Below are 138,398 nucleotides of genomic sequence, written 5' to 3' on the forward strand. Positions count from 1 at the left end.
GAAGAAATGCAGACTCTCGTATGTGGTTGGAAGTAGTGTATATATTGATAAAGACGTTCTGGAGGGCAGTTTGGAAGCCTTTATCAAAAATTTAAAGGTACATTCTCTTTTTTTAATGTTTATTTATTTATTTTGAGAGAGAGAGAGAGAGAGACAGCTCCCATATGCACGTGAGTGGGCAAGGGGGAGAGGGGGAGAGAGAGAATCCCAAGCAGGCTCCACACTATCAGCACAGAGCCCAACACAGGGCTCGATCCCACCAACTGTGAGTGAGATCATGACCTGAGCCAAAATCGAGAGTTGGATGCTCAACTGACAGAGCCACTCAGGAGCCCCCATTTTATTTTGAGAGGGAGAGAGAAAACACACACACACACACACACACACACACACGTGGGAGGGGCAGAGAGAGAGGGAGAGGAGGGAGAATCCTGTGGGGCTCGATCTCATGACCTGAGCCAAGATTAAGAGTTGGATGCTTGACTCACTGAGCCACCCAGTGCCCCCATTTACTTTTAACTCAGTGTGATTTAGTATTCTTTGAATTTGTTACAATAGGCCTATATTACTTTGTTAATTTTTGAAACACTTTTTTAAAATGACAAATCCTCGGGGCACCTGGGTGGCTCAGTCGGTTGAGCGTCCGACTTCTGCTCGGGTCATGATCTCGCAGACTGTGAGTTCAAGCCCCGCATCGGGCTGTGTGCTGACAGCTCAGAGTCTGGAGCCTGCTTCCGATTCTGTGTCTCCCTCTCTCTCTGCCCCTCCCCTGCTCACATTCTGTCTCTGTCTCTCTCAAAAATAAATAAAGATTAAAAAAAATTTTTTTAATGAGAAATCCTTAAATAAATAAATCAATAAATAAATAAAATGAGAAATCCTATGGCTTCCAGTGAGGTGGAAAGATAAGACACGGCTTCCGGAGGGAAGTAACTTACGAGAACCCCATCTGAGATGTCAAATGGACTGGAACAGGTGAACAAATACATATTCTCAAGGTAAACCGGTCACCGGGGGTGAGGCGCCTGGCTGGCTGAGCCAGTAGGGCAGGTGACTCTTGATCTCAGGGTTGTGAGTTCCAGCCCCACGCGGGGGGTAGAGATTACTTAAAAATACAAGCTTTAAAAAAAGATAAACAATTAAAACAATGGTAACAGGTGGGTGCTGGGAAGGAGGAAGGTAATAAAAGCAATAATTATCCTAATATAACCACCATTTATGGAGCATTGTTATGCGCTATCCCTCCTTGATGTTATCTCTGATGAAGAAACAGATGCTCAGAGATTTCACGTAATTCAACCCCAGGTCACACTGAACCGCACCGGAGAGGAGGTAGGTGACTTCAGTACAGTTCAGCGTGGGGAGGGCAAGAGTCGAGAGATGTATAGAAGGCTAAGGAGCACAGGGGGTGCTGAGCTCGGGGCTGTAGGAGGGCACACCAAGTGGGGAGGTGTCCCGGAGGAGAAGACACCTGCACTGTCTCCAAGGACGAATCCGGACTTCCCCGGGTGACGTGGGACGAGGAACCACGGGAGCGGAAGCACTTCTGGAAGTGGGGAGCTCTATGGGGTGGGCCGGAGAGCTCGCGGCTCCTTAGAACGTTAGAGCACAGAGCGAGAAGGTCAAGTGGCAGGTGGGGCCAGACAGACCAGCAGGAGCTGCACCCCCGAAGGGCTTTCCAGGCCATGTTGGAGAGTTTGGATTTTAGTTGAGAGGTAATGGGGCGCCATTAAAAGAATCTGAGTGTAGACCGGTTTGATCAGACTGGCATTCGGGGTGGGTCACTCAGATGGCAGTCGGGAAGGCAGATTTAGCGGGAGGAAGCCAAGAGGCAAGGAGACCAGTGCGGGAAAGCCAGGGGGGAGACTGGTGGGGATACAGAAACAGCTCCCGGTCACGTGTAGAAGGTTAGAGGGATGGATGCTGACGACGGATTGGCCGTGGCAGTGGAGGGAAAGAAGCGCGATCGCCATGGCAACCGAATGCAGGGGGCGCCATTTGCTCCTTCGAGGAACACCCAGGGAGAAGCAATTGAGGGTGGAGAGGACAGGGAGGCCAGTGTTGGGTATACGGAGTTGCAGGTTTCCGGGAGACGTCCTCGTAAAGAGGTCTGGCTGATCGGCAAACGCCCGAGGAGCCAACTTCCTTCCAGACCTCACCGCAGGAAGGTTCCCTCCCGCCTGCCTTTGTGCCACGCTCCTTGGAATGTCACCGCCACGGCCACCGTGGTGCCCCCACCATTCCCCACGAGCCTCCTCCTCTGTGGTCGACCTTGGAAGGGAGCACCTCCGTCCATCCAGGCGCCCGCGCCGGAGACCTGGGGGCTCTCCTCTTGCCCGCTGTGTCGAATCCATCACCCAGCCCTACTGAGTCTCGTTTAAATAGCTCCCCTCGGTCTGTCCTCTCTTCTCCACACTGCTTCAGCACCGACGCTTGTCGTCGCTCGGCTGACCTTGCCTTCGCCTGCTGAAACCGCAGGAGAGGACTCGGGGGCACTCTGGGGGACACCTGTTAGGTGTAAGAGAAGCTGCGGCGAGCAGGGACAGAGCTGAAAGGCAACACTCTGGCTGTCCCTTGGGAGGTCTCAAGAGAAGCCAGCCTTTTGCGGCTGCCCCGGGACAAGGGCTCTGTAACCCTCACCCGCTAGTCCTTGCACGCGCACTGCCCCAGGGAGGGGGCTCAGACAAAGCAGATGTCTTCCTCCCAAGGCAGTTCCTGAGCCACTCCTGCGGCGGGGGGAAGTGAGAGCCCCTGTCCCCAGAAGGAGGAGATGTGTGAAGGGGGTGAGGGGGTGGGTGGGGGGGTCTCGACAGCGCCCCAAGGAATTCTCCGCAAGCACCTGTCCTGACCTGGCACACCCCCTACCTGTCTTCAAAGCCCGGCTCCCATGTGACCTGCCGCTGCACGCGCAGTGCGTTGAATAAAACGGGACTGGCCGATGAAGGGACAGCCACGAGGTTGTAATAAAAGGAGGGCCCCCCCCCCCCCCCCCCGGGGTGGCTCGGTGGGTTGAGCTCCTGGCTTTGGCTCATGACTCTCAGTTGGACCGCCTCGGGCTCTTCGATGACAGCGAGGACCCTGCTTGGGATGCTCTCTCTCTCTCTCTCTCTCTCTCTCTCTCTCTCTCTGCCCCTCCCCCACCCCAAGAAGACACAAATACAATTTTGTAAGAAAGGACCCAGAATCAAGCACACCTATGTTCGCCCAGACAGCAGCGCGGAAGCAGGCGAGCACCCCGGAGACACGACACACACACACACACACACACACACACACACACACGGACGCAGACCCGCAGCAAATGAAATGGACACAGACAGGGAAAAAAAAAAAAAATCCATCCAGACACGACCGCATTAACACACGTAAATGGCCCACCTACGAATTCTAGTCCCTATTCGTCCCTAGGCGGCAACCCGCCCTCGTTCGCCTTCCAGAAACTCTGCCAACCACGCAGCTGTGGCTTGCAACCCCCGCCACACCTCCCTCACCTTTTGTCCCCCGTCCGGGCGGGCGGACCTCTCTCCCAGTTTGGTGGCAGCTCCGCTCGAGAGAGAAGGGAGACGGCGCGGCTTGCGGCCGGCAGGGGGCGGTGTTCAACCAGCGATTCTCAGGCGGGCTCGGCGGACGTCGCTTAAGCGGGGGGGAACGGAGGAGGAGGGGCAAGAGCCAGGGGTGCTCCCGCCCACACACCTGCTGAGCTCCGCCCCACCCCCCAGCTCTTCGGCTTCTTCGGCCCCCCTCGTCTCAGCTGCGGTGTCGCCTCGATGCGTGTCGTGGATTTCCTAGTCTGGCTTTTCTCGCCTTTCCAGGGAAGGCTGAGCTCAGGGATCTCCCTCTCTGGGGTCCCCGTAGCCTCTGGTCGCCTCTGGCTCTGTCTTGCTTTCCAGGGTTGTCAGGACTCCTGGGTGCTCCGTTGGACTCCCGGAAGTTCATGCTGGGGAACCCCCATGAGGGGTTGCTTCCCAGGGCTCCCTGTCGGGGGATGCTGCCACCGGTGGTTGTGGCTGGATGTCAGGCCCCTTCACTACCTCGGCCTGGCACCTTGTAGAGTGCGCAAACCGTACAACAGTACAGGTTGGGCCTGCTACTTACTTACTGCCCCTTACTGTGCCATTAAGTGAGCATTTGTCACGCTGAGCACCGCCAGGATGATTTCGTTTCACCCTCATAACACCCCTGTGAGGCAGGTCTTAGTATATCCCCCATTCTACAGGTGAGGAACTTGAGAGCCCAGGAGGGCATGTGGTTGGCCCCTTACAGGACAAAGAGTGAAGGTGCATTCGGAGTTGGGACCCAGGTCCTCCGGCTGCCAGTTGTGGGCTCCCTGTCCCCTCCATCACAACATGGCCCCCTCTGCTTGGTTCCTCTCCCCGAACCAGCCTCCGAGGACCATGGCCTTCTGCAGGTTCCTTCCATTTCTAGAGTTCGGGGAAGGACACAAGCAAGCAGACAAGAGGCAGAAAGAGGGAAGCAGGGGGCGGGGGGGGGGGGGCAGTCCAGCTAGCGGAAGAGGAGAAGGCAAACGTAGGCCCTGCACTGCGGATGAAGGAAGGACGGTGGGCGACAGGACAGAGAGGAGCCCCCAGGCCCAGACTGGAAAGGGTCACAGGCAAGGCTTCCATTGTGTGGCACAAAGGGACCATATGCCTGGTAGCCTGCAAAGTGTGTGTGTGTGTGTGTGTGTGTGTGTGTGTGTGAAGGGGGAGGCGAGGAGTGACTAAAAGCCTCCCCTCCACTCTCAAGCCCCTGGGGCCCTGCTGTGGGCTCTGCCACAGGGGGTGGAGTTTGCTGAGAAAGGGGCAGCGCAGGTCAGGGCCTGCGGTCACCAGAAGGAAGAGGGCATGAGGGCAGGAAGGAGCTGGCGGGGATGGGAAGGGGCTGGAGGAGGAAGGAGGGGTGAGGTGCTCCAGTCCCACTTGCCTGGCGCCCCCACCCACCCCGCGCCCATCCCACTGGCCCACGTGCTGGGTTTTGGAGGACGTGGAGAATGAGGGCCCCAGATGCCTCCTCTCCTAACATTCCCTTCCTCCCTCCCTCTGTGTTAGCCCCAGGCTCCCACTTTCCCTCAGAGCCTGGGGGCTTCGGTCTCCCAGACGGTCCCCTTTCCCAGCGCCTGGCCTCCTGCCCTCTCCACCCCCCCCCACCCCCTCCCCGCCTCCAGCGCCTCGGTCCTGGTCCTTGGAGCAGAGCGCAGCGAGGCCAATTGATTATCTGAAGAAATTCGGAGCTGGCACAACAGCTGCGGCTGCCCCTCCCCCCACCCCCAGGCCCTGAGGGATCCCTGGGCGGAGGGGCCCAGTAACCCCTTCTGCTTTCCAGCGGGGCAGTGATGAGGGGGGAGGCAGGCAGCTCTGAGCGCAGGGGCTGCTGGGCAGGGGAAGGCACCAAGCGCCAGGGCCCGGAATGGAGAACCCGGGTTCTCACCCCAGTCCACCAACACTGGTGAGTCACACGGCCCTTGTGGACGGTGGCCTACCTATCGGCTTTGAAAACAAGCCGGTTTTCAAACAAGCCGGTTGGGGGCGCCCCGGGGAGGGGGGGGTGGGTTTAGTCGGTTAGGCATCTGATTCTTGGTTTCAGCTCGGGTCATGATCTCACGGTTTCACGAGTTTGGGCCCAGCAGTACTCAGAGCTTGCTTGGGATTCTCTCTCTCTCTCTCTCTCTCTCTCTCTCTCTCTCACTCCCCCTCTCTCTCTTCAATGCAAGTGTCGAAGGAGAGATGTCATCTCCTTCCTGCGTGGGGGCTTCTCCCTAAGTGTAGCTTAGGACTTGGCTGCTGGTGTCAGGGATAACAGCACCTTCAGAGACGGGAAGGCGTCTCAGCATTTCCCCCACACTGCTTGCCTTCAGACTCCTCAGAGGACCTCGCGTTTGGAAGGCTCTCCGAGTTTACTAGCCGATATTCCATCTGGGCAGGAGGGTACTCGCCGGTTTCTGTCTGGGGTCCATTCTCCAGCCGTCCGCTTCGGATTCCTCTCCCTGAGGCGGGCGCTTCCGTGGCTGGACAGCTCCGGGTGTCGAAAGGTTTTTCTTAGAGTTAAAATCTGTTTGCTGGAACTTCCGCCTCCTGGTCCTGATTCTGCTTCCTGGGGCCGCCCAGGATGCCTGCTGTTCTTTCTTCTCTCCATATTTGAGGATGGGGATCAGATTGCCCCTAATCTACTCTTGTGGAGACACATATTTGCGGTTTTCTTTCTGCAAAGTTGTCTCCAGACCTTTTGCCTTCTTGGGCACAAAACTGAATACTCTCTAATTTATCAATGTCTTGTTAAAGTACGGGGTCCACAGAAGGCCACCTGTCAGGCCGAGTCATTTCAGGGGAGCAGGGTGTTGGCAGTACTGGACGTAAAGAATCTGGGTTTGAACTTCGCTTCTGCCCCTGACTCCCTGTGTGATCTTGGGCAAGGCCCTCCTCCTCTCTGGGCCATAGTTTCCGCATCTGTAAGTTGATGTAGGGTCTTTTCCAGGATTCCTTTGATTTCCTTCAAAGGAATCCCCTTCCTTACCTGTCTCTGAGTCCCAGGTCCTCCGTTATGTTCTTCCCCGTATCTTAAAGGTTGGGGAACACAAAGTGGGCCAAAAACAAATTGCAACGAATACTGACCCAGCTCAGAGACAATAATGAGGACAGACAGGTTTCATGTCATGGCTTTTCCCAGCAGCATGGACCACAGACACGTTTTACTTGGGTTCCAGTGGGAACTCGAGCTCTTTCTCAAGCCCATAGAGAGCAGGAGCAGAAGCCCAACATCAGAAGGGTCAGAAAGTATCGCGCGATAAGCGATAAATACCAAGATGGAGGTGCGTGGGACTTCAGGTGGGGAGGTCTGGGACCTGGGTGTTATACCCTTCCCTGCACCTGTCACTCCGGCCCCTCCTTTTCTCTCTCGCATCATTTACCCGCCACACTGAGCTCTCATAGCCCCATCAGAAGAGCCTTCAAAGCCGAGGGCCTTCCCTGCCTATCCTCTCACAGCCTGCGGGCCAGCTTCCCAACCCAATCGAATGATCCACAACCATACCTGATGCTGGAACGAGGTCACTTTAATTTTTCTCTTCGCATGAAATCACAAATGCAACGGGAGGGGATCACGCACAGGATGCAGGACACAGACCCTGGGGGCCCGTTGTTGGAGGGGATCAGGAAGAAGTGAAGGGTCATGGGAGAGGGCTAGAGGGAGAAGAGAGGCAGGCAGGACTGGGGCGGGACTGTCCGGGGGTGGAGGGAACTATGGAAGGGTCCAGGAGCCCTGGAGCTGGGGGAAGGGCACCATCCCAGAGGACTGGGGTGTCTGGACAGATGGATCTGAGGAAGGGATATGGGTGGGGTGAGCAGACAGGATGCCCATACACACCTGGGGTTGCAGAGGAGGAACAAAGGGGAAGGAGTAACCAGGGAGGAAGCAAGAGAGACCCGGCCGGGGCTGCCAGGAGCCCCCTCACTCTACCCCAAAGTGCACAACTCGGCAATAAATAGTAATATTTATAAATAAATAAGTAAATAAATAGATGAATAAATAAATAAATACGTAAATAAATAATATCCTTGTAGAGCACGGAGTCTGGTGTGGGGGAGGAGGGAGCACGGGAAAGGCAGTGAGCTCACTTCTACTCGGGCCCTCTGGCCCTTCATTCCGACCCTGGGCGGCACTCAGTAACACTGGAGGGGGTGCGAGGGGGTGCGGAGAGCCTGCTGGGGGTGGGTGGAGCAGGATGGGGAGGGGGTGTCTTCCCTTGCCGAAGGCAAGCTTAAGGGAGGAGAAAAAAATATATATAACGAACTGGCCCTAGGTCCCAGACGGCAGAGCATTTCCGGAGGGCAGTAATAGAACATTCCCTCCCCCCCAACCCCCCCTGCATCTGAGGCAGGAAGCGCTGTGGGTTTTCACATTTTCCCAGCGTGCTGGGGTGGAGGAAGCAGATGTGGATCTGGCTCACCCCCCCCCCCCCCCCGCCCTCTGCTGATTCTGGGGGTTCAGCCCCTCCTCCAGGATCCGGGTCTCCCTTTCTCCAGCTGCACGCAGGGAGGGAGAAAATTGGGACGGTGGGCGGGAGGGGGCAGGGAGGGGGCCAAATAGCTCAGAGAGGGCAAGGCACTCACTACCGAGTCAGATCCGAGGTCTGCATGTGCTAAGCCTCAGGGGCAAGAGAGTTTTCCCATCATTCTCGGCGGCCAAGATTCCCCGGGCAGGAGTATCTCCGGAGGCCCAGCGTCCCCCGGGCTGAGATCTCTGGGGTAGAAGCCCACCCCACTCGGAGCCCAGCCTTCCCCCTTCCTGTATGGGTGCCCCCTCCCCACCCCAGGGCAGGCGAGGCTGGAAAGGGGATGGGAGACAGAGACGGGGTCTGGGGTCTCCAGAAATGTGGTCGTAAGAGTGGCCCTGGAAGAGCGGAGGAAGCGGGGCAGAAACAAGGGGAGGGACAGGCAAGCGGACGGTGTGAGGAAGAGGCAGCGGCCCAGGGGAGAGCTAGGGGGGAGCGGCCAAGGGCGGCCGCCTAGGAAAGCCAGCCAAGGACTGTGTACCGAACACCCTGGCGAACGTTTCTGACCGGCTGGGCCCCAACCACAAGCCGTGGGAGGCGCACGAGAATCGCCCTGGGGGGGGGGGAGGTCGGCAGGAGAAGGTGGCCCCCCGCCAGCCTGCCAGCCAGCCCCAGCCACCCAGCCCGAGGGCACCCTGCCTCCCTGCCCCTCCCCCCCCCGCCCCGGGGGCCCTGCGGGGAGCTGGGGGGGAGGGGGGGACCCCAGCCAGGCCGAGGCAGCCCCATCAGACGTCCAGCACGTGGTTCAGGTAGGAGATGTAGCAGATGGCCAGACGCAGGATCTCGATCTTGGACAGCTTCTTGTCGGGGGGCAGCGTGGGCAGCAGCTTGCGCAGCTCGGCGAAGGCCAGGTTGAAGGCTTCCACGCGGATTCGCTCCCGCGTGGCGTGGGCCGTGCGGTACTTGGCCGTGGCCCGGCGCCGCCGCCGCCGCTCCTCCCGGCTCAGGTGCTGGAGGTCTTTCCGGCCGGGCTCTCCGGGCTCCAGGCCCCGGGCCTGGCCCCCTCCGGGACCCCCAGGCCCCGCCCCGTCGGGGCCCGCCCCGCCCCCACAGTCGCTGAAGCCCGACTCGGTCTCGGAGTGGGTGGGAGGCAGGTCGAGGTCCACCGCGTCTGAGTTGAGCATCATGATGGAGGCCCCCTGCCCGGCGAGATCAGGATCCCCTCCCCACCCCTCCCTCCGGGAGCCTCCAAGCTGGTTGTGGGAGGGGCAGGAAGGGCCTGGGGGCGTGGGGTCTGCCACTGAGCTGAGGAGGTGAGAGCCACTTCAAGGTCCCATGGTCAGGGTTCCAGTCCAGAGCCTGGAGGAGAGAAGGGGAAGTTGATGGGGGCCGAGGGAGGAGGAAGGAGACAGCTCCGAGACGGGGAGGGCAAGAGGAAGGTTGGAGAAGGATTGGGAGCGGGGGGGGGGGGGGGGGGGGGGGGGGGGAGGGGGGGGTCCTGTACGAGTCGGGGGAAGAAAGGCGGAGACGTAGGGAGAGACAGGCAGGTGGACGCTGTAAAGGAGTAGGAGGAGACTGGTAAGAATGGAAGAGAATCCTGGGGGTGAGCGACAGGAAAGGAGGAGAAATGAGGAGGGGGTGGGGGGCAGGATAAAACCGAGCAAGGGGATTAAAGACCTAAAACCAGACAGCTCCTGGAAGAAAACACAGGGGAAAGCTTTATGACATCGGACTTGGCGGTGATTTCTTGGAGATGATGCCAGAAGCACAGGCAGCGAAAGCAAAGATGGACAAATGGAACCACGTCGAACTTGCAAACTTTCGTAAGTCAAAGGACACAATCAGAAGGGCGGAAAGGCGACAGACCACAGACCGGAGAACACACATGCAAATCGGATCTCTGATGAGGGGGGAGTATCCAGAATATTATAAAGAACGCTGGCAAGAACAAAACATCAGATCACTCAATTAAAAAATGGGCAGAGGACTTGAACAGACGTTTCTCCAAAGATGGTTTACAAATGGCCAGCAAACACGGAAAGATGCTCACATCGTTCAGCGCCAGAGAAAAGCAAATCAAAACCACGGTGAGCTATCACCCCGCGTCCCCTAGGGTGGCTGCTATCAAACGAAAACAAAACAGAAAATAAGAAGGGTGGATGAGGATGTGGAGAAATCGAGACCCTTGTGCCCTGTCGGGGGGGGGGGGGGGCCGTCAGCTGGTGCGGCCGCTGTGAAACGCCTAACGGAGGTTCCCCTCAAAATTAAACATAGGACTGCCGTATGACCTAGTCATTCCACTTCTGAGTAGACAGCGAAAAACGAAGTGAAATCGGGATCTTGAAGAGATATCTGCATGGGGACGTTGACTGCAGCTCTAGTCACGAGACGTGGAAACATGTCCATCGATGGATGAATGGAGGAAGAGTACGGGGCGTATACGTTCCACGGAATATTATTCAGCCTTAAAAAGGAAGGAAATCCTATTGCGAGCTGCCGCACTGGTGAAACTTGAAACTTGTCCTACTAAACGAAATTGAGCCTGTCACAAAAAGGTAAATACTGAGTGATTCCACTTCTCCGAGGAATCGAAGTCGTCAACTTCATAGACACAGAAAGTAGCATGACAGTTACCAGGGGCAGGGGGAAGAGGGGGGAGGGGAGGTGGTGTTGAAAGGGGGTAGAGTTTCGGATTTGAAGGATGAAAAAGTTTTGGAGATCTGTTTCACCACCATGGGAATACACCTAATACTACTGAACTGTAAATTAAAAATGGTAGATTTTATGTTACGTGTTTTTTTTTTTTTTACCATTTTTTACCAAAAATGCTTAATAATAAAATGAAAGAAAAAAAAAAAACCAAGCGAGACTGCAGTCACAGCGCCAAGAGAGGTTGGCCGTGACTCTAAACCTTCCCCAGTTGTGATGGGAGAGCTGCGAGCCTTGGCCTCACTATCAACACCCGCCCCACCAGGGCCCCGATGCAGTCCTGCTGCCTCTGGGGGGGGGGGGGAGGGGATAAGCACGCAGACTGCCCATTGTAGAGTGGACGGGGACATATGGAGCTCGGCACAGCTGTCCCAGCCCAGTCCCTGCCGGCCCCCCACCCCCCAACATGACCACCACAGACACGTGATCCTACCACCCCATCCACTAGAGTCCGGAAGTGTCCCTTCTGGCCACGATTGCCCTGCTCGGGACCAGCCCCTTCCTCTAGCTCTGTCCTCAACACCCTCAACCATTGCCACTCCCTGGCCCTTTTGGTGACTCTGCAAAGAAGATGATGGGAAGGGACCAGAGTCGGCGTCCCACTTTGAGTCCTCCCCCAGCCCACCATCAGTTCAGATGTGGCCTGTGGGGGGGGGGTGCCTGGACACCGTTCTGGGACTTGGCTAAGGTTTGCTTGTCCCGGGGACCAGAGGGGGTCAGGGCGAGGCAGCAGGGAAAGGTATGGGCGAGGCTCTGCTTAGGACGAGTGTGGAGGGGGAACAGAGGGCCCCTCTGCTCAGAGCTCGTGGGACTCAATGGCCAGAAACAGAAGCACTGAGGCTCCTTTTCAGTCTCCATCTTCCCTTCCTTACCAGCCCGGTTCTCCGGCCTGATGGACCCCCAGCCTTGCCCCCGACCCCGCTGTCGTTGACAAATAGTTACTAAGCGCTGGGGGGTGATGGGTGTAAGTGTAAGTGGACATCTGACAGACACGCCGTCACCACAACACAAAACGGAAGGCGGTCGGTGTTGAAATTCAGAACGCTTCAGAACGCGCTTCACATCCCGGGGGCCAAAGGAACAGGAGAGGATTGCAACAGGGGGGGAGGCCCCGAGGTCAGCCCCTCCCGGGACACGGTTACTGTCCCCACTCCCCAGCTCCGGGCTTCAGGAGTTCGGCTCTGGGGCTCCCAGCACATCTGTCACCACCAGATTCTCCCTCTGCCTGTGTCCCTTCACCCCTGACCGCTGTGCCGTGCCTTCCCCTCCCCTCTGTGTGCTCCCAGTCTGATCCCCGTCCCACCTCCTGGCCCCGCTGTCTTCCCCGGCTCAGGCCCTGGCAGCGGCTTCCATGTACCCAACAAGTCCTCACCCCAAATCCACTTCTGGTCCCAAAGTTCCAGGCTCCGAGGAGGAGGCCAGCAGCTCCAAGCATCTGGGGTGTGATGCTCATCTCCTGCCCCCCCTTCCGCCATGCTCAACCCGATCGAGAACAGACAGGCACAAAGCGTCCAGGGGCAGGAATGGAGGAGAGGGAGGTGCGGGGACACACGAGAGAGAGGAACTCGAGGAAGGCTCTGGGAGGGGACCTGAGCCAGAGTGCAAGGGACACACCCACCCCTCCCCAGCCCACGGTTCTCCCTTTACCTAGGAAGACCCTGCGAGGGGGTCTGAGCTCGCAGGACAGGGGGCAGCGTTGACAGCCCCGGTCTCCTCTGGCTGCTGGGAGCTCATCCGTCTGCAAAGTTAGTGACCAGCTCTCTAGAGCTCTCGGGGACGGCGGCGTGGCGTGGCTGTACAGGCTCCAGGGCAGATGAGAGGGCTACACATGGTGGGAATATAGGGCCCAGGAGGAGGGGGTGGGCTTGGTCAGGGACTGGAGCCACTGGCACTCACACACACACACACACACACACACACACACACATGCACACGCACACACACGCACACACTCACGGACACATACACACCTGAGCTGGCCCAGCCCTATGTATATATATGGAGATACACACACACACCCCCAGCTCGCCATTGGCTGGCCCAGCTCCCCCCCCTCATCAATATTAAACAGCCAGGCCAGGCAGCCATTGGCAGAGAGAACTGGGAACACCCCCCACCCCACCTCCCGGGAGCTGGGGGTGGGGGCTGGCCCTGGGGGGGGCAGGGAGTAGGGGAGCAGGGACATCTGTTCTCCATGCATATTTCATAAGCAAGAAATGGAGAGCTGGGGAAGGGGTGGGGCTGGGGCGAGAGCCAGGGCAGGATCACAGATGAACCCCCTCGGTCTTCCACACCAGAGGCGGCAGGGACAGAGGCCCCCAGCAAGCCAGGTTTAAGTGCCATGGTCCTATTCTGAGTCCCAGCGTGACTTTGACAGCCCCTTCCCCTGTTTCCTTTCCCCTGGGAAGAAGGTTATCCAAGGTACCAACAGGGAAACCTAGGTCCTCAAAGAAGACCTGAGAGTCCTGGTCCTCGACAAGCCCTCATCCTTCCTAAAGCTGGTGCCCACAGGACCCCTCGGCAGGCTGCCCGTGGCTCCCGCGTGGCCCTGGGACTGAGTCACCCCACGCCCTCTTACCCAGCCCTCGACCTCCCATCTACCTTGTGGTGGGGAGGAGCGGGGTCAGATTCCTGACACAGAGCCCACAGGGAGTTTTTCCAAGCTGACCCGCTGGGAATTCTGGGCTCGTAGGAGGAAAGGCCGGGTTGAAGGAAGAGGAAGGACGAGGGTTGGAAGGATGTGGGAGAAGTCAGGGCGGCCCCGGCAGGCTTGGAGTGTGCCAGGGCAGCAAACGAGCAGTAAGAAAATCAGATACAGAATTCTATGCAAACAGGCACTGATTAAGTTCACCTCAGTAGCTCAGCTGCCTCCGGCCTGTGTGTGCACGTGTGTCTGAGTGCATGTGTGTGTGTGTGTGTGTGCGTGTGCGTGTGTGGTGAAGGGTGGCAGGAGCTGGGACTCCACGCAGCTGTTGGGTGTCGTCACTGAGCCTTCGCGAGTATCCAGAATGAACCAGGAGTGCTCCAGAGACAGTGTCTTACGGTGAAGAAAGTCCTGGCGTCTGGTGACCTTGGACAAGTAACCTAACCTCTTGAGCCTCCAGGGTCCTTTTCTGCAAAATGGGGTTCATTAGAGCTGCTTCTTAGGTTGCCATGGAGATTAGGTGAGCTATTGCATGGAAGGGTCTGGACCTTCCTCGGAGCAAGCCCCAGCTGCGGGGGGTTGTCGGAGGCATTCGCCGTTTCCCTGTTGCTGATCAAACTTTTCTGGGCTTTTCCTCCCTAAGGGGAGTCCTATGATTCCTCCCCAAGCTCCCCCACCGCCCCCCCTCAGGTCTGGGAGGTGCCAACTCCCACCTGGGCAGGCCCAGACAGGTGCCCAGGCGCCAGCAGATGGGCTGAGCTGGAGGGGAAAGGAGGCTTGAGGAGGGGGGCTGGGGGGCAGGGGACCAGGTGGCATCTCAGTTCTTGCATCATCATTGCCATGGTGCTGATTAAAAACCAATCTCCACCTAATGAGCCCCCAGCAACAGCAATTCTACCGCCCCCACGCTCCTGCCCTCCACCCTGTCCAAGAAATTGGGAGACCGAGAGACCCAGGAGACAGTGCCTTGGGGAGAGGAGAGATGGAGACCAGTGTGGGGTGGAGAGGAGGGGGAGACAGGGGGAGATGTGGGGAGCCAGACAGAGGAAACGGACGAGGGGGGAGAACACTGTGGGTGGGTAACAGACAGGGGGGCAGGCACAGTCACGGGGAGACAGAGGGGTGAGAGAGGACGAGAGAGGAGTTGCCAGGTTGTGGAGGCTCAGAGATGCAACATATGTGGGCGGGGACATGGGGGAGACTGGGGAAGGGGAGCTGGCGAGGGAGACCAGGCCTGGGAGAAACACAGATCTGGAGAGACACGGGAATTCAGGGGAGGTACTGCATGGTACTGGAGAGGCCTGAGGGAGGCCCCAAGACAGGGCGGAGACACAGACTTGGGGGAGGCAGAGAGCACACAGTCGTGAGGAAGCAAAAAACTGGGGCAGACAGGGAGACAAGGCCAGAGACAGGATAGACAACTCGAGGGACGAGGGACGGCGACTGCAGCCTGGAGGCTGGGATCCCAAAGGGGGAGACATCGAGGGAAACAGAAGGAGAAGGGCCCTGGGGTGGGGGCGGGGAAGGCAGGAAGGACCGGGGTGGGGGGGAGGGGGAGCAGGGGGGTCCCTGTCCCCAGCCTCCCTGCTCGTAGGCGTTCGGGCTCTGATAATTCAGTCCTGGGATTCCATCCTTGACATAGCCAGCCTGAGCTGTCCCCACGAACTGAACTGGGGTTTGATGGTGAGCAGGGTGAGAGCGTGCCCTGGGACCTCCTGCTTCTCCTCTGCCTCTATCACCCTGGGACCGGTGGTCGTGGTCGAGGGAGCAGGGAGCGCTCTGAGGTCAGCGCAGGTTGCCAGAAGCCCCAGCCTGGGGGAAGGAGAACCCCCAGGGAGCTGTGTGTGTGTGTGTGTGTGTGTGTGTGTGTGTGAGTCTGCCATACCAAGGGCAGGAAGAGCAGGCCCTGGGGGTGGGGGAGGAGCAGGCTCTACGGTTTGGTTTGTCTTTATTTTGCATTTTATAGGCGTTCACTTTCTCGGGTGGTCACCTGCCGGCGTTTCAGGTCTACACGGCCTGGCCTTGGAGGCAGATTGGAGGTAGACTGCCGGATGGGAGGTTGGAGTGTAGGGAAGACACAGGGGCCGGGGCCTAGTCCTTGAGGGTGGGGGAGGGCCTGGAGGAGCTGGGAAACCGTGGGCTTGGCAGGAGAGGGGGTGACATATGCGGGGAGCCCTGGGGACCCGACCAGGCAGGGAGAGCAGCCGGCGTTAACCCTCGCGGTGCCGCGCTGCCTGACCCTTTCCCTGGAGTGGCCCCCGCCCGGGTGGGGGTGTCATCCTCGGTGAGAGACCGGCCCTCGTCCTGGGTCCTGGGTCTCAGGAGCAAGCGGGCGGGGGGAGCCCGGGCAGGAGCCGTGGCGAGGCCGCGGCTCCTCGTGGATTTTCTTCTGTCTCCTTGTCTGCCTCCACACCGTGCGTGTCAGTCCGTCTTTCTGGGTCTCCCTCTCTGTGCCTCTAGAAGGTGACAGCGGGTCTCCACTGTGGCGAGCCACGCAATCTGTCACTCTCTCTGCTGCCAGCCGGGGCTGGGAACCCCCCCCCCCCCCAGCGGCCCCGCCAGAGCCCTCTCCCGCCCTGGCCCCCAGGCCTTGTCGCCTTTGTCTCCTGAGGCGGCCTGGCCTTTCTTCTTTCCTCCCCACTCACCTCTCCTCAGCCCCGAGCCCAGCTCCAATCTCATTAAGGCCTCCAACCACTGCCCCTCCAGCCTCCCTCCTCCCTCCCCCATCCATCTGTCTCCTCTTTGTGTCCACCCATCTGTCACCAGCAGCCCCGGGCCCACTCCCTCCCGGCCACGCCCGCCATCGGCCTTTCCCCCCCCTCGGCTCCTCTCGGGCTCCTGGGCTCCTGTCTGCCACTTCCTTTCCTCCCTACTTCCTGTTTCTCTATACTAGTTTCTTCTTTTCACGATGCCCCCTTTCATCCCCATTGCCCCTTCCGTCCCCGCACTTTTGCCAAGGCCTCAGTCAAGGTGTGGGCGGAAGGGGACCCCAGGGTCCCAGCCCCCGCTCCGGAGCCAGAGCCTGGAGAGTTGCTCACAGTTGCGTCATCTCTCGGGCCTCCTGAGATGGCCCCTGCACTCCTCCCCATGTTTTCCCTATTTGGGGACTGGGCTACGGCTGCCTGTCTCCACCGCAGGACTGGGAGGGCCCCTTCTGCGTGTGGATTCAGGGAGGAATAAAAATCCGACCTGAGGCCCATCTGGACCCCGATCTTTAAGGGGCTCTGCTCCCCAGGCCCAACTTCCGAGAGGCCTGCCGGGCTCTGTCTCAGGACGGGATGCTGAATTACAGGAATAAGGGCCCCTCAGGCCTCCCTCTCTGGAAGGAAAACTTTCAAACTACCTTAAAAAGTTTAAGAATTGGACTCCTGGGGGGGGCTCAGTCAGTTGGGTTCGGCTTGGGTCATGAGTTCGAGGGTCATGAGTTCGAGGGTCATGAGTTCGAGCCCCACATCGAGCTCTTGCTGACAGCACGGAGCCCGCTTGGGATTCTCTCTCTGCCTCCCCCCCCCCCTCGTGTTCTCTCACTCTTTTTCTCCCTCTCAAAATAAATAAGTAAACAAACAAACAAAGTTCAAGAATTGATCCACCTTTTAATCCACCCCCCGCTGCCCGACGCTGCATCACACGGACGCCACCAGGGCCCAGAGCCGGGATGCCCTTTCCAAAGCCACACTCGCCATTCGTGACACCGGACGATCCCTGATCCTGAGCTCTTTCCGCACCAACCGGCCCCGCCCAGAGCCAACCTTGTGTCCTCTGGGCTCAGGTAGAACCTGTTCCTTGCGCTGACTTTGCGTGGAGCATATGCGGCCCCGCCTGCTTATTTATCCTGCTCGTGTCCCATCCTGCCATCTTGACTCCGGATCCCAGGTCCCTAAGGGAAGGCACAGCATCTCATCATAACCTTTTCTGATGCCAGGACAGAGCGCCTTGCCCTCAGCCACGCTCAATAAACGTTTATTGCTGCCGTGGCAGCCAGCGTGGATACGAGACATGTTCTGGTCTCAGCTCAGCGCTAATTTGCTGCGACCTTGGGCAAGCCACTCACTCCTCTGGGCTACAGTTTCCCCTAGCAGATGAGTTAGACCCTCCATATCATTTCTAAGGTCTTATATGGTTCCATGTGGAGACAGAGTCCTGCTGAGTAGGGTGAGGCCTTGGTACAGAACACCAGACTCTGGATGAAAAAGTCTCCTCCCAGGATGTGCCTTTGGGAGCAGCGACCCAGATGTGGGGCCCAGAAGACCCTTCGCTCAGAGAGGCTGGAGGAGAAACATCGGCGGACAGGAAAGCCTTCCGTGCTGAGGCGCGAGGGGCCGCAAGAGGTAGGGACAGGCTGGGTCCCGGGGCCCAGGTAGTAGTGGGGAGGGGGGAGCCTTGTGGGAAGTGGCACATCTCAGAGCAAGGCCCACCCAGACGGGGGGGGGGGGGCAGTGGGGAGACGGGCTGAGAAGCTAAAGTCTGTGGCCCGGGGGTCTCAGGCAGCCAGCCGGCCCCAGGGGGTCTCTGGGGCACAGCAGGTCCCCGAGGACTCGGCACACCCACCGAGGTCTCAGAGAGGAGGCCCCTGAAGGGGTCAGCCGGGGGTCCGTGCCCCTTCTACAGCGCCTGGCCTCCCCACAGGCCGTGGAAAGAGCCCAGTTGGTTGGTTTTGAATTTGGGGGGTGGCGCGAGGAAGGGGTCGCATGGAAGGCGGAAGACAAGCTGGTGTTGAGGAGACCGGAGTAGGAGTAGGGAAGGCCCCACGGCTGGCACCGGCGCCCCCCCCCCCCCCGCCACCCCCACCCCCACCCCCCCCCCCGCCGCGCCTGGTACCCGGCCACTTCCCCGCTTCCCGAAGCTGCCAGCAGGACGAGGGAGCTCGCTGCCCTGTCCGCCGGGAGGCCCTGTTGGCCGAGGGAGGCGCGGAGTCGGCCCAGCACGGTGGCAGCTGTGCCCGCCTCCCGCCAGCGCCGCGTGCGGGCCGGGAGGGGTGCGGGGGGAGGGGAGCAGGGTTCATTTCCACATCCCGGCCCCCAGACGTGCCCCCTGAGGGAACCCAGAGAGAAACCTGGAGCAAATCGCCTCCTCGGCGGGGTGTGGCGGGACGCGGGAAGGTAAGGGGCCCGGAGCTGGTCCTTCCCGGCTCATCTGTCTCATGGGCGGCAGGGCCGCGGGGAGGGGAGAGGGCTGGCCTCCGGCGCCACTCCTGAGGGGTCTTCCCTTTCCAGTGACTCAGCTGCGGCCTTCCTTTAACTGTGCGGCTACGCCCCGGAACTTTGCTCCATGAAGACCCAGGGCGCTAGGGTATTCCCAGAGCCAAGGTTCTCTTTCTAGGAGAGTCCAAAGCCACCTTCGCTTCCGTCTGCAAAATGCCCACCAGCAACAGAAGGCCCAAACTGCTCGGCAGGCCGCCACAGGCCCTCCGTGACCCAGCCCCAGCCCCCTCTCCTGCAGCACCCCAAATGACTTACCGTTCCCAAACGTGGCCCGTGCCTTCAAGGCCCTGTGCTTCCACAGCTGAACTCCACAGCCTGCAACCCAGATGCCCCCTCCTCTGAGCAGCCTTCCCGGATGCCATCCCTAGTGCCCGGAGTCCTTCTGTGCGTTACCGGAGCACTCTGGAGATGCCGCACGTGATCACCCCGGATTGCACCGGTTTCTCCCCTCACCCCAACTGCCAGCCACTCAGGGTTGGGACTGCATCCCCTAAATTTCTGCAGCCCAGCCAGTGTCTCAGAGTGAACAAAGAAACGTCTGTCGAATGGAAAGCGGGAGGGTCAACGATGTTAACGCAGTTCTTACGAGGGGGAAACCGGGGTTCCAAGGCTCCATGGGAGCCCCGCTTTGAGGGCTTCCACTGTTTCTGACAGAGCCGCACTCCTTGGGCCTCTGGAGACCCGGAGAGGTAACAATTCCATGGTGGTAACAATTCCATGACTTCCAGTCTGAGGTCACCGAGCAGGAGGGCACGGAAGAATGACACATACAGGTCATGAGGGATAGTCTTTTAATGAAACTTGCTATTTATATATTTACACACACACACACGCGCGCACACGCGCACACACACACACGCACACACGGAAAAAGGAAACAACAAAAATAGGTATTACAGCTTAATAAAATCACAGCTAGCACTGAGGGCTGGAGGTGACCCGGCAGCACACCCTCCCCGAGGTGCCGTCTACGGGTCTGGAGACAGGACAGCAGGAGGGAGACAGATCCCCTGGCCTGCACCTCGGGGCTTCCTTGTGGTTTGTTCCTGGCATTCAGCCTTTGTGTCCTTCCTGGTAGGGAAAGTTGGGACTGGGGTGGGGTGGGGAGTAGGGGGCGGTCTAGGGCAGGATGAGAAGGGAAGGGGGACCCTGAAGAAGGGTAAATTAGGGCGGGCAGTTAGGAATCAAACAGGAGCGAGAAGCTTCCATTTGCCCTCCCGGGATCTGGCAGGGGTGAGGAAGGGGAGACAGGTAGGGGGAGCTGGAGAGGAGAGGGAACTTGTTTCTCTCTCTTCGGGGCAGTTCCACTTGTTCATGTTAATTCCAGTCTAAGCAGGCCCAGAGAGGTTCCAGTGACACGCTAGTGGCTTATGTCCCCGTGGGACAAGTGGCCTAGGATGTGAACGTTAGAGCGGGCAGGAGTTGGGCTCCTCTCAGTAAGACACGGCTCCTGGCTCCCGAGGGGTGATGAAAAGGACGTCGGCCTTGGCGTTGATGCAGTAGGTGACGACGAGAGAGAAGACGAGGATGCCGAAGCCCACCATCAGGGTGATGAACTGCGGGAGGCGTGGGCAGGGAGGGAGAGAGACGCTGTCAGAGCCCAGCGTGGTTCTGGATCACTGCTTGGGGCTGGGAGCCAGGACCTCGGGATCCCAGAGCTGGCTCCAGGCACCGAGTGCTGAGCAATCGCAGACAACGTCTTCCCGACTGGAAGACGGAGTGGCTCCGTTCGAAAAGAGGAGTATCCCTGTTCTTCCTCTACTTTGTATTACTAAGATTTTAAGTATATTTTTTTAAAAAAATTTACTTGAGAGAGAGAGAGAGAGAGAGAGAGAGAGAGAGAGAGAGAGAGAATCCCAAGCAGGCTCCATGCTGTCAGCACAGAGCCCAACACGGGGCTCGAACTCACAGGATCGTGGGATCATGACCTGAGCTGAGACCAAGAATCAGACGTTTAACCTACTGAGCCACCCCAGAGCCCCTAGATTTTCAGCGTCTTGAAGTTAAGATCCATGACTTTGGTGGCAACTCTCAGGTGGCAACTATGACATACTGGTGATGGGGACTCAATAAACCGTGGCACCCGTGCACACCCTAGTGCCAGCAGCTGGAAATCCCAGCTGGGAGGGAGCTGTGGGGACGCTGCAGGGTGAGGAGCTCCTCCGGGGGGCCCTCCTCCTGGCGGGAGCCCACCTCCGGCGTGAACACACACTCACTCTGTCGGTGAAGACAGACTTCGCGATGGGGCGTGCGGCGGACAGGGGACGGAGCGGCAGTAGGTTTTTGTGGCAAATGGGAGACGGAAGCAGTTAAGAGGTAAGAGGCAACAGAAAGAGGGCAGGGCGGTCTCTGGCATGCCCCTCCCAGCTCACCTCCAGCTCTCTGCTGGCTACCAGAAATATGCGGGCCCGGATGTCTTTCCAGCGGCTCTCAGTCCATGTGGAGTATTCAGTAGAGCCCCACTGCCTCAGTTCAAAGGCAGGGGACAGGGCCCTGGCCAGTCGCGCCGTGGAACGCACACAGCGGGGCAGCCGGTCCGTCTCGTTGGAGTTCAGAGGGCCCTGAACCCATGCGTACTCATACAGCTGCAATGGAAGAGCGGCCACAGGGCAGGGCTGAGGCGATCCTCTCTCACCCCGGCCACGCTGTGCTTCTGCCCAGGCTCCTGCCCTCCAACACTCAAGTTCAAGGGGCCGCGTCCCTCCGCCTCTGCATCCCAACTCCTTGGGTCCAACTGGGCCTAGGACGCTGTCCAACTTCCCCCGGGGGTACGGGGCCCTCGGGGCACCTTCGACACCCACTCCCACTCCCACTCACATCCTTGTTTTCACTGGGGACTTTACTTGGATCCTGGCACTGCTCTCGGGGGAGGTCGACCACCTGGCCAGTCAGATTCGCCAAGGCATACTGTACCACGTAGGTGGTGTTGGTGGGGCTGGAGACGGCGATGTAATGCTGAAGAGGCCCGTCACCTGAGTGGAGAGCACAGGGAAGGGAGGGTTTGGAGGGTGGAAGGTGGAAGGTGGGTGCGGGTGGGAGGGGAAGGAAGAGCCCGAGGTTGATGGGAGCCAGAGAAGAGAAGGGAACGGATCCCACACGTATCAGGGGAAAGAAAGGAAAACAGGGGAGAAGGAAAGGAGAAGGAAAAAAAAAAAAAGGAGATTAAACCAAGCTGATGACTTTTTCCATCTCTTGCCTCGGCTAAGGGTGCCATTCCCCCAGCGCGTGCTTACCCAAGTAGGACCTCAGGTCCTGCCTGAGGATGGACTGGAACCAGGAGTTGTTGGCCCTGACCAGGAACCCATAGAGCAGGCGAGTGACCTAGGATTGGGACAGTGAGAGTCAACAAGCCCGTGACCCGGAGCCAAGCAGAGCTCTCAGTAGAGACCCTGTCGCAGGGCGGGAGCCGGGTCGGCCAGGGACTTTGGGGCTGGGGACGCAGAGGCTGGCTCACAAGGATGCTGGAGGCCCACCCGGGAGCACCCTGGAGCAGCGGGAAGCCCCGCTGGCACGCGCTGGCATGCCGGGCTCCCAGGTTCAGGAGAAGGGGTTAAGTGCAGTGCAGACGGGACGGCCTGCCGCGTGCGCAGAGCCGGAGAGGAGGCGGGCCCCACTTGCCCTTACCGTTTGGGGATCGGCCTGAATGGTGTCACTGAAGTTGGTTCCTCCTGCCAGCTGGTAGAGGGCACGTCCCAGCACCGTGGCCACATCCGCCAGGGCCTGTGGCAGGCGGGAAGGGGGGGCTGAACGGCCCACCTCTTCTACCCTCTACAAGATGGTCTAACCACCTAGAAGACGTTCTAACCATCTTCGCCATGTTCCCCACGCTCCCGGCCAACCCGGGCGAGTGCTACCTTGGCAGTGTCCGTCACAAAGTTGAGGTCCTCTTCGGGGCTCTGCCACTCGGGGTAGCTCACGTTAATGTTCTCCGCTGTGTCGTAAATGCTCTGGTAATAGCTGCCGGGAGAGCGGGCATGAGCCTCGGCCACACTCAGCCAGGGCCCTGCCCCGGTCCTCCCTCACAGGCCCTTCATGTAGGAGCCTGGCGTGTCTTTTCATCATCCGGGGGGAAGGAACAGAAAATGAGGGTCCCATACTGAAGAGGGTGTGGAGAGGCAGAGCAGTGAAATACAAGGACCTTCCGGAGAGACAAGGTAGAAGAGGCAGATGAGATCAGAAGGCAGGAGACTCCCTTCCTGGGAGGTCTTCAAACAGAAGAGACACTTCCCCAGAGTTTGGGCTGGAGACGGCTGAGAGGACTTTTGGGGAGCACGCCCCACATCACCAGAGGTTGGATGACGGTTCCAATGAACGTGAACATTGAGGGTGCCTGGGGGCCGAGGGGGACGAACGGGTCTTTCCCAGACACACGACACTGCCCTGGGTCCAAGCACTGTATGCTCCCTGGGGAGCCCCGTGAAGGCAGAGCTTCGAAGAGAAGCTTAGAGGAGAGCTCCCAGCCTTCAGCACCAACAGATGCCGGCCCCACATAGAATCAAGGCCAAATGTGTGCAAATGAGGACTATCCCTTCACCCCGAAGCGATGCCGGGGTCAGACATGGTGCAGACGGCTGACCTCAGGTGCTGAAAGTGTCCCTGCCCTAAATGAGCAAGAAGGTGCTCCTTGGCTGGGGTCGGAGAGCCAGAGCATAAGCAGTGTTACTCAGAAACCCATTTGGCCTCATGGAAGAGGGGAGGGAAGCTGGGAACCTAGCAATCTGGCCCGAGTAAGAAGTCCCATTAGCCCAGGGCTTAAGTTAGGGGCTCTTTGGGGTGCCCAGGACCAGGAGAGAGGTGACTAACAGAGCCTCACCCCGTATCTCTGGAGTCCCCTCAGCACAGGGGACGCTTTTACCCCAAAGGCAAGAACACGTTACATTTCAGAGTGTGAATGTTGTCTGCGTCCCGCTCGGCACCCTTGGGCAGGCCCCAGACCCGGCCACCTCTCTGTCCTCAGGGCGCTCCTGTTGGGGATGCTGCCCTCTGCTGGCAGCCCCAAGGACCCAGGCCTCGGGAGAGCTGGGGGAGGCGGACCAAGCACGGAAAGGCTGAGGGGGCCCATGTTCTAAGATGACATCAAGTCACACGAGGCGACCGGCTTAGGTGCGAACAGGTCACTGAGCAAAGAACACAAATTGACCTGAGATTTGGAGGGGTGCTGTGGGGAGAGGAGAGAAGGGAAAGTGGTGATCTTTCCTGACACAGGAGACACTCCCCCCTCCGGACCCCAGACCACAGGACAGATTCTCTGGGAGAAGGAAGAGGGTGTGGGCTCGGTGGCTCTTACTGGTTATGGAAGACAGCAGAGTGGTCGGCAAGGACGACACCAGAGATGTTCCGAGCCCGAAGAAACCTCTGCAGAGAAGACGGCGGGAGGGGCTGGGACTGGTTCGGCCTCCGGAGGACCACAGCAGGGACGCCGGCCCCGCTCTTCTCCAGGGTGCTCAGGAGGGCCTCCACCTGGGGGGGGAGGGGTAGCTCAGGGAAGGCTGCGGACAGGGAAGCCGGATGCATCTTCCAGGCCCACGACGCTCCCGCCAAGTCCCCAGCTCGTGGTACTGCCCCCGGCCCTTCTGCACCCCAACTCCTCAAGCCTTTCAGGATCCAGGCTCTGAATGTCCTGCAACTCCAGCTGTGTCATCCTCACTAGACGCTTAATTTCCTACTCTGGCCGAACTGGAGGAACAAGTAACAACGCCAAACTACACCAAGTGCCACCCAGGAGCCCAGGGCGGGGAGGGCGCTGACACTGGAGTGGCAGGAACCCCATGAGAAAAACAGGCCCAAAGCTGGACCCTGAGAGGAGGGAGGGTCTTGAACAAGTAGTGAGGAGCCTGGAGGACAGTTTGGGTAGAGGGTCCGACACAGCCAGGAACTGAGCAGGGCAGCCCAGACAACCGGGCAGCAGAGAGGGAGGGGCCGGTCACTCCCGGGCCCTCTGTGGGGCATGGAGGCGGGGAACCGCCCACCCCAGGGAACCGGGGCCACAAGCTGCGCTCACGGTGCTTCCTGCGGAGCTGGAACAGCCACGCTGTTCATCCTTGAGCTGGTACCCCGCCTGAGGTCCTGTCTCACAGGTCCTGGGGGGTGGCGGGGGTCAGGCCCGGGTGAGGGGTGCCCACATTCTGAGCCGTTGAAACAGAGTGAGGCGGAAAGATGCTCAGATTACCTGATTGTGTACAGACTCATTTTTCTGGGACATGGGGTCTGTGTGCATCCAGAGCTCTAGAGAATTCCTTAAGGCCACCTGGGGGAGGATGAAGAAACAACACTTGGCTGCCCGCGGGGGCCCGTGCCCCGAGACCAGAGGAAGGAGGAAGGTCAGAGAAAAGTCAGGGAAGAGGCAGTGGCAAGGAGGACAACGAACAGCGGAGGCGGCGGCGGGAGGGGGAGGAGGACACACGCAGCACACCTGTCCCAGCTCCACGAACGAGTCAATGTTCTCTAACTGCACAGGAAACTTGCCCTTCTCCATGTCGTACACCATCCTGGAGCTGCCGATGTAGTCAAACGTCTCCTGACGGCGAAGACAGGCGGGAAAGGGAACAGAGATTCCCAAGGGTCGGGGCAGGCTCAGTCTCCGGAGGCCAGATCGCCAGGGCTCAAGGCACGAAGGCTACGGTCTCGTGTCACCACAAGTGCTGGCCGGCTTACGCAGTCACGTGACCTCACCCGCCTCCCTGCCCGGCCTCCCAGCTGTGACTATTCCTCATGTGTGTGCATCACAGGACTTCTCGAGCCCAGAAATGGGGAGAGCAGCCTTGGTAAAGGCCCGAGGCGAACATCAGCTGTTATGTGCCTGCTTCCTGCCTCTCCCTCCCCTCCGCCGACGCAGCCGCGGCTGCCCTCCCCTTATTCCAAGGCCAGGCTGTGGGGGCAGTGGGGGGAGGGGGCAGGAGCCTCAGGGCTCTTGGGTGGAAGTGGCAGTGAAAGAGTCCAGAGAATAAAAGCAAAAGGCTGCCTCCCAGAGATCGCATCAGCGGGGGAGCGAGGGGGCGGGCAGCACACTGATTCCAATTCCAGGCCAGGGTGTGAAAGCTTCCTAAGATGTGTGACTCCGGGGGGAGACACGTGGAGACACCTCCAGAAGCTCTTTGCTGAATGACAACTCAGGTCAAGTGCCCAGATCGTCCCCAAACGATAGCCACTCTCACATTTACCCTCCCTGCTGTCCTGCCCCTCCCCGCCTACCCCAGCAGAAGAGCCCCTACCCCTTGGAAGAAGACAAACATGACATTGCGGGGAAGGGTCAGCGCATCAGGTGCCTTCTGCAAAGCTTCAGCAGCAGCCAGCTGGGTGACGAAGGAGGCGACGGCACTTTCAGCCCCTGGGGCCACGTTCCAGAAAAAGGAACGACTGTCCAGCTGGGTACAGTGGAAAAGGCAGGGGAGGCAGGCTTTGAAAATGGCAATTAGGACCGGGCCCCAGGCTCCCTCTCCTATTCCAGCCAAGGGAATGTGTGTGTCCTGGGACAATGGCCATACGAGGGGGCCCCACGGCCCAGACCCCTCTTCCCTGGAGGCTCCCCAGCACAGCGACTCTGAAACATGATACGCCCGCAAAAGGCCCCCCAGCCCTTTTGGCGCCAGCCCTGTCCACCCTGACCAGGGTCCCGCACTCACCCGGGTGGCAGCGACCACAACCCTGTCATCAGGCTCTAATGCCCCAGATATATTTATAGGCTTAAGCATGCTCCACACGTTGTAGTCGGACAGGGGGTCACAGACGATTTCTGAGCAGGACAGAGTGAGAGAGCGACAGAAGTTAGGGAGAAGCCACAGAGAAGGCCTGGAGACGCCTCTGACTGCTGCCCCGTGGACCCTGTCAATCATTTCCTGCCTCCACTGCTTTAAGTTGGTTTCTCTGCCCTGTCCACTGCAGGGACAAGCAGCCTCAACTGTTCGGAATTGTTCCCGTCTCTCTCGCCCCGTGCTCCCTGCCTGAGCTCCCCCCTTCCCAGGTCCCCAGCACAGCTGCCGGGCCTCGGGTCTGTCCTACCTGGGTTGATGCTGAAGGTGCTCTGGATGGAGCTGCGCCGCATACAGGTGACAGTGCTGATGACAGCGTGCATGTGGGAGAAGAGCTGCATGGCGCACAGCGGGAAGGTGGGTGCTGAGCCGTTGGGGCTCAGGTTGTGATCGCGATAGCACTAGGAGGGGAGACGGGCCCCACTGAGGCAGCTCGCGTGGAATCCCTCCCATGCTTCCCAGGAGGGCCCGGCCCCACCCCGACGCTCGCTCGTCAGTCCCTGAGCTATAGTACAAAGCCAGGATGTGTAAGGTCCGAGAGAAAACCTCACCAAGAGATGCAAAGGGGCACAGACTCAATGACTGAGTTGGGGCGGACGGAGTGTCCCCATCCCAAACAGCCTGGCCCAAGTTCCCAACGTGATTAGCTGTCAACTGTGCTGAACCAAATATCAAAAATCAAATTCAAGACAGCTTGGACATCAATTCACCATGTAACTTTGGAACAAATCTAACCGCTCTACAGGTCAAAACAAAGAAGCTAGGCCAGAATTAAAGATTATTGTAATTCAGAACATTCAGAAGCCTCTGAGCTGAATCTCTCGCAGTTCCCAGTCTGATGATCTTTTCCCCACACTCGGGGTTCCTAACCAGGGCACACCTTATTTCAGATCAAGTAGAGTTTATGTTCTCTTCCAGCCTAACAGCCATCAATGCTGGAAGAAGAGGCAGGAGAGAAATGGGAAGGGAAAGGCGAGAAAAATAAACGTACTGGCTTTTCTTGGAGCATCTACCATGCAGAGGTGCCCTGGTGGACGAGCCCTCCAGGCGGGCGGAGCTCCTATGAGATTTCTCTTTGCTAGGAGCTGGCAGCCGTTACCTGCTTGATGACCTTGGTTTCATTTTCATCTTCAAGAAGGAAGATGGGGAAGCTAAAGTCTTCATAAGCCAAGCCGTCGCCTAGGGGGTTCCACGGGATTTCTCTGCAGTGAGCAAATTCTGGCCCATACGAGTTGGAGTAAATGCCTGAAGGGGAGGATGGGGGACCGGCTGTTGGGACACTAAGCATTCAGGGCCTGAGTGAGGGAGGAAGGCTAGGATGTCGTAGGGTTGGGACCAAGAGCTCCAAAGGAAAGGGGGACTCAAGGAAGCAAGCATCAACCTGTCACCACCTACAGGGAAACAGACACTGGTATCAGGGTGTCCTGGGCTGGCTGGTTAGGGATCGGGGCCTATGACAGAAAAGGAGGATGGAGGGAAGTGGACGAAGGGGAAGCAGCAGAGGAAGCGATGAATGGCAAAGACAAAGAAACACTGTCTTCTGTTTGGGAGTCAGCTGTTCACACCACACACAGACAGACGCATCCCTCCAACCCTCCAAAGACACAAGACTGAAGCACCAGTGAGCTCTGCGTGACGGGAGGTCCCCTGATCCTCCGGGGCTCTTACCAAACCCATCATTGGGACACTGCACACTAGGAGAGGAGCCCGACACAGGCCTGGGTTTGGCCAAGGACACTGCAAGGCCAGCAATCCGGCTGGTTGTCCCCTTCAGCTTCTCCATCAGATTCCTGGGACAGGGAGGGAGTGCCATGGAGGAAGACTGGGAAGGTTACCCCTAGCCCAGTATCTTGCCCCCAGGGATGGAAACAAATGGGAAACTAACGGAATCCAAACCTTTGACTCCTTGTTGAACACACGCGGTGTGTTGACTCTACTCCTAAAGAAGTGAAAACCCCCCCACCCCAACTGTTAACTCTTTTCTTGCCTCTTTTCTGTCTCTAACTCCTTTTTTTTCTTTCTTTCTTTCTTTTTTTTTTTAAGTAAGCTATACACCCAATGTGGGGCCTGAACTCACAACCCAGAGATCAAGAGTAGCATACTCTATCCGCTGAGCTAGCCAGGGGCCCCTGCTGTCTCTAACTCCTAAGTGAGGACTATGACCCAACCTGAGCTTCGGCTTCATCTCATCTACCCTGTCCCTGAGTGCCCCCATGGGCCCTCCCTCCTGCCTGGGGTCTTTACTCACTGGACCCTATTTGTAAGGTCACCCAGACGACCCCTCTGATGGGGCAGGTTTTCTTCCGAGACTCACTCTCGCCTCCTGTCCTGATCGGACCAGGGCAGCCAAGCGAACCTTTATACACAAGTGTGGGGATGGCCCCCCAGATCTTCCCGGCTGTGGCTTCCCTGAAGGCACACGCAGTTCTTACCTGGTGAAGAGCTCGCCCTCCAGCAGAACCACATACGGGGGGTTGGGGCCGTCAGTCAGCACCCACTGCAGGTCCCTTTCTTTCTCCACCACGTGGAGGATCCCTGTGTCCCCGCTAACGGAAGCTGCCAGGACAGAATGGGCTCAGATTAAAGCTCCCGCAGTTGACGACTCTGCCTCTGCCTCACTGATTCTGCAGATCACTTATCTCCCAAACATGGCACCAGACACTGGGTTAACGCAGCCACCTCCAGACTTGGGCTTGAGCTGAAGAGCTGACTCTCCCAGCTCCACCTGAAGGCGACCAGCAGGGACTGGAGGACGAGACAGCCCGAGAAGTCTACTCACTTGCTAAGTCTCAGAAAGGTCGTACGATCATTCTCTCACCCTCTTCCCTCAACCTCATTTAGCCACATGTACACATTTCCAGAAGAGGAGACAGCATGGTTTTCAAACCTGTATTTTCCCCAGGAAATGGCAGGCTTTAGATCTCTGGCTCAGAGTTCTAGCACTGAATCTTCCTGTGTGAAGACATATGTGCAGACTCCCTTGAGCTGAGGACAATTCCTGGGTCTCTGTTCCTTTGCCCTATTTGGGAATGACTTTACTTGCTTTTAGCCTGTTTTAGGCAGGGTTACTCAAGAACTCTGAGATCTCTAGAAGAGAGCTTCCCAACTGATGGGTCTTGATGGGTTAGGGACGAGCTGATACTGACCCCCCTCATTTCTGGGGACCGAGGGCCTCCAGAGACCCTAGGCTGGTCACTCCCAGCCAGGAGCAGACTGACCCAGTACCCGAAGATGCCCTACAAATACCATACGTCTCCATATATGCCAGGATGCCATACAAAATACTATTTTCTGTATCTCACGAACGACAAAGATCGGGCAGTGCTGCGGTAAAGGATGGGTAATCCATCGTCCAGAATGCCTTGAATGCTATGCAGCAGTGCCTGTCGTGTCCCTCGTGATCCACGTGGAGACATCCTACCATCTCCCCACGAGCCTTCTCGCCAGTGAAAATTCCTACCATGTATGAAAAGTCGCATATTGTTTTAGAGCAATAGTTCTCGACCCTAGTTGAATCACTGTGGAGTTTTAAAAAATACAGACGCTTGGGCCTTATCTCAGACCTACTAAATTAAAGTCTCTGAAGGTGAGGCCCAGGTACGTGTACTTTCAAAACTTGCCACATGATTCTTTATTATACCTAGCCAGTCGTGAAAACTACAGCTCTAGATCAAGGCACTGAAATGTTTATAATTTGCACAAGACAAAGAAAGACCTTAAGCACTTCCAGACTGCCGGCCAGGTAGAAGTTTTCTTCCGTGGGATTTGGCAAAATCGAGACACGGACCCAAGTCCCCAACATTCAACTATGTCTTCCACGTGGTAAGTACCCAACAAGTTCATGTGGATGGTGATAACAATAAACTTTAGAGGAATGTCAGGACCTGGGATAACCGTAATAAAGACTTAGCTACCACCAGCAGTTCTAAGTCTGACAAAAGGCAACAGTCCTTGGCGTAGAAAACGCGGAAAAAGGAAAAGCTGTTCTGACAAGCAAAATATATATAGCTTCAGCTCCAAGGAGGACAGGGAAAAGATAAGCCAGGACGCTGGAATAAAACACCTGGATTCTAGTCTGGATTCCAACTGGTGACTGTATAGTCCAGAGTAACTTGCTTACTTTTTCTGGGCCTTCCATGAAGAGAAACTTTTTCACCCTTATTCATCTCATACCTTGGAGAGAGATTTAAAAAGGAAGGAAAGGAAAGGAACCAACAGATAACCCTCTCTGAACACTTTAAAAGGGGCCAATGGGGTGCCTGGGTGGCTCAGCCGGTAGAGCACGTGACTCTTAATCTCTGGGTTGTAGGTCTGAGCCCCACATTGGGTGTGGAGATTGCTTAAAAATAAGATCTTTAGAATAAAATAAAGTAAAATCAAAGGAGCCCATAGAAACAGAGCAGTATAATCAGAAAGCCAAACCAGATCTTTCTCTCCTTACGTTTACCATGCTAGCAAGCCTAATTAAAGAGGGTGTAGCTTGCTCGGACGGACAAATACGAAGCAAGACTTAGAAATAAGCCGAAAAGGAGACGAGCTCTTAATGAGGAAGTGGCCAGAGTCCAGCCCCTCCCCTCTCCTTTCTGTGCTGGCACTTGGCTCACTCCTAGAGGCTACTGCTTTGCTTCCCACAGGGCTGCTCTCAGAACACGAAGCCGACTGACTCAGTCCCACAGAGGGCATCTTAGGAGCACACCTCCAGGAAGACAGGGTCCTAGCGTTTTGGCACGAAGAGTGGAGCTCCGGCAAGACCAGCAGTCTGATCTCAGCCCACACTTGGACCTGGCTCCCTTCTACACACAAACCCCGTTGGAGAACGGAGTCCGAAGATTTCACTTGGAACCGTTTGGAACCAGTTAGCCTACCTCCAGCAGGGACACGGCACGGTGGACACAGAGCGCGGCTCAGGGAAGGCCGGGCAGGAAACGAGTTAACTGCCACATTAATCAGGTCCTTCACTTCGCAGCGTCTGTGTCCGCCTACCAAACTAGGAGGTTTCAGGCAATCACGCAGGACTCCTGAGACCGTAGTACTTACTCAGCGTCATCAATAAATGTAGGAGACAGTCTGACTTTCAGCTTTGTGCAGGTACGTTCTAACCGTTTTTATAGGCGTTTACTGAAATTCAGAGGTGACCGATATGGTGACGAAGAAGCCATGATCTGACTCTAAGTTTCCTGCTTACCGCAGAACTACATTCGGACAGAGCAATTATTCACAGAACAAAACATGAAGAAGGGAGGCTATGTGGCAGAGGAACTGGGGTTCGGCCTTCACATCTCTGCTCTTTCTACTTCCACAGTTTTATAACCATACTGTCATGGTGCCCTGTTTTGGGACACATTTACAAAGCACAGAGACGAATCCAAACGCTTCACTAATTCCGCCTGCAACTATCTGGCTTTCTCAATGCCTTCCCTTCGAATAGACTACTGCCTTAAAGAAGTCCACTTTGGTTCCAAAAAGATGGTTCCGGTGACGATGGACTCATAGACTATGAGACTCCCTTCTCCTTAGAAAACAGTACAGTTTTCTACTTTAACTAGTGGATGCTAAGTGTCCTGACTTAGAACCTGAACCATGGGGCTCAATTCCTAGCCTCATCACTTAATAGCCTGATGATCTTGGGAAAGTTACTCAACTTCTCGCAGTCTCCATTCTGTCATTTGTAAAATGGGGACAATAAGAGAATCTACTTCATGGGGCTGTTGTGATGGTTCAATGAGATGCACACGCACGAGGCTCAAGTAAGCAGCACTTACTAAGCATTAGCTCCTATTAATTATCTTGCCTGGTTTGACAAATGGCTCTCTGTCACCTCCTACCCACACAGCCTAATTTGTGTGCTGAGACTCCCAAGCAGGACTTGGATCTTGAGATCTAAGGCACAGATTTGAAATATCATTGGTCACAGGGGTGCCTAGGTGTCTCAGTCAGTTAAGCATCTGACTTCGGCTCAGGTCATCACCTCACGGCTCGTTAAGTTCGAGCCCTGCATCGGGCTCTGTGCTGATGGCTCAGAGCCTGGAGCCTGCTTCAGATTCTATGTCTCCCTCTCTGTCTGCCCCTCCCATGCTCATGCTCTGTCTCTCTCTGTCTCTCAAAAATAAATAAATGTTAAAAAATAAATTAAAAAAAAAATCACTGGCCACAATCCAAATCCCAGCCTCAACTCACACTGGCAGCCAATCTGATGAGTGGCGTTGAGCAGACGGACACAAGGAGCTGTTTTATTTAAGGAGATGTAGATCTTCCTCTCCACTGAGTTTCCCCTGCACAAACCTGCTCAGAAGACAAAAAGTGTTAGAAGAAGAGAGGCATTGGCACTATCAAGTCCTTAGCTCACCGTATGGCTTGGGTATATCATATTTTCTAAAAAATTTTTTTAATCTTTATTTATTTTTGAGAGAGAGAGAGACAGACAGAACGTGAGCAGGGGAGGAACAGAGAGAGAAGGAGACACAGAATCTGAAGCAGGCTCCAGGCTCCGAGCTGTCAGCCCAGAGCCCGACACGGGGCTCGAACTCACGGACCGCGAGATCATGACCTGAGCCGAAGTTGGACCCTTAACCGACTGAGCCACCCAGGCGCCCCTGGGTATATCATACTTTCTAAAGTGGGATTAATGTCCATCCTTCTCACTTTCTGGACACATTACTGGATCAGATGAATCATAGCGCCCAGCTATGTGCCCCAGAAAGTTATCACAAATTCCAATCAGAACAGCTGATATTGAAGCTAAAAGAAAGAAAACTTCATTTCCTAAAGGAAAAGGCATGTAACCTCAGATGTCCCAGTTTCCGGTTCCACGGGTGAGCATACTTCTGCTTTCTACCTTGCATGTGCATGTACCTTGCACCCTCATTAATGAAAGGGTGCCAGTCTAAGAATATAGATTACGATAAAACATCTTTGAGACATTTTTCCAGGAATCTGAACAGAATTGGGAGAAACCTTATGCCACAGATCTGTCAATGAATCTAACATCCACAGGTCGTTTGTGTGTGGCTACAGTGTGGGGCGACTATAATTTCTCCTCTGGGGAATCTCTAAAGATAATATGAACTTGAGGGGAGGTATGGTCATAGTTACATACAGGCACGTTGGCATTTTAGGGCTTGACCAACTACAAAGACCTATGCCAGGACATACATGCGTGTAAGCAAACGTTTCTGCACGCTGTAAATGCCTGAAGTTTCTTGAATCACTATTCCACGGTCTAAACAGTTAAGAGGACCCATACCCTACCTTTGTCTCACTTCACTGATAAGACAAACTGAGGCAAAACACAGGGACACCGGTCGATGGTGGAATCAACAGAGGAGGGAATGAGGAATCCACTTAGTGAAGCACCGCCCTGCACCCACAGAACGAGGCCGCTTTTGTCCCCGACTAAACGCACTGGGAAGAGGCTGAACTGACACCTGTCCTTTCCGACAGGGGGTGGGGTGGCTCCGGCCGTGGGGAAAATGAGGCAGGCGGACAGTCAGGCTGGAAGTCCGGGAAGAGGCCCGGAGGAGGAAATGGGGCGACACGACGTGCCGCGGGGTAGAAGGGGCCCTCAAATCAAATCCAGGCAAAGAAGTGGGGGGGGGGGACTTCTGTCGTGGGAACGAAAGAGAAAGGATTTACAGGGTGGGGGCACAGAGGAGCAGAGGGGCCAGAAGGGGGGACGGCGGCGCTCGCGGCCCGGCCGGTCCCGACGGCTCTCCTAACACACCGGAGCTCACGCGCGGGGGGAGGCCTCACCTGCCAGCAGGACGCAGAAAGACAGAAGGCGAAGAAGACTCCGACAGCCCGGGTCGGCCACAGAACCGCCCCCAGCCGTGGCCATCTTGCCTCTCGGCTGAGCGGAAGCCTCCCCTCCCCTCCAGCCCGGCAGTGGCTTCTCTAGGCCAACGCTGGTGCCGTCTCTGTGGTCCGGAGCTCCCGGGACCGGAAGTTCGTGCCCGCGGAGCTTCCGGGAGCCGCGGCGGAGCGGCGCTGACGTGGAGGGAGGCGAAGGGCAGCAGGGAGTGGCGGGGCTCGGGTCGGCACCTCGGAGCCGCAGGTCTCAAGGATGCTGACCAAATTCGAGACCAAGAGCGCGCGGGTCAAAGGTAAATGGAGAAGACGAGGGGGAGCTCGAGGACCGGGTGTCGGGGGCGGTGCTGTCTCGCGGGGGGGAGGGGGGGGTGACCGAGGCCGAGTCGGGCCCACCGCACGGGCAGGAGGGAGGGCGGCCTGGCGGCGGTTCTGCAGCCCTCTCTTCTCTGGAATGCCCTCGGGATGTGATTGACCTGCGGCGGCTCCCGCACCGTTCCCTTGCTTCCCTGCCGTCTTCTGCGGGGGCCGGTGCTCCCGACTTTGATTCTTTGGGTCCCTGTCGGCCTTTTGAGGACCGTGTTGCAGGGAGTGGACCTGGGGATCGAGTCTCGACCTGTGCCATTCGCATCCACGTCTAACGTTTTCGGAAATGAGCACTGGCTGCCTCTCTTAGGGAGGCTTTGGCGGCACCGTATCGACATCCAGCGCCTCCATTGGGCGTTGTTTCCTACCTGGAGACAGGACATTGAGACCTGTAACCCCAGTAAAGTCTGAGCTTGATAAGGTTGTCCGATAAAATACAGGACGCCAAGTCACATTTGGATTTCAGAGAACGAAATAATTTCCAGTGTCGTTCGCTGTTGATCTGAAGTTCAGATTTTAACGGAGTATCTTCATTCTTATTTCCTAAATGGGGCAACTCCGAAGCATGACTGTCAGTGGATGGGGGTGGAGGGCGAAAGACTGAAACAGCCGTAGTAGTCTTTTGGAGTGTTAGAATGGGAAAGGCAGAGAAGTAAGGTCTCTTGAGATTTCATATGTGTGTAAATGTACATGTATATGTATGCATACGTACCTGTATATGTATATGATTTGAATATTTAGTAAGAAGAGCAGAGCAAGTTGGCTTGGGAACTTGGTGTTTGGAATCACCTGTCCTTACTTTGGAATCCTGAAACATTTCCCCAACAAGCTGTATGATCTTGGGCAACTTATTAACGTTTCTTAATATGGTTCCTCATCCGTACAATGTGAATAATTAACATTCTCCTACAGAGAGAATTAGAATGAGATAGCATATGACTACATTTATTACAGTGCCTGCTGTATACTCCGTAGCTCAAAAACTGGAGGCCATTGTTATGTAAGAATAGATTCTGAGCAGTTTTTTTTTTTTAATTTTTTTAACGTTTATTTTTGAGAGAGAGAGCGCACACATGCAAGCGGGGGAGGGACAGAGAGAAAGGGAGACAGAGAATCTCAAGCAGGCTCTGCGCTGCCAGCTCGAAGCCCGACACAGGGCTGGAACCCACGAACCATGAGATCATGACCTGAGCCGCTGATGGACGCTCAACCAACTGAGCCACCCAGGTGCACCCCGCCCCCCTTTTTTTTGAGATAGAGAGCAGACGAGCACGTGCACGGCTGGGGGAGGGGCAGAGAGAGAGGGAGAGAGAGAGAATCCCCAGCAGGCTCTTAGTGTGGAGCCTGATGCAGGGCTTGATCCCATGAGCTGTGAGATTGTGACCTGAGCTGAAGCCAAGAGTCAGAAGCTTAACCACCTAAGCCACCCAGGTGCCCTGATTCTGAGCAGTTTCTAAGTCTCGTGGGAGTCTTGATAGTGAAGCATGCCACCAAGAATTTATGGATGGCTGAAATGGTCTCGCTAATCCTTGAATTTTCTCTTCTGCTCTTGATTTCTCAATGGGCAATAGAAAAGGAGAGTGAGGAAAAAAGATGTCAGAATATTTGAGAGTTAATATCTCTTAATGAGTATTACTGTACGTCATGGAAAAAAATGAACAACGTAATAGGAAAAAACAGAATTCAGAAGAAAAAACGTGAATGTTCGGTAAAAAAATGGAAATATTCTCCACTAACAGTGAAAGAAATGTTAAAAAAAAAAAAAGGTAAATAACCTTTTGAATTTGGATTAGTAAAACAAACAAAACAACAAATAACCAATAACAGCCAGTGTGTGCAAAATGGTTACCTTCAGAAATCCGAGGAGACTGTATATTGATGGTCTTTTTGAAATAAGGTGGTATCTATAAAAATGTTAAATGCGCATACCTATTTCTGGCAATCCTACTTCCAGGTCTTTAGTCTTAAGCAGTAATAAAAATAAGCTAGATTACGCATAGACGTATTTTCTTTAGGGCCTATTTTCTAGTAGGTGAAAGTTAGGGGGAAAAACTTAAATGCTCGTCACTAGAATAATTTTTAAATGTGGTACATCTGTGTTTTGCTGTTGTTAAAAGGAATGAGGTTAGGTTTGTGTGTATTTAATAAGATCCACGATGCATAGCTAAGTGAGAAGTTTGCATAACATATTTCCACTTTGATAAAATGATGCCGTCTGCGTTAGAAGTCTGAAAGGATGCACTCCAAACTGTTAGCAGTTGTTACTTCTGTGGACCTCCATTTCCTGTCTGTTACTCCTTGGAGATTTACTTTCTCACCTTAAAACAGCTGCACAACAGAACAAAATGTGTGAATCAAAAGTTTTCAGACACTGTATAACAGGCAGTGCAGGAGAGTGATTTTTGAGAGAAGGGAAATAAACAAGGTGAGTCCTGTGAGTGTTTTTTAGCTTACTGCCTGGAGAGTTTCCAAGCTGCAGGATAGGGAAGGGGGAAGAGCCCTGTCGTCTCACTGTGGAAACATAGTTTAGAGTTCAGGGCAGCCAAAACTGCTAGAATTTGCTGGACAGAACACCAGAGAGGGAGCTGCCCAGAACACTGGAGTTCTGCAGGGGATCCTGTCAAGCCTTTGTCTGATTTCTAATCTGCATATGCATGTGTGGAAATGACCCCAAGCCTGGGATAGAACCCCTGGAGAGGGGGAGGCAGAATAATCCCTGGAGCTCACTTAGATCTGGGAATAGTTTTGTGTTCCTATCCACCGGAATGGAAAGGCCTCCTAGTACTGCAGGGCATCATCTAGAGACCTCAGGTGGTATCGCCTTCATAGGGGTGCCAAATGAGATCTAGACTAAAGGCTGTTGTCTACCCATACTAGCAAAACTAAAAGCGAACCTTAAAACAGGCAACCTCACAGCATCCTAAAACAAAGCCCAACAATATTTAAAGGAATATAACAAAATCTAGCCCCTAATAGCATACAATTCGTAACGTCTGGCATTCGACGAAAGAGCGTCTGAACCTAGGATTAACCTAGGTGTTCGTTTTTCTTACCTGAATTGACAGAGGGTGGCATTGTGGGGCATACTTAGCTAATTGGATCATTCCTTGTTTTTTTCTTTTCTTCCCCTCTAGGGCTCAGTTTTCACCCCAAAAGACCTTGGATCCTGACCAGTTTACACAATGGGGTCATCCAGTTATGGGACTATCGGATGTGTACCCTTATTGACAAGTTTGATGAACATGATGGTGAGATGACACTTTCTAGGAGGGAATTAAAGAGATCTAAGTATTTATTGTCTTCTGGAGTAGTGTAAACTTTCTTTAGGATTAAAGAATACGGAAGGGCCGGAACCAAAAATTCCTGAATAAGGATCACTTTAGAGATGAGCAAATACAGCTCTCTAACACGCGTCGCCTGCTTCCTTCGCCAGGTCCAGTACGAGGCATCGACTTCCATAAGCAGCAGCCACTGTTTGTCTCTGGAGGAGACGACTATAAGATTAAGGTACAGAGGGTCTGTCATGACTGGGAGTAAAGGACAGGCTGTCGGGTGTGGCACTTGTAGAAGGGACTAAAAACAGGACCTCTCATTCATACAGCGCTCAGGCTTTTGATGTTACCAGGAAACATTTATTGAATACTTACTGTGTACCAGACACTTTTATTTTGGGGGAATTAAAAAAACAAGAAACGATCTCTGTTCTCAAGGAGCTTTTATTCTAACGGAGGAGATACGTGTATACTCGAAATAATAGCACATGCAGTTTGGTGAGTGATACAATAGGGAGAGAACCGAAGTGAAATAGAGGACAGTCCAGGTACCAAGACAAAAAGGCATGACACAGGTGGATACGTTTGAGAAGCTGTAATTAGTTGTGTGTGAATAAGCTCTGGAGAGAAGGTGAGAGAAGGGCCCGAAGATGAGAGGGGCCAGATCATGCAGTACCTGTTTGCAGTGCTCAGAAGTTTGGATGTCATCACACAGATAGGAAGGAGCCATTTAAGGGGTTAAAATAGAGGAGTGACATCGGATCCACATTTCTTTTTTTTTTTTTTTAAACTTTACCTGAGCAGTAGTCTAGAGAAAGGACTGGATGAAGCGGGCAAGCCCGGAGGCAGAAGTGCCGGTTAGGAGACTGTCGTATAAGCTCGAGCGGCAGGTGAGCAGAGCCTGGCCTCGGACGGTACACGCAGATGGAGACAAAGAGGTGGATGTGAGAGCTTAGGGAAGGGAGTCTGTGAGTCTGCCGGAGGGGCGGTTAGGGGAGACTAATGAGATGACTGTATCTATCTCCGGCCTCTAGCTCGGGTCACTGGGTGTGCGGGGTGCCATCCACTAGGAAAGGGAAAACAGGAGGCGGTGCGGTTCCCTGGAGTGCTGGGGCAGGGCAGTGTCTTAGTGTGTCGAGGCTGCGGTGACAAAACGCCACAGCCTGGGCGGCATATTAACAACAGAAACTCTCAGCTTCAGAGGCTGGAAGTCCAGGATTAGGGTGACAGCCCAGTCGGGTTCTGGTGAGGACCTCCTTCTAGGTTGCAGACAGCTGACCTCTCTCTGTGTCTTCGCGTGGTGGAAGGAGACGGGGATCTCTGTGGAGTCTCTTACGAGGACATTACCGTTTGGGAGGCCTCCACCCTTGTGACCTCAGCGCCCCTCAGAGGCCCCGCCTCCTAATGCCTTTGCCTTGGGCGTTAGGATTTCAGTGTATGAATTTGGGGGAGGACGCAAACATTCAGTCCATAGCAGAGGGCTAACGAACACCGTCTTGACACTGATGAGTTTGAAGCACCTCAGGGACGGTCTGTGGAGATGTGTCTGCACCGGGGACATATTTGGGAATTGTCATCACGAAGAAGGGAGCCAAAACAGCAGTAGAGGGTGTCACCCCAGGATTATGTGGAACGAGAAGACAGGGTGTCATTTATGATAGAGGAAGTAGAGTTCATATAGGGAAGAATGATTTTAGAGGTTGGAGATGAACCAGAGGGAAGAAGCAGAAGCCTGTTGGATGCCCAGGAAGGAGGGAATTTTGGGTAGGAGGAGAAAGTGGTCAGAATGAGGTAAGGACCGAGTAACCTTTGGATTGCTTCATTAGGAAGACATTAGTGATCCTAGCGCCTTAATATGAAGGAAGGAAACAGAATAGACCCAATTCTTTGAAGAAGCTTGACTGATAAAGACAAAACTGGAGTGAGAGGCTTTGAACCTTTAAAAAAAATAATCAAAGTTTTTCTCTTTACTTCCACATGTTGTTTTCTTTTTTTTTTTTAATTTTTTTTTCAACATTTATTTATTTTTTGGGACAGAGAGAGACAGAGCATGAACGGGGGAAGGGCAGAGAGAGAGGGAGACACAGAATCAGAAACAGGCTCCAGGCTCTGAGCCATCAGCCCAGAGCCCGACGCGGGGCTCGAACTCACAGACCGCGAGATCGTGACCTGGCTGAAGTCGGACGCTTAACCGACTGCGCCACCCAGGCGCCCCACCACATGTTGTTTTCATTAAGCATATACATCCAGTCCAAGCAGGAACTGAATAAAGTCTTTTTCGGAGGCTAGCTTAAGATCTTAAGATTATACAGCAGAACTTAGGCATGACAAGTGATGACTGCCTGCCGAGAAAAGAGGCACTGTTTTTTTTTTAGTTTTAGCACCGCATCCTGAGGGCAGCCAGTGGAAGCTCAAACCACCTGATAGACCTCAGAAGCTTCTAGGAATATCACTTCATTGTAATAATTGTAGTAAAGTATTTGTCGTTTCTCCTGATGGCCACTGACGCTCAAGAATGGTTAACTCAGGTGTTTGTAATTTGCTTAAGAAAGAAAAGACTGAGTGACGTGTAAGATAAAAGATTTTTTCCCCAAATCATTCACATGTTTTAGAAAAGGATTATTTTCCATGAATATGAAATGTCCAGATAGGCAAATCAGTAGAGACAGAAAGTAGATTAGTGGCTGTCTGAGGTTGGAGGGGTTGGAAGCGAGTGGGGAGTGAGAGCTATGGGTATAGTGTTTGGGGGTGGGGGTGAGGGAACGCTCTAAAACTGGCGGTGGTGATGGTCGCACAGCTCCGAACGTACTAGAAACCGTTGAATTCTGTACTTTTAGTGGCTAAGTTACATGGACTTTGAATTATATTTCAATAAAGCTATTAAAATGAGGGCATTGGTTAGCTGGTGGGTGTTCAGTGTTCTCACAGGAAGCCGTAAGTGGCCAGCTTCTCAAAACCCTACAGGTCTTTATGGATTCACAGTTTTGGAGTTCGGTAGCAGTCTGTGAAGGAGTCAGGACAGTGCAAAGTTGGAAGTGTGGAAGTTGATGTTTTTATTTTTTTAAAAAGCTTTATCTATTTTGAAAGAGAGAGTGCACGAGTGTGCCAGTGGAGGGGCAGAGAGGGAGAGACAGAGAATCCCCAGCAGGCTCCGCGCTGTCCGTGGAGAACCCAAGGTGGGGCTCAGATTCATGAAACCACGAGATCGTGACCTGAGCCTAGATCAAGAGTCAGTCGCTTAACTGACTGAGTCACCCAGGTACCCCTGTAAGTGTGGGAGTTTGTTTTATTAATTAATTTTAGTAAGATTATGAAAAATGTTTATTTTTAGGGAGAGAGAGAGTGCATATGCGCGTGCGTGCAAGTGTGGGAGGTGGAGAGAGAGAGGGAGACAGGATCTGAAGGGGGCTCTGCTGATGGCAGATAGCCCGATGTGGGGCTTGAATTTATGAACCGTGAGATCATGACCTGAGCTGAAGTTGGGTGCCCAACTGACTGAGCCACCCAGGCGCCCCTGGAAGTGTGGAAGTTTAATATAAATACTGAACTCTGTAAAAGGCGGAAAAGTTACTTACCAAATGGCATTTATGGTATGATCTAATTTTTGTGTGACGCTCAAACTGCACTGTGTATGTGTATTTTGTTTATAGATAATTCATTGGAAAAGCATTCCAATACTTTCACCTTTGGCGGTGTTTACCTTTTCTCACTTCTGCACATACCTGTTGAGCACCTGCTAGTGTTAACCTCTGTGTTAGGTGCTAGGGGGTTAGTGCTGAGCATGATGGACAAGGACCCCGCCTTTAGGGAGCTTGCATTCATGTTTGGACAATCATATTTTCAGGTTATCCGAATTTGTTTCAGGAAATGGTATTACCTTTTGTAACTTACAAAAGAAAATTTAACAAATTTTTAGTAAAGAATAGTAACTAGGTGGCTTGGGGATAGATTATAAAAAATATATTAGGTGTTAAAAATGTTTTTTTTTTTTTTAAAGGCAACTCACCTCTTATTTTTGAACTTTTTGGAAGGTTTTCTGGATGGGAGTCTATGCTCACATTTCTGTCTTTCTCAGTTATGTTCCTTGATGCCTGGTACTTTGGTGGTTGGCTCAGCTTTGTATCTGAATATCGTGTTTCTCTGCTTAGTTCACCCTAAGTGAGCAAGGTAGTATTTTCCATAGTGATGAGTTAAAGTCTGTGTGATAGACAAGTACAGACCGTGAAGGTATGTGTATCATTTGCCAGCAAGGTAGCAGTCTAGGAGGAGGTGACGCTGTATGTTACATTGTTTCCTTTAGAGTCATCGTATCTGTCCTGCTTTTTTAATCCTCAACTAAGATAGTGGGTAACACACTAGGGGGTCACTATTCAAACTAAGAACACACTTATGCAGTAGAAAGAAGAGTGTCAAGTCAAGCCCTGGACAAACATCTCATCTTGTTTTAAGTAGAGTTGGTTTCTCCCCAGAGAAAGGAAAAACCTTTCCATAATTTCCCCTAGCCTTGCCTTTTCCCGTTGCCATGTGTTTAGCTGACTTATGTTTTCATCTTTGATTTTTTTTCCTCCAACCTTAAGCAAGTCTTAAATGAGACTTCCTATCAAGGTTCCTACCTATATAGAAATGCAAAAATATAGGGCAAACTTACTTGTTGAGAAACCTGAGTCCCTTAGATGGATTTCTCTTTGCAGGTGTGGAATTACAAGCTTCGGCGCTGTCTCTTCACATTGCTTGGGCATTTAGACTACATCCGCACCACGTTTTTTCATCACGTAAGTGGCCATGGGAGCTCTAGTTGTAGAGCATTCTTCAGTTGCCCTGTGGGGATCTTTACTTGCTTCTCAAGAACCCATGACAGCAGAATTAGTGGAGTTTTTGGAGTGACTCTTCTAGAAACTATGTGGCATTGACCTTTCTGCTTTGTTTCTGTCTTTCAAAACGAAGCACTCGGGGTTATATTGAATTTAATTTAATTGGGTTCAGTGGGCTCTATAAGGAAGTCATTGATTCTCTGTAGGGAAAAGTAGAAATTGGATTTTAGGTTTACTGAGCTCTAGTGAATAAAAGTTTGCAGACTGATCCCATGTGGGTGTTATTAAGTAGGTGTGTCTGGAGGGAGGTCAAGGTTAGATGCCCTTTGGATGCGCTAACAAATGTTTTGAGGCATTAACAATTAGGTGCTTCTATCTTAGGATTTTAGGGTACAGTAGAGGCTTTTCCTTTACCCAGGCTTTATACCTTCTTTTTTTTTTTTTTTTTTAATTTTTTTTTTAACGTTTTATTTTTGAGAGAGAGGGAGAGACAGAGCTTGAGTGGGGGAAGAGGCAGAGAGAGAGAGGGAGAATCTGAAGCAGGCTCCAGACTCAGAGCTATCAGCAGCACGGAGCCTGACGCAGGGCTCAAACTCATGAACTGTGAGATCATGACCTGAGCCGAGGTTGGACTCTTAACCGAGTCACCCAGGCACCCCCATACTTTCTTTGATCTATCAGGTGTCCTAGAAGACAGATACCGAGTTACATACAGATTAGAGACTCCCAGCCTCTTAATCCAGTCCCAACCTGGCTGGATCTTTCTATAATCTTATGCTATTAGATTTAATTTGTACCATTTCTTGACTCTAGTAAACTGAGTCTCTTGAATTAAGTTAGAATATAATGAAATAAATGAGAATTTCCTGGCTAAGTATATTTTATTTCTTTTTATAAAATTCAAAAAGTAAGTTTTAGGGTAGAATAATAAAAATTAGAACTAAAACATTTGAGAATGATTAGCCAAAGAGGTAAAAGACCTGTCCTCTAAAAACTGTAAAACACTGATGAAAGAAACTGAAGAAGACACAAAGAAATGGAAAGAAATTCCATGCTCATGGATTGGAAGAACAAATATTGTTAACAGGTCCATACTGCCCAAAGCAGTCTACGGATTGAATGCAATGCCTATCAAAATACCACCAGCGTTTTTCACAGAACTAGAACAGACAATCCTAAAATTTGTCCGGAACCACAAAAGACCCAAATGGCCAAAGCAATCTTGAAAAAGAAAAGCAAAACTGGAGTTATCACAATTTCAGACGTCAGGCTCTATTACAAAACTGTAGTAATTAAAACATCACGGTACTGGCATAAAAACAGACACAGAGATCAATGGAGGAGAGAGCCCAGGAATAAACCCACAATTAAATGGTCAGTTAATCTTTGACAAAGGAGGAGTGAATATACAGCAGGAAAAAGGCAGTCTCCTCAACAGATGGTGTTGGGAAAATTGTACAGCAACATGCAGAAGAATGAAACTGGACCACTTTCTTTCACCATACACCAAAATAAATTCAAAATGGATGAAAGACCTAAACGTGAGACCTGAAACCATAAAAATCCTTGAAGACGGCACAGGCAATTTCTTTGGCATTGGCCGTGGCAACATTTTTCAAGGTGTGTCTCCTGCGGTGAGGGAAGTAAAAGCAAAGGTAAGCTGTTGGGACTACATCAAGATAAAAAGCTTCTGTACAGCGAAGGAAATAATCAAGAAAATTAAATTTTTTTTTCAACGTTTATTTATTTTTGGGACAGAGAGAGACAGAGCATGAACGGGCGAGGGGCAGAGAGAGAGGGAGACACAGAATCGGAAACAGGCTCCAGGCTCTGAGCCATCAGCCCAGAGCCCGACGCGGGGCTCGAACTCACGGACCGCGAGATGGTGACCTGGCTGAAGTCGGACGCTTAACCGACTGCGCCACCCAGGCGCCCCAATAATCAACAAAATTAAAAGGCAACCTATGGCATGGGAGATTGCAAATGACATCTGACAAAAGAGTTAGTGTCCCAGATACAAAGAGTTTATAAAACTCAACACCAGAAAAGCTGAGTAATCCAATTAAAAAATGGGCAGAAGACATGAACAGACATTTCTTCAAAGAAGACATCCAGATGGCCAACAGATGCCTGAAAAGATGCTCAACATCACTCATCATCAGGAAAATGCACATCAAAACTGCAGTGAGGTATCACCTCGTACCTGTCAGAATGGCTAAAATCAACAAAAGAAACAAGTGTTGGCGAGGATGTGGAGAAAAGAGAACCCTTGTACACTGTTGGTGGGAGTGAATACTGGTGCAGCCACTGTGGAAAACCATATGGAGGTTCCTCAAAAAGTTAAAAATAGAACTACCCTAGGATCCAGTAATCACACTAGTGGATATTCACCCCCAAAATACAAAAGCTAATTCAAGGGAATACATGCACTCCTGTGTTTGTTGCAACAGTATTTAGAGTAGCCAGATTATGGAAGTAACCTAAGTGTCCATTGATAGAAGAAGTTATGGGGTGTGTGTGTGTGTGTGTGTGCGCGCGCGCGCACACGGGAATGTTATTTAGCCATAAAAAGAATGAAATTTTACCATTTGCAATGACCTGGATGGAGCTAGACAATATAATACTAAGCAGTAGAAGTCTGAGAAAGACAAATACTGTATGATCTTACTCATGTGGAATTTAAGAGACAAAACAAATGAGCAAAGGAAAAAAAAGAGACTAAGAAACAGACTCTTAACTATAGAGAACAAACTGATGGTTACCAGAGGGGAGCTGAGTGGGGGGAATGTGTGATATAGGGGATAGGAATTAAAGAGTACACTTAAGATGTTGGGAAAAAAAATTCTCAGCAACAGTGCACACCTTGCTGTGAGCTTGTGGCTGGGTGTTGTCGATGAGGCCATCCTGCTGGCACTTAATCCTGGGGGACATACTTCACTTTAGAGAAATGAAGCCAAGTGCGCTCTTGGTTTGATGCATGACTCTTAATGCACAAAACAAAACAGAGGAAATACATTTTATTAAGGTCATTCTCCAGATTCTTTCATCCTAAATTTCCCTCCAGCACTGCTGGGACTTTGAAGAAATCATGTGCAGCGTAAGACCCTGTGGGGTCATGCTTTTAAGTTTAGAATGGTTGGAGGAGGTGGCCAACGTGAATTGAATGCTTGCTGAGCTGCCAGAACGGTCTTCTGTTACCTTTTCCATGGTTCTCAACCACAGGAGATTTTGTCCCCCAGAGGATGTGGCAGAGTCTGGATGTGGCAGTGTCCAGACGCATTTTTGTTGTTAGGGCTTGGCAAGGAAGGCTGCTGGCATCTAGTGCATAGAACCCAGCTGTGCTGCTAAACATCCTTCCATGTGCAGGACGGCAGCCTTCAGAGAATCATTCCACTCAAAAATGTCAATAATAACCCGTTTTATGAATGGAAGAAACTAGGGTTCAGTGATGTTAAGTAATTAATAAAGATATATGTGATTCATTAAAAAAAAAAAAAAGAAACTGCTTGAGAATGATAACCGCTCAATAGGATAATCTGTGAACTAGGGACTGTCATCAGTGCAAGGGACCTGCTGAAGACTTGCCTGGGACAAGTTGCCATCTAGCTGGAAAGTTAGGGAAACTTTATTTTCTTGGCCCAGTAAGTATATGTGTGCCTTGTACTTGCTAGGTTCTGAGCTAAGCGCTGAAGATACAACCGTGAATAACAAATGCTTCCTATTCTCAATTACAGATTCTAAATAAGCTGCATTGTTTTTAGATGTTATTTTCTGTTTTGATTCCTAAGATGGGAATTTTTTGAGACTGGATGGTCTGATAAGGAGAAGTCAGACCATAAATCAGTGGTCTAATCCTGGGGTTAAAGGGAGAAGATCATTTCATAGGATCTTAAATTAGGACTAGCCATGTATAAGTAGAAATGCACATATACACACTCATACACATAAAGTGAGTACAGTATATGTTATTTGCCTCTCAGGATCCTTTATGCCTTTGTCTGGCTTCCATTCTGAAATCTCCCAAGTGCAGGCGCCAACGTGGGAAAAGCTGATAGAATGGTGGGGAGGAGACAGCGAGACGGACAAATCCGAGGCTGTGGTCCCTTTGCTGGTACAGCTGAGACGCCAGGCCACGGAATGTTTCCTCCAAAGAGAGAAGTGATCACAGAACCTGAAAGAACATGTTTGTTTAATGTTGAAACCCTTTGTCTTGGATTATCTTTCAGGAATATCCTTGGATTCTGAGTGCCTCAGATGATCAGACCATCCGAGTGTGGAACTGGCAGTCTAGAACCTGTGTCTGGTAAAGCAGGAGATGGGGCTCAGAGACAGGCTTTGTTCTGCCTGTGTTTACATCATGAACTTCTCTTTAGAACCATCATCTCCCTTCCCTAGTGGGCTCTTCCTGCTGATTAAGTACTGACTGGATTTGTAAGATGCTTTTACATACAAAATGAGGCAATCTTGTTAGTAATGTATGACTCTGGGTCTTCTGGTCCTTTCTTCCAGGGAAGGGAGGTCATATCATTAGGCTTTTAGAACAAATCTTTTAGCTGGTTTTCAGTTCTGTTCCCTTGAAACGTGAGTCAAGGTCTAGACCTCCATCCTGCTTTGTGTTTGGGTTGTGGGCTTTCCACAAAGATGTAAGGACCATGTAAAAGGATGCCCTTTAAGAGGGTTATGCCCCCCCCCCCAAATCTAACTGATAGTTTCTAGTATGAATTACTAAGACTCCGCTTACTTTGACATATGAATGTTTTCAATATGCGAGGGGGCTGTGCTATCTCACTTCTCCAGAAATTAGTAACGTTTGAATACTGAAGCATTGGAGGAAAGAAGGGGACGGTTGTTCAAACAGCTGACCTTGCTTGTTGCTACTAGTTCACGGTCGTTAGGATAGCTTGCCGTTGCCTCCAAAGAGAGTACTTGGGTCTGTGAAGTATAGAGAGTGGTATTTAACGTGTAGGAGTCTGTTGAGTCCTGCCTCTAATTTGGTATTGTCTTTCTTTTTTTTCTTCTTGCAGTGTGTTAACAGGGCACAACCATTATGTAATGTGTGCTCAGTTTCACCCCTCAGAAGACCTGGTTGTGTCGGCCAGCCTGGACCAGACTGTGCGTGTTTGGGATATTTCCGGTGAGCTGCCCAAGTTCAGGGGACAGCCTAACCATGTCTGCCGCAAAACTGCAATTGCTTGAAATAATGAGGGTGGTTGGCTCACAACGGGAAAATGTAGAATATTCTTTCTCGTGTAATGTCTTTGAGTATCATGTAGTGTCTTTGCTTCTGAGGGTTTAAATCTGCTTTTGATGGTTCTTTGTGTTAGAGGTATTCCTTAAGAAAAGTGGCTGCTCCAGAAAACGTATTGAACTCGAAGAAAATTTTACTTTTTGATTAGAACTGTTTTTAGTTAAAATCTATGTACAGTTGGGAGTATTTGATTAAGAATCATGCTTTCCAGTAAAACAAAACAAGAAATAAATATGTGTTTGACAAAGACAAATTTGGGGAATAGATTAGTGCGGGGACACAGGACTCTTGGATCCTATGGCCTTGTTGAGAAACAGGACATTCCCTCTATTATATTTCTTCTAGTGTAAGGAGCACAGGGGAGGGTGGGATTTCTTATGTCTAGAACACCTTTTAATGGGCAGACTTCTAGAAATTAAAATAATCAGAAATTAAAACAGATGTGTACATGTTGGCTGATGGGGATAGTTCCTCCTTTCACAGTTTATGTGTCTTGATTTGGGGGTTCGGATTCAAATGTTCAGTGCTGTGTGGAGGAAAGCTGAGAAGTTGCTAAGCAGGGAGTTGAAATACTGGGGAAGGACTGTAACCTGTGAGGCAGGCATGCGGATGGACGGAAGTGCTTTGTGGACGGATGGAACATGGAAACGGAGCTCTAGATGCTGGGGTCCTCTGCCCAGTAAAATTTACTTACCACTTGCTGAATTGTCTCTCTCTTTTTTTTTTTTTTTTTTTTAATTTTTTTTTCAACGTTTTTTATTTATTTTTGGGACAGAGAGAGACAGAGCATGAACGGGGGAGGGGCAGAGAGAGAGGGAGACACAGAATCGGAAACAGGCTCCAGGCTCCGAGCCATCAGCCCAGAGCCTGATGCGGGGCTCGAACTCACGGACCGCGAGATCGTGACCTGGCCGAAGTCGGACGCTTAACCGACTGCGCCACCCAGGCGCCCCTGAATTGTCTCTTTTTATTCGTTTGTTGCCTTAGGAATTCTTAGAGATCGGGTTCTGTGAAAGGTCAGTGGGGAGATTGCAAGACACCTGTTTCATTCTATAAAAGGAAGGCCCCTCAGAGGTCCTTGCCTGGTTCTTTGTGGTGGTAAAGGAGCCACCCTTCTGAATTGTATGGCTGGGGTGGTAACTGTTCTCGGCCCCCTTGTGACAGGGTGGACCGGGGCAGGAAGCCACTTGCAAGCCACCAACGAGTAGCAAGTCAGAGGTTTGGATTTGCGGGAGCAGCATTTGGAACGTTGTAAGAGCAGTTGGTTAAGATTCACGCAGCAAGGGAAGCAGCCGGGGGAGAGGGGGGTCAGTTGCAGAGCAGAGTCTTGGGGTTTTTGTTTTTTGTTTTTGTTTTTGTTTTTGTTTTACTTTCTAGTATGTTTGGCAGAGATCTGAAGAGCTAGAAACTTAATTTCGGTGCCATAAACGCTCCCTGTCTCCACCACCCCTTCCCTTCCCAACCATGGGAAGAGCTTTTGACAGAAACTCCGCGTATGTTGCATATTGGCTTTGACTCGGAGATGATAGTCTGAGTCCTGTGTTGTGGTGACTCTCCTGTTAGAATTTCTAGAATTACTGCCATTTCCAGAGGGTCAGAATTAGAAGGGAATGGGCTCAGCCAGACTGTGTTGGAGATGGGGCGGTTGTGGCCTGTTCCACGAGGGCTTTTGCCATTGCAGTTTTTCGTCACACTGACGAGGCTTTTTGAAGTACACCCGGATGTGACCAGCCTGGCCGACAGGAGTTGAAGCACAGGCGCTGTGAGCCCGTGCCCTCTCCTGACCGCTGGCACCAGGGACCTCGCTTACTCAGTAACCCGGCTGTGGCTTTTCGTGGTTTTTCACTGCGCGCACATTCCAGTCACCCTCTCTGTCTCGGGACATGGGTGCCTGATGGGGTTGGATCCAGCTCACGCTCTTCCAGCTGCTCAGCTGCGATTCTTAGAATAGCCTTTCCCAGCCAGAGTTCTGTGACAGAATTAAGTGCTACTCAATGCTTGGAGCGACTGTTTTCTCAGTTCTTATGAGATGGTACGTAGCTAATGCCACTGTAGGTCATAAAGAAGTTAATTTGTCATCTGCATAAACTGCTGCTTTGGCCAGTAGGGCTTAATTCTGTCCGTAGAGCACCGGGCTGAGCAGGGCCTCCTACTGCCGCGCTCTGGGAGCGGTGTTTACGCCGCCCGATGCCGGCGCGGCAGGTGCCTGTGGCCTGGCTGAAGCGATTGGGACAGTTAGGTGGATGGGTTCTCGCTGGTAACCTGAAGTGCCCAAGGCCAGAAATCCTTTTCTTGACTTTTGTAGGCTGGAGAACATTTTCACATCAGAATTCGGGGCCTGAAATCAGAGAAGAGAGGGGGAGAGTGTGGACCCCAGCTGGGGCTTATACTGGCTCGTGAATGTGTGCAGTGCGTGGATGCGCTATAATAATTTTGCAATGCTGTCCTTATTTAGCGTAAGCGATACCGGGAGTTTTGTGCTAACTGGCTGCACTAACGCTGTTGCTCTCTCCGCCATTTCTGAGTGTTTTTCTCTCCTCACAGCTCTCTCGACTTCTAGTAACCCCTTAACCAGAGTGAAAGGAAATGCTTTGGTCTCTAACCAAGTGGAGCTCCGAGTTAGACTTTTACATTTATTCTCTCCTCTTCTGCAAACCAGCATACTCTTTTTAGCAGAGTTATTTTCGCCTGAGTTCAGATGAGTCTGAATACAGGAAGAGGGATTACCTTTCAGATCTGTTAGGGACCAGAGGTGGTAATTCTGAGAGAGGAAAAGTTCGTTCTGAGTCAGAGAATGAACACCCTCACAGTTAAAGGACTGCTCAAAATTCTAATTTTTCGGCATGTCTAGCTCTCTGAGTTAGATGAGCAATAAGGAAACAAATTTTAAAGGAAAACCTGTGTCCTTGTTATCTGTCCCATGAGAACCGAGCCCCATGGGGCTTACTTAACCTGAATCTTTTCTGTTAGCCTGGCAAAAATATGTGTTAAAAACAGAGTGTATTTATAATCTACGTGTAGGAGGCAGGTTATTTTTTTGGCCTGATCTTCCAAGTAAACTGCCAGTTAAATTATCTCAATGTGCTTCCACCTTTGCATGTCAAGCCCATGTAATTCAGGCTTAATCTTTGCGATGATGACTAAAAAAAGTATTAACTTGCTGCCAATTCCTGTCCTCATTCCTCTCTTTTTACTACTTCCCCTGGTCCCCATTGGGAAGCATGCGTCAAACTGGTCCAGTCTGAGAGTGGACTCCCTTCCCTCTGGATTTGAGTAGCTGCTGTAGAAATTTTCCATCTGTCGTTCAGTCGTAGTGAGTGGCTTGTCGAAGGCTCAACTGTTTCTTCTCTAAGTATCTCTTCACTGCCTGTCACTGTTCATCTGTCTGTTTTTATTGCTCTTCCTCTTTCCTGGATCATGACAGCAAGTGCAGCAAAGCCTTGCATTCTGTCATACGCTTTCCTTTTAATGTGTTTGTTGACGCTTATTGGAGGTGAAGTCTCTCACCGCTGTCTGTCTTTGTGTCTTCCTTTGAATCTGTTTCGTATACCAGACTCATTAGAAGAAGTGGGCAGATCCCATTAAAGAGACCAGCGAAGTAAACGGGAAGAGGCATCCCTTTGACAACGTATTTATGAAGCCGTGGAGAGTGCATTTTTGTGACAGCATCGGCTTTATTTCTCCCACCTGTTGATGCTTATCTTGGACGGGACGAGATCATTAACACTGTCGGGTCCTTTTAAGCACCTGCCTCTCCAGTGCTGACGTTTACATGCTGCTGGAGTAGAAGAGACATACTGTAATTTTAAAACAACAAACAGAACTATAATCATTAAACTTAAATGTTTATATTTTCCCGCAGATGCCATAATTTAGGCTTAAAATGACGTAGGTTTTATTTTCAATGATAGCTTTTATTTTCCTCCAAATTATGGATACTTGTTTTTAATTTTACAAGTGCCAGTAGTTCCAAATTCCTCTTTCCTCCACAGATGCTTTAAAAGATAAAATTTTAGTCCCTATTCTATTTTGTTTATAAACTGGTATAATTATATCTGCTTGCCTGTTTCAAAAGGCCGTTATCAGGATCAATTATATAACATGGTAGAGAGTGCTCTGAAAATCACAAAGTGCTTTCAAATGTAAGGTAGTCGTATTGTTAGCATAATTTTGGTTGTGACTGTACCGCAGATAGCTTTTAAAGATAGGTGTAGTTGAGCCATAAATTTGGGTCCTACACAAATAAGACTCTTCTTACTCTGGGGGTTTTTTTCTGTTGTTTTCAAATTATGGGTAGTTCCTCCCGGTGAAACTAGCCTCCCAAAGTTTTAATGGCAAAATACACGTATTCAGATCTGTAACCAGCTTTCTTATGTAAGAGCTTAAAGGGACATGACAGTTACGCTCTAGGTAGAGTTTAAATAAAAATCTGAAACGAAAAAGACATGACAGTTCTGATCATTTTGCTCTCAGCCCAGGAGTCCCATAGGAGAATGAGGACACTTCTTGCATGGTTTGTACTTTTACACTCTTCATCCACCAAAGAGCCATTTAGTATTTAGTAGGTCTCGTGTCCATATCGGCTTTGGAACCTCCCCATGAGGTGCCTAACAGCTGCCAGTTTGAGAAGCACTCAAACGTTTTTGAGATGATGGAAGAAAAGTTGCTATAGTCGTCACAAAGTTGAAAGTGAAAGTGGAACGGTCATCATCTGAGGTCACATTTCAAGAACAGAAAAGACTAGAAATTCCAATAGACTGCTCTTGAGGTGAGGCTTGTTGAGGAAGTTCACTGTGTCCGAGGTTTGGGTTGTCGTCCTCTGGGAAGACAGCCCAGTAGTGGGTCTGTTAAAAGAGTGGTTAGTGAACGTACTTTAATGTTTTGAACGTCTTTAGAAAGAAACACATAGGAGCTCTTGAGTCTCCTCTTTTTTCGATCTCTCTAGATTGCTTTTCCCTTCCTTTTCCTTAACACTAGTCGTATCACTGTCGCTTCCTGTGCCTCTGTGACCGTGCTCTCTTTGGTAACACTGTTCTGTGTCTTTCATCCCACTCCTTGTCCCTTCAAAGGTCTGAGGAAGAAGAACTTGTCCCCTGGCGCAGTGGAGTCCGATGTGAGAGGAATCACCGGGGTTGATCTGTTTGGAACTACGGATGCGGTGGTGAAGCACGTGCTGGAGGTACTTACCTTCACAGCCCGAGGCTGCTCTGGGCTCCTCTCTGGGAAACAGGAAGTGGCCACTTACTTGTTCGTTCCTTCAACAGAGATCTGTGCGGTGCCCGTTAAGTACCGGGCATGGTTTTGAGGCACTGGAAATAGAATAGTCCGTGAGCCGGGAGACGTGAAGTTTCTGTGCCACCTGAGGGAGGGTCACGTCACCTGCTAAACCCGGTGGGGAGAGAGGGAGAAGGCCGGCGTAGATGCTGTCACCATCCCGCAGCAGAGCCCATTCTCAGGCCTCCGGTGAAAGTGGGGCTGGTGGGAGGGGAGATGTACTCGTTGAGGACCAGCCAGATGTAAGTCACTTGTGTGCATGGTGGGAAAATGGAAGAGCATTAGAGAAGGAAACTAGATTTTTCAAAATACTCAATTTAATCCTGTCAGCTGTCCAGTGAAATGGATATTATCAACCTCATTTTACAGATGAAAAAAAAATGGAGATTTAGAGAAATTGAGCAGTTTACCAAAATCCAAACGTATCTAGTAAATGGAAGAACTAGGATTTGAACTTGGGTCGGACTCCAAAACCCAGGGGATTTTAACCACAGCATGAAGTCTCCCAAAAACACTGCCAATTTGAAACTGCCTTTTCTATGATCTTGCCACGGTACAGAATATAACTATAAATAAAGTGCAAGATACCTTAAGAGCAGCAGTCCTTAAACTTTGTGGTCTGAGAACCTCTTTATACTCTTAAAACTTACTGAGGACCCCAAAGAGTTGTTCATGGGGTTTATTATATCTTTGAGTTTTTACCATATTTGAAATTAAAACCAACAACTTTTTATCTTTGGGGGGTGCATGGGAGACCCAGTTGGTTGAGTCCAACTCTTGACTTCGGCTCAGGTCATGATCCTAGGGTCGTGGGATCAAGCCCTGTGTCAGGCTCTGCACTGAGTGTGGAGCCTGCTTAAGATTCTCTCTCTCTCTCTCTCTCTCTCTCTCTCTCTCTCTCTCTCTCTCAAATTAAAAAAAAAAAAACACCTTTTTTAAAAATTTATTTTTATTTTTTTAAAACACGAAATACAAAAGCACACATTCCATTAGCTGTGAAAACAGTGATATCACCACATCAACGTAGCCCTCTGGAAAACTCTACTCTCATGAGAGAGTAAGAGTGAAAAAGGCAAATCATGTCTTAACATTATTATGAAAATAGTTTTGACCTTACACGTTTCCTAACAGGATATTGGGACTCAGCTGAGAGTTTCCCAGCCACGTTTCCTCAGTAAGTTATAAAATTGGTCTTTGTTCTCGAGATGTTAATAATGAGTTGGGGAAATAATATGTAAGTAGGTAAAACTAGGCAGTATATCCCAAATGCAAATGAAGCTGAACTTGGGAGGAGAAAGATCTGGGAGTTGCCATGAGAACTTGGATGTAATATTGGATGGGTTGACATGGTGGCTCTCGTGTTCATACCTTAGAATAGCATCACCCCTCGCATCTTTTCACAGGAAGAGTAGAAGTCAGAGACATCTTCTATAACCACCAGCGTGGCCCTTCAGTTTGCTTTGAGTAATAGTTATAAAGGCATTTTAGAAGAACCACTTCTTGTTTTCCGCAGGGTCATGATCGCGGAGTAAACTGGGCTGCCTTCCACCCCACTATGCCCCTTATTGTATCTGGGGCAGATGACCGCCAAGTGAAAATCTGGCGCATGAACGGTGAGTAAACCAGTGACAGTATCACTGTGTCCAAAAAATGGACTGCTGGCCAGCAAGGTGACGTAGCCAGGTCGTCCGGACTTCACGACCCGTTTTCCTACCTTAGATGGTTGTGCTAATCCTAGGAGCACAAAAATTGCCCCATCCTCTATTTTCCTGTTTTTGAGGCATCCTGATTTGGGGGAGTCAGAACACAGTTAAGTGGAAGAATTTATTCTTTCAAAAAATATTTGTTGGTTGAGTACCTGCTTTGTTCTAGTCACTGTTCAAGGCTCTGAAGATACAAAGGTGACTAAAGCATATGGAACTTGTATATTTATTCAGTCGTGACAGCTAGTGACAAGTAAGACAGGGTAAGAGGATAAAGAATGATGGAGAAGAGGTGCTGTTATTGATAGGAGGGTCAGAATGGAAGAACAAACGCGTAGAGATTCAGAGGCTTAAATGGAGAAAATTGCCATTTTAGAAAGAAGTTGCTGATTTAACGTTTTGAAGTATACTTAGCATTTGGTTAGAGATGCCATAATTTTATTTTATTAATTTTTAAATTTTTTATCTTAGGACGCGCGAGTGGGGGAGGGGGCAGAGAGAGAGGGAGAGAGAGCATCTTAAGCAGGTTCCGTGCTCAGCAAGAAGCCTGATACTCCATCTCATGACCCTGGGATCATGACCTGACCCAAAATCAAGAGTCAGACCCTCAACCAACTGAGATGCCATCATTTTAAATCCTAAACCTGTAGTAGTAGGGAGTTGTGAGAGATCATCTAATTCTTTTTGGTCCTTTAGAGTCAAAGGCGTGGGAGGTTGACACCTGTCGCGGTCATTACAACAACGTGTCTTGTGCCGTCTTCCACCCTCGCCAAGAGCTGATCCTCAGCAATTCTGAGGACAAGAGCATCCGCGTCTGGGATATGTCCAAGAGGTAAGGGGGTTACGATGGTGTTGACCACAGCTGGGGGGAAGGCCCTCCTCTGTCTCGTTCTGTCTCCTGCCAGTTAGATTAGACTGCTTCTGTGTGCCTCTTAACCATCTTCAGCATATGGAGAGGTCAGATCCGGTGTTAGGAAAGCTCGAGGGGGCCTGGAGATCAGCCAGCATTTACAGATTGCCCATCAAATACAATCTCCACGCGCATTCTTTTCTCCTCCAAATTTAAGCATGTTCTTCTGTAGCTAGAGACATAAGAAATACGCAGTGAAGGTAGCGTAACGGGAAATCATGATGAATAAGAGGAAATTGGAATTCAGAATAATAGGACCAGTGAGGTTTTGCTGACTCCCACTCAGTGCTCTTGTATGTGATAGGCTGGAGATGTCTCAGAAATTAGTATTTTTTTTTTTTTTTTGCTTACCTGTTGCTTTCCTAGGACTGGGGTTCAGACCTTCCGCAGGGACCACGATCGTTTCTGGGTCCTGGCCGCCCACCCCAACCTGAACCTCTTTGCGGCAGGTAAGGGTCATTTCTTCTCTTTTTTCCTCGTTGAAGTTCAGAGTTTGTAAGACTTGAGCATGATGCTCCGTTAGCTCTGACTCCGCTGGACACAGAGTAGGATGAGAAGGGGATATGGGATTCTCAGAGCCACATGGCCGAAGCCCTTGTCTGTCTGTCCCCCTTACCGTCCTGGAGGACCCTTCGTGTAGTGTTCTGTCTCCACCCGGGTCCGCTGGGCAATAAAGCCCATCCTCTTTGAAAAGTCAGGAGGCTCATGGTGGACGCTCGGCGTTCTCCGGCTGCAGCGCTGGCGGCTAAGCAGCAGTCACGCAGGTAGCAGATGCGCCCTGAGCGCTGGGCCCTGGTCTGGATGCTGCTGGTAGAGCGGTGCCCGAGGCCGCGTCCCTGACTCTATGGAATGTTATTTGTGGTGAGGGGAGAGGGACCATAAGGCAATGAACACGCAGAGGAGGCTTTGGAGAAACGTTCAGCCAGAGGCGCGCAGAGGGGGACGGCTGCGGGGACCGGCCGTTCAGGAAAGTGAGGAGGTGGCAGGCCCTGGGCGGGCGGGGCCGCGTGAGACTCCGAGTGTGTGTGAGGAGAGTGTGTGTGAGGCGGGCGCGGGGCTGCGGGGCCGGGGGTCTGAGGGGGGCGGTGAGCGCGCGTGAGACAGACGGCGGAGAGGCCAGCGGGAGCGCGGTGAGTAGGGGCCCAGTAGTCCGGGAGGAAGAGCAGGCCCAGCTGTGCTCCGCCTTGCAGGCAAGGCCGGGGTTAGACTGAGGATTTTCTTCTGAACGGGCGGGCGGGAGGTCATCGGAAGCGGCTGGGGAGGGAAGCGAATGATCTGATTTACGCGTGGAGAGCCGACAGAGGTGGACGGTCTCTCTGAGAGACGGATGATGCTAGTAGGGAAAAGGAGAACATTAAAAAAAGAAAAGAAAGGCTTTTTAAACTAGTATCCCCGTTCAGCAGAAACCTTTATGTCCTTGCTGTTTGCTAGGGACTGGGGATGCTTGGAAGTGACCATAATTCCCGTCTTCCAGAGCTCGTGGGATAGTGGAGCTGGTGGACTTCATTACAGTGCAGGATGCTAAGTGCGATGCTAGAGGCTTTTTGTTTTTTGAATCGAAGCATAATCGACATATATAGCCTGTTAGTTCCAGGTTTACGTGGTAGTGATTCGATATTTTTATATATTACCAGGTAATCCCCATGATTAAGTCTAGTTACCATCTCTCACCACGTGAAGTTACTACAGTATCATGGACTATATTCCTTAAGCTGTGCATCACGTCCTTAGGGACTTACTTATTTTATACCTGGATATTTATACCTCTCAATCCCCTTTACCTATTTTGGTCACTCTCTACCACTTCCAGCCTTTGGTAACTACCAGTTTGTTTTCTGTACCTAGGAGTCTGTTTCTGTTTTGTTGTTGTTGTTCATGTATTCTTTTTTTAGATTTCACGTATAAGTGGAATCTTAACATTAGTCGTTCTGACTCGCTTCACTTAGCCTAATTCCTTTAGGTCCATCCATGTCGTTGTAAGTGGCAGGACTTCATTCTCTACGGTCGAGTAATAGGCGTGTGTGTGTGTGTGTGTGTGTGTGTGTGTGTGTGTGTGTACCACATCTTCTTTATCCATTTACCAGCCCTGGGACACTTAGGTTGCTTCCTCCATATCTTGGCTGCTGTAGATAATGTTGCAGTGAACATGGAGAGGCATGTATCTCTCCAAATTGGTGTTTCTGTTGTTTTCTTCAGATAGATATTCAGTAATGGAATTGCTGGATCATATGGTGGTTCTATTTTTAATTTTTGAGGAACCTCCATACTGTTTTCCACGGTGGCTGCACCAGTTTACATTCCCACCAGCAGTGCACAAGGGTTCTCTTTTCTCCACATCCTCGCCAGCACTGTTATTTCTTGTCTTTTTAATACTAGCTACTCTGACAGGTATGAGCCCATGTCTCATTGTGGTTTTGATTTGCATTTCCCTGGTGATTAGAGACGTTGAACACCTTTTCATATGCCTGCTGGCCATCTGTAGGTCTTTGGAGAAATGTCTATTCAAGTCCTCTGCCTATTTTCGAATTGGGTTGTTTGTGTGTGGTTTTCTGTCTTTATATTGAGTTGTGTTGTTTTTATATTTTGGACATTAACCCTTTATTGGATATTTGGTTTGCAAATATTTTCTCCCATTTATTCAGCAGGTTGGTTGCTTTTGCATCTTGATGATTTCCATCGCTGTGCAGAAGCCTTTTAGTTTGATGTAATCCTGTCTGTTTACTTTCAGTGTGATGGAACTTTGTACAAGGTGTTAGGAGAACACAGAGGAGGGTGTGTGTAAACGTGACAGTGTTAGGTAGAGTATTAGAAAAGGATTCACAGAAATTGATTTGAGGGAAGCTTCTAACAACTGTGGGAATGTAGACAAATAAAGGACACATTTAGGTACCTTTGTTTTTAGCACATATATAATCCTCATCCTCGTGTATCTCCTGTTTCCAGCCTGCTTTCTTGCCTTCAGCTAATTCTTTCCTCTCTCCTCCCTGTGCCCCAGGCCATGATGGTGGCATGATTGTGTTTAAACTGGAACGGGAAAGGCCAGCCTACGCTGTTCATGGCAATATGCTACATTATGTCAAGGACCGATTCTTACGTCAGTTGGATTTCAACAGCTCCAAAGATGTAGCGGTGATGCAGCTGCGGAGGTAAATCAGACGTGTTTCCTCCCGCCAGACCCTCTGATCTGTCACCACACTGCGATACCCGCAAATAGAATTCTGTTCTTTTGATGACGTTTTGGGTCTCCTCTCCTGTCGCAGATCAAGTCCCCACTGGGGAAGCTGCTCAGTTTAAACCCCAGGAGCATGGTGGGCAAGGAGGAGGCCATGAAGAGAAGGGCAGTTTCCCTGATTAGAATGCTAGTGAGCCTGTGCACAGGACATCACTACTGCCACAGTCGGCCGGGTTTCTTGCGAACCAGAGAAAGTTTCCTGGTAGAGTGGCCCGACTTGGTGACAGGCCTTTTTGCCTGTGTTTGGCATTTCTGTGACTTTGCTTTGCTTTCCAGCAAAACGCATACAACTCTAAACTAGAATATACGTCTCTGGAAGCTCTTCACTCTGAAGATGTGATCAGCTCTGGGATGTCTGGCAAAAAACTGTCCTTTCGGAGGGCCAGCTGCATCAGCATGCTGAAACATTGATGGTGGCAGGCTCTGGCACGAGGCTTTGATAACCACCCTCCGGCATTACTACAATAAAAAGATGGGTTTATGTGAACACTCCAAGGGACGGGACAAATTAGCCAGAGACAGAGCCCATCACGTTGCTCTGTGGTGTCCCCTGCAGTTATGTGTAGGAATTTGTCCCCAAGAAGACCCAGTCCCGCTCACTGCAGCGAGTGCTGACCCTACGTTCCGTTGAAAAATCGGACCTGTACCAGGGTTTGCCTTTTTTAAACTGTTTGTCAAAGCTGAGCTAGGGGTGTCCTGGCCTTGAAAGAAGGAAGAGAGTAGATGGAATGTTTATTTTTATTCCTGATTATGGAAGTGATGAGTTACATGTGTAAAGATTGGGTAAGTAAGAGATGTGGGAGTCATGCCTTTCTTCCTTCCGTCCTTACTCCCCTTCCTCATTTTCTCTTTTTCCATGTACATCCCTAGTGGTTCCAAGTTCCCGGTGTTCAATATGTCGTACAATCCAGCAGAAAATGCAGTCCTGTTGTGTACGGTATGTGACCCCTGCTGTCCTCCTAGGATCTTCCCGTTTTCCGTAGGCCTCTTTCTCATGCCCTTAGGAAAACTCTAGTGGCCGTTTAGAAGCTCTGTAGTGGTCATTTTGAGAGGGCTAACACAGTAAGCAGCCTCAAACCAGGTCAGCTCCAGTTACCATAAGCATGTCAGGGGTTTGTGAACTTACATCTACACTAAGGCTGGCAATTTCTACACGTAACGCAGCCTCAAGATGAATGACCCGAATCGAGGATGCTTGTCTTCATTCCTTCACGGGGGCAAAAATAGCAGAGCTGACCTGGAGGAGGGGTGCCTTTCAGTGAAGTTGCCTTCAGGGGCAGCAAGTAGCCCCCGTACTTCTTGCTGTGTAATTTGGGGGAAAGAGAGGAATGACATTCTAGTTTGAGTGCCCTGTTTGCCAAGTTAAAAAGAACGAAAACTTGTCTTTCCCCGTATGACTTCTAGTGTGTCTAATCCCGTTCTTTGTTCAATATCTAAGAGTCTTAACATTTTTTCCCTGGGAGTTGTGTTTACTGTCGTCTTTGATTTTTTTTTCCCCCTTGAACAAACTTTTAAGTTGACGAGTATACTTAGGTAGAGCACCAGAATACTGGGGATTTAGTTTATTAACGTGTGGAGTCAAGAGCAGTCCTTGCTGCCTTTCAAATAATATCTGCATAAACCTTTGGAGGATACAAAAAATATGAAGTGACATGAATTCCGAGTTCTTTGGCGACGAGTCTGAGAACTGCTAGCTCTAGACACGTCCACCTGTCCCTGTGGATGACGGGTGAGAAAGGGATGGCTACACATCGTTGTGTGACGGCGCGGTTTCCTCTGTCAGAATAAACTGCTGTCTTGGGTTCCTGTCACCATCTGATTCCTGTTTCCTCTACAGAGAGCCAGCAACTTGGAGAATAGCACCTACGACCTGTACACCATCCCCAAGGACGCGGATTCCCAGAATCCCGACGGTAGGTGCCCCCTGTGTCTGCCCGGCTTCGCGCACAGCTCTCCGCCGCCGCGCTGTCGCGCCTCTTCAAGTTTTTCACATTCCCTCCCCAGGCCACGGTCACATCACTCGTGTCTGTTGGCAGGTGCTGCTGACAGTTGCATCAGAGGCGACCATGGTGTGAAATATTCATGTTCCTCCTCCATTTTATTACTCCAGCTAGATATATATATTTTATAATTTGGTTATTAGAAACTCTCCATTTTCCCTTTCAGCACAGCATGTTATCCTAGTTTATTGTCAGCCGATATGACTTTCACCCTGGTAGTTTCATTTATTTAAGAATGTGGTTCCAATCTTGCAATGTCTCATCCTGGGACTGGGGATTTATGCTCTCCCATCCACATCCAGATCCGATTTGCTTCCTTTGCATGTCAAAGAAATGAGGCTGCTAACAGCCCCACACCCCGCCAGGGATCCCAGGATCCAGCTGAGACCCCTGTCTACCTCGTCCATCACCGCCAGCCCTTGTCGCTGTCCTTCCTGTTAGGATTTGCCGACAGCCTTCCAGAATGGATGTGTCTCACTTAGGCTCTTTTCAGTCCGCTTCCTCCCGTAGCTTTATAGAGGCTTTCTTGGGTCCTCACCTTACTGGCTCACTTTTATGATATTTTAGACTCCATGAGCAGATTGCAAGAAGTAATTTTGCTAGCTCTGGCCCTTTTGCAGGTGCCACTCACTGTGTCATGATTGTTTGCTAATACGGTTCACTCTTTTTTGAAAGTGTGGTCTTGGTGAAAGGACAGGGAACTTGTGTGTCTTTGGTATCCGTAACAGTCTCCCCTATAAGTTAAACAATTAAGCCATTTCTGATCAAATTGTGATTATGCCCCTCCCTACCCACCTCCTTGTTCTTTTTCCCCACGCATTCACGATTGTTTCTTAGTTTTGCTTTATTACCACTTAGGTCTTATCTTCTCCATTTTTCAAAGGAGGTAATGATTGGCAAAGGTGTAAAGGTGCAGCCCGGTGCTAGGCAGCAGAGAGGAAGAGAAAGACCAAAAGCTCGAATAATGTGGCTCCCCAGCCCCTGGAAAACGGGGGTGTTGGTCATGATTAGAATTGCCTGTCACCGCAGGTGCCAGAGGGGCACAAAGCGAGGCTGGCCAGCACGTTTTGTCCACTTCGCTGCCGATGGGCTCGTATACGGGTGTTTCGGCGCGTCCTTCTGTGCACGACCCTTGAAGTTTCCCCGAGGGTGGAGTGCCCATTCGGACTCATAGTCAGCCAGTGAGATGTTTGGGAACCGAGGAACATTTCATAACTTTCTTCAGGGTGATGCGAGTGAGTGACATTTACGGAGCAAGGCTTGGTGCTAAATCCTGCCCGGCACCGAGCTCATCTGCCTGTCAAGATTCAGTTGGGAGCGCTCTGCCCCACCCTGCTCTACCGGGGGTCTGCATTTGCATGTTAAAAGCAGCAGAGCAGCTGCGTCCTGGGGAGGGGGCTCTGTCTCCACTCCAGCTTGTTGAGACAGGAGGTCCTGGACACTGACAGGCTGCTTGCCGCGCCACAGCTTGGCCAGCGAGGCCCTGCTCGTTAGCTCGATGGAGTGTGCTGTCTCCCAAGATGGGCGGTCCCTGTGCCAGTACCCGGTGTTGGCTGACAGGCAGCCACTTGGCCTGGAGAGAAGAGGCTTGGCAGGGTGGAGGTTGGAGTTTGGAGGGGACCGGTGGGGAAAAGTCACTGACGGTAGCCTCGGGTTACAGCTGAATTAGTCAGGAAGCAGCTGAACCGGCAAAGCGGGCGTGGCAGCCAGCAAGACGGGCAGCTCCGCGGCGCCTGAGTCACCTGCCAGTGGCTCGCCACACGCTTCCCGCCCTTTGGTTTTGTTCTCAGCTCCCGAAGGGAAACGATCCTCAGGCCTGACGGCCGTTTGGGTTGCTCGAAACCGGTTTGCTGTCCTGGATCGGATGCATTCGGTGAGTTAGGGCAGAAAGGGGAAACTGATTTGGGAAGTGTGGGGGCAGTGGTGTATTGCATGAGGAAAGAGCATGTTCTCTTTCTCCTCTCCCCTGGGGAGCTGTGATCATCGTGCAGATACCACAGTCCCCTTGGGAGACAAAGAGCCTTAACATTGACTTGATTGGCTTGATGGTCACTGTGGGTCTGGGTTTGAGAACAAAGGTAAAGACACTGTTGACAAAACAGAAGCCAAAAAATGTCAGATTTGAAAGCGGTGGTCTGGGTGAGGAGTAATTCCTTTTTTATCCTAACTACCCTCATTGGTACTTGAAGTGGAAGTGATCCTGAGCGAGAGAAACAAAGATCTCAAGAAAATGTGTAACACAGATGTAAGCCCCAGCCCAGAAGTACCGTTCTCGCTCTGATTGATGGAGGAATTCGGGGGTTAGTTGGACTTCTCGGGGTATTTCAGTTGAGGGAAGAAACAGAAGCTGTCAGGGCCTCCAGAGAGGGTCTTGGTTAGGGTGGTCTGCCAAAATGGTGACCGGCCCGGACAGAAAACACCCGAACTTGGTTTATTTTATTTATTGCTATTATTTTTTGAAAGAGTAGATTTAACGTTTATTTATTTTGAGAGACAGAGAGTGCATGTGCGTGCACAAGCAGGGGAGGGGAAGAGAGAAGGAGAAACAGAATCCCAAGCAGGCTCCATACCTTCAGCATAGAGCCTGATGCGAGGCTTGAGCTCACGAACTGTGAGATCGTGACCTGAGCCGAGATCAAGGGTCAGACGCTTAACCAACTGTGCCACCCAGGCGCCCCCTAACTTGGTTTATTGAAACCAAGGGACAGTTGCTGAGGCGTGTTGTCAGCTGTCATCATCTTATGAGCACACATTTCCGATAACCCCAGTTGTGATAATTATTTCAGCTTCTGATCAAGAATCTGAAGAATGAGATCACCAAAAAGGTACAGGTGCCCAACTGCGATGAGATCTTTTATGCTGGCACAGGAAACCTCCTGCTCCGAGATGCAGAATCCATCACGCTCTTTGACGTACAACAGAAGCGGTAACATGTCAGGTGCCCCTAAGCAGACAGGCATGTAGTGGATGGGAGTGGACGTCTGTAGTGGGAGCTGTTCCCCCAGTAAGTTCGCCTCAGGCTTGACCACTTCTGTGTGTAACTCCGAGACTCTTTCTTGCCACTTTTCCCCTCTGTGATCACTGTCCATCCTGTCCGTACCCAATAGCGTTAACAGTGAGGGCCTTATTTATCTGTTTTTGGAGCACTTACCTGAACAAAGAATGCTCTCGGCACTTAGAATCACGGGCACGTAGGGATGAGTGGCGTCCTGTGCTTAAAGGAGCTTATAGTCCTCTGGTGAGATCAGACGTACACAAATCCCTGAGGGACGGGGAGTTGACGGCCGGGAGGTGTGCGGGGGGAGCCTACAGTGTGAGCCGAAGTGTTTCTGTCGCTCAGCTACAATACAGGGACTGTTTATTTGGTATTATTTTTTATTTTTTTAAATATATATTTTTTAGTGTTTATTTCTGAGTGAGAGAGAGACAGAAGGCGAGCAGGGGAGGGGCAGAGAGAGACACATACACACACACACACACACACAGAATCCGAAGCAGGCAGGCTTCAGGCTCTGAGCGGTCAGCCCAGAGCCTGACAGGGGGCTCGAGCTCACAAACTGTGAGATCATGACCTGAGCTGAAGTGGGACGCTTAACCGACTGAGCCACCCAGGTGCCCCTAGTTGGTATTATTTTAAGAAATTAGGGTTTAATTTGGTGATGAAAAGGATGTAGGTCGTAACCTGGGACTTTGGAGTCAGGTCCGCTCACGTTCGCCTTTCTCTGCCCCAGGACTCTGGCATCTGTGAAGATTTCCAAGGTGAAATACGTTATCTGGTCAGCAGACATGTCCCATGTAGCACTACTGGCCAAACATGGTGAGTCTCCCTTATACCCACCCTGGTGTAGACACCAGTCCTGCGCTCCCATCCCTGCCAGCCTGCTTCACTCACCCTGTCCAGCAGAGTACTCATGCCCTTTGCCTCTTACAGCCATTGTGATCTGTAACCGCAAACTGGAGGCTCTGTGTAACATTCATGAGAACATTCGCGTCAAGAGTGGGGCCTGGGATGAGAGTGGGGTATTTATCTATACCACGAGCAACCACATCAAATATGCCGTCACCACTGGGTAAGTGAATTCTCTGATACACAGAGTGGGAGAAGGTAGCTTCTTAAAATCACTGTCCTGTCTCAAGGGATGTAACATACCACAGTTTATCCGCTCTGCTCTACAGGGATATTTGAGTTATTTCTAGGATTTTGCCACTGTGCTAAAGTGTTCTCTTAAACAGTCTTCTACATGTGTTCCGGTGCATACACACACATTTCTCTGGAGTGTCCGGAACCAGATTGCTGGATCATAGAGTATGCGTATCTTCACATTTACTAGGTAATGTGAAACTGCTTTCCAAAGTGGCTGTACCGATTTGCACGGCCATCAGCATCGTATCAAAGCTTCCTCGCTTGTCATCCTGGCCAACACTTGGCTTTGTCAGACTTCTTTTGTCTTTATGGTGGATTTGTGATGGCATCTCACTGTCATTTAGCTTTTCCACTCTCTGATTCCTAATGAGAGTGAGCAACTTTCCAGTTGACCACCCCTCAGGGTTCCCTTTTCTGTGAATTTTGTTCAGGACTTTTATCTGTTTTTGTTTAATGGGTTATCTATCCTGGTTATTTTAGGAGTTTTTCATATATTTGAGTGTCAGTCCTTTGTCTGGCCTACATGTTACAAATCTTAATGCCTCCTTCCATTCCATAGTTTGTCTTCTGATTCTTTTCATGATATCCTATCCTTTGATGAATAGATGTTGTTATTTTAATATAGTTGAATTTATGACTCTTACCTATTGTGGATATTGGGTTTTGTATCTTATTTGAGAAACCTTTATTGACTCCAAGGCTATAAAGGCGTTCTTTTGTATCCTCTTGTAGAAACTTTTTGCTGTTTTTTTGTCTACCTTGGGAGGGAGGTGGAGAGAGCATGAGTGGGGGAGGGGCATACAGAGAAGGAGAGAGAATTCTAAGCAGGCTCAGTGTGGAGCTCCAGGCTGAGCCAGGCATGGGGCTTGACCTCACAACCATGAGATCATGACCTAAGCCAAAATCAAGAATTAGACGCTTAACCAACTGAGCCATCCAGATACCAGACACCCCTTTTATATTGTGTTGTAAGAACTTTATACGTTTTTTGGGCTTTTTTCCCCCTTTTTTTTAAAGTTTATTAATTTATTGTGAGAGAGCACGAGAGCACACAAGTAGGGGAGGAACAGAGAGAGAGAGAGAGAGAGAGAGAGAGAGAGAGAGAGAGAAATTTATTGAGAATCTGAAGCAGGCTCCACACTGTCAGCTCAGAGCCCGATGTGGGGCTTGAGCTCATGAACCATGAGATCATGACCTGCACCATGCAGGCACCCCTATACTTTTGTTTTTCATACCTAGGGCTGTGATCTTCCTAAAGTTGATATTTGTGTGTGGTGTGAGGGGCTGTGAGGGGGCTCACTTTCAGGCTCAGCTGTCCCAACATCATCTGAACAGACCAGCCTTTCCCCCTAGTTCTGCAGTGCCTTCCTTGTCACACATAAATCATGTTTACAGAAATGCAAGGACCTGTTTCCTGTGGTCTGTGCTTTAGGGGTCTTCCCACATGCTAGAGCAGATTCTCAGATCTTTCCTACTTTTATTTTTCTTTTAAGTTCTAGGCTGTTTCCTAATTAATTTTGCCTTGAAAGGGCAAGTTTTCAAAACGTTTTTGCCTTAAAGTATAAGTTTTAGAATCAGCTTGTGAAATTCCATGCAGAATAAAACAAACAAAAAGCCCTATTGTGATTTCAGTTGGGAACGCATTGAGGGCGTTTATTGTTTTGGACGTAATTGACATCTTCGCAATATTAAGTTTCCTGGTCTGTAAACATGGTGTAGTAACTCTTCATTTATGTAGGTCTTTTGTGGGGCGCCTGGATGGCTCAGTTAGTTGTGTCAAACTGATTTTGATTTTGGCTCAGGACATGATTCAAGGGTCGTGAGATCAAGCCCCATATCAGGCTCCACGCTGAGTATGGAGACTGCTTGAGAATTTCTCTCCCCCTCTGCCCCTCTTCCCTGCCTTAGCACTCTTCTCCCTCTAAAAAAAAAAATTTATTGGGTCACCGGGGTGGCTTAGTTGGTTAAGCATCCACTTTTTTTTTTTTTTATTTATTTTGAGAGAGAGCGACACAGAAAGAATCCCAAGCATGCTCCATGCTGCCAGCACAGAGCCCAGTGCAGGACTCCAACTCTTAATTTTGGCTCAAGTCATGATGTCACGGGTTCATGAGGTCAAGCCCCGCATCTGGCACCTCACACTGACAGTGTGGAGACTGCTTGGAATTCTCTCTCTCTCCCTCTCTCTCTATCCTTCCTGCACACACTCTCTTTCAAAATAAATAAACTTAAAACAAAAATTTTTTTTTAATTTATTTAGGTCTTCCAGAACATCTTTCAGTAAAGTTTTTAGAATTTTCTCCATAGAGATCTTGGATTTCTTTAGTTAGATTATTTTAGGCACTTGGCAGTTTTCAGCGCTATTTGTAAATGGATCTGGGACGCCTGGGTGGCTCAGTCAGTTGAGTGTCTGACTTCAGCTCAGGTCATGATCTCATACGGTTCGCGCGTTCGAGCCCCGTGTCAGGCTCTGTGCTGACAGCTCAGAGCCTGGAACCTGCTTCAGATTCTGTGTCCCCCTCTCTCTCTGCCCCTCCCGTTTGTGCTCGCTTGCTCGCTCGCTCTCTCAAAAAATAAACATTAAAAAAATGTAATGGAAACTATCCATTTAAAAATTTAACTTTCTAAGTTCTGATGATATTTAGAAATATAATTAAGTTTCTAAATTGATTTCAGAGATCTTATTAGACTTTCATTATTTCTGGTAATTTGCCTTATTTTTGTAAGTAATCATAGCATCTGTGGGTAATTGACAGTTTGTTTCTTCTTTTCCGGTACTTACACTTTCATGTATTTTCCTTGTCTTGCTGCGCTGACCAGGGTCTCCAGCATAGTGTCGAATACACATGATGATAGTAGACTTTTTCGTCTTGGTCCCAATTTAAAGGGCAAGCTTTTAGTGTATTGGCATTTCCTAAGCTTGCTGTAGATTTCTTTAGAGATAGCTTCTGCTTATTAAGGAATGTCTGTCTGTGCTGTATCTCAGATAAATACTGAATTTTATTACATAACATTTTTTTTACTGCATATACTGAGGTAGTCCTAGGATTTTTCTCCTTTTGTTGATGAGTATAGTGAGTTAAATTGATTTTTTAAAAATATGAGACCAACATTGTATTCTTGATACAGATCTAACTTGGTTATGATGTTTTACCCTTTTCTGATACTGCTAGTTTTAGTTTGCTAATATTTTGTTTTGGGTTTTTGCATCCACGTATATATGTAAATGAGATTGGCCTACGACTTCCCTTTTTCTTTCTGTCTTTGCCAGGTTTTGGTATTGAGGTTGTGCTAATTTCACAAAATAAGGAAAATAATATACCTTCTTCTGTTCTCTTAGTGAGTTTGTAATAAGATTGGGTTTAATTCTTCCTGGAATATTGGGTAGAATTTGCCAGTGAAGTCATCCAGTGAAGCCCCCATCCTAGGACTTTCTTTTGTAGGAGGATTTTTTGTGATTCAGTTTCAGTTTATCTTGTGTAACAGTTATAGGACTGTCGGGGTTTTCTATTTGTTTTTAGTCAGTTTTGGTAAATTTTACTTTTCTTGGAATTTGATCATTTAAAAAAGTTTACGCCCACCCTCATCTTGCAGGAGCTCTAGGAATATCCCCTTTTTCATTCCTATTTTGGCCATTTTATCTTTTTTCTTAATTAGAGTCACAAAAGGTTTATTTTTTATTTTTACTTTTCTTTTAATATGTAATTTATTGTCACATTGCCTAACATACAGTATATAAAACGTGCTCTTGGTTTTGGGGGTAGGTTCCCATGGTTCATCGCTTACATATAACACTTAGGGCTCATCCCAACAAGGGCCCTCCTCGATGTCCATCCCCCATTTTTCCCTCTCCCACTGCCTCCCCCATCAACCCTCAGTTTGTTCTCTGTATTTAAGAGTCTCTTACGGTTTGCCTCCCTCCCTCTCTGTTTTTTGTTTTTTTTTTTAATTTTTTTTTTCAACGTTTATTTATTTTTTTGGGGGACAGAGAGAGACAGAGCATGAACAGGGTAGGGGCAGAGAGAGAGGGAGACACAGAATTGGAAACAGGCTCCAGGCTCTGAGCCATCAGCCCAGAGCCTGATGCGGGGCTCGAACTCACGGACCGCGAGATCATGACCTGGCTGAAGTCGGACGCTTAACCGACTGCGCCACCCAGGCGCCCCTCACCTTCTCTGTTTAACTATTTTTTTTCCCCTTCCCCTCCCCCATGGTCTTCTGTTAAGTTTCTCAGGTTCTACATATGAGTGAAAACATATGATATCTATCTTTCTCTGCCTGACTTATTTCACTTAGCATAATACCCTCCAGTTCCATCCAAGTTGCTACAAATGGCAGGATTTCATTCTTTCTCATTGCCAAGTAGTATAAACCACATCTTCTTTATGACTCATAAGAGGTTTATGAATTTTATTTAGCTTTTGCCTTTCTTGAACTTCTGTATTTTGTTTCTTTTTTCTATTTCTTAATTTTATGATTGGCTTATTTTTTCGAAGTATACTCTGGTTTAACTTGTAAAGGAACAAATTTTTGAGTTGCTGGCTTATTTTTATTGTATTTATTAATTTTCTAATGTATTTGTATATAGAGGTCATTAGTTTTCAGCGTTTCTTCTAATACAGTATGTGCACTTAACGCCCTAGATTATACATTTTTAATTTGCGTTCAGTTTAAAATTATTTTTGCCTTTTACCGTGTCTCGTGTGTGTCAGACTTCTCATCTCCCTCTCTTCCACTTCCACCTGTAGCTGCAAGGAGAGACTTCAGCTGCCCCTAGTGGCCCAGTGCTTGTACATCAGAACTTAAGATTTAACTTTCAGGCCTGATTCCTGCAGCCATGTCTGTTAGCTCCCAGAGCAATAGCGTATGAGGAAAGATCAGACCATCTGCCCTATCTTTTCCCGCTTCATACAGAAGAATAAAATCAGTAAATGTGGCATTTAGCTCTGCTCTCTTTTGAACCATTTCCTGTCTATACCGCTGTGCAAATGGCACTTGGCGAAAGAGCAGCGAGAAGATCCAAAGTCGTGTCCTAGGCTTGCTCCATGTCCTTCCAGGCTAGATTTTCCCCCTTGCTTGCTGAAAGTTGAATCCGCTGACTCCTGTTTGCAGGGACTACGGGATCATCCGAACTCTGGATTTACCCATCTATGTCACGCGGGTGAAGGGCAACAATGTGTATTGCCTGGATAGGGAGTGTCGTCCTCGGGTGCTCACCATTGATCCCACGGAGTTCAAGTTCAAGCTGGCCCTGATCAACAGAAAATACGATGAGGTACGAAACGAGAGGGCCCCCTAGGGGTGCCAGAGGGCAGCACTGCTTTCTCCCTGAGTGATGTCTCCTTCCTGCCCTGCCGCACCCCACGCGTCTAGGTGCTGCACATGGTGAGAAATGCGAAACTAGTTGGCCAGTCTATCATCGCTTACCTCCAGAAGAAGGGCTACCCTGAGGTGGCCTTGCATTTCGTCAAGGACGAGAAAACTCGCTTTAGCCTGGCACTGGAGTGTGGGAACATCGAGGTGAGGGGGACAGGGTCCTAAGCCCCATGTCGTTATAGAGAATGTGAGAGGGTGCGGGCTGCAGCGTGGAGGGTGCGTGCCTCTTCGGCGAGGAGGATGGAGTCTGAGATGGTCCGGGTCGTCAGACGGCGCTGTCTTCCTGTTGCGGCTTGCCCGTCTCTGCTACTTGCTGCCTCTGCTTCTGCCACAGCAATGCTACTGTCCTCATTGTCCGTTACTCTGAATCCATTAGCCTCTAGCGTAGGAGCAACATGGCAGGGACTCTGAAAGTTCTCATTTCCTTCACCTTTTACTTGCCGATTGGCTGCTCAGATGAACAGGTACTTAGGAAATATTGGGACCTAGACGTACAGGCATTATTGTTAAACGGGGAGGTGGCTTAGGTACATTGACTCTCTGGTTCTGAACTTCCTTATTATTTCTTATCTTTTCTAAAGCCCCCGGAGATCTTTAGACCTAGCAAGTGGAAAATAAGGTAGCTAAGCAAGAACTGACCCTGTGGAGTCAGCAACTGCTAGGAGATGATTTCGTTTGTCAGAGTAAATTTCTGAGGAGGAGGATGTGTGATGTGATCCTTCTCTCCGTGGAGCCAAAGGGATCCTGTTTGGTGATAGGATTTTCAGTAGAATTAGACTGAATGGTAGGAGTGATTGCAACTATAGAGAGTCTGTGGGAGATTTATGTAGAGGCGGATACTTCGACCATGGTCCCTGCTTTTGAGTCAAGATACCCGCCAACCTGTTACCTCTGACCCTGGGGGTTCTTTAGATTGCTCTGGAAGCAGCCAAAGCACTGGATGACAAGAACTGCTGGGAAAAGCTGGGAGAAGTGGCCTTGCTACAGGGGAACCACCAGATTGTGGAAATGTGTTATCAACGCACCAAAAACTTCGACAAACTTTCTTTCTTGTACCTTATCACTGGCAACCTGGAGAAACTTCGCAAGATGATGAAGATTGGTGAGCCCCAGAAGCTAAGGGTGGGGAGCGGGGGCCTTGAGGGAAGGTGAAGGCAGGTAGAGGGGAGGAGAGAGGGAACTTCGGGAAGAAGACCTAACCTGGTATCTTACTGACTTGATGCAGCTGAGATCCGAAAGGACATGAGTGGCCATTATCAGAATGCACTCTACCTGGGTGACGTGTCTGAGCGGGTGCGGATCCTGAAGAATTGTGGGCAGAGTAAGTAAGCATGCGGGACTCACCAGCTCCTTTGGGGCTTAGAAAGTATTTTCTCTTTGTGGTGAGTTACCCTTTGGTTACCCTAGTGGTGAGGTATTTCCCTTTGTTGTGCATTTTTCCAGAAGAGAGAGCATGCTCCTACCATGCTCAGAAGACATGCTTCAGGGCCAAACGGAGGTACAGCCAGAATATTCAGTCTGTCCAAGCACTCTTAGGAAGACAGTTAATAGTCATGGAGGAACTAGGAGGTTAGGAGGTTTTAAAAGGTCCTGAAGCAGATACCCTAGTAAATATAGTTGGTTAGAGGTCGTTAGAGGTTTTTTTTGTTTTTTTTTTTTTTACTTCAAGTCTGGAAGTTTTACTCATTTACTTATTTATTTGTTATAGTCGTGTTTTTTCAAGTTTATTTATTTATTTTGAGAGAGAGAGAGCATGTGCGTGCGTGCAAGTGGGGAAGGGCAGAGAGAGGGGGAGAGATTGAGGATCCCAAGCAGGCTGTGTGCTGTTAGCGTGGAGTCCAGCGTGGGGCTTGAATCCCTGAACTGAGATCAGGACCTGAGCTGAAACCAAGAGTCAGACGTTCAACTGACTGAGCCACAGCCACCCAGGTGCCCTCTTATTTACGTGTTTATATATTCTCAAAGGGAATTTTCTGAGAACCCACTGTGTACCAAGCACAGTGCTAGCATTTGAGATACGCCAGGAAACGAGGGAGATGTGATTTGGAGGACGATGCTAAGGAGTGAAGGGGTCAGACTCAGCATATCTTGTGCGGGTGGAAACAGTGTGATCTGTTGAAGGGCTGGATGTGGGATGTGAGGATTGGAGTCAGGGACGATTCCCAGGTTCTTGTCAGCATCGATGCTAGAGCTTAAGGATAAGCGAGTACATCAGTCACTTGCTGCCGTGTGGCAAATTACCCTAAAGTTGAGCGGCTTAGAGCAACAAATGCACATTACCTCAGTTTACAGCATGGCTTAGCTGGGTACCTCTGGCTCACTGTCTGTCAGGAGTCTGCATCAGGGTAGGTGTTGGCCAAGACTGCGGATGTCTCCGTCTCAAGTGGGGAGGATCCCTTCCCACGCTCACTGCATGGCTGCAGGCAGTCCTCCGGTCCTTGCGGGCTGATGGCTGGGAAATGTCAACCTTCTGCCACACAGGCGTCTCCATAGGGCAGTTTGCAACACGGCAGCTGGCTTCCCTCAGAGCAGGCAATGGCATCCAGGTGGAGGCCCCGCTCTTTGTATCCCAATCTTGGAAGTGGTATCCCGTGGCTTCTGCCACGTCCTGTTTGTTGGAAGCAAGTTAACAAGGCCATTCCACGGTTTAGGGGAGGGGATGGTGCACAGGCTTGAATACCAGGAGGCAGAGACCGCCGGGGGACATCTTGGACTTTCTACCACAAAGTCTGTTTTCTCTACAGAGTCCCTGGCCTATCTCACAGCTGCTACTCATGGCTTAGATGAAGAAGCCGAGAGCCTGAAGGAGACATTTGACCCAGAGAAGGAGACGGTAAGTTTTTATTCACATGAGTGTCTGATTACAGAATTAACTCTGAGATCGGGGGACAGTTTAAACCTCCAAGTGTCACTCTCCCATCTGGTTACCAGGAGAGGCAGAGGAATAAACGAGGTCAAAGGAGGCTCTGTAAACTTCCCCACATGATTCCTGAGAGCTGTTTGCTTTTAACCTTCTGCCTTTCAGATCCCAGACATTGACCCTAATGCCAAGCTGCTCCAGCCACCTGCGCCTATCATGCCATTGGATACCAATTGGCCGTTACTGACTGTATCCAGAGGCTTCTTTGAAGGCTCCATTGCCGGCAAGGGTAAGTGCCCACCCCTCCCGTAGTGTTTTTGTTGTCATGTGTTTGTGTTGTGAAGAGCTGTCCTCCAGAGTACCCTCAGCTCTTTGTCCTTTCTTCTGTGTGAGCGTCATGGAGCAGTGACACGCGAGTCTGAGCTGTGGTACGTTTTTTTGTTTTTTTTTAATGTTTGTTTATTTTTGAGGGAGGGAGAGAGAGAGCGAGCGAGAGAGCGAGCATGCAAGGGAAGGACAGAGAGAGAGGGAGACAGAATCTCAAGCAGGCTCTGTGCTATCAGCGCAGAGCCTGACTTGGGGCTGGAACTCAGGAACTGTGAGATCGTTACCTGAGCTGAAATCAAGAGTCGGATGCTTTCAACCCACTGAGTCGCCCAGGCACCCTATGTTTGTGTATATATGTATGTATGTATTAATAAATAGATCGATGTATGTATGGATTAATAAATAGAGAGAGAGGCAGGCTCCATACCCAGTGTGGAACCCAACGTGGAGCTTGAACTCACAACCCCAAGACCAAGACCTGAGTTTAACCGACTAAGCCACCTAGACATCCCATGTTTTAAAAATTAAAGTATATGAGATGATTAGAATTTGGAACATAGGGGGAGAAAAGAGAGTTGTCTCAGTCCAGGCCTCGGGCAGCCACTGTGACCACGTGGGTGCATTTCCTCAGGTTTTAGCGTCTGTGTGGTCAGTCCTGTTCAGTGTCTCATTATTCGTGAGGGACAGTGTTAAGGCACCGAAGCAGCAATGTCAGACTCTGTCCCGTGGGCGTTTGCAGATGTGTGCTACCACCATCCCCCACTCCCACCCTTACCTGCTCCTGTTGTCTTGGAGATGTCTGCTGGCTTATTTTTCCTGGCTGACAGCCTAGATGGACCCCAGGGCATTTTGTGCCCAGCCCCGCCCTCTCCTCTGTCTCTGACCTACCCTGTGTCCTCGTGCCCTGCACACGCTGGAGTGGCAGTAACTTGGAGATCTCGGCAGGAGACTCCAGGAGTTGCTAAGTAAAAAATGGTTCGGGGGGTAGTGTTTGGTGTCAGCAAGGCCAGTTGTTCCCGTCTCTCTTCTACTTCCTCTCTTTTTGAAACCTGCTGCGAGGTAGCATAGCATCTGTACTACAGAAGTAAATAATAAAAATATTAAGTGGACAGAGGCTTGGCATCTGCTTTTGTAAGGACGCAGCTTGCTTGCAGAAGAGGCCGGATCTCAGTCTTGCCTGGCTATAACCAGCTCCTTTGTGTTCTTCTGTCTGTAGGCAAGGGAGGAGCCCTGGCTGCTGATATTGACATTGACACCGTTGGTACCGAAGGCTGGGGAGAGGATGCGGAGTTGCAGCTGGATGAAGGTGAGAGTTCTTCTGGGGGTCTCCTGGCGGGATGGGTGGCCTGGGGTGGGGGGACGGGTGGGGGCTGGGCCGTGGGGCAGTTCTGCAGGCTTCCAGACCGTGGAACCGACAAGGATCCCAGCTTTGAGCTTTCTTCATGCTAAAATTCTGTCACTGCAAATCCGCTTTGAGCCTGGATTTTCCTTACAGATGGGTTTGTGGAGGCTACGGATGGCCTGGGGGATGACGCTCTTGGCAGGGGACAGGAAGAAGGAGGCGGCTGGGATGTGGAAGAGGACCTGGAGCTCCCTCCTGAGCTGGTGTGTGGGGTTCTCGCCCCGGGGAGGCTCCCTCTGGGTCTCCCTGTGAAAGCCGGTGGCCATACTGCCCCCCACCCGTCCCAAGGCCCTCAGAAGGGAGGGGGTGTAGATCCTCCTGACCTGATGCTTATCTCCCATCAGCCGGTCAGGCTGCAGCAACAGCAGCTTATGAAAAGGCAGCAAGCTTTGTCGTCTGTATTGGAGCTTTTGGTTTATCGTTTTGTTACTGGTAAAGCTGCCCCTGTTTTGAGGATCTTCTCCCACAAGCGCCCCCCACCCCTTCCTCCCCGGTCGAGGCTGGGAGCAAGGTCGACTGTGTTTAGACTTACCAGAACAAAGTGCTTAAACAGCTTATGAATGACTGATGTTTTTTCTCTTAGGATGTACCCCCTGGGGCAGCCGGGGGTGCTGACGACGGGTTCTTTGTGCCTCCCACCAAGGGAACCAGCCCAACTCAGGTGAGCAGGGAAGCGCAACCCTGCGGGCATGCATGTTTCTGAGCTGGCTCTGCTAGACTCGTGCGTAAAGAACGTGGCTACTCTTCTGCTCTAGGTACAGGGGAGGGTAGTTTGGGAAGAGAAGGGGCTGTGTTTCAGTTGGCTTGGGTTTTCTGTTTCTTGTTAGATCTGGTGCAATAACTCTCAGCTTCCAGTCGATCACATCCTGGCAGGCTCTTTTGAAACAGCCATGCGGGTAAGTCTTAGAGTAACGTTGGCTCTTGCGGAGTGTTTGTCACCCGGGGTCCCCAGGGAGACGGTTGACTCCTCTTAACCAAATGGAAATTAACCTATGCACGAGGGCAGAGGCATGTATTTATCGTGGAAACCCCGGTCTTGCCTAGGGAAGGTAGCCTCCTAAGGCCTTCTTCTACCGGGTGGATCTTTCCAGCCATCTCCCTCCCATTTATAGTCTGCTTTCTGGCTCACATCAGTAAGTTAGCGGGCCCCAGGAGCAGGTATGTTACGATAGCAACAGCAGTAACTCCAGTAACTACAAATGCAACAACCACTAACATTGACATACTGTGTGTCGGGCACTATCCTGAATGCTTTATAGGTATTACTAAACGAGGTAGGTCCTATAATTAAGTATAATTTACTGATGAGGAAACAAGTACGGAGAAGTTAAGTACCTTGCCCAAGGTTAGCGAGTTTTGCAGTGGCAAGGTCACGATTTTTATATTTCTTTCCTCTTGTATTCTAGCTCCTTCACGACCAGGTGGGGGTGACCCAGTTTGGCCCCTACAAGCAACTGTTCCTACAGACCTATGCCCGAGGCCGCACCACCTATCAGGCTCTGCCCTGCCTGCCCTCCATGTATGGCTACCCTAATCGCAATTGGTAAGGCCCCTTGCTCCTGGCTTCTGTGTCTTCCAGCGTGGGGTGGATATTTCAGATGATAGCCTGAGGGACAGTTAATGGTCGTCCCAGAGGGGAGGTTTCCTAGTAGGAAGGAACTTGGGCTCGACACTCTGTGAGGTTTGGTTTATACATCTGCGTCCAGTTCCCCCACCTGTTTCCCCTTTGAGTCTAGTGGATTCCGGGTTATCCCTTTTTCTTCTTGCTTTTCCAAACTTCCAGGAAGGATGCGGGGCTGAAGAATGGCGTGCCAGCCGTGGGCCTGAGGCTCAATGACCTCATTCAGCGGCTACAGCTGTGCTACCAGCTCACCACAGTTGGCAAGTTCGAGGAGGCCGTGGAAAAATTCCGTTCCATTTTACTCAGTGTGCCCCTGCTCGTCGTGGACAATAAGCAGGAGATTGCGGAGGTAGGAGGGGGTAGCCCATCCTAGTCCCGGGTAGCCCATCCTAGTCCCGGGTAGCCCATCCTAGTCCCGGGTAGCCCATCCTAGTCCCGGGTAGCCCATCCTAGTCCCGGGTAGCCCATCCTAGTCCCGGGTAGCCCATCCTAGTCCCGGGTAGCCCATCCTAGTCCCGGGTAGCCCATCCTAGTCCCGGGTAGCCCATCCTAGTCCCGGGTAGCCCATCCTAGTCCCGGGTAGCCCATCCTAGTCCCGGGCACCCGCACGGTCTTGCCTCTGTGCCGTGACCTTGCTTTGCCCCTCTCTCAAGGCCCAGCAGCTTATCACCATTTGCCGTGAGTACATTGTGGGCCTGTCCATGGAGATAGAAAGAAAGAAGCTTCCCAAAGAGACTCTGGAACAGCAGAAGCGCATCTGTGAGGTACGATCTCTCTGGGCTTCTGCGCGGTGCAGAGAGGTCCGCCCCTTCACCCTCCATTAGGTCTGAATTCAGTCTGGGGAGTAAGAGAAGTTTGGGCCTACTTCTCTGAGGAGAGGGTGTATTTTTCTACGCTTCTTCATTCCATCAGGCCTTCGCACCCCGGGGGCAGAAGATCGCAATGCCTTGTAGTCAGCCCCGTTTTTGTTTGCTTTGTGTTGTGTTTAATGCGTGTGCCGCAGCTTAGAAATGACCTGTGTCTGCTGTACCATCAGCCTGGCATGTGTCCCCCTCTCTGTCCACCAGATGGCAGCCTATTTCACCCACTCCAACCTGCAGCCTGTGCACATGATCCTGGTGCTGCGCACGGCCCTCAACCTCTTCTTCAAGCTCAAGAACTTTAAGACAGCTGCCACCTTCGCTCGGCGCCTGTTGGAACTTGGGCCCAAGCCAGAGGTGGCTCAACAGGTAGATGGGAGCTCCTTCCTCAGGCATAAAGGGACCAGACCGGCTCTCACATGGAGGGAGTGGAAGCCAAGGCCTTTGCCTCTAAAACAAAGCACTGAATAACAACATTCAACGGAAGGAGGCAACCGAACGCCGTCTTCTCTTTACTTAGTGGCAAGGGTGCCTCCTTTTGTTCTTGGAAGGCGAACTCGTAACTCCTTCAGACAAGGCACAGGTGTAGAGTGACCTGCAACCTAGAAGAGCTCCGCCTTCCCGTCCCTGAGCTCTGCTACCTGTTCCCACCGCTGCTAACCTCCACACACAGGTCCCGTTACTTGGGGTCTCTGAAGGCATTCCTCCTGGGCGGTGGAAGCCAATTTTAACCCTTTGAGTCCTGGCTCTGATCATCTCCAGGCTTGGTGGAGGACTGTGGGTCTAGATCCGTGGAACCACTGATACTGAGAAGGGGAGATCCTGATGCAGCAGGAGTGGTGATTGTTGTGACCCCTTCACGTGTGTCCTGTACAAAAGGACATACTCGTTCACTCAGTACAATGGCATCTTGACTCAAGGAAATTACTGAACCGTGGTGAGTTGTGACGTGCAGCTTTCAGTCCTCTTAAATACTCCTTCCCTCCCTTAGACCCGCAAAATTCTGTCTGCGTGTGAGAAGAACCCCACAGACGCCTGCCAGCTCAGCTACGACATGCACAACCCCTTTGACATCTGTGCTGCGTCTTACCGGCCCATCTACCGTGGGAAGCCCGTGGAGAAATGTCCACTCAGTGGGGCCTGCTATTCCCCTGAGTTCAAGGGTCAAGTCTGCAAGGTCACTACAGTAAGTACTATCCTCTAGAAAGACATCCAGGATATGGAGGGAAGAGGAAAGAAAGAGAAAATAGAAAGAAGCGTGTTGGTTCTTTTTTTCTTCCGTTTTTGCCTCTAGCTCCTTAAGACAGTGATACTAAAGAAAACTAGAGCTTCTCCCCACTGCTGTTTACTGAGCAGTAACAGATCTTAACCACATACTCTGCTGTACTCACTGAGGAGTGGAGGGGGTAAGCTTTCTGGGCTGTGCACCCTCACAGATTCCCTAACTTTTCCCCTGTTTCCTTTTCCACAGGTGACAGAGATTGGCAAAGATGTCATTGGTTTAAGGATCAGTCCTCTGCAGTTCCGCTGAGGCTCCCTCTGGTGCGTGCAGGGTCAAACACCGTATTTTCCTCTAGAGAACCAATCTCTGTATCCTAACTTCTTTCTTCCCTCAGCTGCCCTTCAAATTATTGACGTTGAGCTGTCCTGCCCTAAAACTTAATGTCCCTTTCTCCTCTTCTATGGTTAATCAAAATGTCTAGACCTCTCTGTCGTCTTGTCAAGGTGACTACAGTTGTGGTGATCTCCTTCCCGGCTTAGATCGCTCAAGGAACAGATGAAAATTCCGTGATGAAACTTTGCCTACTGCATTCCTTCAGTGTTTATCTTTTCCCTCCCCACCACCTTTGTATCTTTCTTTTGGATGGAAGCCGGATGTGATAAATAAGGCCGTAACTTTTACTCAGCCACAGCAAACTCTTAGCCATCCCCCCACGCCGTTTTCCTTGGGCATGTAAACTCCCAGGCAGGTACCCTGTGTGTACCCAGGAACTCAAAAGTCTGAGAAGAAACTGGTTTCCCAAGAGTGCACATCACTTTTCATTGGTTTGTTCTTTATAGCCATTGTTCTTGTGTTTGTTTCTCACACTTAATAAAGTAAATTTCTATGACAGTTTTGTGGCTCCGTTTGTTTCCTGGACACTCTCATGTTCCTACTTTATGTAGCTGCCCCACCAAAGCAGATGTCTTTTTTTTCTTCTTTTTTTTTTACTTAGAGAGAGTGAGACAGAGAATCTGAAGTAGGCTCCAGGTTCCACGTTGTCAGTGCAGAGCCCGACCCGGGGCTTGAAGCCACAAACCGTGAGGTTGTGACCTGAGCCGAAGTTGGACGCTCAACGGACTGAGCCACCCAGGCACCCCAATATCTTTTTTTTTATTACAAAAGTAATAAACACCCACTATCTTTTTAAAAAATACATTTTTTTCATACGATACATTAAACTGTGAGAACATAGCAAGTAGCTCCCCTGTTCCGTTACTGACAGCAACCTTTCCCCTTTTGCTAGTTATAGCCAGTACTTACTGAGCACCTACCGGGTACTTCTCGCTGTTCTAGACGTTTTACAGGTAATACACATATTACAGCAGTTACGTTGGCAATACGGGGTTTTGCTTATCGTGTGCTAAGACTACATTGGGTAGATTGGCATGCTGTGTTTTTGATTATAGTTTGTACTTTTCATTTTAAACTCCGTTTCAGGGGCGCCTGGGTGGCTCAGTCGGTTAAGCATCCGACTTCAGCTCAGGTCGTGATCTCACAGTTTGTGGGTTCGAACCCCACGTTGGGCTGATAGCTCAGAGCCTGGAGCCTGCTTTGGACTCCGTGTCTCCCCCTCTCTCTGTCCCTTCCCCACTCTCTGTTTCTCTCTCAAAAATAAACATTTTAAAAATGCTGTAAAATAAGGTTTGGCAACCGCTTTCACTATACATTAGGGAGGAGGTGAATAAATATGGAAAGGAGGTGCTAGGAGTATCACACTAGTAAGGATAGGAAAGCAGAAGCAAGTTTAAGAGATTATGCAAAGGACAAATCATGTTTCAACTCCGTCACAGTTCTCTCCAGTTACCTGCAGTATTTTTTTTTTTTGACCTCCAGTATTTTTCTTATTAACATGTTTATATTAACATAATAGTATAGGGGTGCCTGGGTGGCTCAGTCAGTTGAGCGTCCGACTTCAGCTCAGGTCATGATCTCACGGTCCATGAGTTCGAGCCCCGCGTCGGGCTCTGGGCTGACGGCTCAGAGCCTGGAGCCTGCTTCAGATTCTGTGTCTCCCTCTCTCTCTGACCCTCCCCCATTCATGCTCTGTCTCTCTCTGTCTCAAAAATAAATAAACATTAAAAAAAAAAATAACATAATAGTATAAAGCCAGGCGAAATACCTATAATATGTGCTTGATATAACTACAGTCCTATTAGAGACATACATGTAAGTGGGTTGGAGTTCAATGAGAAAGCCTGGAACAACAGGTGTGGGGGAGAAAGCAGTTAATCAGAGAAGGATTAGGTTATAGAAGTTTAGAATTGAAAAGAACTTTGAGGCCTAGAGTGATAACGGGTTTTGAACAAAAGTACTTAGTTACGGGGGCGCCTGGGTGGCTCAGTCGGTTAAGCGGCCGACTTCGGCTCAGGTCATGATCTCGAGGTCCGTGAGTTCAAATCCCGCGTCAGGCTCTGTGCTGACAGCTCAGAGCCTGGATCCTGTTTCGGATTCTGTGTCTCCCTCTCTCCGACCCTCCCCCGTTCATGCTCTGTCTTTCTCTGTCTCAAAAATAAATGTTAAAAAAAAGTACTTAGTTACAGAATTGGGACTGGGACTTAAGTCTTCTGACTTTCAGTTCAGAATGTTTTCTCCTCACTCACCACTTGTGTCTGGAAGAACACAGTACGGTTTGCACAGGTATGATTTAAAAACCCTGTGCCCTATCTGTGCCGGAAAGAGTACCTAAACTGGTACTCGACACGGTACTCAAGTGTGCGTTTAGGAAGCTAAGGACGGAAGCCATGAAGTGACTTCATTTAGTTTAGTTTTGTTTTGTTTTTAATGTTTACTTTTGAGAGAAAACGTGAGTGGGGGAGGGGCAGAAAGAGGGGACTCTGCCGCTGACGGCAGGAGTCCCATGGGGGGGCTTGAACTCATGAACTGTGAGCCAAACTGGGCCAAACTCAGACGCTCAAACGGCTGAGCCACCCCAGCGCCCCTAAGTGACTTCACTCAGATGTGATTTCTCCCTTTTAAGCTTTATAGCGCTTGACCCTTCTTTTAAGACATTTGCCTTGTACCATCCTGTGTGTACCTCTCAGTCTCATCCTACCTCCAGCCTAATCCTCAGGCAGCTCTTTTACAGCAGGGGCTGGTCCCATCTGTGTCACTCTCCTGGGTTGTGCCCCGCACAGGATCCTGCACAACAGTGGATGCGCTCTAAATGCTAACACAGATTTGCGTGGGAGGCAGTTCTGACCCATCTGAAGAGGAGAACCATCCCAGAGGAGGGAAGGGGTGTCTGGAGTTGTCTTTTACCGAGCCTCCCCCCGCTTCACTGGATTAGAGGTTGGGTTCTATATGGAGAAAAGGGGATGGTTCGGGGGAGGTAGGTCTATGGCTACCACGATGAATGGTCCTCTGGCTCAATCCGAGGTTCCAGACTTGCTTTTTCTGCCTGAATTGCTCCAACGCACCCTGTGCTCTAACTAAGCTCCTAGTCCTGTGTCCTTCATTCTGGCAACCCTGTCGGAGAATAGGAGAGACAGCCGCCGGATCCCGCGGAGAAGTGTGCCTCATCAGGGTCCGGGAGGGCTGCGAGTGGCCAGTGAGAGCCAGCGGGGTTGTAGGCCCTCGCCTAGGAGCTGAGCTTACAGCAGTGAAGACCACGGATGGCAGTCCTCGCCCGCTGGGTGTTCAAATTCCACGCAGTGCCTGGGGGGCCAGTGCAAACAAGGAAGTAAAATCAATAGAATGTCAGAGAGTGCTAAGTGTTGAGAAGCATATGATGAAAGAGTCTCTTCTCTGGATAACGCGAGAAGTTGAAATAAAGGAAACCGGGCTAATCAGTAACCTGGTAGAATTTCACAGTGAGTTCCACTCCGTTAGTTCAACGGTTCCTGGCGAGAAAGAAAAAAACCAAAATCCAACCCACAGAGCTTCCTGTCCCTTTAAAAATGGCGGCTCCGGCCCGGCCTGCGCTACTACTGGTTGCACGAGGACAAGGGGAGGGGCGCGGGGGCGGGGCCGAGGCACGGACGCCGCGAAGCCCCGCCTCCTACGGCAAGCCGGAGGTAGCAAGATGGCCGCCGCTGAGGAGGCTTTTGGTGCTGGGGCCGACGCGGACCGGGAATTGGAAGAGCTGCTGGAAAGTAAGAACTCGTAAAGGGGAAGGCCCGACGGTGGGCGGTTGTAAGGGCTCATTCCGGGGCAAACTGCGCCCGAGATATTGGGGGCGGAGCGGGAGAGGCTTTCCAAAGGTTGGCCGGGGGCAGAGGGTCTGCCTGTGACTCCGAAGAAAATCTCTGGGTCACCCTCTCCTTCTTCCGCGGCGGGAGCTCGGGAGCCCACGTTGGGCCCCAGAGCGTCTCAGACCGTTGATCTCCCTGCCGGAGGGGAAGCAGTAGCCCGCCGGACGGTGTTTCACGATCCGGCGCCGAACCCCCCTAGGTTTCGGTGAGCAAGTTCTTGTTAACCTAACTTCCTTCCCGCCAGCGGCAGTTTTCGGTCTTTGGTGGGCTGCGAACCCGACGCTCACCGACTGCTCGCGTTAAGGGTCGACCAGCCCTTGGCGCGGCCTTCTGTGCGCTGCCCTCTCCCCCCTTTTTTCCTCTCGCCAAGCCTTTCACCTTTCCCTCCCTGGGCCCCATTCCAGTACTTTCGCCGTGTCAGACAGCTCAAGCCGACTCCCTTCCATTACTCTGAAAAACTGAGGGGGAGAGGGCTTTAGGGGGAGACAGCCCATCCTCCGGAAAGAGGCTGGATGTTCTTTTCTTCCCCGCCCTCCGCTCTTCTGTTGGTTTCTTGCCCACAGTGGGGCCAGTGTCCTCCCGCTAAGCCCAGCAAGCGGATTGGTGGTGAGGACTCAGGTTTTTAGAGCAGAGGTGAATATGTTTTGTCTCTTGCCCAGTCACAGAGATGTGGGCAGGCAGAAGGATGAACAGAAACGGTGAGGAGTGCCAAGTGACTCTGTGGATTGGCACATAGTTATCTGCGGAGATGAGGCCAGAGGAAGCTCTAGGAACTTTGCCCAGGGAGGGCTGAACCCGGCGTTAGGAGAAGAGAGTTTAATGTCCCCCAGGGACTGTCGCGTGCTATCCCTCAGTTTGTGCGAGTACCAGGACCCACGGGAAGCGGGGTGGAACGTCTTGTGGCTTTTGCTTTCTTGCCAAAAATTACGCCCTCGAGGGCTCCAGAGTGAGTTCAGGAGTTTAAGGACACCTGTGTTCTCTGCTCTCGTTGGATATTTGTGTGGGATTTCTGGGGAATCGGTAGAATGTGGCAAGGAAGTCGCTGCGTAGATGGAGATGTCTTTGCAGGGCTTTTAAGTCTCTCTTTCCTGCTATGAGAGAGACGCCTCTTCCACCTTTAGGGATTTCTTCCTCTTTGATCCCAATAAATTGGGTAATGAAGAGGGAAGTGGGCAACTTATTGAGGGGCGGGCCAGGAGAGGCACACTTAAAAGGGAGATGACACTTTGAAAGACTGTCCTCTTAATGCTGTGCCCAGAACTTACCCCGCCCCCCCACCAAGCCTTGAATCCTCATCCGTCCCCAACACACACACTATGTCTCTTGTCTCTGAAGGTGCTCTTGATGATTTCGATAAGGCCAAACCCTCCCCAGCACCCCCTCCTACCACCACGGCCCCTGATGCTTCGGGGCCCCAGAAGAGATCGCCAGGAGACACTGCCAAAGTATAAATTCCACCCTCTTAAGGGAGGGTGGGGGGGGGTGTGGGCAAGCACCTGCAAGCAGAGGTGGGGCAGGCCCCTGTGGGCTGGAGTGGATTGGGGGGAGGGGGCCTGGCCTGACCCTGAGGATGGAGTGGTGGGATCTTGAGGAAGTGCTTCGAAGAGAAGGCAGATTTAAAAGGTTGGGTTGGGAATGGCACCCTATACCCTTCCCTCAGTGCCCGGTGCCTTTCTTACTGTCCTCCTGAAAAGAGGTAGTTAGAATGTCCAGTGGAGGTGGGCAGGAGGGCAGCACTGCATTTCCCAGAGCCCCTGCCTGTGGCTTCTGTCGGTGGGGGCCAAGTAAGAGATGCATTTTGGCCCCACCCTTCGCTGCAGGATGCCCTCTTCGCCTCCCAAGAGAAGTTTTTCCAAGAACTGTTCGACAGCGAGCTGGCTTCCCAAGCCACTGCAGAATTCGAGAAGGCCATGAAGGAGTTGGCTGAGGAAGAGCCCCATCTGGTGGAGCAGTTCCAAAAGCTCTCAGAGGCTGCCGGGAGAGTGGGTGAGGAGGCGGCCCTGGGGGGCTGGAGACCCCTGAACAGACCTCCACAGTGTTTGTTGCGCACAGAGAGCACTCTTAGTCAAGCTGACAGCACTCATCATATCACGGCCATCGGGTGGGACCAGGAGATGGGAGGAGGGACGGGGACACTGCGTCATGCGAGGGGGCGAGGCTGAAAAGTCACAGAAAAGATTACTGAAAACTGACCATTTTAAAGGTCATAGTGTTGTGGGTGTCTTCGTGGAGAACAAAGTGACACCCGGTTCGAGTAGATCTGTGAAAGTGACTGTGAAGGTGACCACGAAGGATTCAGAGGTTTGGAGTGCTAGTGACTCACCAGTAAATGCTGCGTATCCAAGCTGATAACCAGCGCAGTCTGGGGAAGCAGACAGTAAAAGTCCAAAAGACTTGGCCTTTCTCCATCTTTCCTAGGCAGTGATGCAACCTCCCAACAAGAATTTACATCTTGCCTGAAGGAGACACTAAGTGGACTTGCCAAAAATGCCACTGATCTTCAGGTGAGGGGAAGGGGCAGGGGCCATGAGAGCCCGTCAGACACATCAGCAAACAGACTCTCTTGGGTAGCATCTGAAGTCTGTCCCTGCCACACTCTTTTGCTGCTGGCAAGTTTAAATAGTTCTTTCCCACTTGAAAGGGTGCTAAGCATCCCAAGAAGGCACTGTCTTCAACTTACGATGGGGTTACATCCTGGTCAATCCATCGTAAGTTGGAAATACCACAAGTTGAAAATGCATTTAATACACCTACCCTACCAAACATCACAGCTTAGCCGCACCTACCTTGAGTGTGTTTAGAACACTTATGTTAGCCTGTGGGTCTGCAAAATCACCCAACACCAAGCCTATTTCCTAGTAAGGTGTTGAGTATCCCGTGTAATTTAGTGAATGCTGTACTGAAAGTAGAAAACAGAATGGTTACGTGGGGACAGAGTGGTTGTCAGTGTCATCAGTCGTTGATCCTGGTGATCACGTGACTGCCTGGGAGCCACGGCCACCGTGACATCTCGAGGGAGTATCATCGCCAGCCCCGGTCAAGGATCCAAATTGAAAATTTGAAGTAAAGTTTCTCCTGAATGTACATCCTCTTCACACCATCTAAAACTGAAAAGTGGTCTTAAGTCGGACCATCTGTATTTGCCCACCTCTCTCCTGTCCTTTCTAGAACTCAGGCATGTCAGAGGAGGAACTGACCAAGGCCATGGAAGGGCTGGGCATGGAAGAAGGGGATGGGGAAGGGAACATCCTCCCCATCATGCAGAGTATCATGCAGAACCTACTGTCCAAGGACGTGTTGTACCCATCACTGAAGGAGATTACAGAAAAGGTTTGTGAACTTCTGTTTCTGCCTTTCCTCCTCATTTTCCACTGTGTCGACGACGCCTGTGGGCTACCTTGTCTGCCTCGAGCCTACAGAGCTGGAGTAACTCGAGTGCACAGTCTCTCTGCTCTTTTCTCCTTTGTTTATTTGGAACAGGAGAGTGGGGAGGAGCTGTGTCTTTGGGAATAAACGTACCACACTGAAGATGCTTAAGGCAGAAGGGGAGGCTCTTCAGCTCTGGTTTTCTGTAAACTGGTTCGAGGCTGTTGTCTGATCAACCCTTTCTTGTATTTCTTACCAGTCGTTTCTCTGACGATGATTTACTGGCTTTATGCTATAAACAATTTAAGATAGTGTAAAAGATGGTCCTTGCTGTCAAAGAGCTTACGGTTTCACTAAAGAAACAAAATACGGGAACAGAAGCTTTTCAACGACACGGTGCAACATGCGGTCAAGAGTGAAGTGGACAGTGGAGACCAGGACGCAGCAGACTGGGGTCCAGGTGCACCAAATCCAACTGTCAAGCGAAGAGTGGTTCTTGACATTTATAAAGGTTGTAAAATCAGAACAGACAAAGGAAAGAACATGTGACAGAGAGATCACACATGGCCCATAAAGGCTAAAATGTTTACTGTCTGGCTCTTCACAGAAGAAGTGTGCCGTCCTCTGGTAACTGTAAATGCTGGCACAGCCAGGTGACGTGGTTGGAGTCAGTGCTGCTGACGTCCTTAGTTTTGACTTCCCCTGGGTCCCCTCCCCCTTCGGATTTTCTTGCTTTTCAGATTTTATTGCCCTTCCTATCCACCGTCCATTAATTCTTCTGCACCCGTTCTCCCTTTCCTTAGTATCCAGAATGGTTGCAGACTCACCGGGGGTCTCTTCCTCCAGAGCAGTTTGAAAAATATCAGGAACAACATAGTGTCATGGGCAAGATATGTGAGCAGTTTGAGGCCGAGACCCCCACGGACAGCGAGGCCACTCAGAAGGCTCGTTTCGAGATGGTGCTGGATCTCATGCAGCAGGTGAGGCCTCCTCTTGCCGCCTGCCCCCGGGTGCTGCTGGGTGTGTGTTCAGTGGGGCGGGTTTCTGGGAAGAAGGCCACGCTGCCAAACCCAGGTGGCGGAGGGAGCACGAGAGAGGCCGCGTAGCCTGGTCCCCAGGAGAGAGGAGAGAGACAGTGGCTCAGATACTTCTTTCGGACTGCCGTTTCGTGGGATTCTCTCCTTCTCAAGTTCCCCTTGCTTTCCAGCTACAGGATTTGGGCCACCCTCCAAAAGAGCTGGCTGGGGAGATGGTGAGTATAGCTTCTCTTAGATTTGAACCTGAGCCCAAGTTTCTGGAATTCTGTAGTCTCGAATGAGTCCACTTGAGGTGATCGCTGTGGCCACTGGGGGCGCACCTTCAACAGCTGTCGCTTGAGGTAAGAGCAGTAATCCCAGTCCCTCCGTCTCTTCTCCAGCCTCCTGGCCTCAACTTTGACCTGGATGCCCTCAATCTGTCAGGCCCACCAGGTGCCAATGGCGAACAGTGTCTGATCATGTGAAACACAACACGCGTTCGGCCCTGATTCCCAGCCATGGGGAACATCTGGAGGCAGCAGAACCACTGGGAGCCGAGGCAGGAGTGTCGTCTGCAAGAGCAGTCTGCCCACTGCCCTGTGTCATCCCAGCTGAGATTGTGCCATACCAGCTGAGGCTTTTACTCTTTCTGGTAATAAGGCCTATTGTGCGGGCCGTTTCTGTGAACCCTATCCGTCGTGGTTTCTGCTGCTAGCAAAGGCCCAGCTACCTACCAGGTGAAGGAAAGCATCCCTTTGGGGGCATGCCCTTCTTCCCCCTCCCAACTAATGTTATGTATGGCCACACTGATGTTCACTTTTACATCCAGGGTCTTTGTGCCTTGTCTCTACTCCCTCCCTCGGACTGGGGAGCAGAGACAGAGTCCTGGGGCTCCGTATTTCTCTAGTTCTTTTGGGAAGAGCCTTTGGAAATGAATGGGGAGAAATTCAGCCTGGGCTGGGGCTCTCGGTCTGTCACCGCGTCCTCTTGCCTTCAGACAGACCGTTGGGAATTCCGTGGAGGGAAAGGAAGTAGGGGCTTTTGCCTCTGATCACAGTAGGGTTGAAAGAGAAGCCCTGGGATTCTCCTCTCGCCAGGTGCTGAGCCTCCAGGTCCCTGGTGTAGTTTGAGAACTCAAGTCACCAGCTTGGGTCTTTGTATGACGCTGTGTGATCTGGGTGAACCCAGCCCTTGACCTTCCTGTGCCCCCTGCCTCTCCTCCTCTTCTCTCTTTTTAAATACCTGTTTATCCCAGCCCTTCTCTGCACCCAAGCTGTGACATGGAAGGGCCATCCACTACTCTGATTGGCCTCCTCCCTGGAAAACATACATAATTACAGTGTCAGGTCTAGGAAATGAAAGACCATTCTTCCCCAGATGTGTTCTGGCTTATTTGAGACCTCTGATTTCTCTGAATCCTGTCCCTTGATTAAGCAGGTGACTTGGGAACGGGAGTGGGGTGCAGCTCGGGTCCTTTCTCTTGACTAATAAATATTCTGATTGAGGAGTGTGGCCTGTTTTTCGTTCAGGTCTTTCTCTGATCTTCCTCGGCTTCTGTAAGCTGCAGCGTGAGGAATGTTTGCAGACCAGTTCATACCATTGCAGTGCTGGTTCTACCACCGCCCCCTTCCCCAGCTGAGGCTGCCCCTCGGTTGGCCAAGGACGCTGGATGGCCATCTTGCCTCGTTGCCTCTGGGTGTTCCAATCTGGGAAGCCCTTCAGTTGGTGTTGTATCCTAAGGTTTCACATTTTTATTATTGTTAGCAATATATTACTAACGTTTTTAAAATTATTTCTATTATCATTGTTATTTTGAGTTGATCTTGCCCTTCTCTTTGGGAACCACTGCATCTATGGACCTTGGCTGCCATGTGTTGGTGGATACTCTGGTCAGACCAGCTGGCTCTCCTGTCTCAGCACTCAGAAGATAATGCACAGGGCAGGTGACACTCAGCCTCTGAGTCACTTTGCGCTCTGAACATGCCACTTTCCATGGGTTAAGCTTTCTTACCCTTAAGACGATTCCACACTTTCTGTGGATGGGGGATTGAGCCTCAAGCTGTTTGGGAAGGTCTAGGTACTGGACCGCATCAGAATATGAAAGCCCCGGTCTGAATCTGACTCCCCTGTTGTGTAGGAGGCGGGAAAAGCGGAGGCAGACTCGTGATGGTGGTCACAGGGCCTGAATGGCCAAAAGTCTCTACCAGCCCCGTCCAAACACCGGACGAGGATAGAGAGGAGCAGGGAAGGACAAAAAGACCCTGTCCCTGAACCATGCACCTGCTGTACTGGCAGTTCTCTTTTACCGATTTTCAGTCCTGCTGTCCTAGTCAGGGCTTACTCCAGGAATCCAGACAGATGCTCTAGTCCAATTTAGTTTTGTTCCCAAGCCATTTGTTTTCATTTTGATTGAACATGAACAAACTGACCTCCAGCTCCTCTCTGTCCCGGAAGCGCTGTTGGAGTGGTTCTGGGCTCATGGAAGACAGAGCGGTCCTTCTCAAACTGTCTGCTAAAGAGCCAGGGTTTTTGTTTTGTTTATTTCACCCAGTCCTGCGTACGCTCAGATGTGTTCCCGTTGCCCGTGACAAGTGCAGTTCACACAGCGTGCCACCCACCATGCAGGCTTGGCCACACCCAAGCTGACCAGACCCCTTTCAGCAGGCTGAGTCCACTGATCATGCACCTGGACAGCACAGCAATGTCAGAACGCTAAGACATTTCTAGACACTCTGAACTTGTAACTCATCATGTTGCAGACGGGTACAAAACTGTTCACAGACCGGTACAAGTCTCTGAACCACCTTGGGTAGCACTGCTCTGGGGCCCTCCTCGGTCTCCACAGCTCCGTCGGCCACACTGGTATGTTTCTGTACTTATTCTCTCTCACGTGAGGGTTGCCTCCAGTCCACTTTTTCTTTGGCTAGGGTGTGTCGCTGTAAGGACCTCTATATTATTTTTGGAGCCTTTTCTTTTGCTTAAAAATAACCATTAAGAAGTTTAGGTTTAAGCTGTATGTAGAGTTTTTATGCTGCTCTCAGACCTTAAAGGAGGTACCCCTTTGTTCGAAGATTCTGTATGTTAGAAAATAAATTTGTAGTTGTTTGGATGGTTTCATGAGTTAAGAATCGAATTCATACAGAATTTGTGGTAATGAGGATATTTTCCCGTGACTCTGGAGACCATCCTGGCAGGGGCCCCAGGAGGTGCTTATCATACACTGTCAAGATGGCTGGGGAGCTTGGAAAAAACGATGGTCCACAGTAAACGAGGTTGAGATGATAGACCTTACGAGAAACGATCAAAAGGCTTAGAGGAAGTGGGCATGTGAGAATGAATGTATATTACACCGGAAAACCCACTAGCTGACCATGTTCCTTAGGAAGGTCTGAGGACATTTTTGTTTGTTTTATGAAGGAAAGGCACTAATGAATGGGTCACTGGCATCTTTGGGAAGTTTAGAAGTGGCTGTCTCTGTGGGTGGAGGCTGATGGCAGGGGATGTTTAAGAACTGGTTTCCCTTGTAGCAGTGGGGATGATAGGATCCTCGCGTAGCGGAAGCCAAGTGGCAACACTTAACTCTCAGAGTCAGGGTGGGCGGGTTTCCATAGGGCAGCATGTTCAAAGTGGAGATGGCTAATGGAACGTGGGTGGTCCCAGGGACCAGATAAATGGACAGCCAAGCAAGGTATTGGTTTGTATTTAATTAAGAGATCAAGAATGATTGAGCAGAAGAATGAGATCAGTAACTTGAAAAGTCAAAATTCCGGGGCGCCTGGGTGGCTCAGTCGGTTAAGCGTCCGACTTCAGCTCAGGTCATGATCTCACGGTCCGTGAGTTCGAGCCCCGCGTCGGGCTCTGTGCTGACAGCTCAGAGCCTGGGGCCTGCTTCCGATTCTGTGTCTCCCTCTCTCTCTGCCCCTCCCCTGTTCATGCTCTGTCTCTCTGTCTCAAAAAAAAATAAACATTAAAAAAAAAAAAATTCCTTGCCCATTTTTTAGGCCTGAGACAGTTCTTAGATTCAAACTATCAATTGAAAGATCCATTTACTTAGTCAACCATGTATTGGGGGAAGATTGCCCAGATTTTTTAAGTTGGAAAATAGGGATACTGGGCCTGAGTTGACTTTGATACCCAGGGACCCGAAGCGCCACCACAGCACTGCCCTTCCTATGCCCCGTTCTCATCGCAGTAGGGGAATATGGGGTCAGAACGGAGTGCTTGCCTGAATCTGCCTCACGGTGGGTCCAGAAACCCACTTTATGGTCATTTTTTTTTTTTTTCAGTTTCCAAATGTATAATCAGAATGGACATTCTTGACAATCAGCAGAAAGCCCAAGTAGAAGCCCCTGAAACTGCATCCCCACCTCTACCAAGATAGAAAATAAAAAATACTGCGTTCTGGGGGAAATGGCAGTAATTAGTTCAACGCTTAAAAGGGTAGAGGGATGCTGGAGTGTGGGTCTCCATCATTTCTTCTTTTAATTCCACCCGTCTGGCTCTTGCAAAAACTGGATTGGCCTGAGGCGGATTGCATGGGGCTACTGCAAACTTCGGTGGGTAGTAGTCCAAGCAGTACTGTGTTGGGTGTGTTTCCTCTACGGGAGGAAGTAACGCAGCTTCTGGTATAGGTACGTGGTTTTTAACGTGTACTGTCTGACCCTCTACAGAAAGCTTGCCAACCCCTCATCTAGTGAATACGTTCTTCCAACGAGTATCAGAAACAGTTTGCATTCACAAGTGGTGGGCACCAGTATATATTCACAGTCTTGATCTGGAGCTATGTTACTTCTCCCCCATCGTCACAGTGTAGCCCATTCTGCAGGGTACCACGTTTGTATGCTTTGTGTAGCTTACGCTACTCAGGGATTAAGGACATGCTAATCAGACTTGATGAACAAGCAGTGTCAAGTATTCTGGGTTCCTTGGTGAGACACATGCACTCCGGAGAGTGGAAAATAAATCCTGCAAAGATGCACGGTCCTGCCACGTTGGTTAAGTTTTTAGGAGTCCAGTGAGCTGGAGCATTCTGGGACAGTCTCTCTAAAGTAAAGGGTAAGTTATTGCATCTTGTGTATTTTACCCCAAGAAAGAAGCGCGGTGCCTTAAGGAGGCCTCTTCTATTTTGGGGGCACCGTACTCTGTGCTTAGGAATGCAAGAAAGGCCTCTGCAGCAGATCCAGGCTATGATATACAAGCAGCCCCGCGGCAGGGGCCGTATGACCTGGAGAATTCTGTGGTACTAGAGGTATCTGTGGTAGGAAGAGATGGTGTGTGGATTCTCGGGCTATCCTCAACAGGAGAGTTCCAGCATAGATCTCTCGGGTTCTAGAGTAAAGTTATGCCATCTGCAGTAAAGAAAGTTTCATCATTTGAAAAGCATCTCCTGGCACACGATTAGACCCTGATAGAGACTCAATGCTTGGCCACAAAATATCAAGTGACTGTGAGCAGTTGCCCATATAACCAGCTGGTTATTGTGAGACCTGCCAAGTCATAAGATTGGGTGGATACAATAGCAATTCGTCTTACAATGGGAACAGTACCTTTGGGAAGAAGCCCGAACAGACTTGGTGGGCACAAATAAGTTAACCTGAACAAGGGTCCTCAGTTCTCCAGATTATGTACATCTGTTACAGTGATAGCTTTGTCCTAGCCCATGCCTGTGGCAACATGAGAAATCCTGCAACCGTTTGATTGGCCAGACGAGGAAAAAATCCAGGTCTGGTTCGTGGAGGAGTTGGTTTGATATGTTTTAGGGCAAGCCAAATACGGACTATCGCTTCTCAATGGCCCCATCTGGAGTGGTCCTAAAAGTCAGTGATGAGGGCAAATTCTCAATCAGTAGGTCTTTAGGCAGTGTAAGTGATTATCTGCTTTGGAGAGTGAGAAGTGGCCTGAGGCAAGGATATATGTGAACTCAAGGTCAGTGGGCTGGTTGGTCAGGGGCCCAGAAGGTGCAAGATAGGAAAATGCGAGAGAAGATCTGGTGAAGAGGATTTGGGTGGGTCTGTGAGAGTGGGACTTACTATAGCGTTCACCAGAAAAGTGTTAGCTAATAACCGAATGGACAGGACGATTTGACCAGGAACCTCACCTGGCCCAGTTCTTCCAGTGTGCCATGAGTAGAATCACCCTGATGGCAGAGATGGAGGCTGTTTATCGGCCTCTTGGCATTGGACGCCTCTCTTGCCAGAGGCTGACCTAGCTATTCTAAATGTCTAACCTGTCAGCCACAAAGCAATGCTGATCCCCCAGTTCAGTACCACTGCTCAGGGAGAACAACCAGCCACTTGGTGGCAATGATTCCATTCTGGAAAAGTCAGCAACCTATTCTGATCACATATCTTGCTTTGCTTATCCTGCCTGGAGTGCCTTAGCTAGTACTACCATCCAAGGACTCAGACGCGTTTGATCTACTGATACAGGATCCTACATAATAATGCTTTGGAACAAGGGACCATTTAATGACAAAGCAGGTGCAGCAGTGGGCGTATGACAATGGGGGTCTACTACTGTTACCAAATACCTTTCCATCCAGAAGCTTTTGACCCGGTAGAGCATTGGGATAGCCTTTTGAAGGTGCATTGGTGGCCAGCAAGAATGGGGTGCTGTCCTTTACAATACAGTATAAACCTACATGACCATAAAAGGGTGCTTTATCCTCAGCCCCTAGGTAGAATCCAAGGGCTCTGGAACCAAGGGGCGGAAACAGAAGTGACCCTATTCAACATCACTCCCAGTGATCTACTTGAGGATCAGGGGGTAAGGGGTGCGGGGAGGATGCTTCTATCAGGCACAACATAAGAATCTCAATAAACTTAAAGATATGACCGTCATCTGGTCGCTTTGAGCTCCTAATGCCTGCAGACCATCAAGCAAAGAAGTTACCATACTGTTTGGGACAATTGACTCTGTTACGAGAAGGTAGGACTGCTGCTAACATGGACACAGTGGGAAGTGTTTGATGCGCACATGATCCTTGGGATATCTCTTGGTCCTCCTATACTCAGTTTTAACCATAAATGAGTAAGTAAAGAATTACAGCCTGATTAAGGGCATGATTTCTTAGGGCTCAAAACCCTCAGGAATGAGGGTCTGGCTTACTCCACTGGGTAAGCCATCTTGACTAACAAGTGCTAGTCAAGGGGGAGATGACTCTAGACTGGGTGCTACAGAAGGGAGATCATAGCATTTACAGTTTAGGGACTCCCCTTGTAAGTGTCCCCAGAAGTTAGCCAGAATATAAACATTGTTGGTACCCTGTCCAGATCCTCTTTACCAGGAAGTGTAAGTTTTGGCTGCTGATAGCTCACAGCTGCATCCTCTTGAGAACTGCCCTCTGTACCGACAGGAACCACTTCTGGAAACTTCTGGAAGGTTATTCCCTCCTGGGGACAGCATCACGGCCAATGGTATGATGCCGGTTTGGGTGAAGAAGTCAGCTGGGATTCTGCTGGAGATTGCATTATCAGCAATGACATGTAATCATTAGTTGTGTTATCAGTAAATGATAATAGATAATTCCCCCCTTTCCTTGAGGTGGGACAAATGTGCCATGTATATACCAGGAGTTCCCAGTGGAGGCTAAATGTAGGAGCCCTATCTTTGCCTAACTTTTCCCCCTGTCTTACCTTGCTTGCCTCACTCCATTTACAGGTTTTACTTGAGAGCACTCCCTCAACGTACCATTTGCATGGAATCCCTTTTCTGAGCTCAGCTTCTAGGGAATGTAGCCTAAGGCAGGAGAACAGTGGTGCCAACCAAGAGAGGAGAACAGGAGCAGTTTGAGTTTGACCGAGGTAGAGCAAAGGTGAGTTCAGTTTGGAAACATTAAAGTACCATTGTCTGGAAGAGAAAGGAATATCCTTAACCTGATACAATGCATCTATGAAATCCCTACAGCTTACGTTATACTTAATGGTGAAAGACTGGTTGCTTTTCCCCTACGATCAGGAATAACACAAGGATATCAGCTTTCACTACTTATATAAGGTTCTGGCCAGGAAAGTTAGGCAAGAAAAAGAAATAAAAGGCACAGACATTGGAAAGGAAGAAATAAAACCGTATTTACAGGCGGCATGATCTTGTATATAGGAAATTCTCAGAATATAGGGTCAATTTACAAAATACATTGTAGTTCTATACATTTGCAATGAACAATCCAAAAATGAAGTTAAGAAAATAGTCCCATTCACAATAACATCAAAAAGAATACTTGGGGAGGGGCGCCTCGGTGGCTCAGTCAGTTAAGCATCTGACTTCAGCTCAGGTCATGATTTCATGGTTTGTTGGTTCGTGCCCCGCATCGGGGTCGGTGCTGTCAGCTCAGAGCCTGCTTCAGAGCCTCAGTTTTCCCTCTTTCTCTGCCCAACCCTGGTCACTCGCTCACTCCCTTGCTGTCTCAAGAAATATATATATATATATGTTTGGGGAAAAAAGAGGGGCGCCTGGGGGGCTCAGTTGGTTAAGCGTCCGACTTCAACTCAGGGCACGATCTCGCGGTCCGTGAGTTCAAGCCCCGCGTCGGGCTCTGAGCTGATGGCTCAGAGCCTGGAGCCTGCTTCCAATTCTGTGTCTCCCTCTCTCTCTGCCCCTCCCCCGTTCATGCTCTGTCTCTCTCTGTCTCAAAAATAAATAAATGTTAAAAAAAAATTAAAAAAAAAAGAGTACTTAGGAGTAAATTTAACAAAAGAAGTGTAAAACTATACTGTGAAAACTATAAAACGTTGACAGAGGGTGATCTAAATAAATGGAAAAACATCTCATTTTCATAGAGCAGGACACTCAACATCATCAAGAGGGCAGTACTCCCCAAATGATCTCAAGAGTCAGTGCTTTCCCTCCCTATCAGAATCCCAGCTGACTTCTTTGTGGAAATTGACTAGCTAATTCTAGAATTCACATGGAATTGCCGTGGACTCAGAATAAGAAAACAGTCCTGAGAAAGGAATAAAGAAGGAGGACTCACTCTTCCCAATTTCAAAACTCACTATAAAGCAATGGTAAAACAGTCTGGCATTGGCACAAGAATAGACATTGATACCAATGGGATAGAATTAAGAGTCCAGAAATAAACTACATCTTTGGTCAACTGATTTTTCACAAGGGTGCCAAAAACATCCAGAGGGAAAGAACAGTCTTTTCAACAGGGGTGCTGGGACAACTGGACAGCCACATGCAAAAGAATGAGCTCAATCCTTACCTCACATTATATGCAAAATTAACTCAAAACAGGTCAAAGACCTAAAAGTAATAACTAAAAACAGAGGGGTAAAACTGTCATAACTTTGGACTTAGCTAAGGTTTCTTAGATATGCCACCAAAAAGCATGAGCAGCAAAACAAAAAAAAGATAAATTCACCAAAATTAGAAAGCTTTGTGCATCAAAGGAGCCCATCAAAAATGAAAAGACAATCCACAGAATGGGAGAAAGTATTTGTAAGTAATATACCTGATAAGGGACTTGTATCTAGAATATATATTCTTACAATTCAGTGATAAGAAGACAATTTAAAAATGAGCAAAGGATCTGAATAGGCAGCTCTCCAAAGAAGACAGAAATGTCCAATAAACACGTGTAAAAATGCTTAACATTGTTAGTCATCAGAGAAGTGCAAACCAAAACCATACTGAGATACCACTTCATATCCACTAGGCTGTCTAAAATTAAAAAGTCAGATAACAAATATCGGCCAGGATGAGGAGGAATTGGAACCCTCATACACTGTCGGTGTGAATGTGAAATGGTACCACTGCTTTGAAAAACAGTCTGTTAGTTTCTCAAATGATTAAGCATATAGTTAACCATGTGACCCAGAAACTCCACTCCTAGGTATATACCCAAGAGAAATGAAGTGAAATATAAACCCACACAGAAACTTGTACATGAATGTTTATGGTAGCATTATTCGTAATAGCCAAAAGAAACAACCAACCTGTCGGCAGATGATTGGAAACACAAGATGTGATGTATTCATACAATAGAGCGATATTTGATACACAAAAGAACGGAGTACTGACACATGATACAACACGGATGAACCTTGAAGACATGCTAAGTGGAAGAAACCGATCACACACACAAAGTGTATTGTATGATTCCTTTCATATGGAAGTCCGGAATAGGGAAATCTATAGAGACAAAGGAGTTAATGGTTTTTTAGGCTGCAGCGGGATGGGAAGATAGGGGGTGGTAGCTGAAGGGTACCCGGTTTCTTTTCAAGGTGACAAAAATAGTTGAAAATTATCTGTGGTGACGGTGGCACGTATCTGTGAATGTACTAAAAACCATCCAATTGCACACTTTAAATGGGTGAACTGTATGGCATGTGAATTTCATTTCAATAAAGCGGTTTTGTTTTTTTTAAAAGTGCCATTGGGGGGCGCCTGGGTGGCTCAGTCGGTTAAGCGTCCGACTTCAGCTCAGGTCACGATCTCTCGGTCTGTGAGTTCGAGCCCCGCGTCGGGCTCTGGGCTGATGGCTCAGAGCCTGGAGCCTGCTTCCAGTTCTGTGTCTCCCTCTCTCTCTGCCCCTCCCCCGTTCATGCTCTGTCTCTGTCTCAAAAATAAATAAACGTTAAAAAAAATTAAAAAAAATAAATAAGGGCGCCTGGGTGGCTCAGTTGGTTGAGCGGCCGACTTCGGCTCAGGTCACGATCTCGCGGTCCGTGGGTTCGAGCCCCGTGTCGGGCTCCGTGCTGACAGCTCGGAGCCTGGAGCCTGTTTCGGATTCTGTGTCTCCCTCTCTCTGACCCTCCCCCGTTCATGCTCTGTCTGTCTCAAAAATAAATAAACGTTAAAAAAAAAAAGTATTTTGTTAAAAAAAAATTTAAATAAATAAATAAATAAATAAAAGTGCCATTGGCTATCAGGTATGTGAGTCTACAGCTTGAAGAAGCCTGGATTGGCAATAAAGACTGGGACATGGATGGTAGTCCCAACTGTCAGAATGGGTAAGATCACTTTGGAAGAACACTTAGAATGAAGAGTGAGAACAGCTCATGAAATAAATGGTCAAGTGATATAAATAGAACTATGACACACAGTGTCACAGAAATCCGTGAGATTGGATATTTAGAAGGGGTGACGATCATCACAACCTCAAATGCAATAGGAGAGCCCAAAATAAGATTTGGTGGCAATAACAATGGTGTCCACAGCAGTAAGCATAGAAACCAGATCACAGAGTGGGAGGTTTTCATCTCCAGAGCTCCACCAAAGTCACTCTTGGCGAGGTCTTAACCTCCATGTTTCCAAATCCAGTGGTCAGTTTTCAGCCCTCAGACTCTTAAACAGGAATGAGAGTTGATAGTGAGTGCCCTTCTTGAAACATTAAAAAAATTTGTTTTATAGGATTCCTTGCTCTTTGGGGTTTTAAGTTCTTTTTCTTGGTTGCCCCTTTAAAAAAAATTTTTTTTAATGTTTATTTATTTTTGAGAGAGACAGAGACAGAATGCCAGTGGGTTAGGGGCAGAGAGAGAGAGAGGGAGACACAGAATCGGAAGCAGGCTCCAGGCTCCGAGCCGTCAGTACAGAGCCCAGCGCGGGGCTCGAACTCACGAGCTGTGAGATCATGACCCGAGCCGAAGTCAGACGCTCAACCGACCGAGCCACCCAGACACCCCTCTTGGTTGCTCCTTTTAAATAAATTTTGCTGGATATTTTTTCTCCCTGACCTTTACTAGTTGGAGTGCCTTGGGATTAGAGGGCCCAACTTATATATAGACTCTGCTTGTCTTCTCTTCCATGTTAACGAAGTAAGCACTCCCCACTCCATGGTTATAGATGCCATTTATACCTTAACAGCTCCCCAGTTTATACCAGCAATTGTCTTCTCCTATGAGCCTCAGATTCATATTTCAATTGTTTACTCAGTAGCTCCACTTGGAAATCTAATAGGCACCTCCAGTTCAACATGTCTAAAATAGAACTGGACATTTTTCCAACAAAAACCCTCCTCCTGCTCCCCCCTCCTGCCTGGAGTTCTATCTCAGTAAATGCCCCGACTGTTTATCCTGTTGCTCCAGTCCAAAAGCCCGAGACAGCCCGACTCTTTATCTTGCGCTCCAGACTCAATCTATTAGCAGGGCACCTCTGCCACCTTCCACGTTATTTCCTGAATCCGGTCACTTCCTGCCACTTCCACTGCAACACTAGTCTTGCAGATCTTTTGCAACAGCTTCCTAACTGGTCTTTCAGCTTCCATTTCGCCTCCCTGCAGACAGCGTTCAAAGAACCAACCAGACCAAATCTCTTCATTTATAAATCAGATCGTGTCACCTTTTTACTCAGAACCCTCCATGGCTTCCTAGCACCTGCAGGAGATACAATCCTAAATCGTCTTCTTGGTCTATAAATCTGGGAGTAATCTCTGATCACGTTTCTCTAATCTCCTCTTTTGCCACACTGGCTGCCCTGCCGTTCTTTGAATACACCAAGCCCACTCAAGCTCCAGGTCTTTTTACCTTGTTGTTTCCTCTGCCTAGAAGGTTCTTCCCCCAGTGTATATGATTCACTCTCTCACTTCAAACCTTTATTCAAATGTCACCTCAGCAGAGGGCCTTCCCCTGAACCGCCTCTGTAAAAGAGCACACCTACTCAGGTAACCCGCTGTTACCCTGCTTCATTTTCCACTAGTCTTCTTAATATTATTATCTTTGTGACCTTCCCCTCCCTTTACAGTCCCAACCCTCTGCACTGATAAATAAGTTCTGTGAATGCAGGAACGTCGGTGTGTTTTCTTCACTGCTTCAGCCCCAGTACCCAGGACAGGAGCTTACGGACGCTATAGGAATTCGGTATATGCTGATGGAGTGAATGAAAGAATGGTTGGAATGGGGAGGCATCAGACAGCTGCTTTGTGCTCTGGTCCTCTTCTAGATGTTGGGGTGACAAAGGTGACAAAGACACAGTTCCTGCCACTATAGAGCTTATATTCTATGGTATTTTCCAGTTACAAATACATAATTATAGCTTAAATGTCACAGGTAAAAATCGTTATGAAAAAACGCAGAGTGAGAAGGCAGAGGAGGATGGTGGTGTGGGGTATCATTCTAGTTGGAACAGTCAAGAGCTGCCTCTCTGAAGGAGGAGGATTTCAGTAGAGATCTGAGTGGAGAGAGCAAGTCTAGTAAAGATCTGATAGAGGAAAATCCCGAGAGGGAACAAATGCAGAAGCCCTTAGGGATGGATCGTGCTTTGGCTGCAGCTAAGAGTGGAGAAGGCCAACAACGCTAGAGCAGAGGTAGGCAGCATGGGAGATGAAATCAGACAAAGAGGTGCCCGGTCATGTAAGGTCTTCTTTGGAAGCCATTGTGTGCGTGTGTGTGTGTGTGTGTGTGTGTGTGTGTGTGTGTGTGTGAGAGAGAGAGAGAGAGAGAGAGAGATAGGGAAGCTTTGGGGGCAATAATATGGCCTGACTTACATTTTAGGCCTCCAGTCTGGCTGCCTTCTAACTAGCAAGTCAATCATGGAAGTAGACAAACCAGCTAGGCGTTCATATGTTCATAAGTAACATACAATGCATTCTAATTGGATGGTAATGGTAGAGGTGAATGGGGTCAGGTTCTTGCACCGTGCCCGGGTCAAAATGCCCTGCGCCTGGCAGCAACCTTTCCAGGGATCTCCTGCAAGCTTCCTTCAGGTGTCAGAGCCAAGCAGCGTCCGCCACCAAGCCCATTCTGCGGAACTTGCGACACCCACCCCCCCCCCCCCGCCTCCCCCTTCGGAGAAACAGCCTCTTGAATCGCTCAGCTGCATCTGAAGCTTCCGAATCCCTTCATTTAAAAATGGGTAAATGGAAGCTCTCGCGGGGACGCGGGTCTCAAAGGGATTGAAACCACTTAAGGAAACAAGGTCCTCAAAGGAAATGGGGTTTCCACAGGGAGCCTGGCAAGCACTGCCCGTTCCCAGTATTCAAAAACAGGGCGGAAATGGAGGCCGCCCAGGAGGTTGCCCTCCAGTCCGCTGGAAGGGAAATTCGGTTCCACCGCAGCCACAAGCCCGGGACGCCCCCTACCCCCGCGTCTGCCCGCAGCCGTGCGAGAGGTACGAGCCCCTGCAAGCACGCCGCGAAAACAGCTTCGCCTCACGGGAGCGCGCACGCGCCCCTTGCTCCGTTTGCCGTTGGCCCTAAGCCCCGCCCCTTCTGCGTCCTCCGCGGAGGGCTGGGAGCCGCGAGCTCGCGCGACCACTCTTCCTTCAGTCTTCTCCAGCACCTCGTCGCAAACGGGGCCGGAAAGCGTGGCGGCGCAGGCGCAAGCGCCGAGAGCGGAGGCGGTGGTGGTGGCGGCCGCTGGCCAGTGTAAGATGGCGGCGGCGTTGGTGGCGGCAGTGGACGGGGCGGCTGGGCCTGGAACAGTCGGAGCAGCCGCTGGCAGAAGGATGACCCAAGACGGGAAGCGGGCTGCTGAGCCTCGCCGGCTCCCGTGCTTGTAACTGCCCCAGCCGGACACCCCCCCCTTGACCTACCCGGTCCGTGTCTCGTTCCGGCTTGGCCTGACCCCCTCGCCCCTGGCCCGCTCCCCTTCAGGATAGATTGGATTCCTTTCCCAAGCTCCCGGGGCTCCGGTCTTCTCCTGGCCCTGACCCGAGTCTCCGCCGGGAGGACTGGCTGCCCTTGCCTCAGGTCAGCCCTGGGGTTGCCCCCAAGAGCCTGCCCCACGGTCCACAGGGACGGCTTTGCTGCTCGGGTGACCCGTTTGGGTGCGCGTGTTTACCCCTTAGGCTGGGGGAAGCGGTCGCCCTGCGTCTCCCCGTCACCTCGGGGCCACCGCGCAGTGGTGCCCCCCTCCCCCATCCCGAGTTCTCGGGCCCAGCACCTTGTACGGAAGGCCGAGGTCCAAGTCAGTTGTCGCCGTCTGGTCTCGCTCCCTTTGTAATACAATTCTCGCAGCTTGCTTCCCCTCACCCCCAGATCTTCCAGGGCCCCGCAGAACCGTACCATTTGCTCCTGTTAGTTGGAAAGCATCTGGTGGCTTGAATTTCTGACTCATATGATTGTCGCTGGAGTCTCTGTAAACAAACCGGCACTAACGCTATCACATTCTCTCCGGGATTTCCCCCCTGCCCTGTGGCTTCTTGTTGAGAGGTTTGGTTATGGGTTAGCAGCGACAAGATTCAGGTTTTCCTTTTAAATGACTTTTAACGTTTTAGCGGAGCTGGGAGATGACTTGCCTGGTTCGTGGTGTTTCTGTAACTGCCTGGGTTATTTATTCAGTAGTCGGACTTAACTCTGGTTTTAAACAGTGCCGAGGAGGTCTGAAAAGAAACTAAAATGTATTCACAGATATGTTGTGTTATGGTCAGTGGAGATACTTTTGCCATTTAAACTTTAACTTTTCTCAGCCCTTCAGTGAATCAACCGACCTATTTTCTCAGGAGCTCAGCCTGGCCCAACTTCAGTGATAAAGAAGGAAAGGTGAGTAGGAGTCGAAGGCATTTAAATTCCTGAGCCCAAGACAGACCCTACCCTGATGCCCAAGTGCTGACCACTACAGTCATAAAATTCCTACCCCAGTATCCCAAAGAGTTGGGGTGTTGTTCTTGGCTGTGTTCCAGCTCCGGTTAAATTACTTTGATAAGTTTTACGGGCTGTGGGCGTCTTGACTTTCTGTCCTAAACTGTTGCTGTGTATCTTCAAATAACGCACCCCCTCCCCCCCCCACCTCGTTAGGCCTAGAAGGGAATGTGTCCCCCTCTTCCTTTATTCATTTGCCTTGTGTGTTGCTTTTCTGTGGATCGTGTTTCTTACGTTGTTAAAAGCTGGGAATTAGTCTGCCTGAGTTCTCTTCAGCCTTTTGTCAAATCGAGTCTCTTCCCTTCTCAGGGCTTTGCATTGTTATTTGTGTTTGGAGGAGAATCTTCAGCTGCTTGTCCCTGAAAGCTGGGAAGTGGTGCTGGGAGGTCGGCGTCCGAGTTCAGTCCACTTCAGAATTAAAGTTTTGCAGGACATCGTAGTAAAGTTGGGGTTAAAAAAAAACCCAATCAGCTGCTCTTTAATAGCTGGTCTGAAGAATTTGGGGTCAGCCGAGGAATCATCTTGTGCATTCAACAGCACAGCCCAGGGTCAGAGAGGGAGTCAGAACATACTCGTAAACGTAGTTTTTGTAAGACTCCTGGGTTTCTGGTAGCGGAGGATAGTGCTGTGCTTGAAGTCCACGGGATGTGACAGAAGAGCTGAGTGGCTCTGGGAGGGAGGCCTGGCTGAGTCTTCATACGTTCAGGGTAGGTAGTAGGTAAAGGTTGAGTGGGACACTGCTGAGTTTTGTTCCGTGTGGTGTCCTGATTGGAACATCAGCCGGGCATGTTTGTGTGTCATTGAGACGGATAAGTACAGCCGTTAGAGCTGGACAGATCAGAACTTAACTACTGTACTAAGATTTATTGGCCATGTGACCTTGGGCAAGCTACTTAAACTTGTCTGACTCTTAATTGCCACGTCTCTAAAAGTGGGATAATGCCACTTACCTCCTACAGTCATTGTTGGTCTCGTGGGAGGGAACCTGTGTGAAGCTCTTATATTGTGCCTAGCACAAGATAGACACTAAAAAAATGTCTTCTGTTTTCTTTACACATTGTTGCTATGGCTTTGAATAAGGCATGCGCCAGTTTTTACTTCTTTGCCTTCTGCTTTCCAACGTAGTTTCCTTTTTATTTTTTGTGAATCGTTTTTAACTGGTCAGCTTAGATGTCTGCTTTGTAGGCACCCATCTACGGTTATCTTCTGAACATGATGGGAGTCAGTGCGGTGGGGGTTCAAGACCAGAGAACAGCGGAAATAATCAGATGTCCGTGTGTATGTGTCTCTCTAAATAAATGCATTGTTAGACTAAACATCAGTGTATCTCCTTAGTTCATCGCCTCCTTCTCTTGGTCTCTGTTCATGCACACCTGGTCAGCGTTGACACGAGGATTGGAATTCCTTCCCTTGCTGCTTCAGCGTTCACTGCCTCTGCTCCAGCTACCCCTTATGCCTTTTCCTTTTTTGCCTTGACGAGAATACATTTTTTCAAGCTATTGGGCTCTGCAGTGACCCCCCCATCAATAGATCATCAGAGGCCTAGACCATGAAAAGGTCTCCTTGTTCTCGGAAGTGAGTCTGGGCTAGGGAGCTAGGAGTGTGGAGCGTTTTATTTCATCTCCCCAGCTGGCCCGTCTTAACAGCATGATGGCATAGATGCAGGTTTTTAACCTTCTCTTGTTGGCTTTTCTTCTACATTTTTGGGGGAGGTGAGGGCGCATGAAAATTAAAGTGTTGATAACGTCGCAGTGAAATCAACTGTATTCATTCAGGCCAGTGACCAAATTAGACTTGGTCAGCTTTCGTTACCACCACCACCAAAAGCAGACTTGGGTAGAGGGTGTTGAGGTGGACTGAGACTGCATTTTTATTATTATTATTTTTTAATGTTTTTATTCATTCATAGAGCGAGAGAGAGTGAGCGAGCACGACTTGGGGAGGAGCAGAGAGAGACAGAGATACAGAATCTAGAACAGGCTCCAGGCTCTGAGCTGTCAGCACAGAGCCCGACACGGGGCTCGAACTCACGAGCCCTGAGATCATGATCTGAGCCGAAGTCAGATGCTTAACCGACTGAGCCACCCAGGCGCCCTGATTTATTACTTACGTTTTTGTGAGATCTGGAGATCTGTGTTGGGAGAGGGGTGGGGTGGGAGGAGAAAAGGAGATGGGTTGAAAAAGGTATAACTTTGTTCCTTATTACTCTGTGTGCTGGGTGAGAATGTCTCCTCCCCCAGGGGTTTCACCTTCTGTGCTTCAGGTGACATCTGTGTATATAGTGAACCAGTATTCTTAGTTTGTGGGCCACAACGATAAAATTCTTACTTTTCTGAAGTTATTTTATATTTCAGGGCGTCGCATAAGAATTGTCGCATCTTAGTAGGAAGTATTTCCTAGCATGGCTGAGTGGGAGGGTAGGTATGCTTGTGACTGTGACCTTAGTTCCCACCGCCAGCCTGACAGGGCACTGTATACAGCAGTCTGTGGAATGTATAGGAGCCAGTACCAGTGCTGTGATCCTTAGCGTTCACTAGGATCAACCTAAGACAAGCTTGTCTGCAGAGAGAGTAAAAGAAAGCAGCCTTTTTGTGGCCTGTTTAAAACAATACTGACATTTCAAAAGCAAAAGGACTCTAGAAGACATTCTGCAGAAGTGTGCCCTGTTGTGGGAGACTGAGACCTTCGAGTTTCATGCTCTCGGTCCTGTGTTCTATCAGGTGAGTTGCAGTGACTAATTAACCTTTGTTTTCAGGAGATAGATTTGTTTCTGGATTGTTTCTACTGGAGAAAAGTTATTCTAAACATGTCTAGGAATTTTCCGGATTATAAAAGACAGAATTAAGAGGTTTTTTTTTTTGCATAACATTGGCGTTAAAGTTAGTCGTTAAGACTGAATTAGCTTTTTCTTTTTTAAAAAAACAAATTATCAGTAAGCCAAGATAATCGGCTTACAGTCAACCAATTTGGAACCCCGGGCAACTAACTGGAAGAATTGAGCCAGCAGTGGACGCAGAGGTAGTGACACGTGTATATCTTCATGTCAAAGCTACCTGCCAATGATTTTAGGTTAGCTTCACAGTAATAATGAAAACTTCATCTTAATGTTTTCGTGCATATAATAGAGGAACTGTGCCACGGTTAGGATTGGTCAGAAATTCTTGTTTACTGATTCAGTTATTTTCTTGGAGAAGAAAGTCCTTGAAAGGTCTTTGAAAGTTAGTGTGTGATGAATTTTGTGACTCGGTCACGCTTCTTTAGAGCAGGCTTTTATCTGTGTCTCTGTAGGACCTGGTTTCTGGGCCAGAAGCCCACGTTCTCAAGTGCTACCTTCACCTCTGGAGTGTGCATGCTAAAGATAAATTAATGAACTGAGTCTGCCCTGAGTTTGCAGATAGGGCCTGGGGAGTGACTAATATGACACAGATGGAATCTTTTTAATGAAATGGAGTATGTGTAATGGATGGGGTTATTGGCGACATTGTTGGTGTCACGTGTGAGAGGTTAGATTTTTGCTCTTGTCGTTGGTACGGATCCTGTGTAAGGAGGCCTGTCCAAGTTCTGACGTGGAGCATCCATGCTTGCCTCTCATGGCATTTTGTTGTTGTTCTGGTTTTTCTCAGCCATCTGGAAACCTGTCGTAGGATTTACCTCTAGTGGTAGCCAGGAGGCTGTATTCCCCTGGTGTAGTTTAAGCACTGCCACGTTATCAGACGTGTTTTTTACCTTATTTTAGGACCCAGCATTACGACTCTTCCCTCTCACCTAGTGCAGGTAGGAGGGCACTTCTTGAGGTTTTGAGACTTTCCGTTTTACTGTTTTATTATAAGTTCTATCTTTGGAGCATCACACTTCCATCTCCTTTCCAGCGATTGAAGAACAGTTTGCAGTGTGAGTGCAAAAACTGGTAACGGGGGCTGGATTCTCATGTAAAGGTAAATCATTTCATCGTGGAAACACAGTGGAGTTTCCTTGGAAATGAATTTTCCTTAGAATCATTTAAACTGAGGTAAATGGGCTTAAATGTTGTCATAAAAGGTCCCTTAAGTCTGTTGCCGCAGACAGCACTTAAGGTTTAGAGCGCATTCCTAACATACTCTGAAATACTGTTACTAGAATTAAAGCCAATAAACTGTAAACACAGGACATTTGGAATTACCAACAGGGAGAGGAGGCATTCATCCAAAGGAGGAAAGAAGTTTCTTGTTCATAGTGTAGTTGATGCAGGAATTCTTTATTTTCTTCCTCGTCACCTGTGAGGATTGCTTTGAGGTCCTCACCTTGGCCGTCCGATGAGCCTTCAAGAGGGAGAAGAACTCAGAGAGAGGCACCTGAGTATATTGCTTTACCTGTAGTTCGTAGAGCATGGATGCGCTCGAGAGATGTTGGCAGATCTCTGAGTCTTTAAAAGGCCAATGAGAACAGGTAAACAGATTTCCTAGACTTAGAACCATGTCCTCGTTTGTGTACAGTGTTTGGAAGATCATTGCTGGGTGGTGAAGACGCCCAGGCTTCTCTAGGAAATGTGGTCTGGAACCAGAAATGAGAAGCCAGAAAGAAAATACACGTACCTCCCAGGTACAGACAAGCTCTTTGCAAAAATGTCTTTAATTCTCTAAACCAGCTTCTGCAGGGTAATGGTATCGTCCCATTTTATAGGAGGAGAAACAAACGTAAAAGTGAGTGGTAGAGGCAGAGTCAGACCCAGGTCCGACTGACACCAGAAACCCTTCTGTTCTACCAGATTCTGTCTTTAAAAACCGGGCTCTTCAGTGCCGAGTGATGAAGCAAATGAGCTCAAAGGAAGAATTCGGTGTTTCTTATAAGAGCGTATCTAAAGAATAAAAGGTCTGTCCACATGACTGCATAAATAAAAACATTTCTGGGGCGCCTGGGTGGTTCAATCGGTTAAGCGTCCGACTTCGGTTCAGGTCACGATCTCGCGGTTTGTGGGTTCGAGCCCCGCGTCGGGCTGTGTGCCGACAGCTCGGAGCCTGGAGCCCGCTTCCGATCCGGTGTCTCCCTCTTTCTCTGCCCCTCCCCTGCTCACGCTCTCTCTCTCTCAAAAGTAAACATTAAAAAAAAAAAATACTGAATTGTTTAAACATGGGTCTCAGATGATGATTGATTGGTAGACTGATGAATTTTTTCAGGAAATAACTTTAATGGACTCAACTGAAGAGATAACTGAGTCCTTTTATGATCCTTGAAGAGGGAGGAAATGACATTCTCCCTTCGTATCTCAGGTAATTCCATGGACAGCTTCTCTGACTCTTCGAGCTTTTTCTCAGTACACGTCTTTCTGGGCTTCTCTGTAGCATTTGAAGTGGGAATTCTCTCTTTCTCCCTCTCTCTCTGCGTGGACCGTCCCCACCTTCTTGAAACCTTTTTATCTCTTGACTTCCAAGACACCTAGCACTCCTTATTCCTTCCGCTCTCCTGAGCATTTTCCTGCCTCCCTCTTCTTTCTCTAAGGGTAGATGTTAACCCGGGATTGTTTCCTCGGACTCTCTCGCCTTTCTCGGGTCCATACGTTTTTGTTGTTGAGTGAGGTCAAGTTGATAAGGTAGTTGATTTTGAAGCTTCTCCGTGTAAGTCGTTCCCAAGTCTGTATCTGTGACCCTGATTTCTCAAGTTTCAGACCTACACTTGTTTTCTGCTACCTTCCTGACATGTCAACTTGGATTGTAAACATAAAATCAAATTCATCTCTTCTCCCGCATGCCAGCTTCTCATTTATGGGATTGACTTCCCTTGGGCACCCAGCCTCAAGCTTGTCTTTTTGACTTTGTGAGCTTCATAACTACCATTGAGCCATCAGTTTTACCTCTACAGGGTTCTCACATCAATTCTCTTTTAATGTCTTCTGCCACCAGCCTAAGACAGGTGCTCATCGCTTTTTACCTCAACAACCATGGCAGCCCTTTAACTGGTTTGTCCTTCCGTTTTTGTCCGTTTCTGTCGGTCTTATTATCCTTGACAAAATAATCTTCCTGATGCCTAATACACACACACACACACACACACACACACACACACACACACACCCCTACACCTCCTGCACTCCTTAACTAATCAGCCGTACCCCACCAGCCAGCCAAACCAGACTTGAACATGTTTTTCATCCTCCATGTATTTTCTCATCCTTGTCCTGGTCTTTCTCACCTTTACGCACTGAAATCCTGTCCTTCCTTTAAAGCCCAGTTTATCTTTTTTGTAACCGTGATTGGTGCTTGGATCACTTGTATCGTAGTTGTGTACTCATTTTTCCTGATCGATGATCGGCTGCAGAGGGGATCATGACTGCCTTGTCTGTATTTGTAGCTCCTGTATTGCGTTGTACATTATTGTGTTAGTAGCTTGTCTGTGTGTAGATGGGCCACTGGGTGGTGCCAGAGCCCTATAATCGGGATAAGCAGGGGCAGCTCGAGTGCCGTGCAGTTAGGTTGCCTTGTGCTGTGAAATCTGCACAGCACTGATGGACATTAACTTCCCTGATCCGGAAGCACGTATGGTCTCTTTCTGCTCCTCCGTCCAGCTTACCAGGGGAGACCGGGCAGTGTGGTCAGCCCCTCCAGGCACTTAATAGAGAGTGGCCCAGAACCTACCCCCCTGGAAATGTGGTTTATAGTATGAGTTTCAGTTTCCTTGGGGTTATCCTTTGAATTTCAGTGTGTGAGGTTGTCTGATGAATAAACTCCATACCGATGGAGTGTGGCTGGTGGCCGGAAGGTTGGCCAGAAGTGTTTATTGTGAAGTAAAGAAATAGTAAGGTGAGGAGAAAGGATTTAAAATGAGCCATTTCAGCTTGAACTCCACAGTTGGGGATGGGGAAGGTAGGACTGGTCGATTCCAGATGGACCGCAGAGCCCAGGGCAAAGAGGTAAATTAGGCCCGTGGATGGAGATTGGCCCTGAACAGCTGTCCCGTGATGGGGGTGTTGGGACGTCTGTCCTCCCAAGAGCAACCCGAGACCGTGTGGCTCTCTGGTAGGTGTTTTACCAATAATTGAAGTATTTCCTACCACTGTTTCTCAGTTTCAGAGGAAATTCTAAAACTTTGCTCCAACTACGGGTGTCGGTGTAGGAGAGCGGGGCCCTTGACTCGCAGAGGGAGGCGCACCACGCCAGGCACCGGGCCGCCCGGAGCGCTCCGGGCTCGTGTGTCGGTGAGCTCGGGTCTCAGTAAAGGGAGCAGTGGCGGTACCGTTTGGAGGAGTAGATGTGCCCGTCAGACCTATTTTCCTAGCAAAGGAGTTAAAATGAAATTTAATTTAAGAGAAATTTGAAAAATAAAAGCAGTAAGTATACAAAATAACAGTACAACCACTGGAACTATTTTGAACTGCTTTCGGTTCTTGATACGTTTAGCTGTCACCAACTAGGTGTTGGGGTCTTTCAGAAGTTTAGGCTTCATCTTGCCTGTCTTGCCTTTTTTTTTTTTTTTTCCCAGTGTTTATTTGTTTTGAGAGAGAGGCAGGGGTAGGGGGGTGGGGGGGAGAGCATTCCAAGCAGGGGACATGGGGCTCAAACTCACAAACTGTGAGATCATGACCGGGGTCGGATGCTTACCTGACTGAGCCACCCAGGCACCCCTCGCTTGCCTTTAATGGTGCTGCTGGTAAGTCACGGGCAGCTTTGGTCCAGTAAAATTCCTCCCACACTTTCTTTTTCAAACAAGAAGACCTGATGTTTTGCCTTCATTTACTGTGGTGTGTTGACCACTTTAGCTGACTTGTTACTGTCACAGGCTTGAGAATTTAGTATTTAAAAAAAAGAAAAATGTTTTTTTTAGTGTTTATTTACTTTTGAGACAGCGAGAGACAGAGCATGAACGGGGGAGAGTTAGAGAAAGGGAGACACAGAATCCAAAGCAGGCTCCAGGCTCCAAGCTGTCAGCACAGAGCCCGACGCGGGGCTTGAACTCAAGCTGTGAGATCATGACCTGAGCTGAAGTCGGATGCTTGGCTGACTGAGCCACCCAGGCGCCCCATGAGAATTTAGTATTTTTAATTTTTAATGATCGGGCTTTGTCCTTTAACATTTTGCCCAACTTCTTCCCCTTGCCTCCTTTCTCTCATTCTCTTTTGTTTGGCCAAATTTATTGAGGGATCATTCACATACAGTAAAATCTATGCCTTTTTTCAGTGACCTGTTCTGTGGACTCTGACAAACGCATACTCACATAACACCACCACCCACGGTCGAGGCGGACAACAACTCCGTCGTTTCTAGAAGTCTTCTTGTGCCTGGTTGTTGTCCATTCTCCACCCCCATCCAGCAACCACTGATCTGCTGTCTGTCCCCGTAGTTTATCTTTTCTAGAATGTCCCATGAGAGGAATCCTGTTACGTAGCTGCTTGAGTCTTGCTTTTTTGACTTAGCATGACGTATTTGCGACCCGTCCTCGTTGCTGTGTGTGTCAGTAATCCACTCCTTTTTATTGCTCTGTAGTAGTTTATTGTGAGAGAGAGAGAGAGAGAGAGAGAGAGAGAGAGAGAGAGAGAGAGAAAGCGTGAGTGGAGGGAGGAGGAGCAGAGAGAGAATCCCAAGCAGGCTCTGCACCGTCAGCCCAACGCAGGGCTCCAGTTCACAAACTGCGAGATCATGGCCTGAGCTGAAGTGGGACGCTTAATCGGCTGAGCCACCCAGGCGCCCCCACAAAGTATTCTCGTACACTGTATTAACTGCCTCTTTGCTTGGTTTTTAGTTAGTATTTTGTCATATATTTGGTTAAAATTTTAAGGCCTTTTCTTTTTTTTTTAAATTTTTTTTAACGTTTATTTATTTTTGAGACAGAGAGAGAGCATGAACAGGGGAGGGTCAGAGAGAAGGAGACACAGAATCTGAAACAGGCTCCAGGTTCTGAGCTGTCAGCCCAGAGCCCGACGCGGGGCTCGAACTCACAGACTGCGAGATCATGACCTGAGCGGAAGTCGGCCGCTTAACCGACTGAGCCACCCAGGCGCCCCAAGGCCTTTTCCTTAAGACAGGAGAGATCTAGGTCACTGGCCTTTCTTGGGTAGAAATTAAAACGACACCTGGATCTTTTTCCCCCATCCCCCAGTAGTTTACTCTTTAACCTTCTGTTTGGCAGGGGTTATGGTTATTTTTAGAGTGTAGGCAGCAGGGCTAATCTAATTAAACTCCCCCAGCTACCTGGGACAGTGAGCTCATCAATCAGCTCCTCCGAGCTCAGATTCGTTTGTTCTGGACTGAATTTTACATGGAAATTGATCAAGGTAAAAGCAGTGGATTTGCTGGGAATGTAGTGCATTAAAAAATGAAGAAAGCAATTTATGTTTGGGTCAAGTAGGGTCCCTAGCCTCTGATTATAAAATAACCATCATCTTTGACGGCGGCGGAGACTCTAGAGCGGTTCTTATACTTGAGACCTAGGGCCCTGTCATAGCACCTTAGCCTGTTTTCAGTTGGACCCTTGAGTTCCTGCCCCAGAGTTGAGATGGCATTAAACTTCTTCATTCTGACAGAAATTTATATGATAAGAACAACAACTCCTTTCCAAAGTGATTGTATTTTATTGTCACCATTTCTTGGCTTTTTAAAAAAGTGGTCCTCCTGAGGGGGAAGGTGTGCACCCAGAGGGGTATGGAATGTGGTCCGGTGGTGTAGAGAAAGAATGTTGGAATTTTTTTTTTCCGCTACAAACATTAAATGTAATATTTAATGTGAATCGGTTAGATAACGTGTATGTACATGCACGCACACATATTCGGGATTCATGGTAAAAATTTTCACCGATAGGGGTTTATAATCCGTTTTGAGACCACTGCTCCAGAGCGTCCTTCTGCAGAACCTTTAACGTAGAATTCTGCTTATCTCGACCGTCTCTGGAATTAACCACTACTGTTTTACAAAAAGAAAAATGAAGCCTCAGGAAGGTTAAGTAGCTCATCCAAAGTCAGAAAGGATGCTAATGGCTTACTCATGCTGCAACCCTGGACTAATTTTCAATCTACAAGTAATTTTGCTAAACTCCATGGCCCCTAAGATGTGACCTTCAGAAGCTATCTGCCTTCCAACTCCGTGATTAAACAGAGTTGGCATAAGCATTCACGGGGTTGTCCCTGTTTCTGAATTTAGCAATACGTTCCGTCAGCTTTCTTCCTCACGAAGAAGATCTCATTTTGCAAGAACCGTAAGCCATTTTCCCCGAAAGACCAGCTCTGCAGCCTGGGGTTGAACCGGGAGGCCCTGCTCTCCCCCTCGCCAAATTAGGAGCTCTGGCTTCTCCTGGCCCCGGAGGCCGGGAGCGCGGCTGTGTTTTCAGGCACCGACCTGAGTCTGCAGCTCAGGCCGTCTGGGCCTCTGGAGGAGTTGGTGCAGTTCGGGCTCGAGAAGGGGTCTCCGGAGCCACTTTCTTCTTTGGAGGGGGATGATGGTGAGGTGGAAAGTAGGGGCCGGTTGAGAGGTTTGCCTCAGGTCGGAAACCTCAGGTCTCTCCTCAGTTGACCATCATCACGTGTGCTTATGACCTGAGGTTTTTAATCTTAAAGTAGCACAGCTTGTTTTCCTTACCCTGCTTGACTTTTGCAGTTTAAATAGAATGGATTTCAGCCCTGGGTGGGGAAGAAGATGCTGCGAGATGCTAAAGAGTAGAAACAGGGACTGCCGCCAGGAGAGGCCGGTGCTGTGTGCAGAACGCTCACAACACGCCGCCTCCGAGCAGCAGCGGGAGGAAACCAGCCGGCCCCGCGGACCGCTCTTGGCCCGTCGTTTTCCGCGCGGCTTCACAAATCTGTGCTTTGTTGGCATTGTCTCCCAGCACCCTTCCAGGTCCTTCCCCAGACTCGGCCTTGGTCCTGCCTGTGCATTATTTCCACCCCCCGCCCTGGGCTGCGGAGCGAGCCTTGGGCAGCTGTCTCTTGGCAGGGGACACTTGCTGAAGCAACTTGGATTTCTGTAGAGGAGAGTAGGGGGTGAGGATGCGGGCGGGGCTGCTTCTGGGATAATTGTTATGGGAATGAAAGGGCTGTTGAAAGATTAGAAGCCAGTGTGCCTGGGTACGAGGACCGGAGTCATAATCATACTTTGTCTTTTACCAGTGCCTTTTGTCCAGGCACTGAAAGGGCTTCACAAAATTCTAGTCTGAATAATATTATTCTTCGCTCTTTGGAATTTGCTCGAGGTGGGAGTGAGGCTCTGTAAAAATAATGAATGTGTTATAGTGGCAGAAGAGGAAAAAAAGCTAGGTACCCCGGTTCCCAGACAGAGCTTTGCCGAAAAGATAAATCTGGTGAAAGTTGGTGGAGTTAGGTGCAATAATGTTTGCTGTTTTATGAAACGGACTGAGATGGAAACGTCACCCTCTTCTTCCCCAGCTTTGTACTCGGTGACTTACTTGTAAGAGGAAGAAAGAAACCTTAGGTTCTTTCTTGGGGGCAAGGCGCTCCTTGCTCCTGAATTCTAATTCGGCTTTGCTTCTTGTCGTCCTTAGTTAATGTCTGTGCCTGTAAGTTTGAAGCTAGGCATCTGAGCAGACAAAGCCCAAGCTCTCACCCCAAGAGCTTGGTCTCTTCTGTCTCTGTTGACTTGTGTGTAAGATGATATTCAGAGTCTGGCCCTCTGCTTCATGTTATGAAGATGGTGTTTCATAAAATTTATGGACACACCTGACTGAATTTACAGCAGAAGATTCCTGCCTAGAGGGCAATGCTGAAGCTAGCTTTTTGTGTTCAGGCTCTCTGCTTGTAGTACCTGTCACTGGATATGTGCCTGCTGGTTCAGGTTTTATTTCAGTTCCTTCCTTTCCGTCTGAAAAATCATTGCCAGTTAGTTACTCAGGTAAAGAGATAGCAGTTGACCTCCCAAAGATATTGTCTCTTTATGGAATTTAGACATGGGGGAGGGGGGCCTGATAGGATTGTCAGCAGCTGAGAAGCCCTGTTGAGCACAGACTCAAAAAGTTTTTTTTCTTAAAGCTTTAAAAAAAAAGTTCACTTATTTTGAGAGAGAAAGCAGGAGTGGGGGAGGGGCAGAGAGAGAGAAGTAGAGAGAGAATCCCAAGCAGGCTCCGTGCTGCCAGCACAGAGCCCAGTGTGGGACTCCGTCTCACAAAACAGGAGATCATGATCTGAGCTGAAATCAAAGAGTCGGACGCTTAACCGACTGAGCCACCCAGGTGCCCCCCAAAATATTTTTTTAAAGTAATCTCTACTTTAAACCCCCAACATGGGGTTTGAACTTAACCCCTATATCAAGTGAGAGTCACATGCTCCAGGGACTGAGCCAACCAGGCACCCCTCAAAAAGTCATTTTTATGAAAACGATAAAGGTGGTGCGTTGTTAAATCTCCTGTCCCTTTTCTCTTCTCTCCCAGACTATTTCCTAATTGTTTCCTTGTCTTCCTCTCCTAAATGCAGGCTGGCTACGGTAAACATCGCTCAAGATGTCCAGCAAAGGGAACGGCGCAGAAGGCAAAACAGACTTAGCCAACGGTAAGGGGCCACCTGAGGGTCTCCTCCTCCCCCACGGAAAGTGGAGGCCTGGAGTTTAGTGGAGGGAAGGACATCTTTCCTAAGAGTGGACCTTTCCTGTGCTGTTTTGTGTGTAGGAAACAAGGAGTTGTGGGAAGGTGCGTTTCCCCACTTGTGATGAGAGGTCTCTTTCTGTGGTAGCTTATAGTTCGATAGAGCTAGTGGACGACAGACGGAGTTACAGCCTGGACCGACTGGAGTCAGGGCTTGCTTGCTTGCTTTGTAGGGTCTTGGCAAGTGTTAAATCACTGGGTCGAGGGCAGATTTGAAGGTGGAATGTCGGGATTTTGACATGGGTTATTCAATCAGTGCTTGAACCCTGAGCCAGCTTCTTAACTGAGAAATGTCCTTCAAATGCATAGAATTGGGCAGCACAAGAGTCTAGCGTTCCTCAACACCTTGCGGGCCAGGACTACATGCTAAATTCTAGTTGATGTGATTGGTGGAACAGTGAAGCGGAGTAAGGAAAAGTGAGATTTTTAAAAAATGCTGTGTATTGCTCCTTTGTTCCCTTCTTATCATTGCTGTTCATTCATCTTTCTGTGAAAGACAGTGGTTCAGATTTTTTGCTGGGCTTAATTGAAAAGTTCAGGGTTCTAGAGTGGTTTGGAATTTGGCTGTTAGCCAGATCGGGGATTAGCGGGCTATGGCCAGCAGACCAGATCCAGCCTGCCGCTGTTTTTGTAAAGTGTGTTGGAACACGGTCACGTCCCATTCATTCACATGGTGCTTACGGGTCCTTTTGTGCCGTGACAGCAGCATCGCGTACTTGCGACAGGGCCCTTTGTAGAAAAAATTTGCCAGCCTCTGGGCTAGATCTTGGTCATCGACTGTGAGGGTCATCTTGCTGAGCTCGCGATCTGCTCTGGCCCTTAACTTAATCTGGTAGAGCCCCCAAGTCATCTTGATTTGTTAATCGTAATTTTAACAGTAAATGCTAGGATTTTCGGTGTTTACATTTTCCTTCTGCGTAGAAGCGAAAGTGTGGTATTTCGTCCTTTCTCACCACTCCCAGTTTCAAAGCCAATTGTGTGTCAGAAACCACAACTACTAATCTTTCTCAGCGTCCACAGCAGTCTCAGCAAATGTAGTTCCTAGGAGAAAATTGCTGCACTTTTCCCCTTTTTCTTCCAGTTCCTGCACCAGTTGTTTTCATGCTGGGATCTTAGTTGGGGTGCTTTTCTGAAAAGAGCTGTTTATGTGTCTCCCAGCCTTCTGTCACTGCTTGAACCAAAGTGCTTGTATTGTTCATCTGTTTTCTCTGTTGGGTTTTGCCTCAGAGTTCGTTGTGAAGGGGTTCCGTTGCCGCAAAGATTTTTAGAAATTGCCGCTCTGCTCCAGGTGACTAAGCGGTCAGGCACTGCTTTGAACACTTTAAACGTCCTTGTGGGGTTGGATAGCTCATACCAGAGTCGCCCATCGCTGGTCTGCTTTTCCTAACAGCCTTCACTTCTGGAAAGGTAAAATTTGGCATCATCAGGAAAGGAGGCCGTGAACAGTGTTCAAAATCCTCATCCCCTCCTTCCTTTCTTCACACCTCGGCTTCAGTGTGGAAGCTGTGGCCGTATTGGCTCTAGCACATTGCCAGGGTGCTCGCTGAAATAAGATCTGGCTGTTGTTGGGAGAATGCAGTGTCTCATTGTCAGGGGTTAGATTGCTCCAAGTGGCCCAGTTCTTTTACGGCCACCAACATGGCAGACTGGAAAACGTGGTGAACTTCCCTTCCCGGGTGCCACTCTGGTAGCGTTGCTTGTCCTCAGTTTTGCGTGTGCTTCCTGGTAAAACTCTACCTCAGGGTAGAGTTCCGATAACTAGATGTAGTGTTAACGTTATTAAATTAATGGAAGTTATTAGAACACATTTATTAGCGAACGGCGAACCAGGAACCCAGGCCCACAGTTACCGCATGTCCCTTCTACCTCTTTCTGGATTCTTAGTGGACTTTAAGACCTCAAGGGAAGAAACTGGGATTTAGGAGGTGGGAGGTGGTGGTACTTCCTTGAAGTAGGAAATCGTTCTTCTCTACCCCCACTGTCAGAATGATTTTAATCTGTTATTTTCTGCCTTCCTCTAAGAAGATGGAGGTGCCAGCTGTTGCTGGGAATGGCTGTTCTTTTTTTTTTTTTTTCCTATTTGACTTAATTGTTTGCTGTGCTTAATAGACGTGTGTCCAGCAGAACAGAGCTTAAGGTAGTTGTATCGGATGTACTTGGACTCCACCTGGCTGTGCTTTGCTAGAGAGAGGCGGTGGGGGGGGGGGGGGTGGAGTTATCAGACTCTTGGGCTGCCCTGTGGTTCTTCACTTGGGTTGAAGCACCTTTGTTTGCCCGTGGCTTTGATCTTAATCTTTCCAGTTTCTTGTCCTGTACGAGACTCCCCCCTCAGAAGGTAGTCTTTATGGTAAGCACTTGAACAAAAGCACGTTGACCAGAGTTGGTTTCTGGATCCTTGGGCGTGATGATTTCTTGGACCGAGGAGGGAACATCCTTCTGATCACTCTCCCGTTTCCTTGTTTTCCCCCTCGCCCGCCCATTCCTCACTCCCATGCAGGAAGCCTGTCTAGCAGTCCAGAGGAGATGTCTGGCGCTGAGGAGGGGAGGGAGACATCCTCAGGCATTGAAGTGGAAGCCTCAGACCTGAGCTTGAGCTTGACTGGGGATGATGGTGGCCCCAACCGTGCCAGCACAGGAAGCCGGGGTACAGATACGGAGAGCTCAGGTGAAGACAAGGACTCTGACAGCATGGAAGACACTGGCCATTACTCCATCAACGACGAAAACCAAGTCCATGACCGCTCAGAGGAAGAAGAGGAAGAAGAGGAGGAGGAGGAGGAAGCGCACCCTCGGCGCCGTGTCCAGCGGAAGCGGGCCAACCGTGACCAGGACTCATCAGATGATGAGCGGGCCCTGGAGGACTGGGTGTCTTCGGAGACATCCGCCCTGCCTCGACCTCGGTGGCAAGCCCTTCCTGCCCTTCGGGAGCGGGAGCTGGGTTCTAGCGCCCGCTTTGTCTATGAGGCTTGCGGAGCAAGAGTCTTTGTGCAGCGTTTCCGCCTGCAGCATGGGCTCGAGGGCCATACTGGTTGTGTCAACACCCTGCACTTTAACCAGCGCGGCACCTGGCTGGCCAGTGGCAGCGATGACCTGAAAGTGGTGGTTTGGGACTGGGTGCGGCGGCAGCCAGTGCTGGACTTTGAGAGCGGCCACAAAAGCAATGTCTTCCAGGTGAGGCAAGGGAGCAGGACGGCCACTGGGAAAGTCAGGCAGGAGTTAGACAAGCCTGAGGTGCTTGGAGCGGGAGCAGACAGTGAGTCCGGACTGGCCTCAGGGCTCAGTCGTGTCGTGGCTCCCTTGATCACTTAGAGGAGTTAAATACGCTGAAAGAGCCATGACCGCCTTTCGTTCTTCCCAAGCCTGGTGGCGGTCAGAAGCCTCGTTATAGGTCGGGTGCTTGGAAGTCATCAGGAAGGTACTCAGGGGACCCTGATAGAAGGCATCCATCTAAGAGCAGAGGCTCCTGAGCCAGACGGGGTTCCCATCCTGGCCCTGCCCCCCGCTAGCTTTGTGATCTTGGGCAAATTCTGTAATCTCCGGCTTCAGTTTGTGTATCTGTAACGTGGAGCTAGTAACAGGATCGTGAGGATTAATACGGAAGCTGAGCAGTCTAGAATCCTGTCTTGTACTTAATAAACGTTTGATGAATATCTGTTAGTATTGTCCTTCTCGTTTACTCATCAGCCCCTCCATCATACTGCAACTAGCATTGATTCCTGGGTGGGAGCTCTTCTGCGGAGAGAAGGCACTGGTTGCCTTTGTAACAAGTTTCCCTTTGCTTCCTCAATCAAGATAGACTTTCCTCCTCTTTTCCTTACGGTTCTCCCCTTGTAGGCGTAGCCCTAGTTCACCTGAGCACTAATCCTGTGCCGGTTCAGCCTTCCAGAGTCACCTGCAATGCCGTCTTCTATCAGAAGGTTTTCCTCCCTCTTCTTTAACTCTTGGAAGAAACGGGATTTGAGCCAAGGGTATAAGGCTAGGAGAGCCAAGTTTCCAACCGTTGCCCGACAGAAGGGATGGGGTGGGGCCGTTATCCCGTTTTTCCCTCTCAGATTCACCTCCTCAATTTCTTTTGTGTATCCCTTTTTGTCATTAACGTTCCAGGCCAAGTTCCTTCCTAACAGTGGTGACTCCACCCTGGCCATGTGTGCCCGTGACGGGCAGGTGCGGGTAGCAGAGCTGTCTGCCACACAGTGTTGCAAGAACACGAAGCGTGTGGCCCAGCACAAGGGAGCGTCCCACAAGGTAAGTAAGCTCTCGCCCCCACGGTTGTGTGGTCCAGCTCCTCAGCCCCGGATCTCAGCCAAGGCCTTCGTAGATCTCTGCCCGTTGTGTCCCTTCTGTTGTGGACACCTGCCTCACTTCTCTCAGTCCTAAAATTTGTAGCTGGAAAGGGAGAAAAAGCAGCCACAGCCACCCTAAACTTCTTGGAAGGCAAGTGTTTGAGAGCTCTCTGGATCTGGCACGTGTGGCATTCAGTTGATGAAGCCGAAGCCGACCCACGGTTGCTTTGGAAATCCTTGAGGTCTCCTGCGGCTTCCAAACTTCTCAAATCTACTTCGATTGTATCTAGAACATCTTAACGGCGCCAAAGCCCTAGTGGTCGGCTCCTCGCACGTGAGAGCACCAACTTTTTGCCCAGGTCTCAGGGCACAGACAGCACTATTTCTGGAAGCCCTATTTAGAACTGGGAATATAGGACAGACAGTCATGGGGGCAGCCAGTGAGGAGCTGCGAGCTGCCTAGTCTCAGAGTGGTCATACTGTGGGGGGAGAGTGGCCCGCTTTTACAAACCCTAAGCTAATGCGTATCCTTTTCTAGCCCAAATGGCTCGGAAAATATGAAAATTACCTATTTCTTTGATTCTTAAGCCTACCCCAAACCTGCTAGTTAGCTAATTTTTAGAACTACGATGTAAGAGAGTGACACTTGGGCACCATTTTTCTGCCCACCCGAGAGTGGAATTGATTTTGAGAATGAACGTTAATGGCTGACGTTTTTCTTTGGTATTGTTGCTCAGATCCCTTGAGGACTTAGTTGAAAAAGCAAAACTCCTGTCCTCTTGACTTGTATGGGATCAACAAGCTCTAACTAATTCACACACAACAAGAGAGAATGGGTTTATTAGTTCTTTTCCTGGGGTTTTGTTTCTCACTTAGGTATTTAGTTAGTTAGTTAGTTAGTTAGTTAGTTAGTTAGTTAGTTAGTTAGTTAGTTATGGGACGGAGGGCACAAATGAGTGAGGGGCAGAGAAAGAGAGAAGTTGGGGCTCACCTGGGGCTTGTGTTTTACCCAAAGCAGGGCTCATGCTCACCCGAAGCAGGGCTTGAGCTCACCAGATGTGGAACTAGAACTCATGAACTGTGAGATCATGACCTGAGCCCAAGTCAGATGCTTAACGACTGAGCCACCCAGGCGCCCTCTTGAGATATTTAAAATGCAGTCCTTCCCGGGGTGCCTGGGTGGCTCCGTCAGTTAAGCATCTGACTTCGGCTCAAGGGTCATGATCTCACAGTTCATGAGTTAGAGCCCCCCTTCAGGCTCTCTGCTGTCAGCATGGAGCCCACTTCAATCCCCTGTCTCCCTCCCTCTCTCTGCCCCTCCACTTGTGCACGCGCACACACACCGTCTCTATCAAGAGTAAATATTAAAAAGTAAGTAGTAAATAAAATGCAGTCCTTCCTAAAGATAAAGGAATAAACTAGATGGCCCTGATTCTAATCTGTAGAAACCTCATCCTTTCTTTTTTTCTCCTTCAGTTGGCCCTGGAACCGGACTCTCCCTGTACGTTCCTGTCTGCAGGTGAAGACGCCGTTGTTTTCACCATTGACCTCAGACAAGACCGGCCAGCTTCGTAAGTGTAGCAGTAGATATTTTTACATCACTGGACCTCTTGGCCTTGAAAGTACCCTACGTGTCCTAGGTAATACCCACCTCTCCGGTCAGTCCCCAGAGTCCCTCTGTGCCTATGCTAAGAAGCAAATTGAGGTTTAGGGCAATTCCTCACTTCTTTGTTGTTGTTTGTCTGTTTCTCAGCAGTGTAGCACTGTTCATGTGTACTTTTATTTCCAGAACGAGATTCAGTCATCTTACGTGTGAGCTTGAATAACTTGTTGATCTCCTCTCCGTTCACTTGGGTGCCACTCAGCTCACCCACAGGAAGCACATCACCCTGCAGGGCAGCTGAGAGATACAGTCCTATGTAGTTTTCAGTTATTTATAGAAACATGTAAACAAATGATAAATCTTGAACAAAAATATTGGTAGCTATAATAGAGTTCTGTCTTATCACAGCTCATTTATACATGAATTTGAGACTCGTGATTAATGATTAAACCCTCATCAGCTGTGTGATCTCATAGAAGGAACATAGCATCTTGCTTGGATCTGGACAGACCTGGGTCAGATTGCGACTCAGGCACTACTAGTTACGACCTATCTGACTTTTCTGAACCTCAGTTTCTTCAGTCTGACTTTGGGCATAATCAGTATATCTTACTCTCTTGTCTCTGAGGGTTATTGATAAAAGTGCTTGAAGCCCCAGCATAGTGTCTGGCACTGTGTTTGGAACTGATTATATTATGGCTGCTAATTATTTTACTGTGTTAAAATTTTAGTTCTTATAATAAACAAGTACATCTTGTTTAAAAATTTCAAATAATAAAGTATGTGGGCAAAATGTATATGCTTCTTCATGCACAACTCCCTCACCCCCACTTTTCTAGCTATCGGTAACCGTTGTTAAAAATTTTGGAATACCTTTCTAATCCTTTTTTATACTTTTATGTATCTTAATATATACATAGATGTTTCACCCATGTATATATGTACGTACATACACGTAGGATTCTGCAATTTGCTTTTTTCACGTTATGATGTGTTTTTGGAGTTCTTTCTACATCAGACCATAAAGGTCTGCTTTACAGCATTGGTGTAATACAGTTTATTTAATTGCTACCTTGTTTATGGATTATCTAGATTTTTTTATTGTCTTGTTAGTCTTAAAAACATAAATTTTGCGGGGCGCAGTCGGTTAAGCGTCCGACTTCAGCTAGGTCACGATCTCGCGGTCCGTGAGTTCGAGCCCCGCGTCAGGCTCTGGGCTGATGGCTCGGAGCCTGGAGCCTGCTTCCGATTCTGTGTCTCCCTCTCTCTCTGCCCCTCCCCCGTTCATGCTCTGTCTCTCTCTGTCCCAAAAATAAATAAACGTTGAAAAAACATAAATTTTGGGGTGCTTGGTTGGCTCACTCAGTAGAACATGGGACTTTTTTTTTTTAATGTTTATTTTGAGAGAGCGCACGCACGCACATACACACACACACACACACACACACACACACACACACGAGCTGGGGAGGAGCAGAGAAGGAGAGAGAGAGAATCCCAAGCAGTCTCCACGCTGTCAGCACAGAGCCCAACTCTGTCAGCACATGAGCCGAATTCACGAATGTGAGATCATGACCTGAGCCAAAACCAAGAGTCAGACATCTAACGGACTAAACCACCCAGGCGCCCCTAGGGAATATAATCTTAAGGCTGATTATTATTAGACTTATTTTTATTTTATTTTTTCTTTCTTTTTATTTATCTTTTTAAGTAAGCTCTATGCCCACCATGGAGCTTGAACTCCCGACCCCAAGATCAAGTCATATGCTCTCCCGACTGAGCCATCCAGGCACTCCAGACTTTTATTTTTAGAAAGGTCACTATAGAAAAGGTTGTCTAGAAAGTGGAAGAATTTAAAAAATGTTTTAGGCTTGTGGAAAGGATGTACTGTACTTCTATAAACCTTCAAGAGAATGAAGATTGGGAGATTATGGGTTTTACTGGAAGGTGAACAGGCCTGGGTGACAACAGATCTGCCTTCTAGACTAGCTTGCAGTTGTTTAGTTGTGAGGAAATAAATTAATTTCTTGATCTGCATGTTTGTGGTTTTCATTTTAAAGTTCCAGAGTAGGGGCAGGGGAAGAAACGCAGAGGTGAAGCAAATGGGCTGAGTTTGTTCGGTCTGCTCTGGTAGAGAGCTGTGAGGCAGGTGGGAGAGAGCTTATCCTGTGCGTCAGGTCCTAGGAAAACCACTGTGAGGCCACAAGGAGTTGGGAGCCCAGTACTGGGCAGAAGAGATGAGTGTGTTAGCTTACTGGATTTGGAATGAAATGATGTACACGGTGGCTCTGGTGTGAGCAGTGATAGATGGGGAATGTAGGAGAAACTTCACGTAGGAGCAGGCCCAGATTCTGGATTTGGGGAATCAGGGACTGTGAGTTTTCAAAAAGTTTTTGCTTTAAGGATTGAAATAGTAGCGGAAAGCTTGACTGAGGTGGGGAGCTGAATGGCTGGAAAATCCAAGCTATTCTTAAGTTTAAGCTGGTGCGTGAACATCCACTTACATCAGAGACGTTTTTGTGTGAAGCTGGCGTAAGGGAACTTTTACGTATTTATGATAGCTGCGTCTCTGGAAGCTGGTGGTATTGGCCGACCTCTTAGGAAAAGAGTTGGCTTTGGAGCTGTGGATGGATATTCGTTTAGCCAGTGGCAGCCAGTTTGAGATCTTCTTCAAAGGAATTCTTTGGTCTGACTTGTAATTATTTTCCTTTTTTTAAAATTTTTTTGCTGGAACATACCTGCTTACTAAAAAACTGCAAATTTTATAGCGAAACTTAGTAAATTTGTTTCCTGTGTTTTTGTGTGCTGCCTCCTCCTCATGTGAAAAACATTTTTCCCCCTGCTGCCATCGCGATTAATCATTGAAACAATTTTTTTTTTAAGTTTTTATTTAAGTAATCTCTACACCCAACATGAGACTCGAACTCACGACCCCAAAATCAAGAGTTGCATGCTCTTTCGACTGAGCCAGCCGGGTACAAGATTAATCATTTTTGTAGCACATCTGCTAGTTCCCCAGAGGGCCCAAGGTACTCTGCATTTATCCACCGGGAGAGAGAATTCTTTGTTTCAGGTGAATAAAGTGAAGCATTAGAAAGATTGAGTTCTGTCAGGATTACAGGACAGTGAAGCCCTATTTCATAATCTGTCCCTTTTTTTTTTTTTTAAGTTTATTTATTTTGAGGTGGGGAGAAACAGAGAGAGAGGCAGAGAGAGACTCCAGCTCGCACCCAGAGAGCCCCATGTGGGGTTCAAACTCCCAAACTGTGAGATCAGGACATGAAGCGAAGTCAGAAGTCGAAAGCTTAACCAACTGAGCCACCCACGTGTCCCCAGGTTTCTTCCTTTTGCTTCCACGTGGTCACCTTTATATTTGTCTGACCCTCTCCTTCTGAAGGGCCAAACTGCTGAGAAAATGGAATGGTCCTGTGAAAAGCAGCATCTGCTCGTTCTCCCTGTCTACAGCCCGATTAGACGGGGCACCCGGGTGGCTCGGTCGGTTAAGCGTCCAGCTCTTTATCTTGGCTCAGGTCATGATCTCTTGCTTCACGAGTTTGAACCCCGTGATGGGCTCTGAGCTGACAGTGCATAGCCTGCTTGGGATTCCTTCTCCTCCCCGCCCCCATCCACTTGCGTGCTCTCTTTCAAAAAAAACAAAAACAAATGATTAGAGCTGTCTCTTCTCCACTGCTGGTTTTATTCCTTAAACTCTTTTTGGAGTGTTTTCTACCTTGTGTTTTTGAGGGTTGTGTATGTGTGTGTATTTCCTAATGACATTCATTTTTCATGGTTTCCATCTACTGTTTTAATGAAAGGTTACAGAGATTTTAAAATCAAGTAAAATCTCTCCACTTTGCTTAGCGCATTTCTAGGCTGGAGTGACTTTGACCAGGCAGAGAGGATGCTAAAATCATTTCTTTACCAAGAAACTCGTTGTCATGGTTATATTTCTTTCAGTTTCCATAGCAACAAGATGAGCAAAACTCTAGAATTAAAAACGAAAGCTAGAACCCAGCCCTTTCCTTCCCAGTCTTTCATTTCCTGTAAATTTACTAATCTCTGTGATGTCACATTTGACTGGCTGGACACTTAGACCTGGGAAGCCGTAGGGCCACCTTTAAGCTGGGACAGAATAGAATTATTTAGTCCGAGTCTTCTGGCTACAACTTCAGAATTTTAGAGAGTTTCCTCAGGACCCCAGTACCCTCCTAAGGACTGCCTTTTGTGGTACAATCAGAGGAGTAATTTAGAGAGGATTAGCCAGCCTTGTAGACAGCTGTCTTCTTAGGAATCTCCTCTCCTAGCTCACTTCGGGTAAAGGAAGAATGCTGGTTTCCTCCGGGCTGTCCCTGTGCCAGGAAACTGTGGCTTGTCAGTCTTCAGTGTGCATGTTTAGAGCTGGGTTGTGACGCTTCTGTGGAATCCGGGAGACAGATTTAACCCTAAGGTCCCTTCTGGCCACTGTTTTCATGATTGGTCCTCTTGCTGACTGCTCCCAGATGATTGGGAGGGTGTTTTTATCTAGGACGGGAAGGTGTGGGCAGGGTCGTCATGTTGGGCTCCAGCTAAACTGACACCACCTGGGGAGCAGTACTTTTGCGTACGTGTACCTTACATGTCTTGGGGAACACCGGAAAATGACTTCACTACGCATTTGTTTTTCCATTCCTCAAAGTAGCATTTATTAAATATACGTGGAAGTGATTTTGTCTTGTTCTTGTTCCAGTGTTCAAAACGAACAAAACCACTTTTTCCGTTTCTAAGTTTTTTTATTTATTTATTTATTTATTTATTTATTTATTTATTTATTTAGAACATGCACAAACATGTGAGTGGGGGCGGGGGCGGGGGGGTGGGGGGGAGGGGGGAGAGAGAGAGAGAGAGAGAAGGAGAGAGAGAGAGAGAGAGAAAGAATCCCAAGCAGGCTCTTCGCTCTCAGCTCAGCGCCTATCACCGGACTTGAACTCACAAATCGTGAGATCATAACCTGAGCAGAAATCAAGAGTCAAATGCTTAACCGACTGAGCCTCCTGGTGCCCCAAGACCACTTTTTTCTTTCTTTCTCAATCAGAATCTGGTTTCTTCGTAGCTTTGTCTGCATCACTCTCTGCTCTCTCTTGCCATGACCATCTGGGTATTTTCGAGAATATAACTTTTCTACTTTTCTACTCTTAAAGGAAACTGGTGGTGACAAAAGAGAAGGAGAAGAAAGTGGGGCTCTATACGATCTATGTGAATCCTGCCAATACCCACCAGTTTGCAGTGGGTGGACGAGATCAGTTTGTAAGGTGAGTCTGGCTCCTTTGTGTCTCTGAGGAGTTTGATACTTGACGCATTGGCTGCCACCAGGTGTCTCTTGTGGGAATGTGTGAATGGCCTAGGAATCCATTGCCCGCCATCTTGAGTTTTTTATCGTCTTCCAAAGAGTTTAAGCTCCTTCTGAGGCATTCTGTTCCCTAATGTAACAGTCCTGACGTGGGGGGTGGGGGGTAGCTTACCATATTATAGAGATGATCAAGTTTTAAAGAAGTTTGATAAATTGGCCAAGGTCCCTACAGAGCAGCTGAGACATAAACCCAGGTTTACTAGCAAATGCTCTATTGGTAAATATTTTCCACCATTTTTCATGTATAAGTTAACATGTACTAAAAATTTTGAATGGTTTCACATACAGATCTGAGTGGGAGTTGAACTCAGGGTTTTTGACTCCCACCGTCATGAACCAGTTTTCTTTTTTCATAGCGATACCTTCGTCACTGTGAGCATTTGCTGTAACGCTTGCTGTTGAGGCCCATCCTGAGGAAAACCAGACTTCAGAGATTCAGTGCTCATGTGCACCACTTAGCTTCCTTCTAGCCCTTCGTCACAAACTTAGTCACGTCACAAAACCCCTACCCAGTTGGCCTGCGTGAACTATATTTCTGTGGCTATACCATCCCCCTTTGCTGAGTGATCATCAGTTTAAAAGGGAGGAGACAGAGGATCACTAGGAAAATAAATGACTTTTTGCTTTCCTGGTGGTGGGTGGAAAGCATTATCTTCCTTTTTCAACGAAAACTCATTTTTATAACTGTATTCTGAAATTAATTTCATTGATAAGTGTCTTGGGGATAGATTCAGTTTTTAGAAATGCATGAGAGATGACCTTCCCTTGTTCAAGAATCCTGCCACAAGAGAATTGGGCAACTTTGTTACTCTCTACTTCCTGTTTCCCTTGCTTTTCAAATTCCTGTCCTTTATTCACCAATAACAGATACATAGTGGTAGTTTTTGTTTTGTTTTGTTTTTTAAATAAGAAGCAGTTGATCAACAGGGGTTGGAGTTGTCAGAACGACCAGGTGGTGCCTCCTGCAAATAGGGCATTTACTGAAATTCCTGATTTGGATTTCCTGCCTAGAGCCCTGGATTGCTTGAAAAGTCTGTGTCTATAGATAATTCATCCACTGGTCCTTGATGTTTGGAGGAGACTGAAGCAGTTGGCTTTATTGAGAACTGCAGTTGATAATGCCTTAATCCAGAGCTAATACTTGGCCATGGTTAGAGTAAAGCTGGAAATTAGTTTTAGCATTTCAGCACAAGGGGAAATACTTCGATTTTCTGTTTCTTACCAGCTTCAGTATCCTCTGTCCCTTTGTACATCCCAGATTCTGAGGAGATACAGGCTATTTACTTGGCAGAAGCCTGTGTGGGTTTTGAGGCCCCCTGACCCTGTGCAAGCAGATGGCCCTTGTAGCATCCCAGCTCTCCTCTGACGTTAGGGTCATCCCCGGTTTCTCTGGCACCTCTTCGGTTCAGCCAGTTGAATGTTTTGGGATTTCCCCATCAGAGCTCACCTTTTCGGTACAAATTTGAAAGTATCGTTACTGGATAGTTTACATCATACGCCAGTCGCTTTCATTCCTAGCCTAAACGAATTCCTTCAAGGGAACACAGAGAAAGAGCTTACTCATCCTCAAGGCCTTTGCATCATGAATACAAAATTTTGTTTTAGTGTTGTGAGGGAGCGTTGAAAGGAAGCCTAGAGAGACATGCTTTTTGGTCTGTGAGCCCAAAAAGGTGGGGGAAGGAGGGGAAAGGAGGGAAAAAGTAGGCAAATGGAGATGGTGGAGGTGTGAGTGCCTCCTACTAAACCTTGTTTGGGTTGGTGAACGAATCGAAAGGCGTGAAGAAGAGGAGAATGTATCAGATGAATGAATCCTGTGGTGGTTGGTGGACAGGTAAATATATTGGTAAAGGACTTGGAGTGGGTAGATGGTCCCTTTGCTTCCCTGTTCTTGGGCTGATCTTCACAAAACAGAGAACACTAGATTACCGGCAGGTGGCGGGGAAGAGGAGGTGAGGCGGGAAGAGAGAGACTCTAACGTGACAAGTTGGTGGGTACCTGGAGCAGCGTGGAGGGAGGTAACATAAGGGTGCTGGGTGCTGAGGTCATGCCGAAGCCACTCTTTATCTGATTTAAAACGTGAAGGGCATAGAAAGACTCACTGCCGCGGAGATGTCACTTCTTCCCAATTGGATCTGCTGATTTGGTGCCGTTCTAATCAACATCCCAGCAAGTTATTCTATGGATAGTGACAAACCCTTTCTAAAGTTTATACAGAGAGGCAGGAGACCCATAATAGTCAACACGGTGTCGAAGGGCAAGAACGAAGCCGGAGGACTGACGCTACCCGATTTCAAGACTTACAGTAATGAAGATGGTGTAGTTCTGGCAAAACAACAGATCGGTGGGCTGGACCAGAGAGCCCAAAAGTAGACCTGTGTGAGTGTGGTCCCCTTACCTCTGACAAAGGAGTATAGGCAGTCCAGTGGAGCAGAAGTAACCTCTTCCACAGATGGTACTGAGACAGCTGGGCATCCACGTGTGGAAAAAAAGGGAATCGAAGCACACACTTTACACCCTTCACAAAAACTGACTCGGGTGGATCATAGACCTACCAGTAAAGCCCCAAACTATAAAACTCTTAGGTGATCACGTAGGACAAAACCCAGATGACCTTGCTGGGGTATGGTGATGGCTTTTTACTTCAATTTTGATTTAATAAGTTTTTATTGTCTAAAACGTACAGTTGGTGGGATCTATTCATGCGTCTTCACCAGCGGCTGGGGCATCTCCGTCCTTGGTGTTCCTGGTGTAAATAGCTTGAGCTCTGTACTTTGAAACCAGTTTGATAAATCCGTCGCTAAGGAGCTCCTGAGGGGCTGCCTTGGCCAGAAAACCTCAAATCCCCGGTGTCTCAGGACGGACAACAGCTAGAGTCTGAGCTTATGGTTAGGAACGGCCTTCCGGAGTTTGTCATGAGTTGCTTTATCAAACAAGACCAGGTTATGGAGCTTGTCCTAAACTTTGCCTTTGGACACTTCTTTTTGGCCTTGCCCCCAGATTTGTTCACTGGGTCTTTGTCTTTTTTGGCCAACTTTTTGGCATCTTTCTTCTTCTCGTCGTCCTTGGGTGGCATTGCAAAGCTCAGAGAGCAGCGGGCACCCCCGCGGGCCTTGCTGAGATGTTGGACCAAAAGTGGTGACGCCTTTTCAGATACAACACCAGAGACACAGTTTGTGAAAGAAATAGTTGATAAGGTGGACTTTATTAAAATGAAAAACTTCTGCTCTGTAAAAGACACTGTCGAAGAGATTTAGAAAACAAGCCACAGATTGGGATTAAATACTTGCAAAAGACCTGAGAAAAGACCGTTGTTTAAAATACATAAAGAACTTTTAAACTCAACGATAAGAAAACAGCTCAATTAAAAAAAAATGGGTCAGAGACCTTAACAGACGCCTCACTGAAGAAGGTATATAGGTGGCAAGTAAATACATAAAAAGGTGTTCCACTTCTGTGTCATCGGGAAAATACATATTAAGCAACGAGAGACTGCTACGGAACACGGACCACAGCAAATGCTGGCAGGTATGTGGAGCCACGGGAACCCTAACAATTGCTGGGAATGCAAAATGGTACAGCCACGTTGGAAGACAGTGTGATCGTTTCTCATAGAACTAAACATGCTGTTCCGTTTGATCCAGCAGCCATGCTTCTTGGTATTTATCCAGAGGAGCTGAAAACTTCTGTCCACAACGAAACCTGTACACGACGTGCATCGCAGCTTTATTCATCATTACCAAAACTTGGGAACAACCAAGGTGTCCCTCAGTGGGTGAATGCATAAACTGGGACATCCAGATAATGGGATGGGATTCAGTGCTAAAAACGAAATGAGCTAACGAGGCACAAAAAGACATGGAGGGACATGAAATGCATATTACTAAGTGAAAAAAAAAAAAAAAACAATCTGAAAAGGCTACATACTATGCGATCCCAGCAACATGATATTCAGGAAAAGGCAGTAAACTATGAGGACAGTAAAAATACTAGTGGTTGTTACGGGAGAGGCGAGAAGAACAGGCAGAGCACAGAGGATTTTGGGGACAGTGACAGTGCTCTGTATGATACCATAATGATGGGTAGGTGTCATCATCCATCTGTCCAAACCTGTAGAAAGGACCACGTCAAGAGCGAGCCCTCAGGTAAACTGTGGACTTTGGGCGATCATGATGTGTGGGTGTAGCTTCATCCTTGGTAAGAGCAAACACAAACCACTCTGGTGGGTGTTGTTGATAATGGTGGGGATCATGCTCACGTGTGGACAGAGAGTGTATGAGAAATCTCTGTCAGCTCTCTCAACTTGACTGTAAGCCTGGGACTGCTCTAAAAAATAAAGTCTCTGCCATTTGAAATTTCTTCCTGTCCTGTGCTCAGAAAATAAGGGAAAAATTCGTATTCGTCTTTGTATCAGCGCTGTCTGGCTCAGTAATTGACAGGCTACACTGCCTGTTTTTTTCCTAAGTAAAGTTTTATTGGAGCACAGCACGGTGGCAGAGTTCAGTAGTTGTATCAAGGACCAGGTGGCGTGTCAGCTTAAAATATTCACTATCTTGCCACTTAAGAAAAAGTTTACCAACCCCTAGTCTAGCTTCACAGCCAGAATATAGTAGTTTTTTTTTTTTTAAGTTTATTTATTTTGAGAGCGAGAGCACATGCACGGAGGTGGGGTGGGGAGGTGGGGGGGGGGTGCAGAGAGAGAATCCCAAGCAGACTCCACGCTGTCAGCACAGAGCCTGACATGGGCTTGATCCCATGAACTGGGAGATCTGACCTGAGCCAAAAATAAAGAGTCCAATGCTTAACCGGCTGAGCGCCCCCAGGCGCCCCGTAGAATATAGTAGGTTCTTGATAAATACCGAAGAAAGGGGAAGGAATGTAAAGATTTCCTCATAAAGAGGAGGGGCAGAGCGCATTAGATACTGAGGAATACTGAATGGTCCATATACCAAAATATTGCATATCTAAATGTGTTTTACAGGGCACCTGGGTGGCTTAGTCGGTTAAGCGTCCGACTTTGGCTCAGGTCATAATCACAGGTCGTGGGTTTGAGCCCTGCATCAGGCTCTGTGCTGACAGCTCTGAGCCTGGAGCCTGCTTCGGATTCTGTGTCTCCCTCTCTCTCTGCCCCTCCCCTGCTCATGCTCTGTCTCTGTCTCTCTCTCTCTCTCTCAAAAATAAATAAACATTAAAAAATAAGTAAATATGTTTTACTAATTTGCAGACTTACAAAGTTTACGATTGCTTAGTGACATTTAAGAATTGTTGGTTTAGTTTAGAGGGAAAAAATGGATTATCAGATGCTCTGTTTGTTGAAGAGTACTAATTAGCAATATAGCAGTCTCCTATTTGTGGGTTTTTGTTTTTTTTTTGATAGCTAGGGGAGGGGCAGAGAGAGAGGGAGACGCAACTAAGCAGGCTCCGCGATGTCAGCACAGAGCTGTACGTGGGGCTCAAACCCACGAAAGGTGAGATGGTGACCTGAGCCGAAACCAAGAACCAGACGCTTAACCAACTGAGTCACCCAGGCACCTGTCCTATTTGTCTTTTCTTTATTCGGTGTTCATTTAGCAAAGATTTCTGGGTAATTCTCAACGCAGGAGGATATTAAGCAAGAAATTGTGGAGAATAGAAGTATGTATTGGTTCGTTCATTTCTTCATGCAGTGTTTACTAAGCACCTGCTATGTGCTAGACACACACTTGACTAGACATACAGGGAGCATTCTGGAGAAACAGATATGTAAGGATTAAAAATATTAAGTAACTTCCCAGGATTACTCATCTACTAAGTAGCAGAGTTAGTATTTGAACTCAGATCGTACGCCTCAGATATGGTAGAAACCCTTTCACCATGCTGTTCTTTCTCACAGAGGAAATATTAAAGACAAAATTAGCGTATCAGGTAGAGGGAGCAGTGTGTGTGGAGGTGAGAGAGTAAGGTTGCGACACGGTGTCTTCAGGGAAGCGTCGCTTTCTCGTTTTGTTTTTGTGTAACGTATAGGATCTTTTGAGAAGAGATGGAGAGTTGTATGGACTAAGGAGTTTGGACTTTATTTAGTAGAAAATGCAGTCACTGAGTAGATTTTAAGCCGGGAATTTACACAAAATATTGCACTTTGGAATGATTCTGGTGACGACATGAGCAAGGAGGTCAGAAGGATACAAATAATCTCAGCGAAACCTCTCTCTAGGTTGCGGTTTCCCTATACAGAAGCTGGAGAGCTGAAGACCCGGCCTCTGGGGAACATGGGCATTTTAGAGAGACAGACAGACGAGCTCATGAACACCAGTAAGGGGCCGTTGGCCATCAAGGAAAGACACCGTTTGAGGGCAGGAGTGGTGAACGCTGTCGGGATGCGAGAGAGACGCCCCGAGACCCTGCTGTGGGTGGAGGCCGTCAGGTCCTGGTGACTTGAGCCAGACAAGTCTCAGTAGAGGGCTGAGGGCCGAGGCTGGACTGCAGTGGATTGAGAAGTGAATAGGGAGCGAGGAGGTGAAAACGTTGATGCGGGTTGCTCCGCTTAGGAATTTGACTACAACAGGGAAGGGCAGAAAAGGCAGCGGTGGGGCCGGTCAGTGGAGGGAGGGTTTTTGGGAAGTGGGCGGACAGGCACGAGGAGGAGGTTGAAGAGTAGACGGACGGAATCGGGTCCTGCAGGGATGAAGTTAGGAGCAGCTGCGGAGAGGAGGCGCGGAGACTGGAGGAAACACGCCGCCGTGTGTGGTTTCTCCCGGATGTCCAGCGCCTGGCGGGACGCTCGCACACGACATCTACCCCAGATGTTGGAATGGATGGTCAGAGGTTGGGTTGCAGAGATGAGGGAAGGGGACCGTGGTTGGATGGGAATGAGGGCAGGAGAGAGGACGTCTGGAGGAGATCCTGGTGTGGTGGGTGTTCGTAATTGTCACCGTGGGGAACGAGAGGGAGAACCAGCCAAGTAAGGGGCCAAGACGGGACCGAAGACCCGAGGACTTGCGCGAGCCCAGCCTGGTAGCAGCGGACCCTGTTGGGGAGCTTTCGGTGGAAATCAACAGTAAGCGATTACAAGCTGGGAGAGGAGAGAAGCCGCTTCAGGCTGATGTGGTTTAGGATTACCACCTGGAGAAGAGCTAGGGTTTGGAAGGGGGTAGGAGAGGCGGGCCTTCAGGGAAGAGCGGGAGCCAGAAGCTTGGCTGGGGACTGTCCTTTATCTGTCCTGACCTCCCACTGGCTGTGGTTCCCGCCACTACGCATTGCAGCTCTTCAAGGGATCGGTTTGTTAAGTTGTAACATCTCCGTCGTTTCCGCCCACGGCAGGATTTACGACCAGAGGAAAATTGATGAGAATGAGAACAACGGAGTGCTCAAGAAGTTCTGTCCTCACCACCTGGTAAGGTTCACGAGGGGCCGGTGGTTCCAGGCTTCCCCGACTCAACCCCAAGGCCGTCCCCAAACTTGTCGGCCTGGCGGGTGGAGCTTGGACTTTGGAGTCAGACCCCTGGATTTGAATCCCGGCTCCACCACTTACTGGCTTTGCGGTCTCCGGCAGTCGCTTCACCTCCGTTAGCTAGGTTTTCTTAGCGACAAAGTGCGGAGGTCGAGATAACTGCCTTGCCCCGTGACGGTGGGGCTGAGTGCGATAGGGCGGACGTAGGATGGTTGGCATCCTACAGAAGACGGCCAGCCGAAAGCCCTCTCCCCGAGGCGGCCACGTGTCACTGGCTGTACTCCTGTCCGTCTCTCTCTCCCGCGCTCTCACTCTCTGGGAGAAGATGTAGGGGAGTTTGAAGGAAGACCTGGTTCCTGAAGGTGGTGCGACAAGGGGGGGGGGGTGGGGCATCAGTCAGTATCTGCTCCTTATTGCAGGTGAACAGTGAGTCCAAAGCAAACATCACCTGTCTTGTGTTCAGCCACGACGGCACAGGTACGTGCGCAGGGCCCGGCTCCGAGGCTGGCGCGCCCCCTCTGTCCAGGGAGCTGCCGGGCCAGCGAGGCGCGTGCCCTCCGGCGCTCACCGCCGTGCCCTGGCTCCGAGTGGAGCAGCTGGGGAGTAGTCGCTGCTGGTGAGCACACGAGCGAGCGGGAGGACGCGGCAGACGACCCCCGGAGGCGCCGGGCGCCACCTGCAGATCAGATTTCGCAGCGCCCTTCCCAAAGCCCAGGCTCCTTGCCTGAGCAGGTGCTCACGCCTTCGGCTCCTCCTCGAGTCAGTGGGTGTGACCTTCCTGAGCATCCTGCTACCCCTGGGTTGGCAGCGTGTTCTCAGTCTACCCTGGACACCTGACCTGCCTGCCGTTCCAACCGAGTGAGATGGGTGCCGTCCCCGGGTATTAGGAGGGGGCACTACCGGCCAGAAGCTGCACCCCAGCCCCCGACTCCTGGTCCCGGCTGTTTTTCAGCCTTTGCCTTCACTACTGTCTGCTTGTTCTTGGCAGAGCTCCTGGCCAGTTACAACGACGAAGACATTTACCTCTTCAACTCCTCTCACAGCGACGGGGCCCAGTATGTGAAGAGATACAAGGGCCACAGAAATAATGCCACAGGTGAGGCTGTCTTTTAGTTTCTGTCCGGTGGCTTAGAGAACTGCAGTGTTTCGATCAGGTTGTACAGATAAGAACTACCTGAGGGACTTGGCAGGGGGAGGGTGTCCCTGATTAATTGGCCAGGGGTTTTCACGGGCCTGCTGTGCTCAAGCACGGAGGGCCCGAAGCCCCTTGATCCCTGCAGTGAGGTTACTTCCTCTGGGTGTAAGGAGACGCGGGTGACTATTTTTCCAGGCGACTGCAGGCTTACCAGGCTCGTCGGGGAGTCTGGGAAAGCCGTCCGCTGCCGGTGGTACCGAACTGCCTGAAATGGGGAGCTGCTCACTCTAGGGTGGAGGGGGCGGTGGGCCTCTGGGAGGAGCCAGAGGAGGACGGTGGTGCTGGGGGCTCCTCCCCAGTCTGCGGCGGGAACGGCCGTCTGGGTTCTGCGTGCGGCTGCCTAGCTTCGCCGTGCCACAGACTCACTGCCGACCTTTCGGAAATGCCGAAGCGTGGCTTCTGTCTTCAGACATCTGATTCAGCTGGCGTGGGGTACAGCGTGGTTGGAGTTCTTGAGAAGCTCCCTGCTGGACTCTCGTGTACAGAAAAGTTGGGGTGGCCACGGCTCTGTTGCTGCCACCACTCCCAACAAGTATCTGTCATAATTTTGACTTGGAGGGACGTGTCCTTTCCTTCCGAGCGAGTGAGGAGAGCGGGAGAACTTGGGCTTGGAACTTAGTCCACGGGCAGCCAGGGCGAGGGTGCAGCCCCGTGCTCGGCGCGGAGCTTGGGCCCCCAGCTCCCCTGGCCACGTCCCAGAGCGGAGCCCTGTTGTTCAGTCTTGGGTACGGGCGCTTCTTACGGGCAGCTGTGGCATATTCCTCCGTCGTCCTTAGCCCCACTGCCGGCCCAGGAAGCACTGACGGGGTCCTAAGGAAGCACACAAACCAAGGATGGGCCGGGAGTGTGGAACAGGGCTGCCTAGTGGGGTGATTCAGGCCGGGACAGGTAAGGCATTCGTGAGGCCGGGGGTGCCCCGCAGGGTATAGACCACGGTGATTGAGGCTGCCACCGAGGGACCGGAGCCCCTCTGCCCCACGGAGCTCTTGGAGGGACTAGAAGCAGGCTCGGGGAATGGCATGACTCTTGCTCTGTCTGTTGTATACGCACAAGCCCTTGATTTGGTTTGTGAAAATGAAAGGGATTCTGTGGCTCTTTGCTGACTCGGACTTCGTGAATAACTAAATTCCCTATGAGGTAAATACATACAGGCCTGATGCCAACTTCCGTGTGGTTTCTTCCCTCGTTCATCGTTTCAGTAAAAGGCGTCAATTTCTATGGCCCCAAGAGCGAGTTTGTGGTGAGCGGCAGCGACTGCGGGCACATCTTCCTCTGGGAGAAGTCCTCCTGCCAGATCGTGCAGTTCATGGAGGGGGACAAGGGAGGCGTGGTGAGTACGCTGTGCCGGCCTGGCCGGCTCCCTGCTCTTCTCGCCACGGAGGTAGGTGTTCGCAGGGCCCCTGAGTTCACTGTGGCGGCGCGATGCCCTATCTTGGAGTCTGGCCAGCCACATCGAAGGCACCAGGGGGTGCTGAGGTTTGCATGGAGTGTTTTCTCCCGTGTTCTGCCTTCTGCCCCTCTGAGGCATGGTTTGTTCGGGAGAGAAAGGGACCGTAGGGAAGAGCCTGTGGCCTGAATGAGGGGTCTCTAGCCATGCACCTTTTCTGGAAGGAGAGCACTGGAGTTCGGGGCACGCCCATCGTGCCCGGTGCCAAAGGGGTCTCCGTGCCACGTGCCCCATCCCTTAAGAGTAGCTGAGGAGGCATCTTGACTAGATCCTGGGTCAGTGGATACGAGGTAGAAGGAGCACTTTTCAGGCAGTTGGGAGAGTCAGAATATGGTCCACACATCCTTCCGTGGGGCATTCAATGTTAGGTTTATGTCATGCGACAATAGCATTTTATTTATCTAGGAGAATATCCTTGTACTTAGGAGGTACATATTAAATACGTAGAGCTGAAGTGTCATGTTTACATTTAAATGAATATAAACCCATAACATCTACATTTAGATAGGGACAGAGCAAATACGATGATTTGTTGTGGTGGTGGTTTAAATAATGACTGAGCGGCCTGCTGTACAGCCCATGAGCAGATCAGTCTGCCTGTCCTTTGAATTCCAGACACCCTTCGTAGGGGTAGGGCAGAAAGGAAGCATGAGGGGTCCTGAATTGGGGAGTGAAGTACGGTCAGCTCTTAAGACCCATCTAGCTCATCATATATTTTTTTTCTTTTTTGAGACCCAGACTCTGAAAAGGAATTTAGTGGCTTCCTATTGTAAGGTTTTTGGACTGCAGAAGATCTGAAAGAGGCAGTTTGGGAGACTGCCTTGTACTGATTACCCGAGTCTGGTTAGAAGCCTGTCAGGAACGGCTGAGACAGCTTGGTCTCTCTCCCTTTTCATCCCGTCTCAGCTCCGGGCAGTTGCAAAGAGCCCATCTCTTCATGAGGTGTCCAGACAGTGGTGGTAGAATTTAAAATGGTGCTTTGCAGTCAGGCTCCCTTTCCTTGTGTGTTTCTTGCCTTCACGTGAAGCTCTTTCAGATTTTTTTCTGGTTTTGTCGAAGTTTTTGGGACCTGGGGCCAGTAGAGATCCCAGGCTTCTCTGGCCTGGACGCATGTGGAGAGGGTGTGGAGCTTGAAGGCGTATCTCACTGTTGCCCGCTTCCTGTCCTGCCCTTCCGTAGGTCCTCCTCTATCACCTGCAGTGAACAAACTAAAACACTGGAGTCTTTGTGAGAATTCTGCAGTAGGCATGTAGTCAGAAGGAAGTCAGAAGGGCCCAGTGAATCCTTTCTAGATCATAAACTGTCTTGCGTTCTGTTCCGGAGAGACGCAGGGCCGAATGCCCTCTCCCAAACCACTCTGCAGGCCGGTTTGCTTTCAGCTCTGCCAGTAGCAGGGTCTGATGGGTAATCCAGGTTCTCAGGTGGAGAGGGCAGCCGCTTGGGATAGGCGGGCCCCACGCCTGGATCTGGTGGTCACGGGAGTGAGAGACCAGAACAAGAGATCTAGAGGCTGCACCCTGAAGAGCGTTTCCCAGCTTGTCCTTGTCCCCATGTGAGCTTGATGATCTGTGTGTTCCCACCTGGCCACCTCCGTGTTTTTGGCCCTAACTTCCCCGCAGCAGGTCGCCAGGCACCAGCCTCCAAAGAAGACGCAT

General features: G+C 49.8%; 5 protein-coding genes and 1 pseudogene across 11 annotated transcripts in view; 3 read left to right on the top strand and 3 right to left on the bottom strand.

Annotated features, from left to right (window-relative positions):
* Positions 1-7,030: 7,030 nt before the first annotated feature.
* NHLH1 (nescient helix-loop-helix 1) lies at positions 7,031-12,680 on the bottom strand. The gene is made up of 2 exons (XM_023247823.2): positions 12,344-12,680; positions 7,031-9,346 (listed from the first exon to the last, which is right to left on the bottom strand). The coding sequence occupies exon 2, from the start codon at positions 9,172-9,174 to the stop codon at positions 8,773-8,775; it is 402 nt and encodes a 133-aa protein (XP_023103591.1). The 5' UTR covers positions 9,175-9,346; positions 12,344-12,680; the 3' UTR covers positions 7,031-8,772.
* A 6,635-nt stretch (positions 12,681-19,315) lies between these two features.
* On the bottom strand, positions 19,316-34,194 carry NCSTN (nicastrin). The gene is made up of 17 exons (XM_011291113.4): positions 34,039-34,194; positions 32,467-32,571; positions 28,722-28,845; positions 27,958-28,079; positions 27,389-27,534; positions 26,540-26,690; positions 26,164-26,273; positions 25,753-25,905; positions 24,954-25,058; positions 24,711-24,788; positions 23,829-24,001; positions 22,396-22,498; positions 22,166-22,261; positions 21,775-21,862; positions 21,359-21,513; positions 20,914-21,126; positions 19,316-20,097 (listed from the first exon to the last, which is right to left on the bottom strand). The coding sequence occupies exons 1-17, from the start codon at positions 34,121-34,123 to the stop codon at positions 19,975-19,977; spliced, it is 2,130 nt and encodes a 709-aa protein (XP_011289415.2). The 5' UTR covers positions 34,124-34,194; the 3' UTR covers positions 19,316-19,974.
* Positions 34,195-34,231: 37 nt separating this feature from the next.
* COPA (COPI coat complex subunit alpha) lies at positions 34,232-79,611 on the top strand. Of its 2 annotated transcripts, XM_045049383.1 has the most exons (34): positions 34,232-34,388; positions 37,593-37,706; positions 37,892-37,965; positions 42,422-42,502; positions 46,768-46,844; positions 47,566-47,675; positions 52,859-52,968; positions 54,577-54,676; positions 55,463-55,598; positions 56,043-56,125; positions 58,672-58,822; positions 59,779-59,845; positions 60,746-60,821; positions 62,699-62,781; positions 63,695-63,834; positions 64,640-64,725; positions 64,840-64,978; positions 70,165-70,327; positions 70,426-70,572; positions 71,341-71,530; positions 71,654-71,749; positions 73,173-73,261; positions 73,454-73,577; positions 74,832-74,921; positions 75,111-75,220; positions 75,601-75,678; positions 75,845-75,913; positions 76,424-76,560; positions 76,801-76,987; positions 77,292-77,402; positions 77,706-77,867; positions 78,490-78,684; positions 78,970-79,040; positions 79,202-79,611. In XM_045049383.1, exons 1-33 carry the CDS (start codon positions 34,349-34,351, stop codon positions 79,027-79,029), a joined length of 3,675 nt encoding a protein of 1,224 aa, XP_044905318.1. In that variant the 5' UTR covers positions 34,232-34,348; the 3' UTR covers positions 79,030-79,040; positions 79,202-79,611. The 2 variants fall into 2 exon arrangements, with proteins under 2 accessions (XP_044905318.1, XP_011289413.1); XM_011291111.4 differs by having other exon boundaries at positions 78,970-79,611.
* Positions 79,612-82,699: 3,088 nt separating this feature from the next.
* PEX19 (peroxisomal biogenesis factor 19) lies at positions 82,700-90,448 on the top strand. Of its 3 annotated transcripts, none has more exons than XM_003999588.5 (8): positions 82,700-82,853; positions 84,288-84,397; positions 84,773-84,938; positions 85,371-85,456; positions 86,121-86,282; positions 87,122-87,298; positions 87,526-87,570; positions 87,736-88,841. In XM_003999588.5, exons 1-8 carry the CDS (start codon positions 82,784-82,786, stop codon positions 87,817-87,819), a joined length of 900 nt encoding a protein of 299 aa, XP_003999637.2. In that variant the 5' UTR covers positions 82,700-82,783; the 3' UTR covers positions 87,820-88,841. The 3 variants fall into 3 exon arrangements, 2 of the variants coding, with proteins under 2 accessions (XP_003999637.2, XP_006943102.2); XR_006591628.1 differs by having other exon boundaries at positions 87,526-87,696; positions 87,779-90,448; XM_006943040.4 differs by lacking the exon at positions 87,526-87,570 and having other exon boundaries at positions 87,736-90,448.
* An 11,045-nt stretch (positions 90,449-101,493) lies between these two features.
* DCAF8 (DDB1 and CUL4 associated factor 8) overlaps positions 101,494-138,398 on the top strand; it is a 40,971-nt gene continuing 4,066 nt past the window's right edge. The window contains exons 1-11 of one of the 4 annotated variants that reach the window (XM_003999591.6): positions 101,494-101,639; positions 102,683-102,755; positions 115,237-115,311; positions 117,901-118,574; positions 119,508-119,648; positions 121,163-121,257; positions 126,467-126,577; positions 133,972-134,044; positions 134,521-134,578; positions 135,090-135,197; positions 136,496-136,626. In XM_003999591.6, the coding sequence (XP_003999640.1) occupies positions 115,263-115,311; positions 117,901-118,574; positions 119,508-119,648; positions 121,163-121,257; positions 126,467-126,577; positions 133,972-134,044; positions 134,521-134,578; positions 135,090-135,197; positions 136,496-136,626 (1,440 nt within the window). In that variant the 5' untranslated portion in view covers positions 101,494-101,639; positions 102,683-102,755; positions 115,237-115,262. The other 3 variants (XM_006943041.5, XM_003999590.6, XM_045049168.1) reach the window with 3 other exon arrangements.
* On the bottom strand, positions 129,373-131,342 carry LOC123382887 (annotated as a pseudogene).

This window comes from Felis catus, chromosome F1, assembly GCF_018350175.1.
Source record: "Felis catus isolate Fca126 chromosome F1, F.catus_Fca126_mat1.0, whole genome shotgun sequence".
Taxonomy (NCBI): domain Eukaryota; kingdom Metazoa; phylum Chordata; class Mammalia; order Carnivora; family Felidae; genus Felis; species Felis catus.

Excerpts from the sequence above, each read along its gene's own strand:
- NHLH1 (XM_023247823.2), bottom strand. The coding sequence starts at position 9,174 with ATGATGCTCAACTCAGACGCGGTGGACCTCGACCTGCCTCCCACCCAC.
- NCSTN (XM_011291113.4), bottom strand. The coding sequence starts at position 34,123 with ATGGCCACGGCTGGGGGCGGTTCTGTGGCCGACCCGGGCTGTCGGAGT. Across the intron at positions 25,059-25,752 it reads TGTTTGTCTTCTTCCAAGGG|GAGACGTTTGACTACATCGG; the intron begins GTAGGGGCTCTT and ends CTTCGCCGTCAG. Across the intron at positions 24,002-24,710 it reads ATGAGTCTGTACACAATCAG|GTGGAGGCCCTCCTGAGCAC; the intron begins GTAATCTGAGCA and ends CTCCCCCCCCAG.
- COPA (XM_011291111.4), top strand. The coding sequence starts at position 34,349 with ATGCTGACCAAATTCGAGACCAAGAGCGCGCGGGTCAAAG. Across the intron at positions 60,822-62,698 it reads GGATTCCCAGAATCCCGACG|CTCCCGAAGGGAAACGATCC; the intron begins GTAGGTGCCCCC and ends TTTTGTTCTCAG. Across the intron at positions 64,726-64,839 it reads AGCACTACTGGCCAAACATG|CCATTGTGATCTGTAACCGC; the intron begins GTGAGTCTCCCT and ends TGCCTCTTACAG.
- PEX19 (XM_003999588.5), top strand. The coding sequence starts at position 82,784 with ATGGCCGCCGCTGAGGAGGCTTTTGGTGCTGGGGCCGACGCGGACCGG. Across the intron at positions 82,854-84,287 it reads ATTGGAAGAGCTGCTGGAAA|GTGCTCTTGATGATTTCGAT; the intron begins GTAAGAACTCGT and ends TTGTCTCTGAAG. Across the intron at positions 84,398-84,772 it reads CGCCAGGAGACACTGCCAAA|GATGCCCTCTTCGCCTCCCA; the intron begins GTATAAATTCCA and ends CCTTCGCTGCAG.